The sequence below is a fragment of the Oncorhynchus mykiss genome, chromosome 4 (assembly GCF_013265735.2).
Source record: "Oncorhynchus mykiss isolate Arlee chromosome 4, USDA_OmykA_1.1, whole genome shotgun sequence".
NCBI classification, from domain to species: domain Eukaryota; kingdom Metazoa; phylum Chordata; class Actinopteri; order Salmoniformes; family Salmonidae; genus Oncorhynchus; species Oncorhynchus mykiss.
Window position 1 is genome coordinate 46,513,650 of NC_048568.1, and position 144,179 is coordinate 46,657,828.

General features: G+C 44.2%; 3 protein-coding genes across 12 annotated transcripts in view; 2 read left to right on the top strand and 1 right to left on the bottom strand.

Moving 5' to 3' along the window:
- The first annotated feature begins 33,097 nt into the window (after positions 1–33,097).
- Positions 33,098–61,430, top strand: LOC110521126 (kinesin-like protein KIF3B). 3 transcript variants are annotated; one of them, XM_036976455.1, is made up of 8 exons: positions 33,098–34,656; positions 43,777–43,878; positions 47,864–47,986; positions 50,699–50,817; positions 51,522–51,644; positions 60,722–60,830; positions 60,936–61,093; positions 61,191–61,430. In XM_036976455.1, exons 1-8 carry the CDS (start codon positions 33,220–33,222, stop codon positions 61,276–61,278), a joined length of 2,259 nt encoding a protein of 752 aa, XP_036832350.1. In that variant the 5' UTR covers positions 33,098–33,219; the 3' UTR covers positions 61,279–61,430. The 3 variants fall into 3 exon arrangements, with proteins under 3 accessions (XP_036832350.1, XP_036832351.1, XP_036832352.1); XM_036976456.1 differs by having other exon boundaries at positions 51,522–51,638; XM_036976457.1 differs by lacking the exon at positions 61,191–61,430 and having other exon boundaries at positions 51,522–51,648; positions 60,936–61,077.
- A 93-nt stretch (positions 61,431–61,523) lies between these two features.
- mapre3b (microtubule-associated protein, RP/EB family, member 3b) lies at positions 61,524–94,156 on the top strand. 6 transcript variants are annotated; one of them, XM_036976459.1, is made up of 11 exons: positions 61,524–62,071; positions 68,943–69,092; positions 69,196–69,334; positions 70,028–70,256; positions 77,815–77,939; positions 78,084–78,229; positions 82,020–82,176; positions 82,857–82,987; positions 84,718–84,870; positions 92,796–92,837; positions 92,922–94,156. In XM_036976459.1, exons 5-10 carry the CDS (start codon positions 77,819–77,821, stop codon positions 92,826–92,828), a joined length of 741 nt encoding a protein of 246 aa, XP_036832354.1. In that variant the 5' UTR covers positions 61,524–62,071; positions 68,943–69,092; positions 69,196–69,334; positions 70,028–70,256; positions 77,815–77,818; the 3' UTR covers positions 92,829–92,837; positions 92,922–94,156. The 6 variants fall into 6 exon arrangements, with proteins under 6 accessions (XP_036832354.1, XP_036832358.1, XP_036832355.1 ...); XM_036976463.1 differs by having other exon boundaries at positions 69,196–69,325; XM_036976461.1 differs by lacking the exon at positions 61,524–62,071 and adding an exon at positions 66,302–66,893.
- Positions 94,157–110,159: 16,003 nt separating this feature from the next.
- Positions 110,160–144,179, bottom strand: part of tmem214 (transmembrane protein 214) — a 59,750-nt gene continuing 25,730 nt past the window's right edge. The window contains exons 4-19 of one of the 3 annotated variants that reach the window (XR_005051564.1): positions 140,572–140,706; positions 138,164–138,246; positions 137,186–137,291; positions 133,470–133,551; positions 131,395–131,496; positions 125,444–125,585; positions 123,430–123,521; positions 123,245–123,293; positions 120,135–120,242; positions 119,265–119,382; positions 118,995–119,091; positions 118,594–118,762; positions 112,963–113,114; positions 111,628–111,769; positions 111,335–111,569; positions 110,160–111,241 (exon numbers count right to left, since the gene is read on the bottom strand). Coding sequence is in view for 2 of the 3 variants with exons in the window: in XM_036976465.1 (XP_036832360.1) it covers positions 111,646–111,769; positions 112,963–113,114; positions 118,594–118,762; positions 118,995–119,091; positions 119,265–119,382; positions 120,135–120,242; positions 123,245–123,293; positions 123,430–123,521; positions 125,444–125,585; positions 131,395–131,496; positions 133,470–133,551; positions 137,186–137,291; positions 138,164–138,246; positions 140,572–140,706 (1,559 nt within the window). In the remaining variant the exon portion in view is untranslated. Of the gene's footprint in view, positions 111,588–111,627; positions 111,770–112,962; positions 113,115–118,593; positions 118,763–118,994; positions 119,092–119,264; positions 119,383–120,134; positions 120,243–123,244; positions 123,294–123,429; positions 123,522–125,443; positions 125,586–131,394; positions 131,497–133,469; positions 133,552–137,185; positions 137,292–138,163; positions 138,247–140,571; positions 140,707–144,179 lie in introns of all 3 variants that reach the window. The other 2 variants (XM_036976465.1, XM_036976464.1) reach the window with 2 other exon arrangements.

A 144,179-nucleotide genomic window follows, 5' to 3' on the forward strand; every position in this document is an offset into this window, starting at 1 on the left:
CCAGGAACCTCCCACTCCACCTGCCATGCAAGAATCTGTTCAAGGTTCTCGGAAGGATCACCGAGTTGACGTGTAGGTTACATCTTCCCAGTGACTACCTTATTTCACCTTCTTTTCATGTCTCCCTTCTCAGGCCAGTGGTTCCTGGTCCCCTAGCTGATGCTGTCCCCCACGACACCCCTCCACCCCAATAGGACATCGAGGGGAGTCCGGCCTATGCTGTCAGATCCCTACTGGACTCCCGTTGTTGTGGGGGTCGGCTCCAGTACCTGGTGGACTGGGAGGGGTATGGCCCAGAGGAGTGGTGTTGGGTTCCAATGGAGGATATTCTGGATATCAACATCATCTGTGATTTCCACCTTCACCACCCAGACCGGCCCGTTCCTCGTCCTCAGGGTCATCCCTCTGGTCAGCATCGTCCTGCGGCAAGAGCCACGCGTCATTACGCAACACATGGCATCAATCATTCCGCACACCTGCACGTCATCATGAGGCATTCCCTATATCTAGCACTCCCTTAGGTTCCTTCCCAGTCAGTATTGATCCTGTGTTTATGCAAAGACACTACTGTTATGTTGTCTCGTTCCATGTTTGTTGTTTTCTTAATCATTTCACCTGCACCTGCTTCTCGACTCACAGCGTCTTTGTTACAGTAAGCCTTTGTGGCTGGGACCGCAGATTGTCCCAGGCTTGTGACGGTCTAGATCCCTGCTGTTTGTTGCTGTTTCAATCTTCTCTGTGACCTGCCCTGTCTGGAAATGTGAGGAGTAACAGCGTAGCCTACGTTGCTACCATGGCAAAGACCAAAGCCGGTTGAGGACTGTGGTGTCTCTCTATCACAGGTGAAGGATCTTTTAAACAAACAAAAAAAGACCTATAAGCAGTTGACACGACAACAAGAAAATAGCTTCAACTCTTGTGTCTAAGTACTGGTGGATTCAACTAATAAAAGAATGGAGGACCTGACAAGGGAAGTACCAGATCTGAAGAAGAGTTTGCAGTTCTCCCAGGGTCAGCTCGATCTGTGAGTCATTGAGAGAGGACATCGGTTTTCTATGTGAATCCATGATAACAATGACAGAGAAGAAAAAAAAGTGTTGAGGGACAATCAAGACAGAACAATGTGGTTGTGGATGGAATTGCAAAATCTCCACATGAGTCCTAGAAGGAGTCTGAGGACAAATTGAGGGAAATGACCTCAAGCAAATAAAGATGGCCACAGGAAAATTGAGGTGGAGCGCGCCCACAGGATTGGAAAACCCATCCCCGGCCCAGGTGACAGGCCCAGGCCAATAGTGGTCAAGTTCCTGAGGTTCAAGGACAAAGTAGCTGTTCTGGAAAGAGACAAGAACTTGAGAGGAACGTGGATTGATGGTAGCATTCGCGCGAAACTGAAAGCGAGAACCACTGCTTTAAACCCGGGCAAGGTGACCGGAAACATAACCGATTACAAACAGTGTAGCTATTCCCTCCGCAAGGCAATCAAACAATCTAAGCCGTCAGTATAGAGACAAAGTAGAGTCGCAATTCAATGGCTCAGACACAAGAGGTATGTTGCAGGGTCTACAGTCAATCACGGATTACAAAAAGAAAACCAGCCCTGTCACGGACCAGGATGTCTTGCTCCCAGACAGACTAAACAACTTCTTTGCTTGCATTGAGGACAATACAGTGCCACTGACACGGCCCGCTAACAAAACATGCAGACTCTCCTTCACTGCAGCCGACGTGAGTAAAACATTTAAACGTGTTCACCCTCGCAAGGCTGCAGGACCAGACGGCATCCCTAGCCGCGTCCTCAGAGCATGCGCAGACCAGCTGGCTGGTATGTTCACGGACATATTCAATCAATCCTTATCTCAGTCTGCTGTTCCCACATTCTTCAAGAGGGACACCATTGTTCCTGTTCCCAAGAAAGCTAAGGTAACTGAGCTAAACGACTACCGCCCCATAGCACTCACTTCCGTCATCATGAAGTGCTTTGAGAGACTAGTCAAGAACCATATCACCTCTACCCTACCTGACACCTTAGACTCACTACAATTTGCTTACCACCCCAATACGTCCACAGGCGACGCAATCACAATGCACACTGCCCTATCCCATCTGGACAAGAGGAATACCTATGTAAGAATGCTGTTCATCGACTACAGCTCAGCATTTAACACCATAGTACCCGTCATCAAGCTTGAGACCCTGGGTCTCGACCCCGCCCTGTGCAACATGGGTACTGGACTTCCTGACGGGCCGCCCCCAGGTGGTGAGGGTAGGTAACAACATCTCCACCCCGCTGATCCTCAACACTGGGGCTCCACAAGGGTGCGTTCTGAGCCCTCTCCTGTACTCCTTGTTCACCCACTGCGTGGCCATGCACGCCTCCAACTCAATCATCAAGTTTGCAGACGGCACAACAGTGGTAGGCTTGATTACCAACAACGACGAGATGGCCTACAGGGAGGAGGTGAGGGCCCTTGGAGTGTGGTGTCAGGAAAATAACCTCACACTCAACTTCAACAAAACAAAGGAGATGATTGTGGACTTCAGGAAACAAAAGAGGGAGCACCCCCCTATCCACATCGACGGGACAGTAGAAGAGAGGGTAGTAAGTTTTAAGTTCCTCGGCGTACACATCACGGACAACAGAACTGGTCCACCCACACAGACAGCGTGGTGAAGAAGGCGCAGCAGCGCCTCTTCAACCTCAGGAGGCTGAAGAAATTCGGCTTGTCACCAAAAGTACTCACAAACCTTTACAGATGCACAATTGAGAGCATCCTGTCGGGCTGTATCACCGCCTGGTACGGCAACTGCTCCGCCCACAACCGTAAGGCTCTCCAGAGGGTAGTGAGGTCTGCACAACGCATCACCGGGGGCAAACTACCTGCCCTCCAGGACACCTACACCACCTGATGTTACAGGAAGGCCATAAAGATCATCAAGGACAACAACCACCCGAGCCACTGCCTGTTCACCCCGCTATCATCCAGAAGGCGAGGTCAGTACAGGTGCATCAAAGCTGGGACCGAGAGACTGAAAAACAGTTTCTATCTCAAGGCTATCAGACTGTTAAACAGCCACCACTAACATTGAGTGGCTGCGGCCAACATACTGACTCAACTCCAGCCACTTTGATGTAAAAATGTATTACTAGCCACTTTAAACAATGCCACTTAATATAATGTTTACATACCCTACATTACTCATCTCATATGTATATACTGTACTCGATACCATCTACTGCATCTTGCCTATGCCGTTCATTACCGTCACCCATTCATATATCTTTATGTACATATTCTTAATTTCTTTACACTTGTGTGTATAAGGTAGTAGTTTTGGAATTGTTCAGTTAGATTACTCGTTGCTTATTACTGCACTGTCGGAACTAGAAGCACAAGCATTTCGCTACACTCGCATTAACATCTGCTAACCATGTGTATGTGACAAATAAAATTAGATTTGATTCGATTTATATCTTCCTCAACGAGGACTATCCTGAAGCTGTGTGCAAGAAGAGGAAAGAACTGATCCCAGCCATGAAAGCAGCCAGAGCGCGTGGGGACATTGCTTACATCCACTATGACAGGCTCATTGTCCACCCTCCCTAGGACAGGTTCATTGTCCCCCCCCTCCCAGAAGCCTGGAAGGGATGAAAGAGCCAATGGGTTCGTACCTTTAAACCCGCAGCACACACCAACTGATTGATGGACTGTTGCACGTTTATTTTACTTTTGCTTTGTTCGCTCTTTTCAGAATTATGTTTATCTCTGACAAGCTACCCAGGAAAGGGCTGAAAATAACCCATATTAATATATGAAGCCTTAGAAATAAGGTTCAAGAATTCAATAACTTCCTAACATCAGATAACATTCATATATTAGCCATTTCTGAGACTCACTTAGATAATTAATTTGATAATACAGCAGTAGAAATACAAGGATATAACATCTATAGAAGAGACAGGAATGCTTATGGAGGAGGTGTTGCTGTATATTCAGAGCCATATCCCTGTAATGTTTATAGGGGAGGTGGTGTATATATTCAGAGTCATATCCCTGTAATGTTTATAGGGGAGGTGTTGTATATATTCAGAGTCATATCCCTGTAATGTTTATAGGGGAGGTGTTGTATATATTCAGAGCCATATCCCTGTAATGTTTATAGGGGAGGTGGTGTATATAGTCAGAGCCATATCCCTGTAATGTTTATAGGGGAGGTGTTGTATATATTCAGAGCCATGTCCCTGTAATGTTTATAGGGGAGGTGCTGTATATATTCAGAGCCATATCCCTGTAATGTTTATAGGGGAGGTGTTGTATATATTCAGAGCCATATCCCTGTAATGTTTATAGGGGAGGTGTTGCTGTATATAGTCATAGTCATATCCCTGTAATGTTTATAGGGGAGGTGGTGTATATATTCAGAGTCATATCCCTGTAATGTTTATAGGGGAGGTGTTGTATATATTCAGAGCCATATCCCTGTAATGTTTATAGGGGAGGTGTTGTATATATTCAGAGCCATGTCCCTGTAATGTTTATAGGGGAGGTGCTGTATATATTCAGAGCCATATCCCTGTAATGTTTATAGGGGAGGTGTTGTATATATTCAGAGCCATATCCCTGTAATGTTTATAGGGGAGGTGTTGTATATATTCAGAGCCATGTCCCTGTAATGTTTATAGGGGAGGTGCTGTATATATTCAGAGTCATATCCCTGTAATGTTTATAGGGGAGGTGTTGCTGTATATATTCACAGTCATATCCCTGTAATGTTTATAGGGGAGGTGTTGCTGTATATAGTCAGTCATATCCCTGTAATGTTTATAGGGGAGGTGTTGCTGTATATAGTCAGAGCCATATCCCTGTAATGTTTATAGGGGAGGTGTTGCTGTATATTCAGAGCCATATCTCTGTAATGTTTATGGGGGAGGTGTTACTGTATATATTCAGTCATATCCCTGTAATGTCTATAGGGGAGGTGTTACTGTATATATTCAGTCATATCCCTGTAATGTTTATAGGGGAGGTGTTGCTGTATATTCAGAGCCATATCCCTGTAATGTTTATAGGGGAGGTGTTGCTGTATATTCAAAGCCATATCCCTGTAATGTTTATAGGGGAGGTGTTGCTGTATATAGTCTGAGTCATATCCCTGTAATGTTTATAGGGGAGGTGTTGCTGTATATAGTCAGAGTCATATCCCTGTAATGTTTATAGGAGAGGTGTTGCTGTATATAGTCAGAGTCATATCCCTGTAATGTTTATAGGGGAGGTGTTGCTGTATATAGTCAGAGTCATATCCCTGTAATGTTTATAGGGGAGGTGTTGCTGTATATAGTCAGAGTCATATCCCTGTAATGTTTATAGGGGAGGTGTTGCTGTATATAGTCAGAGTCATATCCCTGTAATGTTTATAGGAGATGTGTTGCTGTATATAGTCAGAGTCATATCCCTGTAATGTTTATAGGGGAGGTGTTGCTGTATATAGTCAGAGCCATATCCCTGTAATGTTTATAGGAGAGGTGTTGATGTATATAGTCGGAGTCATATCCCTGTAATGTTTATAGGAGAGGTGTTGATGTATATAGTCGGAGTCATATCCCTGTAATGTTTATAGGAGAGGTGTTGTATATAGTCAGAGCCATATCCCTGTAATGTTTATAGGGGAGGTGTTGCTGTATATAGTCAGAGTCATATCCCTGTAATGTTTATAGGGGAGGTGTTGCTGTATATATTCAGAGCCATATCCCTGTAATGTTTATAGGGGAGGTGTTGCTGTATATAGTCAGAGCCATATCCCTGTAATGTTTATAGGGGAGGTGTTGTATATATTCAGAGCCATATCCCTGTAATGTTTATAGGGAGGTGTTGCTGTATATAGTCAGAGTCAATATCCCTGTAATGTTTATAGGGGAGGTGTTGCTGTATATAGTCAGAGCCATATCCCTGTAATGTTTATAGGGGAGGTGTTGCTGTATATCGTCAGAGTCATATCCCTGTAATGTTTATAGGAGAGGTGTTGCTGTACATAGTCAGAGTCATATCCCTGTAATGTTTATAGGGGAGGTGCTGTATATATTCAGAGCCATATCCATGTAATGTTTATAGGGGAGGTGTTACTGTATATATTCAGTCATATCCCTGTAATGTTTATAGGGGAGGTGTTGCTGTATATTCAGAGCCATATCCCTGTAATGTTTATAGGGGAGGTGTTACTGTATATATTCAGTCATATTCCTGTAATGTTTATAGGGGAGGTGTTGCTGTATATAGTCAGAGCCATATCCCTGTAATGTTTATAGGGGAGGTGTTGCTGTATATATTCAGAGTCATATCCCTGTAATGTTTATAGGGGAGGTGTTGTGTATATTCAGAGTCATATCCCTGTAATGTTTATAGGGAAGGTGTTGTATATATTCAGAGCCATATCCCTGTAATGTTTATAGGGGAGGTGTTGCTGTATATAGTCAGAGCCATATCCCTGTAATGTTTATAGGGGAGGTGTTGTATATAGTCAGAGCCATATCCCTGTAATGTTTATAGGGAGGTGTTGTTGTATATATTCAGAGTCATATCCCTGTAATGTTTATAGGGGAGGTGTTGTATATATTCAGAGCCATATCCCTGTAATGTTTATAGGGGAGGTGTTGCTGTATATAGTCAGAGTCATATCCCTGTAACGTTTATAGGGGAGGTGTTGCTGTATATAGTCAGAGCCATATCACCTGTAATGTTTATAGGGGAGGTGTTGTATATAGTCAGAGCCATATCCCTGTAATGTTTATAGGGGAGGTGTTGTGTATATTCAGAGTCATATCCCTGTAATGTTTATAGGGGAGGTGATGCTGTATATAGTCAGAGCCATATCCCTGTAATGTTTATAGGGGAGGTGTTGCTGTATATAGTCAGAGCCATATCCCTGTAATGTTTATAGGGGAGGTGTTGTATATATTCAGAGCCATATCACCTGTAATGTTTATAGGGGAGGTGTTGTATATATTCAGAGCCATATCCCTGTGATGCTTAGAGAATATCTTATGTCAAGTGTTATTGAAGTGTCGTGGTTGCAGGTTCACCTGCCTATTCTTTTTTGTGTTGCTATAGGCCACCAAGTGCAAACAGTCAGTATCTACATAATATGTGTGAAATACGTGATAGTGTATGCAATCTAAACAGAAAGGTCTACTTTCTTGGGAACCTGAATATTGACTAGTATTCATTAAACTGTCTGCTCTAGAGGAAGCTTCTCACTGTTACCAGTGCCTGTAATCTGGTTCAGATTATTAATCAACCTACCAGGGTGTTTACAATCACATTTTTTCTAATACTGGAGAACTTTGTTCAGTACCCATTTGATGCAGTGATCACAATATAGTGGCTATATCCAGGAAAGACAAAGTTCCAAAAGCTTGGCCTAAAATAGTATAAAATAAAATCGAATTGTTTTTGTCACATGCGCCGATCACAACCTTACAGTGAAATGCTTACTTACAAGCCCTTAACAACAATGCAGTTGCTGTCTTTTAAAGTAAGAGATAAGAATAACAAATAATTAAGGAGCAGCAGTAGCAGCAACATTATGTACAAAACAAGTTACAAACAATGTGAAAAAAAACAAACAAAATAGCATGTTTGGTTAAGAGCAGATAAGATGGCAGTCCTCCCCTCCAGCGCCATCTTAATCATGGAAGAGATCATACAAAACATTTAGCTGTGACTCTTATGTGGATGATGTTAAAAATATTTGTTGGTCTGATGTGATTAATGAGGAGCATCCAGACGCTGCACTTGATGAATTTATGAAATTGCTTCTTCCAATTATTGATAAACATGCACCTGTTATTAAGAAATTGACTGTTGAACTGTTAATGCTCCATGGATTGATGAGGAATGTAAAAACTGTCTGGTTGAAAGAGATGGGGCAAACGGAGTGGCTAGTAAGTCCGGCTGCACATCTGACTGGCTGACTTACTGCACATCTGACTGGCTGACTTACTGCACATCTGACTGGCTGACTTACTGCACATCTGACTGGCTGCACATCTGACTGGCTGACTTACTGCACATCTGACTGGCTGACTTACTGCACATCTGACTGGCTGACTTACTTCACATCTGACTGGCTGACTTACTGCACATCTGACTGGCTAACTTACTGCACATCTGACTGGCTGACTTACTGCACATCTGACTGGCTGACTTACTGCACATCTGACTGGCTGACTTACTGCACATCTGTCTGGCTGACTTACTGCACATCTGACTGGCTGACTTACTGCACATCTGACTGGCTGACTTACTGCACATCTGACTGGCTGACTTACAGCACATCTGTCTGGCTGACTTACTGCACATCTGACTGGCTGACTTACTGCACATCTGACTGGCTGACTTACTGCACATCTGACTGGCTGACTTACTGCACATCTGACTGGCTGACTTACTGCACATCTGACTGGCTGACTTACTGCACATCTGACTGGCTGACTTACTGCACATCTGACTGGCTGACTTACTGCGAACTGAACAATGATGTGACTAAACTCAAGAAGAAGAAGAAACTGTATTATGAAGCCAAGATCAATGATATTAAGAATGATGGAGAAACACTTTGGCGTATTTTAAATGAATTTATGGGCAGAAAGACATTCAACTCCGTCTTTCATTGAATCAGATGGCTTATTTATCACACAACCATTTGATGTTGACAACTATTTGAATGATTACTTCATTGACAAAGTGGGCAAACTTACAGTGCCTTGCAAAAGTATTCATCCCCCTTGGCATTTTTCCTATTTTGTTGAATTACATCCTGATATTTAAATAGATTTTTATTTGGATTTCATGTAATGGACACAAAATAGTCCAAACTGGTGAAGTGAAATGAAAAAAATAACTTGTTTGAAAAAATAAATAAAAAATAAAAAAGAGAAAAGTGGTGAGTGTGTATTCACCCCCTGAGCTATGAAGCCCCTAAATAAGAACTGGTGCAACCAATTACCTTCAGAAGTCACATAATTAGTTAGATTGCAAACATTTAAGTGTCACATGATCTGCCACATGATCTCAGTATATATACACCTGTTCTGAAAGGCCACAGAGTCTGCAACACCACTAAGCAAGGGGCAGCACCAAGCAAGCGGCACCATGAAGACCAAGGAGCTCTCCAAGCAAGTCAGGGACAAAGCTGTGGAGAAGTACAGATCAGGGTTAGGTTATAAAAAAGATCAGAAACTTTGAACATCCCACGGAGCACCATTAAATACATTATAAAAAGAATTGAAAGAATATGGCACAACAACAAACCAACAACAAACCTGCCAAGAGAGGGCCATGCACCAAAACTCACGGACCAGGCAAGGAGGGCATTTAATCAGAGAGGCAACAAAGAGACCAAAGATAACCCTGAAGAAGCTGCAAAGCTCCACAGCGAAGATTGAAGTATCTGTCCATAGGACCACTTTAAGCCGTACACTCCACAGAGCAGGGCTTTACCGAAGATTGGAGTATCTGTCCATAGGACCACTTTAAGCCGTACACTCCACAGAGCTGGGCTTTACCGAAGATTGGAGTATCTGTCCATAGGACCACTTTAAGCCGTACACTCCACAGAGCTGGGCTTTACCGAAGATTGGCCAGGGACAGCCCTTTTTTTTCTTCAATTTTCATCTAAAATGACATATCCAAATCTAACTGCCTTTAGCTCAGGCCCTGAAGCAAAGATATGCTTATTCTTGGTACCATTTAAAAGGAAACACTGAAGTTTGTGGAAATGTGAATTCAATGTAGGAGAATATAACACAATAGATCTGGTAGAAAAAAATACAAAGACAAAACCAACTGTTTTTTTTCTGCCACCATCGTTGCAAAGGAAAGGTCTCAAATCATCACTCTGGTTGTAATTCCGATGGTGTCCAAAAGTTGCAGACGTATAACTGTCTAGTTTGAGAAACAGAAACCTCATAAGTCCTCAACTGTCAGCTTCATTAAATAGTACCCGCAAAACATCAGTCTCAACGTCAACAGTGAAGAAGCGACTCCGGGATGCTGGCCTTCTCAAACTAGACACTCTAATATACTTGTCCTCTTGCTCAGTTGTGCACCGGGGCCTCCCACTCCTCTTTCTATTCTGGTTAGAGCCAGTTTGCACTGTTCTGTGAAGGGAGTAGTGCACAGCGTTGTGCAAGATCTTCAGTTTCTTGGCTACTTCTTGCATGGAATAGCCACCGTTTCTCAAAACAAGAATAGACTGACGAGTTTCAGAAGAAAGTCCTTTGTTTCTGGCCATTTTGAGCCTGTAATCGAACCCACAAATGCTGATGCTCCAGATACTCAACTAGTCTAAAGAAGGCCAGTTTTATTGTTTCTTTAATCAGCACAACCGTTTTCAGCTGTGCTAACATAATTGCAAAAGGGTTTTCTAATGATCAATTAGCATTTTAAAATTATAAACTTGGATTAGCTAACACAACGTGCCATTGGAACACAGGAGTGATGGTTGCTGAAATATTCCATAAAAATCTGCCGTTTCCAGCTACAATAGTCATTGACAACATTAACAATGTCTACACTGTATTTCTGATGAATTTGATGTTATTTTAATGGACAAAAAAGGACATTTCTAAGTGACCCCATACTTTTGAACGATAGCTGTAGTTGCAGACACATGCACTAATGAAGTCATTGAAACCCTTAACAATGACTTGCAGTCAGCTTCAGAAAGGGTGGCCAGTAATAAACTGGTCCTGAACAACGTCCTGAACATCTCTAAAACTAAGAGCATTGCATTTGATACAAATCATACCCTATGTTCTGAATCTGGAATGGTGTTTTCTGTTGAACAAGTTGAGGAGACTAAATTACTTGGTGTTACCTTAGACTGTAGATTCAATGGTTGTAAAAGATGGGGAGAGGTCTGTCATAATAAAGAGATGGGGAGAGGTCTGTCTATAATAAAGAGATGGGGAGAGGTCTGTCTATAATAAAGAGATGGGGAGAGGTCTGTCATAATAAAGAGATGGGGAGAGGTCTGTCATAATAACGAGATGGGGAGAGGTCTGTCATAATAAAGAGATGGGGAGAGGTCTGTCATAATAAAGAGATGGGGAGAGGTCTGTCATAATAAAGAGATGGGGAGAGGTCTGTAATAATAAAGAGATGGGGAGAGGTCTGTCATAATAAAGAGATGGGGAGAGGTCTGTCATAATAAAGAGATGGGGAGAGGTCTGTCTGTAATGAAGAGATGGGGAGAGGTCTGTCATAATAAAGAGATGGGGAGAGGTCTGTCATAATAAAGAGATGGGGAGAGGTCTGTCATAATAAAGAGATGGGGAGAGGTCTGTCATAATAAAGAGATGGGGAGAGGTCTGTCATAATAAAGAGATGGGGAGAGGTCTGTCTGTAATAAAGAGATGGGGAGAGGTCTGTCATAATAAAGAGATGGGGAGAGGTCTGTCTGTAATGAAGAGATGGGGAGAGGTCTGTCTGTAATAAAGAGATGGGGAGAGGTCTGTCATAATAAAGAGATGGGGAGAGGTCTGTCATAATAAAGAGTTGGGGAGAGGTCTGTCATAATAAAGAGATGGGGAGAGGTCTGTCTGTAATGAAGAGATGGGGAGAGGTCTGTCATAATAAAGAGATGGGGAGAGGTCTGTCATAATAAAAAGATGGGGAGAGGTCTGTCATAATAAAGATATGGGGAGAGGTCTGTCATAATAAAGAGATGGGGAGAGGTCTGTCATAATAAAGAGATGGGGAGAGGTCTGTCATAATAAAGAGATGGGGAGAGGTCTGTCATAATAAAGAGATGGGGAGAGGTCTGTCATAATAAAGAGATGGGGAGAGGTCTGTCTGTAATAAAGAGATGGGGAGAGGTCTGTCATAATAAAGAGATGGGGAGAGGTCTGTCTGTAATAAAGAGATGGAGAGAGGTCTGTCATAATAAAGAGATGGGGAGAGGTCTGTCATAATAAAGAGATGGGGAGAGGTCTGTCATAATAAAGAGATGGGGAGAGGTCTGTCTGTAATAAAGAGATGGGGAGAGGTCTGTCATAATAAAGAGATGGGGAGAGGTCTGTCATAATAAAGAGATGGGGAGAGGTCTGTCATAATAAAGAGATGGGGAGAGGTCTGTCATAATAAAGAGATGGGGAGAGGTCTGTCATAATAAAGAGATGGGGAGAGGTCTGTCATAATAAAGAGATGGGGAGAGGTCTGTCTGTAATGAAGAGATGGGGAGAGGTCTGTCATAATAAAGAGATGGGGAGAGGTCTGTCATAGTAAAGAGATGGGGAGAGGTCTGTCATAATAAAGAGATGGGGAGAGGTCTGTCTGTAATGAAGAGATGGGGAGAGTTCTGTCATAATAAAGAGATCGGGAGAGGTCTGTCATAATAAAGAGATGGGGAGAGGTCTGTCATAATAAAGAGATGGGGAGAGGTCTGTCATAATAAAGAGATGGGGAGAGGTCTGTCATAATAAAGAGATGGGGAGAGGTCTGTCATAATAAAGAGATGGGGAGAGGTCTGTCATAATAAAGAGATGGGGAGAGGTCTGTCATAATAAAGAGATGGGGAGAGGTCTGTCTGTAATGAAGAGATGGGGAGAGGTCTGTCATAATAAAGAGATGGGGAGAGGTCTGTCATAATAAAGAGATGGGGAGAGGTCTGTCATAATAACGAGATGGGGAGAGGTCTGTCATAATAAAGAGATGGGGAGAGGTCTGTCTGTAATAAAGAGATGGGGAGAGGTCTGTCATAATAAAGAGATGGGGAGAGGTCTGTCTGTAATAAAGAGATGGGGAGAGGTCTGTCATAATAAAGAGATGGGGAGAGGTCTGTCTGTAATAAAGAGATGGGGAGAGGTCTGTCATAATAAAGAGATGGGGAGAGGTCTGTCATAATAAAGAGATGGGGAGAGGTCTGTCATAATAAAGAGATGGGGAGAGGTCTGTCATAATAAAGAGATGGGGAGAGGTCTGTCATAATAAAGAGATGGGGAGAGGTCTGTCATAATAAAGAGATGGGGAGAGGTCTGTCTGTAATAAAGAGATGGGGAGAGGTCTGTCATAATAAAGAGATGGGGAGAGGTCTGTCTGTAATGAAGAGATGTGGAGAGGTCTGTCATAATAAAGAGATGTGGAGAGGTCTGTCATAATAAAGAGATGGGGAGAGGTCTGTCATAATAAAGAGATGGGGAGAGGTCTGTCATAATAAAGAGATGGGGAGAGGTCTGTCATAATAAAGAGATGGGGAGAGGTCTGTCATAATAAAGAGATGGGGAGAGGTCTGTCTGTAATGAAGAGATGTGGAGAGGTCTGTCATAATAAAGAGATGTGGAGAGGTCTGTCATAATAAAGAGATGGGGAGAGGTCTGTCATAATAAAGAGATGGGGAGAGGTCTGTCATAATAAAGAGATTGGGAGAGGTCTGTCATAATAAAGAGATGGGGAGAGGTCTGTCATAATAAAGAGATGGGGAGAGGTCTGTCATAATAAAGAGATGGGTAGAGGTCTGTCATAATAAAGAGATGGGGAGAGGTCTGTCATAATAAAGAGATGGGGAGAGGTCTGTCATAATAAAGAGATGGGGAGAGGTCTGTCATAATAAAGAGATGGGGAGAGGTCTGTCATAATAAAGAGATGGGGAGAGGTCTGTCATAATAAAGAGATGGGGAGAGGTCTGTCTAATAAAGAGATGGGGAGAGGTCTGTCATAATAAAGAGATGGGGAGAGGTCTGTCATAATAAAGAGATGGGGAGAGGTCTGTCATAATAAAGAGATGGGGAGAGGTCTGTCATAATAAAGAGATGGGGAGAGGTCTGTCATAATAAAGAGATGGGGAGAGGTCTGTCATAATAAAGAGATGGGGAGAGGTCTGTCATAATAAAGAGATGGGGAGAGGTCTGTCATAATAAAGAGATGGGGAGAGGTCTGTCATAATAAAGAGATGGGGAGAGGTCTGTCTGTAATGAAGAGATGGGGAGAGGTCTGTCATAATAAAGAGATGGGGAGAGGTCTGTCATAATAAAGAGATGGGGAGAGGTCTGTCATAATAAAGAGATGGGGAGAGGTCTGTCATAATAAAGAGATGGGGAGAGGTCTGTCATAATAAAGAGATGGGGAGAGGTCTGTCATAATAAAGAGATGGGGAGAGGTCTGTCATAATAAAGAGATGGGGAGAGGTCTGTCATAATAAAGAGATGGGGAGAGGTCTGTCATAATAAAGAGATGGGGAGAGGTCTGTCTGTAATGAAGAGATGGGGAGAGGTCTTTAATAATAAAGAGATGGGGAGAGGTCTGTCATAATAAAGAGACGGGGAGAGGTCTGTCATAATAAAGAGATGGCGAGAGGTCTGTCATAATAAAGAGATGGGGAGAGGTCTGTCATAATAAAGAGATGGGGAGAGGTCTGTCATAATAAAGAGATGGGGAGAGGTCTGTCCATATTAAAGAGATGGGGAGAGGTCTGTCATAATAAAGAGATGGGGAGAGGTCTGTCATAATAAAGAGATGGGGAGAGGTCTGTCATAATAAAGAGATGGGGAGAGGTCTGTCATAATAAAGAGATGGGGAGAGGTCTGTCTGTAATAAAGAGATGGGGAGAGGTCTGTCATAATAAAGAGATGGGGAGAGGTCTGTCATAATAAAGAGATGGGGAGAGGTCTGTCATAATAAAGAGATGGGGTGAGGTCTGTCTGTAATAAAGAGATGGGGAGAGGTCTGTCATAATAAAGAGATGGGGAGAGGTCTGTCATAATAAAGAGATGGGGAGAGGTCTGTCATAATAAAGAGATGGGGAGAGGTCTGTCATAATAAAGAGATGGGGAGAGGTCTGTCATAATAAAGAGATGGGGAGAGGTCTGTCATAATAAAGAGACGGGGAGAGGTCTGTCCATAATAAAGAGATGGGGAGAGGTCTGTCATAATAAAGAGATGGGGAGAGGTCTGTCTGTAATAAAGAGATGGGGAGAGGTCTGTCATAATAAAGAGATGGGGAGAGGTCTGTCCATAATAAAGAGATGGGGAGAGGTCTGTCATAATAAAGAGATGGGGAGAGGTCTGTCCATATTAAAGAGATGGGGAGAGGTCTGTCATAATAAAGAGATGGGGAGAGGTCTGTCATAAAGAGATGGGGAGAGGTCTGTCATAATAAAGAGATGGGGAGAGGTCTGTCCATAATAAAGAGATGGGGAGAGGTCTGTCATAATAAAGAGATGGGGAGAGGTCTGTCTGTAATAAAGAGATGGGGAGAGGTCTGTCTGTAATAAAGAGATGGGGAGAGGTCTGTCATAATAAAGAGATGGGGAGAGGTCTGTCTATTATAAAGAGATGGGGAGAGGTCTGTCATAATAAAGAGATGGGGAGAGGTCTGTCTGTAATAAAGAGATGGGGAGAGGTCTGTCATAATAAAGAGATGGGGAGAGGTCTATCATAATAAAGAGATGGGGAGAGGTCTGTCATAATAAAGAGATGGGGAGAGGTCTGTCTGTAATAAAGTGATGGGGAGAGGTCTGTCATAATAAAGAGATGGGGAGAGGTCTGTCTATAATAAAGAGATGGGGAGAGGTCTGTCATAATAAAGAGATGGGGAGAGGTCTGTCTGTAATAAAGAGATGGGGAGAGGTCTGTCATAATAAAGAGATGGGGAGAGGTCTGTCCATAATAAAGAGATGGGGAGAGGTCTGTCCATAATAAAGAGATGGGGAGAGGTCTGTCTGTAATAAAGAGATGGAGAGAGGTCTGTCATAATAAAGAGATGGGGAGAGGTCTGTCATAATAAAGAGATGGGGAGAGGTCTGTCATAATAAAGAGATGGGGAGAGGTCTGTCTGTAATAAAGAGATGGGGAGAGGTCTGTCATAATAAAGAGATGGGGAGAGGTCTATCATAATAAAGAGATGGGGAGAGGTCTGTCATAATAAAGAGATGGGGAGAGGTCTGTCTGTAATAAAGAGATGGGGAGAGGTCTGTCATAATAAAGAGATGGGGAGAGGTCTGTCATAATAAAGAGATGGGGAGAGGTCTGTCTGTAATAAAGAGATGGGGAGAGGTCTGTCATAATAAAGAGATGGGGAGAGGTCTGTCATAATAAAGAGATGGGGAGAGGTCTGTCATAATAAAGAGATGGGGAGAGGTCTGTCATAATAAAGAGATGGGGAGAGGTCTGTCATAATAAAGAGATGGGGAGAGGTCTGTCATAATAAAGAGATGGGGAGAGGTCTGTCATAATAAAGAGATGGGGAGAGGTCTGTCTGTAATAAAGAGATGGGGAGAGGTCTGTCATAATAAAGAGATGGGGAGAGGTCTGTCTGTAATGAAGAGATGTGGAGAGGTCTGTCATAATAAAGAGATGTGGAGAGGTCTGTCATAATAAAGAGATGGGGAGAGGTCTGTCATAATAAAGAGATGGGGAGAGGTCTGTCATAATAAAGAGATGGGGAGAGGTCTGTCATAATAAAGAGATGGGGAGAGGTCTGTCATAATAAAGAGATGGGGAGAGGTCTGTCTGTAATGAAGAGATGTGGAGAGGTCTGTCATAATAAAGAGATGTGGAGAGGTCTGTCATAATAAAGAGATGGGGAGAGGTCTGTCATAATAAAGAGATGGGGAGAGGTCTGTCATAATAAAGAGATTGGGAGAGGTCTGTCATAATAAAGAGATGGGGAGAGGTCTGTCATAATAAAGAGATGGGGAGAGGTCTGTCATAATAAAGAGATGGGTAGAGGTCTGTCATAATAAAGAGATGGGGAGAGGTCTGTCATAATAAAGAGATGGGGAGAGGTCTGTCATAATAAAGAGATGGGGAGAGGTCTGTCATAATAAAGAGATGGGGAGAGGTCTGTCATAATAAAGAGATGGGGAGAGGTCTGTCATAATAAAGAGATGGGGAGAGGTCTGTCTAATAAAGAGATGGGGAGAGGTCTGTCATAATAAAGAGATGGGGAGAGGTCTGTCATAATAAAGAGATGGGGAGAGGTCTGTCATAATAAAGAGATGGGGAGAGGTCTGTCATAATAAAGAGATGGGGAGAGGTCTGTCATAATAAAGAGATGGGGAGAGGTCTGTCATAATAAAGAGATGGGGAGAGGTCTGTCATAATAAAGAGATGGGGAGAGGTCTGTCATAATAAAGAGATGGGGAGAGGTCTGTCATAATAAAGAGATGGGGAGAGGTCTGTCATAATAAAGAGATGGGGAGAGGTCTGTCATAATAAAGAGATGGGGAGAGGTCTGTCATAATAAAGAGATGGGGAGAGGTCTGTCATAATAAAGAGATGGGGAGAGGTCTGTCATAATAAAGAGATGGGGAGAGGTCTGTCTGTAATGAAGAGATGGGGAGAGGTCTTTAATAATAAAGAGATGGGGAGAGGTCTGTCATAATAAAGAGACGGGGAGAGGTCTGTCATAATAAAGAGATGGCGAGAGGTCTGTCATAATAAAGAGATGGGGAGAGGTCTGTCATAATAAAGAGATGGGGAGAGGTCTGTCATAATAAAGAGATGGGGAGAGGTCTGTCCATATTAAAGAGATGGGGAGAGGTCTGTCATAATAAAGAGATGGGGAGAGGTCTGTCATAATAAAGAGATGGGGAGAGGTCTGTCATAATAAAGAGATGGGGAGAGGTCTGTCATAATAAAGAGATGGGGAGAGGTCTGTCTGTAATAAAGAGATGGGGAGAGGTCTGTCATAATAAAGAGATGGGGAGAGGTCTGTCATAATAAAGAGATGGGGAGAGGTCTGTCATAATAAAGAGATGGGGTGAGGTCTGTCTGTAATAAAGAGATGGGGAGAGGTCTGTCATAATAAAGAGATGGGGAGAGGTCTGTCATAATAAAGAGATGGGGAGAGGTCTGTCATAATAAAGAGATGGGGAGAGGTCTGTCATAATAAAGAGATGGGGAGAGGTCTGTCATAATAAAGAGATGGGGAGAGGTCTGTCATAATAAAGAGACGGGGAGAGGTCTGTCCATAATAAAGAGATGGGGAGAGGTCTGTCATAATAAAGAGATGGGGAGAGGTCTGTCTGTAATAAAGAGATGGGGAGAGGTCTGTCATAATAAAGAGATGGGGAGAGGTCTGTCCATAATAAAGAGATGGGGAGAGGTCTGTCATAATAAAGAGATGGGGAGAGGTCTGTCCATATTAAAGAGATGGGGAGAGGTCTGTCATAATAAAGAGATGGGGAGAGGTCTGTCATAAAGAGATGGGGAGAGGTCTGTCATAATAAAGAGATGGGGAGAGGTCTGTCCATAATAAAGAGATGGGGAGAGGTCTGTCATAATAAAGAGATGGGGAGAGGTCTGTCTGTAATAAAGAGATGGGGAGAGGTCTGTCTGTAATAAAGAGATGGGGAGAGGTCTGTCATAATAAAGAGATGGGGAGAGGTCTGTCTATTATAAAGAGATGGGGAGAGGTCTGTCATAATAAAGAGATGGGGAGAGGTCTGTCTGTAATAAAGAGATGGGGAGAGGTCTGTCATAATAAAGAGATGGGGAGAGGTCTATCATAATAAAGAGATGGGGAGAGGTCTGTCATAATAAAGAGATGGGGAGAGGTCTGTCTGTAATAAAGAGATGGGGAGAGGTCTGTCATAATAAAGAGATGGGGAGAGGTCTGTCTATAATAAAGAGATGGGGAGAGGTCTGTCATAATAAAGAGATGGGGAGAGGTCTGTCTGTAATAAAGAGATGGGGAGAGGTCTGTCATAATAAAGAGATGGGGAGAGGTCTGTCCATAATAAAGAGATGGGGAGAGGTCTGTCCATAATAAAGAGATGGGGAGAGGTCTGTCTGTAATAAAGAGATGGAGAGAGGTCTGTCATAATAAAGAGATGGGGAGAGGTCTGTCATAATAAAGAGATGGGGAGAGGTCTGTCATAATAAAGAGATGGGGAGAGGTCTGTCTGTAATAAAGAGATGGGGAGAGGTCTGTCATAATAAAGAGATGGGGAGAGGTCTATCATAATAAAGAGATGGGGAGAGGTCTGTCATAATAAAGAGATGGGGAGAGGTCTGTCTGTAATAAAGAGATGGGGAGAGGTCTGTCATAATAAAGAGATGGGGAGAGGTCTGTCATAATAAAGAGATGGGGAGAGGTCTGTCATAATAAAGAGATGGGGAGAGGTCTGTCATAATAAAGAGATGGGGAGAGGTCTGTCATAATAAAGAGATGGGGAGAGGTCTGTCATAATAAAGAGATGGGGAGAGGTCTGTCATAATAAAGAGATGGGGAGAGGTCTGTCCATAATAAAGAGATGGGGAGAGGTCTGTCATAATAAAGAGATGGGGAGAGGTCTGTCCATAATAAAGAGATGGGGAGAGGTCTGTCATAATAAAGAGATGGGGAGAGGTCTATCATAATAAAGAGATGGGGAGAGGTCTGTCATAATAAAGAGATGGGGAGAGGTCTGTCTGTAATAAAGAGATGGGGAGAGGTCTGTCATAATAAAGAGATGGGGAGAGGTCTGTCATAATAAAGAGATGGGGAGAGGTCTGTCATAATAAAGAGATGGGGAGAGGTCTGTCATAATAAAGAGATGGGGAGAGGTCTGTCATAATAAAGAGATGGGGAGAGGTCTGTCATAATAAAGAGATGGGGAGAGGTCTGTCATAATAAAGAGATGGGGAGAGGTCTGTCCATAATAAAGAGATGGGGAGAGGTCTGTCATAATAAAGAGATGGGGAGAGGTCTGTCCATAATAAAGAGATGGGGAGAGGTCTGTCATAATATAGAGATGGGGAGAGGTCTGTCATAATAAAGAGATGGGGAGAGGTCTGTCATAATAAAGAGATGGGGAGAGGTCTGTCATAATAAAGAGATGGGGAGAGGTCTGTCATAATAAAGAGATGGGGAGAGGTCTGTCATAATAAAGAGATGGGGAGAGGTCTGTCATAATAAAGAGATGGGGAGAGGTCTGTCTGTAATAAAGAGATGGGGAGAGGTCTGTCTAATAAAGAGATGGGGAGAGGTCTGTCTAATAAAGAGATGGGAAGAGGTCTGTCTAATAAAGAGATGGGGAGAGGTCTGTCTGTAATAAAGAGATGGGGAGAGGTCTGTCTGTAATAAAGAGATGGGGAGAGGTCTGTCATAATAAAGAGATGGGGAGAGGTCTGTCATAATAAAGAGATGGGGAGAGGTCTGTCTGTAATAAAGAGATGGGGAGAGGTCTGTCATAATAAAGAGATGGGGAGAGGTCTGTCATAATAAAGAGATGGGGAGAGGTCTGTCATAATAAAGAGATGGGGAGAGGTCTGTCATAATAAAGAGATGGGGAGAGGTCTGTCATAATAAAGAGATGGGGAGAGGTCTGTCATAATAAAGAGATGGGGAGAGGTCTGTCATAATAAAGAGACTATCTGCGTTTTGGACACCACACTCCTTTAGTTTTTGTCTTATTGATTATTGTTGAGAGGTCAAGTGCAGCAAAGAAAGACCTAGTTAAGCTGCAGCCCAGAACAGAGCGACACGTTTTGCTCTCATTGTAATCAGAGGGTTGATATAAATACTATGCTGCCAGTCTCTCTTGGCTAAGAGTTGAGGAGAGACTGACTGCATCACTTATTCTTTTTAGAAGAAACATTAATGTGTTGAAAATGTCCAAAATGTTTTCACAGTCAACTTACACACAGCTCTGACACACACACTGTCACCAAACATGCCACCAGGGGTCTTTTCACAACCATCAAATCCAGAACAATTTCAAGAAAGCGTACAGTATCATATAGAGCCATTATTGCATGGAAAACCCTTCCATCTTATATTGCTCAAATGAACAGCAAACCTGGTTTCAAAAAACAGATAAAGCCACACCTCACGCCTCTCCCCTTTTGACCTAGATGTTTTGTGTGTATCTATTGATATGTAGGCAATGCGTTCCATTTGTTTTTATTATGTAGTTCTGTCCTTGAGCTGTTCTTGTCTATTCATTTAAAAAAATATATATTTCACCTTTATTTAACCAGGTAGGCTAGTTGAGAACAAGTTCTCATTTACAACTGCGACCTGGCCAAGATAAAGCACAGCAGTTCGCCACATACAGTAACACAGAGTTACACATGGAATAAACAAAACATACAGTTAATAATACAGTAGAAAAAATATAAATCTATATACAGTGTGTGCAAATGAGGTAAGATAAGGGAGGTAAGGCAATACATAGGCGAAGTAATTACAATATAGCAATTAGACACTGGAATGGTAGATGTACAGAAGATTAATGTGCAAGCACTGGGGTGCAAAGGAGCAAGATAAATAAATAAATACAGTATGGGGATGAGGTAGTTGGATGGGCTGTTTACAGATGGGCTATGTACAGGTGCAGTGATCTGTGAGCTGCACTGACAGCTGGTGCTTAAAGCTAGTGATGGAGATATGGGTCAGCTTCATTGATTTTTGCAGTTTGTTCCAGTCATTGGCAGCAGAGAACTGGAAGGAAAGGCGGCCAGAGGAGGAATTGGCTTTGGGGATGACCAGTGGAATATATCTGCTGGAGCACGTGCTACTGGTGGGTGCTGCTATGGTGACCAGTGAGCTGAGATAAGACCCCCGTCTTTACCTAGCAAAGACTTGTAGATGACCTGGAGCCAGTGGGTTTGGCGACGAGAATGAAGCGAGGGCCAGCCAACGACAGTGTACAGGTCGCAGTGGTGGGTAATGTATGGGGCTTTGGTGACAAAACAGATGGCACTGTGATAGACTGCATCCAAATCGTTGAGTAGAGTGTTGGAGGCTATTTTATAGATGACATCGCCGAAGTCGAGGATCGGTAGGATGGTCAGTTTTACTAGGGTATGTTTGACATGAGTGAGGGAGGTTTTGTTGTGAAATAGGAAGCCGATTCTAGATTTAATTTTGGATTGGAGATGCTTAATGTGAGTCTGGAAGGAGATTTTACAGTCTAACCAGACACCAAGGTATTTCTAGTTGTCCACATATTTTAAGTCAGACCCCGTCCAGAGTTGTGATGCTGGACGGGCGGGCAGGTGCTGGTAGTGATTGGTTGAAGAGTATGCACTAGGTTTTACTTGCATTTAAGAGCAGTTGGAGGCCACGGAAGGAGAGTTGTATGGCATTGAAGCTCGTCTGGAGGTTAGTTAACCTCTCCGGGATATGTAGGACGGTAGCATCCCACCTCGCCAACAGCCAGTGAAAGTGCAGGGTGCGTAATTCAAAACAACAAAAATCTCATAATTAAAATTCCTCAAACATACAAGTATTTTACACCATTTTTAAGATACAATTCTCGTTAATCCAGCCACAGTGTCTGATTTAAAACATGCTTTACAGCAAAAGCACCACAAACGATTATGTTAGGTCACCACCAACTCACAGAAAAACAGCCATTATTCCAGCCAAAGAGAGGAGTCACAAAAAGCACAAATAGAGATAAAATGAATCACTAATCTTTGATGAACCTTGATGAACCTTTTGATGATCAGATGACACTCATAGGACTTCATGTTACACAATACATGTATGTTTTGTTCGATAAAGTGCATATTTATATAAAAAAATCTAATTTTACGTTGGCGCGTTACGTTCAGTAGTTCTAAAACAGGCGGTGATTGTGCAGAGAGCCACATCAATTCACAGAAATACTCATCATAAATGTTGATGAAAATACAAGTGTAATACATGGAATTAGAGATATACTTCTCCTTAATGCAACCGCTGTGTCAGATTTCAAAAAAGCTTTACGGAAAAAGCAAACCATGCTATAATTTGAGTACAGCGTTCAGACAGCAAAGCAGCCAAAAAGATATTGGATGTAAACACATTTTTGCACAAGATTTGAGAGAGATCAGCTTTTTGAGTGTATGAAACACTTCTGGGATCTTTATTTTCTGCTCATTAAACATGGGAACAAAACTTTACATGTTGACTTCATATTTTTGTTGAGTATAGTTATTTTGGATCTTTGGAGGAGTGGGAGGGGTGGAGCTTAGCTACTGTACAATAGGGTATTAGAGGGGTGGGGCTTAGCTACTGTACAATAGGGTATTGGTGGGGCTTAGCTACTGTACAATAGGGTATATTAGAGGGGTGGGGTTTAGCTACTGTACAATAGGGTATTGGTGGGGTGGGGCTTAGCTACTGTACAATAGGGTATTAGAGGGGTGGGGCTTAGCTACTGTACAATAGGGTATTGGTGGGGCTTAGCTACTGTACAATAGGGTATATTAGAGGGGTGGGGTTTAGCTACTGTACAATAGGGTATTAGAGGGGTGGGGCTTAGCTACTGTACAATAGGGTATATTAGAGGGGTGGGGTTTAGCTACTGTACAATAGGGTATTAGAGGGGTGGGGCTTAGCTACTGTACAATAGGGTATTAGAGGGGTGGGGCTTAGCTACTGTACAATAGGGTATATTAGAGGGGTGGGGTTTAGCTATTGTACAATAGGGTATATTAGAGGGGTGGGGTTTAGCTACTGTACAATAGGGTATTAGAGGGGTGGGGTTTAGCTACTGTACAATGGGGTATTGGTGGGGCTTAGCTACTGTACAATAGGGTATATTAGAGGGGTGGGGTTTAGCTACTGTACAATAGGGTATTAGAGGGGTGGGGCTTAGCTACTGTACAATAGAGTATTGGTGGGGCTTAGCTACTGTACAATAGGGTATATTAGAGGGGTGGGGTTTAGCTACTGTACAATAGGGTATATTAGAGGGGTGGGGTTTAGCTACTGTACAATAGGGTATTAGAGGGGTGGGGCTTAGCTACTGTACAATAGGGTATTAGAGGGGTGGGGCTTAGCTACTGTACAATAGGGTATATTAGAGGGGTGGGGCTTAGATACTGTACAATAGGGTATTAGAGGGGTGGGGGTTAGCTACTGTACAATAGGGTATTGGTGGGGCTTAGCTACTGTACAATAGGGTATATTAGAGGGGTGGGGCTTAGCTACTGTACAATAGGGTATATTAGAGGGGTGGGGCTTAGCTACTGTACAATAGGGTATTAGAGGGGTGGGGCTTAGCTACTGTACAATAGGGTATATTAGAGGGGTGGGGTTTAGCTATTGTACAATAGGGTATATTAGAGGGGTGGGGTTTAGCTACTGTACAATAGGGTATTAGAGGGGTGGGGTTTAGCTACTGTACAATGGGGTATTGGTGGGGCTTAGCTACTGTACAATAGGGTATATTAGAGGGGTGGGGTTTAGCTACTGTACAATAGGGTATTAGAGGGGTGGGGCTTAGCTACTGTACAATAGGGTATATTAGAGGGGTGGGGTTTAGCTACTGTACAATAGGGTATTAGAGGGGTGGGGCTTAGCTACTGTACAATAGGGTATTGGTGGGGTGGGGCTTAGCTACTGTACAATAGGGTATTAGAGGGGTGGGGCTTAGCTACTGTACAATAGGGTATTGGTGGGGCTTAGCTACTGTACAATAGGGTATATTAGAGGGGTGGGGTTTAGCTACTGTACAATAGGGTATTAGAGGGGTGGGGCTTAGCTACTGTACAATAGGGTATATTAGAGGGGTGGGGTTTAGCTACTGTACAATAGGGTATTAGAGGGGTGGGGCTTAGCTACTGTACAATAGGGTATTAGAGGGGTGGGGCTTAGCTACTGTACAATAGGGTATATTAGAGGGGTGGGGTTTAGCTATTGTACAATAGGGTATATTAGAGGGGTGGGGTTTAGCTACTGTACAATAGGGTATTAGAGGGGTGGGGTTTAGCTACTGTACAATGGGGTATTGGTGGGGCTTAGCTACTGTACAATAGGGTATATTAGAGGGGTGGGGTTTAGCTACTGTACAATAGGGTATTAGAGGGGTGGGGCTTAGCTACTGTACAATAGGGTATTGGTGGGGCTTAGCTACTGTACAATAGGGTATATTAGAGGGGTGGGGTTTAGCTACTGTACAATAGGGTATATTAGAGGGGTGGGGTTTAGCTACTGTACAATAGGGTATTAGAGGGGTGGGGCTTAGCTACTGTACAATAGGGTATTAGAGGGGTGGGGCTTAGCTACTGTACAATAGGGTATATTAGAGGGGTGGGGCTTAGCTACTGTACAATAGGGTATTAGAGGGGTGGGGGTTAGCTACTGTACAATAGGGTATTGGTGGGGCTTAGCTACTGTACAATAGGGTATATTAGAGGGGTGGGGCTTAGCTACTGTACAATAGGGTATATTAGAGGGGTGGGGCTTAGCTACTGTACAATAGGGTATTAGAGGGGTGGGGCTTAGCTACTGTACAATAGGGTATATTAGAGGGGTGGGGTTTAGCTATTGTACAATAGGGTATATTAGAGGGGTGGGGTTTAGCTACTGTACAATAGGGTATTAGAGGGGTGGGGTTTAGCTACTGTACAATGGGGTATTGGTGGGGCTTAGCTACTGTACAATAGGGTATATTAGAGGGGTGGGGTTTAGCTACTGTACAATAGGGTATTAGAGGGGTGGGGCTTAGCTACTGTACAATAGGGTATTGGTGGGGCTTAGCTACTGTACAATAGGGTATATTAGAGGGGTGGGGTTTAGCTACTGTACAATAGGGTATATTAGAGGGGTGGGGTTTAGCTACTGTACAATAGGGTATTAGAGGGGTGGGGCTTAGCTACTGTACAATAGGGTATTAGAGGGGTGGGGCTTAGCTACTGTACAATAGGGTATATTAGAGGGGTGGGGCTTAGCTACTGTACAATAGGGTATTAGAGGGGTGGGGCTTAGCTACTGTACAATAGGGTATTGTTGGGGCTTAGCTACTGTACAATAGGGTATATTAGAGGGGTGGGGTTTAGCTACTGTACAATAGGGTATTAGAGGGGTGGGGCTTAGCTACTGTACAATAGGGTATTAGAGGGGTGGGGCTTAGCTACTGTACAATAGGGTATTAGAGGGGTGGGGCTTAGCTACTGTACAATAGGGTATATTAGAGGGGTGGGGCTTAGCTACTGTACAATAGGGTATATTAGAGGGGTGGGGCTTAGCTACTGTACAATAGGGTATATTAGAGGGGTGGGGTTTAGCTACTGTACAATAGGGTATTGGAGAAGAATGTGTCTTATTATTGATCTTTACATGAATGGGTGTAACATGGATCTATGATAATAATGTTAACAGACTATTATAGTGTAGAACTCAATTTCCCATGGTCCCCTTGTTGCCTTCTGCAGTGATGTGGGGTGTGGTTGAATGAGGTAATTAGTGTGTGTGTTGGTATGTGTGTGTGTGTGTGTGTGTGTGTGTGTGTGTGTGTGTGTGCGAGTGTTCTCGTCCATCCCAGAGCTAGCTCTCAGTAGCACACATAGTATCTCCGCTCTGCATCTCCAGACATGAGGATCAAGGATTATGGTAAAACCGTTGAAGAGTGTTTTGATTTACCGGGACGTGTGAAGGCGGAGCTTGCTTTGTTACGGATTGAACCCCCTACCGACTGACAGAATGCACCGGCAACGGAACCGTCACCCAGGCGCGGTGAGAGCTCGTGATTAGGCTATTTATCTCTGTACTGAGCGTCAGCTATGCTGATTACGGAGCTAATACCACCGGTTAACGCGATCCATTCTGTCGATTAAATCATTACTGTTGCCGGTGAGAAACCCACGGATGGATGAGAGTAAGAAATATCATATAATAATCGATATGAGAAGGCCTGGATGCCAGAGAGATTCTAGTTGAAAACAGACAGAGAATTTGAGAAAATACATAAATAAATGTGTTTTAACTGAGAGACCAGCGACAGGTTTTTGATTATTAATATTACTAATATGATTAATTAACCGGCTAATGTAAACAGGCTAAATTAAGGTTAGGCCTTTTTGGTATACAGGTTAATTTACCCCACTAGGTCTGTAACAAGGAAGGACTTGAATAAGGCCTGTTGTAACATTATAGCCTGCCCGTTACTGTAGTCATATAGGGTTAGGGTTAGACTGAATTACTGTAGTCATATAGGGTTAGGGTTAGACTGAATTACTGTAGTCATATAGGGTTAGGGTTAGACTGAATTACTGTAGTCATATAGGGTTAGGGTTAGACTGAATTACTGTAGTCATATAGGGTTAGGGTTAGACTGAATTACTGTAGTCATATAGGGTTAGGGTTAGACTGAATTACTGTAGTCATATAGGGTTAGGGTTAGACTGAATTACTGTAGTCATACAGGGTTAGGGTTAGACTGAATTACTGTAGTCATATAGGGTTAGGGTTAGACTGAATTACTGTAGCATGACTAATGGTGGATTACTTCATTTTACTGTTGGACTACGGAAATAACCAGTCAGTTAATTAGTAATAATATGATAATAATATAGTAACTGCTCGAGGCCTGTGAATTTGTTGGCACCATTCTGTTGAAGGCAGTACCAGAAGACATAGCTACCCACTGATACAATAACAGATCAGTTATCCCGGTCAGATCAATACCTGATCAATACAAAGGAAACATAATCCAGTAAGGAGAAAGATATATGACATAATTGTAGATATTAATATAGTAATAGATAAGAACTCATAGTCCTGACAGTAATAGATAATAACTCATAGTCCTGACAGTAGTAGATAATAACTCATAGTCCTGACAGTAGTAGATAATAACTCATAGTCCTGACAGTAGTAGATAATAACTCATAGTCCTGACAGTAGTAGATAATAACTCATAGTCCTGACAGTAGTAGATAATAACTCATAGTCCTGACAGTAGTAGATAATAACTCATAGTCCTGACAGTAATAGATAATAACTTATAGTCCTGACAGTAATAGATAATAACTCATAGTCCTGACAGTAGTAGATAATAACTCATAGTCCTGACAGTAATAGATAATAACTCATAGTCCTGACAGTAATAGATAATAACTCATAGTCCTGACAGTAGTAGATAATAACTCATAGTCCTGACAGTAGTAGATAATAACTCATAGCCCTGACAGTAATAGATAATAACTCATAGTCCTGACAGTAATAGATAATAACTCATAGTCCTGACAGTAATAGATAATAACTCATAGTCCTGACAGTAGTAGATAATAACTCATAGTCCTGACAGTAATAGATAATAACTCATAGTCCTGACAGTAATAGATAATAACTCATAGTCCTGACAGTAATAGATAATAACTCATAGTCCTGACAGTAGTAGATAATAACTCATAGTCCTGACAGTAATAGATAATAACTCATAGTCCTGACAGTAATAGATAATAACTCATAGTCCTGACAGTAATAGATAATAACTCATAGTCCTGACAGTAGTAGATAATAACTCATAGTCCTGACAGTAGTAGATAATAACTCATAGTCCTGACAGTAATAGATAATAACTCATAGTCCTGACAGTAATAGATAATAACTCATAGTCCTGACAGTAGTAGATAATAACTCATAGTCCTGACAGTAGTAGATAATAACTCATAGTCCTGACAGTAGTAGATAATAACTCATAGTCCTGACAGTAGTAGATAATAACTCATAGTCCTGACAGTAGTAGATAATAACTCATAGTCCTGACAGTAGTAGATAATAACTTATAGTCCTGACAGTAGTAGATAATAACTCATAGTCCTGACAGTAGTAGATAATAACTCATAGTCCTGACAGTAGTAGATAATAACTCATAGTCCTGACAGTAGTAGATAATAACTCATAGTCCTGACAGTAGTAGAAAATAACTCATAGTCCTGACAGTAGTAGATAATAACCCATAGTCCTGACAGTAGTAGATAATAACTCATAGTCCTGACAGTAGTAGATAATAACTTATAGTCCTGACAGTAGTAGATAATAACTCATAGTCCTGACAGTAGTAGATAATAACTCATAGTCCTGACAGTAGTAGATAATAACTCATAGTCCTGACAGTAGTAGATAATAACTCATAGTCCTGACAGTAGTAGATAATAACTCATAGTCCTGACAGTAGTAGATAATAACTCATAGTCCTGACAGTAGTAGATAATAACTCATAGTCCTGACAGTAGTAGATAATAACTCATAGTCCTGACAGTAGTAGATAATAACTCATAGTCCTGACAGTAGTAGATAATAACTCATAGTCCTGACAGTAGTAGATAATAACTCATAGTCCTGACAGTAGTAGATAATAACTCATAGTCCTGACAGTAGTAGATAATAACTCATAGTCCTGACAGTAGTAGATAATAACTCATAGTCCTGACAGTAGTAGATAATAACTCATAGTCCTGACAGTAGTAGATAATAACTCATAGTCCTGACAGTAGTAGATAATAACTCATAGTCCTGACAGTAGTAGATAATAACTCATAGTCCTGACAGTAGTAGATAATAACTCATAGTCCTGACAGTAGTAGATAATAACTCATAGTCCTGACAGTAGTAGATAATAACTCATAGTCCTGACAGTAGTAGATAATAACTCATAGTCCTGACAGTAGTAGATAATAACTCATAGTCCTGACAGTAGTAGATAATAACTCATAGTCCTGACAGTAGTAGATAATAACTCATAGTCCTGACAGTAGTAGATAATAACTCATAGTCCTGACAGTAGTAGATAATAACTTATAGTCCTGACAGTAGTAGATAATAACTCATAGTCCTGACAGTAGTAGATAATAACTCATAGTCCTGACAGTAATAGATAATAACTCATAGTCCTGACAGTAGTAGATAATAACTCATAGTCCTGACAGTAGTAGATAATAACTCATAGTCCTGACAGTAGTAGATAATAACTCATAGTCCTGACAGTAGTAGATAATAACTCATAGTCCTGACAGTAGTAGATAATAACTCATAGTCCTGACAGTAGTAGATAATAACTCATAGTCCTGACAGTAGTAGATAATAACTCATAGTCCTGACAGTAGTAGATAATAACTCATAGTCCTGACAGTAGTAGATAATAACTCATAGTCCTGACAGTAGTAGATAATAACTCATAGTCCTGACAGTAGTAGATAATAACTCATAGTCCTGACAGTAGTAGATAATAACTCATAGTCCTGACAGTAGTAGATAATAACTCATAGTCCTGACAGTAGTAGATAATAACTCATAGTCCTGACAGTAATAGATAATAACTCATAGTCCTGACAGTAGTAGATAATAACTCATAGTCCTGACAGTAGTAGATAATAACTCATAGTCCTGACAGTAGTAGATAATAACTCATAGTCCTGACAGTAGTAGATAATAACTCATAGTCCTGACAGTAGTAGATAATAACTCATAGTCCTGACAGTAGTAGATAATAACTCATAGTCCTGACAGTAGTAGATAATAACTCATAGTCCTGACAGTAGTAGATAATAACTCATAGTCCTGACAGTAGTAGATAATAACTCATAGTCCTGACAGTAGTAGATAATAACTCATAGTCCTGACAGTAATAGATAATAACTTATAGTCCTGACAGTAATAGATAATAACTCATAGTCCTGACAGTAGTAGATAATAACTCATAGTCCTGACAGTAATAGATAATAACTCATAGTCCTGACAGTAATAGATAATAACTCATAGTCCTGACAGTAGTAGATAATAACTCATAGTCCTGACAGTAGTAGATAATAACTCATAGCCCTGACAGTAATAGATAATAACTCATAGTCCTGACAGTAATAGATAATAACTCATAGTCCTGACAGTAATAGATAATAACTCATAGTCCTGACAGTAGTAGATAATAACTCATAGTCCTGACAGTAATAGATAATAACTCATAGTCCTGACAGTAATAGATAATAACTCATAGTCCTGACAGTAATAGATAATAACTCATAGTCCTGACAGTAGTAGATAATAACTCATAGTCCTGACAGTAGTAGATAATAACTCATAGTCCTGACAGTAATAGATAATAACTCATAGTCCTGACAGTAATAGATAATAACTCATAGTCCTGACAGTAGTAGATAATAACTCATAGTCCTGACAGTAGTAGATAATAACTCATAGTCCTGACAGTAGTAGATAATAACTCATAGTCCTGACAGTAGTAGATAATAACTCATAGTCCTGACAGTAGTAGATAATAACTCATAGTCCTGACAGTAGTAGATAATAACTTATAGTCCTGACAGTAGTAGATAATAACTCATAGTCCTGACAGTAGTAGATAATAACTCATAGTCCTGACAGTAGTAGATAATAACTCATAGTCCTGACAGTAGTAGATAATAACTCATAGTCCTGACAGTAGTAGAAAATAACTCATAGTCCTGACAGTAGTAGATAATAACCCATAGTCCTGACAGTAGTAGATAATAACTCATAGTCCTGACAGTAGTAGATAATAACTTATAGTCCTGACAGTAGTAGATAATAACTCATAGTCCTGACAGTAGTAGATAATAACTCATAGTCCTGACAGTAGTAGATAATAACTCATAGTCCTGACAGTAGTAGATAATAACTCATAGTCCTGACAGTAGTAGATAATAACTCATAGTCCTGACAGTAGTAGATAATAACTCATAGTCCTGACAGTAGTAGATAATAACTCATAGTCCTGACAGTAGTAGATAATAACTCATAGTCCTGACAGTAGTAGATAATAACTCATAGTCCTGACAGTAGTAGATAATAACTCATAGTCCTGACAGTAGTAGATAATAACTCATAGTCCTGACAGTAGTAGATAATAACTCATAGTCCTGACAGTAGTAGATAATAACTCATAGTCCTGACAGTAGTAGATAATAACTCATAGTCCTGACAGTAGTAGATAATAACTCATAGTCCTGACAGTAGTAGATAATAACTCATAGTCCTGACAGTAGTAGATAATAACTCATAGTCCTGACAGTAGTAGATAATAACTCATAGTCCTGACAGTAGTAGATAATAACTCATAGTCCTGACAGTAGTAGATAATAACTCATAGTCCTGACAGTAGTAGATAATAACTCATAGTCCTGACAGTAGTAGATAATAACTCATAGTCCTGACAGTAGTAGATAATAACTCATAGTCCTGACAGTAGTAGATAATAACTCATAGTCCTGACAGTAGTAGATAATAACTTATAGTCCTGACAGTAGTAGATAATAACTCATAGTCCTGACAGTAGTAGATAATAACTCATAGTCCTGACAGTAATAGATAATAACTCATAGTCCTGACAGTAGTAGATAATAACTCATAGTCCTGACAGTAGTAGATAATAACTCATAGTCCTGACAGTAGTAGATAATAACTCATAGTCCTGACAGTAGTAGATAATAACTCATAGTCCTGACAGTAGTAGATAATAACTCATAGTCCTGACAGTAGTAGATAATAACTCATAGTCCTGACAGTAGTAGATAATAACTCATAGTCCTGACAGTAGTAGATAATAACTCATAGTCCTGACAGTAGTAGATAATAACTCATAGTCCTGACAGTAGTAGATAATAACTCATAGTCCTGACAGTAGTAGATAATAACTCATAGTCCTGACAGTAGTAGATAATAACTCATAGTCCTGACAGTAGTAGATAATAACTCATAGTCCTGACAGTAATAGATAATAACTCATAGTCCTGACAGTAGTAGATAATAACTCATAGTCCTGACAGTAGTAGATAATAACTCATAGTCCTGACAGTAGTAGATAATAACTCATAGTCCTGACAGTAGTAGATAATAACTCATAGTCCTGACAGTAGTAGATAATAACTCATAGTCCTGACAGTAGTAGATAATAACTCATAGTCCTGACAGTAGTAGATAATAACTCATAGTCCTGACAGTAGTAGATAATAACTCATAGTCCTGACAGTAGTAGATAATAACTCATAGTCCTGACAGTAGTAGATAATAACTCATAGTCCTGACAGTAGTAGATAATAACTCATAGTCCTGACAGTAATAGATAATAACTCATAGTCCTGACAGTAGTAGATAATAACTCATAGTCCTGACAGTAGTAGATAATAACTCATAGTCCTGACAGTAGTAGATAATAACTCATAGTCCTGACAGTAGTAGATAATAACTCATAGTCCTGACAGTAATAGATAATAACTCATAGTCCTGACAGTAGTAGATAATAACTCATAGTCCTGACAGTAGTAGATAATAACTCATAGTCCTGACAGTAGTAGATAATAACTCATAGTCCTGACAGTAGTAGATAATAACTTATAGTCCTGACAGTAGTAGATAATAACTCATAGTCCTGACAGTAGTAGATAATAACTCATAGTCCTGACAGTAATAGATAATAACTCATAGTCCTGACAGTAATAGATAATAACTCATAGTCCTGACAGTAGTAGATAATAACTCATAGTCCTGATGTCTAAGGTGAAGAGTAGTGAGACGGTGAAGGTAGTAATCCGCTGTCGCCCGTTAAACCGGAAAGAGGAGGCGGCAGCGGCTGGTGTTACCCGGACACCGGGAGGAGTGGGCGGGATCGTAGAAATGGACATGCGTCTGGGTCAGGTGGTCTTATGGAACCCTCACGGTCCGCCCGGCGAGCCGCGTAAGACGTTTACGTTCGACTCTGTGTACGACCCCTCGTCTAAACAGCGTGATCTTTATGATGAGACGGTGCGGCCGCTGATCGATTCCGTCCTAGACGGGTTTAACGGAACCATCTTCGCCTACGGCCAAACGGGTACCGGGAAGACCTACACCATGCAGGGGGTGTGGCTAGAGCCAGAGAGGCGGGGCGTCATCCCCAACGCCTTCGAACACGTCTTCACCCAGATCTCCCGCTCCTCCGCCGACCGCCAGTACCTGGTCAGAGCCTCTTACCTGGAGATCTACCGAGAGGAGATCAGGGATCTATTGGATCCCAACATGCACGCACCTCATGTCCCCAACGTGCACACTCACACCTACCGCACCCTGGAGCTGAGAGAGAGCCCGGAGAGTGGGGTGTATGTGCGTGACCTGACGTCGTGCGTGTGTAAGAGCGTGAAGGAGATACAGGAGCTGATGAACTTAGGGAACCAGGTGCGCTCGGTGGGAGCGACAGACATGAACGAACACTCTTCCCGTTCCCACACCCTGTTCCTCATCACGGTGGAGTGTTCCCTGCCGGGGCCAGATGGACGGCAGCACATCAGGGTTGGCCGGCTCAACCTGGTTGACCTAGCGGGCAGCGAGCGGCAGGCCAAGACGGGCGTCCACGGAGAACGCCTGAAAGAAGCTGCCAAGATCAACCTGTCTCTGTCGGCGCTAGGCAACGTGATCTCAGCCCTGGCAGACGGGCGTAGCGGCCACATTCCGTACCGAGACTCCAAATTGACACGGTTATTACAGGACTCCCTGGGGGGCAACGCCAAGACGGTGATGGTGGCTACACTAGGCCCCGCCCCCCAACACTACGAGGAGACCCTCACGACGCTCCGCTACGCTAACAGAGCTAAAAACATCCAGAACCAGCCAAGAGTTAACGAAGACCCTAAAGACGCCCTGCTCAGAGAGTTCCAGAAGGAGATCGCATGGCTCCGCGCACAGCTCAGCCACAGGGAAGGGAGGGGCAAACACAGGAAGGAGGAAGGGGAGGAGGGCTGGGACGGAGAAGGGGATGAGGAGGGAGAAGAGGAGGTGGAGAAGGAGAGGACACTGCAGGAGGGGAGGCTGGAAGAGGAGAAGGAGGCCATCAGAGAAGATGGATCACTATTGGCTGAGGAGAAGCAGAGGCTTTTGGGAGAGAAGGAGAGGATGATGGGAGATCTGAAGAAGGAGTGGGACGCCACCGAGCAGCTCACTGCCAAGTACAAGGTACTGTACACACACACGCACGCACGCACGCACACACGCACACACACACACACGGTGTTGTGTCAGCGTAATCCCAGTGTGTCAGATTTAAGGCTGGTGGTTAATCTGATGATCTGGAGATTAGGTCACTTCAACACTCCCCACTACACCCCAATTACTACACTGTTTGTTCTGAACCTAATTACTACACAGTCTTTGTTCTGAACCTAACCCTAATTACTACAGTCTTTGTTCTGAACCTAACCCTAATTAGATCCAAGATGGCGTGTCCCGTGTCAGTAATTGTTTTCCTCGTTTTTTCCCCATATATATGTCATATATATTTTAATCCCAATTTCCATCTATGGACTGAATATACTCTCCTGCATCCCGCCTCACCCAATGTGGTACGGATCTGCTATTTTTATACTTCAGAACCGGAACCCCCATCAGAAGCAACCCAGTTAATGTGAGTCTGGAAGGAGAGTTTACAGTCTATCCAGACACCTAGGTATTTGTAGTTGTCCACATATTCTAAGTCAGAACCGTCCAGAGTAGTGATGCTAAACGGGCGGGCGGGTGCGAGCAGCGATCGGTTAAAGAGCATGCATTTAGTTTTACGAGCCTTTGAAAGCATTTGGAGGCCACGGAAGGAGTGTTGTATGGCATTGAAGCTCGTTTGGAGTTTTGTTAACACAGTGTCCAAAGAAGGGCCGGAAGTATACAGAATGGTGTCGTCTGCGTAGAGGTGGATCAGAGAATCACTAGCAGCAAGAGTGACATCATTGATATATACAGAGAAAAGAGTCAGCCCGAGAATTGAACCTTGTGGCACCCCCATAGAGACTGCTAGAGGTCTGGACAACAGGCCCTCCGATTTGACACACTGAACTCTATCTGAGAAGTAGTTGGTGAACAAGGCGAGGCAGTCATTTGAGAAACCAAGGCTATTGAGTCTGCCGATAAGGATGTGGTGATTGACAGAGTCGAAAGCCTTGGCCAGGTCGATGAAGACGGCTGCACAGTAATGTCTCTTATCGATGGCGGTTATGATATCGTTTAGGACCTTGAGCGTGGCTGAGGTGCACCTATGACCAGCTCTGAAACCAGATTGCAGAGTGGATAAGGTAAAGTGTGATTCGAAATGGTCGGGAATCTGAAAGGCAGGGCAGGATAAATATAGGTCTGTAACAGTTTGGGGCTAGAGTGTCACCCCTTTTGAAGAGGGGGATGATTGCGCCAGCTTTCCAATCTTTGACGATCTCAGACGATACGAAAGAGAGGTTGAACAAGCTAGTAATAGGGGTTACACCAATTTCGGCAGATCATTTTAGAAAGAGAGGGTCCAGATTGTCTAGCCCGGCTGATTTGTAGGTGTCCAGATTTTGCAACTCTTTCAGAACATCAGCTGTCTGGATATGGGTGAAGGAGAAGAGGGGGGGAATGGGCAAGTTTCTGTTGGGGGTACAGAGCTGTTGGATGGGGTAGGGGTAGCCAGGTGGAAAGCATGGCCAGCTGTAGAAAGATGCTTTTTGAAATTATCGATTATCGTAGATTTATGTATCCGAGTGCAGTGGGCAGCTGGGAGGTGCTCTTATTCTCCATGGACTTGACAGTGTCCCAAAACGTTTAGGAATTAGTGCTACAGGATGCAAATTTATGTTTGAAAAAGCTAGCCTTAGCTTTCCTAACTGACTGTGTATATTGGTTCCTGACTATATTGGTTCCTGAAAAGTTGCATATCGCGGGGACTATTCGATGCTAATGCAGAACTCCACAGGATGTTTTTGTGCTGGTCAAGTTAGGCCTGGAGTGAACCAAGGACTATATCAATTCCTAGTTCTACATTTTTTGAATGGGGCATGCTTATTTAAGATGGTTAGGAAGGCACTTTTAAAGAAAGACCAGGCATCATCTACCGACGGGATGAGGTCAATATCCTTCCAGGATACCCCGGACAGGTCGATTAGAAAGGCCTGCTCCCTGGAGTGTTTAAGGGAGCATTTGACAGTGATGAGGTTTGGTCCTTTGATCGCTGAGATCCTGGTTGAAGACAGCAGAGGTGTATTTAGAGGGCAAGTTGGCTAGGATGACATCTATGAGGGTGCCCATGTTTATGGATTTAGGGTTGTACCTGGTAGATTCCTTGATAATTTTTGTGAGATTGAGGGCATCAAGCTTAGATTGTAGGATGGCCGGGGTGTTATTAAGCATATCCCAGTTTAGGTCACCTAACAGTTCGAACTCTGAAGATAGATGGGGAGCAATCAATTCACATATGGTGTCCAGGGCACAGCTGGGGGCGAAGGGGTGTCATTAACAAGCGGCAATGGTGAGAGACTTATTTCTGGAAAGGTGTAATGGTCCAGAGCTTGCAGTAGGAATCCGGAGATGTGGTAGAGAAAAGCAGTCTGATATGCTCTGGGTTGATATCGTGCTGTGCAGACTGGCAGGTATTGACCAAGCTGAGACTGGCTGGTGTCCGAGTTAAAGGTGATGACCGCGAGCAGTGGCTAACTGGCTACTAGCTAGTTAACCTGTCTGGATAGGTATAACCCTTAACTCTTAACCTGTCTGGGTAGGTGTAACCCTTAACCTGTCTGGATAGGTATAACCTTTAACCCTTAACCTGTCTGGGTAGGTATAACCCTTAACCTGTCTGGATAGGTATAACCCTTAACCCTTAACCTGTCTGGATGGGTATAACCCTTAACCTGTCTGGATAGGTATAACCCTTAACCTGTCTGGATAGGTATAATGTTACGGTGCGTGAATGAGGACCCAAAAGCGAATTAACGTAAACAGAACTTCTTTAATAACAAAACATAGGTAGGCTCAGATGGACCGGCAGATTCCGACAGGACAGGACAAGGTTGCAGCAAACATGACGATAGTCTGGTTCAGGCATGAAAAACACAAACAAGAATCCGACAAAGACAGGAACAAAAACAGAGAGAGATATAGAGGACTAATCAGAGGGAAAAAGGGAACAGGTGGGAAAAGGGGTGACGAGGTAGTTAGGAGGAGACAAGGAACAGCTGGGGGAAAGAGGGGGAGAAAAGGTAACCTAATAACGACCAGCAGAGGGAGACAGGGTGAAGGGAAAGGACAGAAACAAGACACAACATGACAATACATGACAGTACCCCCCCACTCACCGAGCGCCTCCTGGCGCACTCGAGGAGGAAACCTGGCGGCAACGGAGGAAATCATCGATCAGCGCACGGTCCAGCACGTCCCGAGAGGGAACCCAACTCCTCTCCTCAGGACCGTACCCCTCCCAATCTACTAGGTACTGATGACCACGGCCCCGAGGACGCATGTCCAAAATCCTACGGACCCTGTAGATGGGTGCGCCCTCGACAAGGATGGGGGGGGGGGGGAAGACGAGCGGGGGCGCGAAGAACGGGCTTGACACAGGAGACATGGAAGACCGGGTGGACGCGACGAAGATATCGCGGAAGAAGAAGTCGCACTGCGACAGGATTAATGATCCGAGAAATACGGAACGGACCAATGAACCGCGGGGTCAACTTGCGAGAAGCAGTCTTAAGGGGAAGGTTCTGAGTGGAGAGCCAAACTCTCTGACCGCGACAATATCTAGGACTCTTAGTTCTACGCTTATTAGCAGCTCTCACAGTCTGCGCCCTATAACGGCAAAGTGCAGACCTGACCCTCTTCCAGGTGCGCTCGCAACGTTGGACAAAAGCCTGAGCGGAGGGGACGCTGGACTCGGCGAACTGAGATGAGAACAGCGGAGGCTGGTACCCGAGGCTACTCTGAAAAGGAGATAGCCCGGTCGCAGACGAAGGAAGCGAGTTGTGGGCATATTCTGCCCAGGGGAGCTGTTCTGACCAAGACGCAGGGTTGCGAAAAGAAAGACTGCGTAAGATGCGACCAATAGTCTGATTGGCCCGTTCTGCTTGACCGTTAGACTGGGGGTGAAAGCAGGAAGAGAGACTGACGGAAGCCCCAATCAAACGGCAAAACTCCCTCCAAAATTGAGACGTGAATTGCGGACCTCTGTCCGAAACGACGTCTGACGGAAGGCCATGAATTCTGAAAACATTCTCGATGATGATTTGTGCCGTCTCTTTAGCAGAAGGAAGCTTAGCAAGGGGAATAAAATGAGCCGCCTTAGAGAACCTGTCGACAACCGTAAGAATAACAGTCTTCCCCGCTGACGAAGGCAGTCCGGTGACAAAATCTAAGGCGATGTGAGACCACGGTCGAGAGGGAATGGGAAGCGGCCTGAGACGGCCGGCAGGAGGGGAGTTACCGGACTTAGTCTGCGCGCAGACCGAACAAGCAGCCACGAAGCGACGCGTGTCATGCTCCCGGGTGGGCCACCAAAAACGCTGGCGAATGGAAGCAAGCGTACCCCGAACGCCAGGATGGCCGGCTAACTTGGCAGAGTGAGCCCACTGAAGAACGGCCAGACGAGTAGGAACGGGAACGAAAAGAAGGTTCCTAGGACAAGCGCGCGGCGACGGAGTTTGAGTGAGTGCTTGCTTTACCTGCCTCTCAATTCCCCAGACAGTCAACCCGACAACACGCCCCTCAGGGAGAATCCCCTCGGGGTCAGTGGAGGCTACTGAAGAACTGAAGAGACGAGATAAAGCATCAGGCTTGGTGTTCTTAGAGCCCGGACGATAAGAAATCACGAACTCGAAACGAGCGAAAAACAGCGCCCAGCGCGCCTGACGCGCATTAAGTTGTTTGGCAGAACGGATGTACTCAAGGTTCCTATGGTCAGTCCAAACGACAAAAGGAACGGTCGCCCCCTCCAACCACTGTCGCCATTCGCCTAGGGCTAAGCGGATGGCGAGCAGTTCGCGGTTTCCCACATCATAGTTACGTTCCGACGGCGACAGGCGATGAGAAAAATACGCGCAAGGGTGGACCTTGTCGTCAGAGAGGGAGCGCTGAGAAAGAATGGCTCCCACGCCCACCTCTGACGCGTCAACCTCGACAACGAACTGTCTAGTGACGTCAGGTGTAACAAGGATAGGTGCGGATGTAAAACGATTCTTGAGGAGATCAAAAGCTCCCTGGGCGGAAACGGACCACTTAAAGCACGTCTTGACAGAAGTAAGGGCTGTGAGAGGAGCTGCCACCTGACCGAAATTACGGATGAAACGACGATAGAAGTTCGCGAAGCCGAGAAAGCGCTGCAGCTCGACGCGTGACTTAGGGACGGGCCAATCAATGACAGCTTGGACCTTAGCGGGATCCATCTTAATGCCTTCAGCGGAAATAACAGAACCGAGAAATGTGACGGAGGAGGCATGAAAAGAGCACTTCTCAGCCTTCACAAAAAGACAATTCTCTAAAAGGCGCTGGAGGACACGTCGAACGTGCTGAACATGAATCTGGAGTGATGGTGAAAAAATCAGGATATCGTCAAGGTAAACGAAAACAAAGATGTTCAGCATGTCTCTCAGGACATCATTGACTAATGCCTGAAAGACAGCTGGAGCGTTAGCGAGGCCGAAAGGAAGAACCCGGTATTCAAAGTGCCCTAACGGAGTGTTAAACGCCGTCTTCCACTCGTCCCCCTCCTTGATGCGCACGAGATGGTAAGCGTTACGAAGGTCCAACTTAGTGAAAAACCTGGCTCCCTGCAGGATCTCGAAGGCTGAAGACATAAGAGGAAGCGGATAACGATTCTTCACTGTTATGTCATTCAGCCCTCGATAATCTATGCAGGGGCGCAGGGACCCGTCCTTCTTCTTAACAAAAAAAAACCCCGCTCCGGCGGGAGAGGAGGAGGGGACTATGGTACCGGCGGCAAGAGCTACAGACAAATAATCTTCGAGAGCCTTACGTTCGGGAGCCGACAGAGAGTATAGTCTACCCCGGGGGGGGAGTGGTTCCCGGAAGGAGATCAATACTACAATCATACGACCGGTGTGGGGGAAGAGAGGTGGCCCTGGACCGAATGAACACCGTGCGCAGATCGTGATATTCCTCCGGCACCCCTGTCAAATCACCAGGCTCCTCCTGTGAAGAAGAGACAGAGGAAACAGGAGGGATAGCAGACATTAAACATTTCACATGACAAGAGACGTTCCAGGAGAGGATAGAATTACTAGACCAATTAATGGAAGGATTATGACAAACTAGCCAGGGATGGCCCAAAACAACAGGTGTAAAAGGTGAACGAAAAATTAAAAAAGAAATGGTTTCGCTATGATTACCAGAAACAGTGAGGGTTAAAGGTAGCGTCTCACGCTGAATCCTGGGGAAAGGACTACCATCCAGGGCGAACAAGGCCGTGGACTCCCTTAACTGTCTGAGAGGAATGTCATGTTCCCGAGCCCAGGTCTCGTCCATAAAACAGCCCTCCGCCCCAGAGTCTATTAAGGCACTGCAGGAAGCTGACGAACCGGTCCAGCGTAGATGGACCGACAAGGTAGTGCAGGATCTTGAAGGAGAGACAGGAGTAGTAGCGCTCACCAGTAGCCCTCCGCTTACTGATGAGCTCTGGCTTTTACTGGACATGAAGTGACAAAATGACCAGCAGAACCGCAATAGAGACAGAGGCGGTTGGTGATTCTCCGTTCCCTCTCCTCAGTCGAGATGCGGATACCTCCCAGCTGCATAGGCTCAGCACCCGAGCCGGCAGAGGAAGATGGTAGTGATGCGGAGAGGGGGGCAACGGAGAACGCGAGCTCCTTTCCACGAGCTCGGTGACGAAGATCAACCCGTCGCTCAATGCGAATAGCGAGTTCAATCAAGGAATCCACGCTGGAAGGAACCTCCCGGGAGAGAATCTCATCCTTTACCTCTGCGCGGAGACCCTCCAGAAAACGAGCGAGCAAAGCCGGCTCGTTCCAGCCACTGGAGGCAGCAAGAGTGCGAAACTCAATAGAGTAGTCTGTTATGGATCGATTACCTTGACATAGGGAAGACAGGGCCCTGGAAGCCTCCTCCCCAAAAACAGATCGATCAAAAACCCGTATCATCTCCTCCTTAAAGTCCTGATACTGGTTAGTACACTCAGCCCTTGCCTCCCAGATTGCCGTGCCCCACTCACGAGCCCGTCCAGTAAGGAGAGATATGATGTAGGCGACACGAGCAGTGCTCCTGGAGTAAGTGTTGGGCTGGAGAGAAAACACAATATCACACTGGGTGAGGAACGAGCGGCATTCAGTGGGCTCCCCAGAGTAACACGGCGGGTTATTGATTCTGGGCTCCGGAGATTCGAAAGCCCTGGAAGTGGCCGGTGGATCGAGGCGGAGATGGTGAACCTGTTCTGTGAGGTTGGAGACTTGGGTGGCCAGGGTCTCAACGGCATGTCGAGCAGCAGACAATTCCTGCTCGTGTCTGCCTAGCATCGCTCCCTGGATCTCGACGGCTGAGTGGAGAGGATCCGAAGTCGCTGGGTCCATTCTTGGTCGGATTCTTCTGTTACGGTGCGTGAATGAGGACCCAAAAGCGAATTAACGTAAACAGAACTTCTTTAATAACAAAACATAGGTAGGCTCAGATGGACCGGCAGATTCCGACAGGACAGGACAAGGTTGCAGCAAACATGACGATAGTCTGGTTCAGGCATGAAAAACACAAACAAGAATCCGACAAAGACAGGAACAAAAACAGAGAGAGATATAGAGGACTAATCAGAGGGAAAAAGGGAACAGGTGGGAAAAGGGGTGACGAGGTAGTTAGGAGGAGACAAGGAACAGCTGGGGGAAAGAGGGGGAGAAAAGGTAACCTAATAACGACCAGCAGAGGGAGACAGGGTGAAGGGAAAGGACAGAAACAAGACACAACATGACAATACATGACATATAACCCTTAACCCTTAACCTGTCTGGATAGGTATAACCCTTAACCCTTAACCTGTCTGGATAGGTATAACCCTTAACCCTTAACCTGCCTGGATAGGTATAACCCTTAACCTGTCTGGATAGGTATAACCCTTAACCTGTCTGGATAGGTATAACCCTTAACCTGTCTGGATAGGTATAACCCTTAACCTGTCTGGATAGGTATAACCCTTAACCTGTCTGGATAGGTATAACCCTTAACCTGTCTGGATAGGTATAACCCTTAACCTGTCTGGATAGGTATAACCCTTAACCTGTCTGGATAGGTATAACCCTTAACCTGTCTGGATAGATATAACCCTCAACCTGTCTGGATAGGTATAACCCTTAAGCTGTATGGATAGGTATAACCCTTAACCTGCCTGGATAGGTATAACCCTTAAGCTGTATGGCTAGGTATAACCCTTAACCTGTCTGGATAGGTATAACCCTTAACCCTTAACCTGTCTGGATAGGTATAACCCTTAACCCTTAACCTGTCTGGATAGGTATAACCCTTAACCTGTCTGGATAGGTATAACCCTTAACCTGTCTGGATAGGTATAACCCTTAACCTGCCTGGATAGGTATAACCCTTAACCTGTCTGGATAGGTATAACCCTTAACCTGTCTGGGTAGGTATAACCCTTAACCCTTAACCTGTCTGGATAGGTATAACCCTTAACCCCCTCCCTCTCTCTTCTCCTCCCTCTCTCTTTCCCTCCTTCTCTCATCCCCTCCCTCTCTCTTTCCCTCCCTCCCTCTCTTTTACCTCCCTCTCTCTTTTCCTCCCCTCTTTACCCTCTAGCTCTCTTTCCCTCCCTCTCTCTTTTCCCTCCATTTCTCTCTTTTACATCCCTCTCTTTCCATCCATCTCTTGCTTTCCCTCCCTCTCTCTCACGTTCCCTCCCTCTCTCACTTTCCCTCCCTCTCTCTCACATTCCCTCCCTCTCTCTCACATTCCCTCCCTCTCTCTCACGTTCCCACCCTCTCTCTCACGTTCCCACCCTCTCTCTCACGTTCCCTCCCTCTCTCTCACGTTCCCACCCTCTCTCTCACGTTCCCACCCTCTCTCTCACGTTCCCTCCCTCTCTCTCACGTTCCCTCCCTCTCTCTTTTCCCTCCCTCTCTCTTTTTTCCTCTCACTCTCAGGAATGAACTAAGGAAACTGGAACACACACACACACACACACACATATAAATTGCAACACAAAACAAAGAGCGTTTCATAACAACTGCTCTGTACAGTATCTGTGTGTGTGTGTGTGTGTGTGTGTGTGTGTGTCGGAAGCTGATGGTGTGTGTGTGTGTGTGTTGTGGTTGCTAGGCGATGGAGAGCAAGCTGCTGGTTGGAGGGAAGAACATCATGGATCACACCAACGAACAGCAGAAGACCCTGGAGATACGCAGACAAGAGATCGCTGAGCAGGTACAGACACACACACATTAATATATACACACACACACACACACACACACACACACACACACACACACATTAATATACACACATACACACACATTAATATACACACATTAATATACACACACACACACAAACACAAATAATTGCCTTAAAGGACAATTTGTGTAGTTGTTTTTTTTATTCTTCTGGTTTGTCACCCTTATCTTCTTTGTCTATTTGTATAGACCAATTAGTATTAATTAGCTACGCTTCCTGGGGTTTATTATGGATCCCCATTAGTTCCTGCCAAGGCAGCAGCTTCTCTTCCTTGGGTTTATTATGGATCCCCATAAGTTCCTGCCAAGGCAGCAGCTTATCTTCCTGGGTTTTTTTATGGATCCCCATTAGTTCCTGCCAAGGCAGCAGCTTCTCTTCCTGGGGTTTATTATGGATCCCCATTAGTTCCTGCCAAGGCAGCAGCTACTCTTCCTGGGGTTTATTATGGATCCCCATTAGTTCCTGCCAAGGCAGCAGCTACTCTTCCTGGGGTTTATTATGGGTCCCCATTAGTTCCTGCCAAGGCAGCAGCTTCTCTTCCTGGGGTTTATTATGGATCCCCATTAGTTCCTGCCAAGGCAGCAGCTACTCTTCCTGGGGTTTATTATGGATCCCCATTAGTTCCTGCCAAGGCAGCAGCTACTCTTCCTGGGGTTTATTATGGGTCCCGATTAGTTCCTGCCAAGGCAGCAGCTTCTCTTCCTTGGGTTTATTATGGATCCCCATTAGTTCCTGCCAAGGCAGCAGCTACTCTTCCTGGGGTTTATTATGGATCCCCATTAGTTCCTGCCAAGGCAGCAGCTACTCTTCCTGGGGTTTATTATGGATCCCCATTAGTTTCTGCCCAGGCAGCAGCTACTCTTCCTGTGGTTTATTATGGATCCCTATTAGTTCCTGGCAAGGCAGCAGCTACTCTTCCAGGGGTTCATTATGGATCCCCATTAGTTCCTGCCAAGGCAGCAGCTACTCTTCCTGAGGTTTATTATGGATCCCCATTAGTTCCTGTCAAGGCAGCAGCTACTCTCCCTGTGGTTTATTATGGATCCCTATTAGTTCCTGCCAAGGCAGCAGCTACTCTTCCAGGGGCTCATTATGGATCCCCATTAGTTCCTGCCAAGGCAGCAGCTACTCTTCCTGGGGTTTATTATGGATCCCCATTAGTTTCTGCCAAGGCAGCAGCTACTCTTCCTGGGGTTTATTATAGATCCCCATTAGTTCCTGCCAAGGCAGCAGCTACTCTTCCTGGGGTTTATTATGGATCCCCATTAGTTCCTGCCAAGGCAGCAGCTACTCTTCCTGGGGTTTATTATGGGTCCCGATTAGTTCCTGCCAAGGCAGCAGCTACACTTCCTGGGGTTCATTTTGGATCCCCTTTAGTTCCTGCCAAGGCAGCAGCTACTCTTCCTGGGGTTTATTATGGATCCCCATTAGTTCCTGCCAAGGCAGCAGCTACTCTTCCTGGGGTTTATTATGGATCCCCATTAGTTCCTGTCACGGCAGCAGCTACTCTTCCTGGGGTTTATTATGGAGCACCTAGAGTTCCTGCCAAGGCAGCAGCTACTCTTCCTGGGATTTATTATGGATCCCCATTAGTTCCTGTCAAGGCAGCAGCTACTCTTCCTGGGGTTTATTATGGATCCCCATTAGTTCCTGCAAAGGCAGCAGCTACTCTTCCAGGGGTTCATTATGGATCACCATTAGTTCTTACCAAGGCAGCAGCTACTCTTCCTGGGGTTTATTATGGATCCCCATTAGTTCCTGCTAAGGCAGCAGCTACTCTTCCTGTGGTTTATTAAGGATCCCCATTAGTTCCTGTCAAGGCAGCAGCTACTCTTCCTGGGGTTTATTATGGATCCCCATTAGTTCCTGCCAAGGCAGCAGCTACTCTTCCTGGGGTTTATTATGGATCCCCATTAGTTCCTGCCAAGGCAGCAGCTACTCTTCCTGGGGTTTATTATGGATCCCATTAGTTCCTGCTAAGGCAGCAGCTACTCTTCCAGGGGTTCATTATGGATCCCCATTAGTTTCTGCCAAGGCAGCAGCTACTCTTCCTGGGGTTTATTATGGATCCCCTAGAGGTCCTGCCAAGGCAGTAGCTACTCTTCCTGGGGTTTATTATTGATCCCCATTAGTTCCTGCCAAGGCAGCAGCTACTCTTCCTGTGGTTTATTATGGGTCCCCATTAGTTCCTGTCAAGGCAGCAGCTACTTTTCCTGGGGTTTATTATGGATCCCCATTAGTTCCTGCCAAGGCAGCAGCTATTCTTCCTGGGGTTCATTATGGATCCCCATTAGTTCCTGCCAAGGCAGCAGCTACTCTTCCTGGGGTTTATTATGGATCCCCATTAGTTCCTGCCAAGGCAGCAGCTACTCTTCCTGGGGTTTATTATGGATCCCCATTAGTTCCTGCCAGCAGCAGGTTTCATCCAGAGGCGGCACTCCTAGTGGCCGGGGACTTTAATGCAGGCAAACTTAAATCCGTTTGACCTCATTTCTACCAGCATGTCATGTGCAACCAGAGGAAATAAACTCTAGACCACCTTTACTCCACACAGAGAGTCATACAAAGCTCTCTTGCCCTCCATTTGGCAAATATAATTCAAAAACTAAAGCAGAAAGTACCAGTGACTCGCTAATATCAATAATAATCAATACAGAAGTGGTCAGATGAAGCGGATGCTAAGCTACAGGACTGTTTTGCTATCACAGACTGGAATATGTTCTGGGATTCATCCAATGGCATTGAGGGGGTACAGCACCTCAGTCATTAGCTTAATCACTTAGTGCATCGATGACGACGTCCCCACTGTGACCCCACGTACATTTCCCAACCAGAAGCCATGAATTACAGACAACATCCACACCGAGCTAAAGGCTAGAGCTGCAGCGGGACACTAATCCAGACGCTTATAAAAAATCCCGCTATGCCCTCAGATGAACCATCAAACATGCAATGTGTCAATACAGGACTAAGATTGAATCCTACTACACTAGCTCTGACGCTCGTCGGATGTGGCAGGGCTTGAAAACTATTACAGACTATGAAGGGAAACCCAGACGCGAACTGCACCGTGATACGAGCCTACCAGATGAGCTAAATGCCTTCGCTTCGAGGCAAGCAACTGTCATGCCCTGGTCGAAGTATTTTGTGTTTATTTTCATTTATTTGGTCAGGCCAGGGTGTGGCATGGGTTTTTGTATGTGGTGTGTTGGGTTTGTAGCTTAGTGGGGTGTTCTAGTGAAGTCTATGGCTGTCTGAAGTGGTTCTCAATCAGAGGCAGGTGTTTATCGTTGTCTCTGATTGGGAACCATATTTAGGCAGCCATATTCTTTGGGTGTTTCGTGGGTGATTGTCCTTAGTGTCCTCTGTGTTAGTTTGCACCAGTTTAGGCTGTTTCGGTTTTCACATTATGTTTATTGTTTTTGTAAAGTTCGTGTTTCTTTATTATTAAATAAACATGGATTGCAATAACCACGCTGCATTTTGGTCCGATCCTTGCTACACCTCCTCGTCCGTTACAGCAACACTGAAACATGCATGAGTGCACCAGCTGTTCCGGACGACTGTGTGATCACGCTCTCCATAGCCAATGTGAGCAAGACCTTTAAACAGGTCAACATTCACAAGGCCAGATAGATTACCAGGACGTGCACTCAGAGCATGCACAGACCAACTGGCAAATGTCTTCACTGACATTTTCAACCTCTCCCTGACAGAGTCTGTAATACCTACATGTGTCACCCAGGGTTTAGTGCTGGTACCACTGCTGTGTGGAGGCATCACGCAGGGTTCGGTACCACTGCAATTCTCTTTACAGACATGTTATTACATATTATGTTTATGGTCTACAGTTCTAGAGAGAATGACATCTAAATAAAGTTGTGTTTGTATTGTAGTGTTAATAAAGTTGTGTTTGTATTGTAGTGTTAATAAAGTTGTGTTTGTATTGTAGAGTCGTAGAGAGAGGGAGATTGAGCAGCAGGTGATGGTTCAGGATGAAGAGACTCTAGAACTCAAAGAAACATTCTCCTCCCTGCAACAGGAAGTGGAGGCCAAGACCAAGAAACTAAAAAAGGTAAAACACACACACGAAGGTGAGACACACTTAAAGGTATTGTTTCTCATTAACTGTATAGTTGTTGAAGTGTCTCAATAAAAGCAAAAGAAAGTGATATACACACATGTCACACGCACCCATGTGCACGTCACTAATCACATCAAATGTTATTGGTCACTTACGTGATTAGCAGGTGTTTTTGAGGGTGTAGCGAAGTACTTATAGCTCCGACAGCACAGTAATATCTAACAAATTACAAAACATATACCCAATACACCCAAATCTAAGTAGGAATGAATTAAGACTACATACAGTTGAAGTTGGAAGTTGGAAGTTTACATACACTCATGTTGTTTTTCAACCACTCCATACATTTCTTGTTAACAATATACTATAGTTTTGGCAAGTCGGGTTAGGACATCTACTTTGTACATGACACAAGTAATTTTTCCAAACATTTGTTTACAGACAGATTATTTCACTTATAATTCACTGTATCACAATTCCAGTGGGTCAGAAGTTTACATACACTAAGTTATCTGTGCCTTTAAACAGCTTGGAAAATTCTAGAAAATTATGTCATTGCTTTAGAAGCTTCGAATAGGCTAATTGACATCATTTGAGTCAATTGGAAGTGTACCTGTGGATGTTTTTAAAGGCCTACCTTCAAACTTAGTGCCTCTTTGCTTGACATCATGGGAAAATCAACAGAAATCAGCCAAGATCTCAGAAAAATAATTGTATAAACACCATGGGACCACGCACCGTCATACCGTTCAGGATGGAGACGCGTTCTGTCTCCTAGAGATGAACGTACTTTGGTGCGAAAAGTGCAAATCAATCCCAGAACAACAGCAAAGGACCTTGTGAAGATGCTGGAGGAAACCGGTACAAAAGTATCTATATCCTCAGTAAAACGAGTCCTGTATCGACATAATCTGAAAGGCCGCTCAGCAAGGAAGAAGCCACTGCTCCAAAACCGCCATAAAAAAGCCAGACTACGGTTTGCAACTGCACATGGGACAAAGATTGTACTTTTTGAAGAAATGTCCTCTGGTCTGATTAAACAAAAATTGAACTGTTTGGCCATAATGATGATCGTTATGTTTGGAGGGAAAAGGGGGAGGCTTGCAAGCCGAAGAACACCATCCCAATAGTGAAGCTCGGGGGTAACAGCATCATGTTGTGGGGGTGCTTTGCTGCAGGAGGGACTGGTGCACTTCAAAAAATAGATGGCATCATGAGCAGGAAAATTATGTGGATATATTGAAGCAACATCTCAAGACATCAGTCAGGAAGTTAAAGCTTGGTCGCAAATGGGTCTTCCAAATGGACAATGACCCCAAGCATACTTCCAAAGTTGTGGCAAAATGGCTTAAGGACAACAAAGTCAAGGTATTGGAGTGGCCATCACAAAGCCCTGACCTCAATCCTATAGAACATTTGTGGGCAGAACTGAAAAAGCGTGTGTGAGGCCTACAAACCTGACTCAGTTACACCAGCTCTGTCAGGAGGAATGGGCCAAAATTCACCCAACTTATTGTGGGAAGCTTGTGGAAGGCTACCTGACACGTTTGACCCAAGTTAAACAATTTAAAGGCAATGCTACCAAATACTTCTGACCCACTGGGAATGTGATGAAATAAATAAAAGCTTAAATAAATCATTATCTCTACTATTATTCTGACATTTCACATTCTTAAAATAAAGTGGTGATCCTAACTGATCTAAGACAGGGAATTGTTACTATGATTAAATGTCAGGAATTGTGAAATGTATTTGGCTAAGGTGTATGTAAACTTCCGACTTCAACTGTACGTATAGACGAGCGATGTCAGAGCGGAACGGACTAAGATACAGTAGAATAGTATAAAATACAGTATATACATATGAGATGAGTAATGCAAGATATGTTAACATTATTAAGTGAGTAAGATACCTTAGAATAGCCAAGTAAAGCCCCGCCGGCCAAACCCGGACAACACTGGGCCAATTGTGTGCCACCCTATGGGACTCCCGGTCACGACCGGTTGTGACACAGCCTTGGATCAAACCCCAGGCCACACTACAATGCAGTGCCTTAGACCGCTGATCATCATCATACCATGACGGATTCATGTGATACTTCCTTAACCCATAGAAAGTTCCACCCAGTTGACTACTTCAAAATGGTGAAAGTCCTCAATGGTGCTGCCCATGCTAAAACTGGCTTTTGGCCGCTAAAGGACTCTATCTATATCTGTGGGATAACATCAGTTAGCTGTTAGCATGCTGGTTAAAGGTACTCACATCCAAGATATGACATCACACATCCTGACTGCAGGTCACATGACTACTGAACTTGAAATAAACATTAATCCATGAACCCTTATGCTAACCTGGCCCGTGTTCCGACACCGCATGATGACCTACGACCTCTCTACTGGACCAATGAGAGGGTGGGAGACTGCTGGGGGAATGGACAGAGATCTACGGTGTTGTAGCTCTATGCTAAGCTGCAGTGTGTCTGTTCTACTGTGTTGTAGCTCTATGCTAAGCTGCAGTATGACTGTTCTACTGGTTGTAGCTCTATGGTAAGCTGCAGTATGTCTGTTCTACTGGTTGTAGCTCTATGTTAAGCTGCAGTGTGTCTGTTCTACTGGTTGTAGCTCTATGCTAAGCTGCAGTGTGTCTGTTCTACTGGTTGTAGCTCTATGCTAAGCTGCAGTGTGTCTGTTCTACTGGTTGTAGCTCTATGCTAAGCTACAGTGTGTGAAGGCTGAGATCCAGGATGTTAATGATGAGCATGTCAGGAGTCGACAGGAGCTGGAGCAGACGCAGAACCAACTCACCAGAGAACTCAAGTTCAAGTAAGTACAACACACACACACACACACATTAATATACACACACACACACACACACACACACACACACATACGCATTAATACACACACACACACACACACACGATGTGAGTACAGTCAGCAATTGAGCCACATATTCAGTATATTATATTATCTTTCGTGTGTGTGTGTGTGTGTATTAATATGTGTGTGTGTGTGTGTGTATTAATGTGTGTGCGTGCGTGTGTGTGCTTGTGTATGTGTGTATATTCATGTGTGTGTGTATTAATGTGTGTGTGTGTGTGTATTAGTGTGTGTGTGTGTGTGTGTGTGTGTGTGTATTAATGTGTGTGTGTGTGTGCGTGTATTAATGTGTGTGTATATTAATGTATGTGTGTGTATATTAGTGTGTGTGTGTGTATATTAATGTGTGTGTGTGTGTGTGTGTGTGTGTGTGTGTATTAATGTGTGTGTGTATTAATGTGTGTGTGTGTGTATTAATGTGTGTGTGTGTGTGTGTGTGTGTGTGTGTGTATTAATGTGTGTGTGTGTGTGTATTAATGTGTGTGTGTGTGTGTGTATTAATGTGTGTGTGTGTATTAATGTGTGTGTGTGTGTGTGTGTATTAATGTGTGTGTGTGTGTGTGTGTATTAATGTGTGTGTGTGTGTGTATTAATGTGTGTGTGTGTGTGTGTGTATATGTGTATTAATGTGTGTGTGTGTGTAGGTATCTGATCATAGAGAACTTCATTCCTCCGGAGGAGAAGAATAAGATCATGAACAGACTGACCTTTGACCCTGAGGAGGACCAGTGGAAGTTCACACCCCTCGTCCCTGCAGAGAGGTCAGGGTGGGTGTGTGTCTGTATCTGTATCTTTAGTATCTGTATCTGTAGTGTCTGTATCTGTAGTGTCTGTATCTGTATCTGTAGTGTCTGTATCTTTAGTATCTGTAGTGTCTGTATCTGTAGTGTCTGTATCTTTAGTATCTGTATCTGTAGTATCTGTAGTGTCTATCTGTAGTGTCTGTATCTGTATCTGTAGTGTCTGTATCTGTAGTGTCTGTATCTGTAGTGTCTGTATCTGTAGTGTCTGTATCTGTAGTGTCTGTATCTGTAGTGTCTGTATCTGTAGTGTCTGTATCTGTAGTGTCTGTATCTGTATCTGTAGTGTCTGTATCTGTATCTGTATCTGTAGTGTCTGTATCTGTAGTGTCTGTATCTTTAGTATCTGTAGTATCTGTAGTGTCTATATCTGTAGTGTCTGTATCTTTAGTATCTGTAGTATCTGTAGTGTCTCTATCTGTAGTGTCTGTATCTGTAGTGTCTGTATCTTTAGTATCTGTATCTGTAGTGTCTGTATCTGTAGTGTCTGTATCTGTATCTGTAGTGTCTGTATATGTATCTGTAGTGTCTGTGTCTGTATCTGTAGTGTCTGTATCTGTATATGTAGTGTCTGTATCTGTAGTGTCTGTATCTGTATCTGTAGTGTCTGTATCTGTAGTATCTGTAGTGTCTGTATCTTTAGTATCTGTATCTGTAGTGTCTATATCTGTAGTGTCTGTAGTGTATTTATCTGTACTGTCTGTACCTGTAGAGTCTATCTGTACTGTCTGTTTCTTTATCTGTAGTGTCTGTATCTGTATTTGTAGTGTCTGTATCTGTAGTGTCTGTGTCTGTATCTGTTGTGTCTGTAGTGTCTGTATCTGTACCTGTAGTGTCTGTATCTGTACTGTCTGTATCTGCACTGTCTGTATCTGTATCTGTAGTGTCTGTATCTGTAGTGTCTGTAGTGTCTGTATCTTTAGTATCTGTATCTGTACCTGTAGTATCTGTGGTGTCTGTATCTATATCTCTAGTATCTGTATCTGTAGTGTCTGTATCTGTAGTGTCTGTATCTGTATCTCTAGTGTCTGTATCTGTAGTGTCTGTAGTGTCTGTATCTTTAGTATCTTTATCTGTAGTGTCTGTATATTTAATATCTGTATCTGTAGTGTCTGTAGTGTCTGTATCTGTAGTATCTGTATCTGTAGTATCTGTAGTATCTGTATATGTGTGTGTATCTGTAGTGTCTGTATCTGTAGTGTCTGTATCTGTAGTGTCTGTATCTGTAGTGTCTGTATCTGTAGTGTCTGTATCTGTAGTGTCTGTATCTTTATCTGTAGTGTCTGTATTTGTAGTGTCTGTATCTTTAGTGTCTGTAGTGTCTGTATCTGTAGTATCTATCTGTATCTGTGTCTGTATCTGTAGTGTCTGTATCTGTAGTATCTGTATCTGTAGTGTCTGTATCTGTATCTGTAGTGTCTGTATCTGTATCTGTAGTGTCTGTATCTGTATCTGTAGTGTCTGTATCTGTAGTGTCTGTATCTGTATCTGTAGTGTCTGTATCTGTAGTGTCTGCATCTGAAGTATCTGTATCTGTAGTGTCTGTATCTGTATCTGTAGTGTCTGTGTCTGTAGTATCTGTATCTGTAGTATCTGTAGTGTCTGTATCTGTAGTGTCTGTATCTGTAGTGTCTGTATCTGTAGTGTCTGTATCTGTAGTGTCTGTATCTGTAGTGTCTGTATCTGTAGTGTCTGTACCTGTAGTGTCTGTACCTGTAGAGTCTGTACCTGTAGAGTCTGTACCTGTAGAGTCTGTACCTGTAGAGTCTTTATCTGTAGTGTCTGTATCTGTATCTGTAGTGTCTGTATCTGTAGTATCTATATCTGTAGTGTCTGTAGAGTCTGTACCTGTAGAGTCTGTACCTGTAGAGTCTGTACCTGTAGAGTCTGTACCTGTAGAGTCTGTACCTGTAGTGTCTGTACCTGTAGTGTCTGTACCTGTAGTGTCTGTACCTGTAGTGTCTGTATCTGTAGTGTCTGTATCTGTAGTGTCTGTATCTGTAGTGTCTGTACCTGTAGAGTCTGTACCTGTAGAGTCTTTATCTGTAGTGTCTGTATCTGTATCTGTAGTGTCTGTATCTGTAGTGTCTGTATCTGTATCTGTTGTGTCTGTAGTATCTATATCTGTAGTGTCTGTATCTGTATCTGTAGTATCTATATCTGTAGTGTCTGTACCTGTAGAGTCTGTACCTGTAGAGTCTGTACCTGTAGTGTCTGTACCTGTAGTGTCTGTACCTGTAGTATCTGTACCTGTAGTGTCTGTACCTGTAGTGTCTATATCTGTAGTGTCTGTATCTTTAGTATCTGTAGTATCTGTAGTGTCTCTATCTGTAGTGTCTGTATCTGTAGTGTCTGTATCTTTAGTATCTGTATCTGTAGTGTCTGTATCTGTAGTGTCTGTATCTGTATCTGTAGTGTCTGTATATGTATCTGTAGTGTCTGTGTCTGTATCTGTAGTGTCTGTATCTGTATATGTAGTGTCTGTATCTGTAGTGTCTGTATCTGTATCTGTAGTGTCTGTATCTGTAGTATCTGTAGTGTCTGTATCTTTAGTATCTGTATCTGTAGTGTCTATATCTGTAGTGTCTGTAGTGTATTTATCTGTACTGTCTGTATCTGTAGTGTCTGTATCTGTAGTGTCTGTACCTGTAGAGTCTGTACCTGTAGAGTCTATCTGTACTGTCTGTTTCTTTATCTGTAGTGTCTGTATCTGTATTTGTAGTGTCTGTATCTGTAGTGTCTGTGTCTGTATCTGTTGTGTCTGTAGTATCTATATCTGTAGTGTCTGTATCTGTACCTGTAGTGTCTGTATCTGTACTGTCTGTATCTGCACTGTCTGTATCTGTATCTGTAGTGTCTGTATCTGTAGTGTCTGTAGTGTCTGTATCTTTAGTATCTGTATCTGTACCTGTAGTATCTGTGGTGTCTGTATCTATATCTCTAGTATCTGTATCTGTAGTGTCTGTATCTGTAGTGTCTGTATCTGTATCTCTAGTGTCTGTATCTGTAGTGTCTGTAGTGTCTGTATCTTTAGTATCTTTATCTGTAGTGTCTGTATCTGTAGTGTCTGTATATTTAATATCTGTATCTGTAGTGTCTGTAGTGTCTGTATCTGTAGTATCTGTATCTGTAGTATCTGTAGTATCTGTATATGTGTGTGTATCTGTAGTGTCTGTATCTGTAGTGTCTGTATCTGTAGTGTCTGTATCTGTAGTGTCTGTATCTGTAGTGTCTGTATCTGTAGTGTCTGTATCTTTATCTGTAGTGTCTGTATCTGTAGTGTCTGTATCTTTAGTGTCTGTAGTGTCTGTATCTGTAGTATCTATCTGTATCTGTGTCTGTATCTGTAGTGTCTGTATCTGTAGTATCTGTATCTGTAGTGTCTGTATCTGTATCTGTAGTGTCTGTATCTGTATCTGTAGTGTCTGTATCTGTATCTGTAGTGTCTGTATCTGTAGTGTCTGTATCTGTATCTGTAGTGTCTGTATCTGTAGTGTCTGCATCTGAAGTATCTGTATCTGTAGTGTCTGTATCTGTATCTGTAGTGTCTGTGTCTGTAGTATCTGTATCTGTAGTATCTGTAGTGTCTGTATCTGTAGTGTCTGTATCTGTAGTGTCTGTATCTGTAGTGTCTGTATCTGTAGTGTCTGTATCTGTAGTGTCTGTATCTGTAGTGTCTGTATCTGTAGTGTCTGTACCTGTAGAGTCTGTACCTGTAGAGTCTGTACCTGTAGAGTCTGTACCTGTAGAGTCTGTACCTGTAGAGTCTGTACCTGTAGAGTCTGTATCTGTATCTGTAGTGTCTGTATCTGTAGTATCTATATCTGTAGTGTCTGTATCTGTAGAGTCTGTACCTGTAGAGTCTGTACCTGTAGAGTCTGTACCTGTAGAGTCTGTACCTGTAGTGTCTGTACCTGTAGTGTCTGTACCTGTAGTGTCTGTACCTGTAGTGTCTGTACCTGTAGTGTCTGTATCTGTAGTGTCTGTATCTGTAGTGTCTGTATCTGTAGTGTCTGTACCTGTAGAGTCTGTACCTGTAGAGTCTGTACCTGTAGAGTCTTTATCTGTAGTGTCTGTATCTGTATCTGTAGTGTCTGTATCTGTAGTGTCTGTATCTGTATCTGTTGTGTCTGTAGTGTCTATATCTGTAGTGTCTGTATCTGTATCTGTAGTATCTATATCTGTAGTGTCTGTACCTGTAGAGTCTGTACCTGTAGAGTCTGTACCTGTAGTGTCTGTACCTGTAGTGTCTGTACCTGTAGTGTCTGTACCTGTAGTATCTGTACCTGTAGTGTCTGTACCTGTAGTGTCTGTACCTGTAGTATCTGTATCTGTAGTATCTGTAGTATCTGGTCACTCTAGCTGTGTGGAGAAGATACTGCTCTGTTTCAGCTGGTATGGTCAGTCTAGCTGTATGGAGGAGAAGGTACTGCTCTGTTTCAGCTGGTATGGTCAGTCTAGCTGTATGGAGAAGGTACTGCTCTGTTTCAGCTGGTATGGTCAGTCTAGCTGTATGGAGAAGGTACTGCTCTGTTTCAGCTGGTATGGTCAGTCTAGCTGTCTGGAGAAGGTACTGTTCTGTTTCAGCTGGTATGGTCAGTCTAGCTGTCTGGAGAAGGTACTGCTCTGTTTCAGCTGGTATGGTCAGTCTAGCTGTATGAAGGAGAAGGTACTGCTCTGTTTCAGCTGGTATGGTCAGTCTAGCTGTATGGAGGAGAAGGTACTGCTCTGTTTCAGCTGGTATGGTCAGTCTAGCTGTATGGAGAAGGTACTGCTCTGTTTCAGCTGGTATGGTCAGTCTAGCTGTATGGAGGAGAAGGTACTGCTCTGTTTCAGCTGGTATGGTCAGTCTAGCTGTATGGAGGAGGTACTGCTCTGTTTCAGCTGGTATGGTCAGTCTAGCTGTATGGAGGAGAAGGTACTGCTCTGTTTCAGCTGGTATGGTCAGTCTAGCTGTATGGAGGAGAAGGTACTGCTCTGTTTCAGCTGGTATGGTCAGTCTAGCTGTATGGAGGAGGAGGTACTGCTCTGTTTCAGCTGGTATGGTCAGTCTAGCTGTATGAAGGAGAAGGTACTGCTCTGTTTCAGCTGGTATGGTCAGTCTAGCTGTATGGAGAAGGTACTGCTCTGTTTCAGCTGGTATGGTCAGTCTAGCTGTATGGAGGAGAAGGTACTGCTCTGTTTCAGCTGGTATGGTCAGTCTAGCTGTATGGAGAATGTACTGCTCTGTTTCAGCTGGTATGGTCAGTCTAGCTGTATGGAGAAGGTACTGCTCTGTTTCAGCTGGTATGGTCAGTCTAGCTGTATGGAGGAGAAGGTACTGCTCTGTTTCAGCTGGTATGGTCAGTCTAGCTGTATGAAGGAGAAGGTACTGCTCTGTTTCAGCTGGTATGGTCAGTCTAGCTGTATGGAGAAGGTACTGCTCTGTTTCAGCTGGTATGGTCAGTCTAGCTGTATGGAGGAGAAGGTACTGCTCTGTTTCAGCTGGTATGGTCAGTCTAGCTGTATGGAGAATGTACTGCTCTGTTTCAGCTGGTATGGTCAGTCTAGCTGTATGGAGAAGGTACTGCTCTGTTTCAGCTGGTATGGTCAGTCTAGCTGTATGGAGGAGAAGGTACTGCTCTGTTTCAGCTGGTATGGTCAGTCTAGCTGTATGGAGAAGGTACTGCTCTGTTTCAGCTGGTATGGTCAGTCTAGCTGTATGGAGGAGGAGGTACTGCTCTGTTTCAGCTGGTATGGTCAGTCTAGCTGTATGGAGGAGGAGGTACTGCTCTGTTTCAGCTGGTATGGTCAGTCTAGCTGTATGGAGGAGGAGGTACTGCTCTGTTTCAGCTGGTATGGTCAGTCTAGCTGTATGGAGAAGGTACTGCTCTGTTTCAGCTGGTATGGTCAGTCTAGCTGTATGGAGGAGAAGGTACTGCTCTGTTTCAGCTGTTATGGTCAGTCTAGCTGTATGGAGGAGGTACTGCTCTGTTTCAGCTGTTATGGTCAGTCTAGCTGTATGGAGAAGAAGGTACTGCTCTGTTTCAGCTGTTATGGTCAGTCTAGCTGTATGGAGAAGAAGGTACTGCTCTGTTTCAGCTGTTATGGTCAGTCTAGCTGTATGGAGGAGAAGGTACTGCTCTGTTTCAGCTGGTATGGTCAGTCTAGCTGTGTGGAGGAGAAGGTACTGCTCTGTTTCAGCTGGTATGGTCAGTCTAGCTGTATGGAGGAGAAGGTATTGCTCTGTTTCAGCTGGTATGGTCAGTCTAGCTGTATGGAGAAGGTACTGCTCTGTTTCAGCTGGTATGGTCAGTCTAGCTGTATGGGGAAGGTACTGCTCTGTTTCAGCTGGTATGGTCAGTCTAGCTGTATGGAGGAGAAGGTACTGTCTCTGTTTCAGCTGGTATGGTCAGTCTAGCTGTATGGAGAAGGTACTGCTCTGTTTCAGCTGGTATGGTCAGTCTAGCTGTATGGAGGAGAAGGTACTGCTCTGTTTCAGCTGGTATGGTCAGTCTAGCTGTATGGAGGAGAAGGTACTGCTCTGTTTCAGCTGGTATGGTCAGTCTAGCTGTATGGAGAAGGAGGTACTGCTCTGTTTCAGCTGGTATGGTCAGTCTAGCTGTATGGAGAAGGTACTGCTCTGTTTCAGCTGGTATGGTCAGTCTAGCTGTATGGAGAATGTACTGCTCTGTTTCAGCTGGTATGGTCAGTCTAGCTGAATGGAGGAGAAGGTACTGCTCTGTTTCAGCTGGTATGGTCAGTCTAGCTGTATGGAGAAGGTACTGCTCTGTTTCAGCTGGTATGGTCAGTCTAGCTGTATGGAGAAGGAGGTACTGCTCTGTTTCAGCTGGTATGGTCAGTCTAGCTGTATGGAGAATGTACTGCTCTGTTTCAGCTGGTATGGTCAGTCTAGCTGTATGGGGAAGGTACTGCTCTGTTTCAGCTGTTATGGTCAGTCTAGCTGTCTGGAGAAGGTACTGCTCTGTTTCAGCTGGTATGGTCAGTCTAGCTGTATGGAGGAGAAGGTACTGCTCTGTTTCAGCTGTTATGGTCAGTCTAGCTGTATGGAGGAGAAGGTACTGCTCTGTTTCAGCTGGTATGGTCAGTCTAGCTGTATGGAGGAGAAGGTACTGCTCTGTTTCAGCTGGTATGATCAGTCTAGCTGTATGAAGGAGAAGGTACTGCTCTGTTTCAGCTGGTATGGTCAGTCTAGCTGTGTGGAGAAGGTACTGCTCTGTTTCAGCTGGTATAGTCAGTCTAGCTGTATGGAGAAGGTACTGCTCTGTTTCAGCTGGTATGGTCAGTCTAGCTGTATGGAGGAGAAGGTACTGCTCTGTTTCAGCTGGTATGGTCAGTCTAGCTGTATGGAGGAGGAGGTACTGCTCTGTTTCAGCTGGTATGGTCAGTCTAGCTGTATGGAGGAGAAGGTACTGCTCTGTTTCAGCTGGTATGGTCAGTCTAGCTGTATGGAGGAGAAGGTACTGCTCTGTTTCAGCTGGTATGGTCAGTCTAGCTGTTTGGAGAAGGTACTGCTCTGTTTCAGATGTTATAGTCAGTCTAGCTGTATGGAGGAGAAGGTACTGCTCTGTTTCAGCTGGTATGATCAGTCTAGCTGTCTGGAGAAGGTACTGCTCTGTTTCAGCTGGTATAGTCAGTCTAGCTGTATGGAGGAGAAGGTACTGCTCTGTTTCAGCTGGTATGGTCAGTCTAGCTGTATGAAGGAGGAGGTACTGCTCTGTTTCAGCTGGTATGGTCAGTCTAGCTGTATGGAGGAGGAGGTACTGCTCTGTTTCAGCTGGTATGGTCAGTCTAGCTGTATGGAGGAGGAGGTACTGCTCTGTTTCAGCTGGTATGGTCAGTCTAGCTGTATGGAGAATGTACTGCTCTGTTTCAGCTGGTATGGTCAGTCTAGCTGTATGGAGAAGGTACTGCTCTGTTTCAGCTGGTATGGTCAGTCTAGCTGTATGGAGGAGAAGGTACTGCTCTGTTTCAGCTGGTATAGTCAGTCTAGCTGTATGGAGAAGGTACTGCTCTGTTTCAGCTGGTATGGTCAGTCTAGCTGTATGGAGAAGAAGGTACTGCTCTGTTTCAGCTGGTATGGTCAGTCTAGCTGTATGGAGGAGGAGGTACTGCTCTGTTTCAGCTGGTATGGTCAGTCTAGCTGTATGGAGAAGGTACTGCTCTGTTTCAGCTGGTATGGTCAGTCTAGCTGAATGGAGGAGAAGGTACTGCTCTGTTTCAGCTGGTATGGTCAGTCTAGCTGTATGAAGGAGAAGGTACTGCTCTGTTTCAGCTGGTATGGTCAGTCTAGCTGAATGGAGGAGAAGGTACTGCTCTGTTTCAGCTGGTATGGTCAGTCTAGCTGTATGAAGGAGGTACTGCTCTGTTTCAGCTGGTATGGTCAGTCTAGCTGTATGGAGGAGGTACTGCTCTGTTTCAGCTGGTATGGTCAGTCTAGCTGTATGGAGAAGGTACTGCTCTGTTTCAGCTGGTATGGTCAGTCTAGCTGAATGGAGGAGAAGGTACTGCTCTGTTTCAGCTGGTATGGTCAGTCTAGCTGTATGGAGAAGGTACTGCTCTGTTTCAGCTGGTATGGTCAGTCTAGCTGTATGAAGGAGAAGGTACTGCTCTGTTTCAGCTGGTATGGTCAGTCTAGCTGTATGGAGGAGGAGGTACTGCTCTGTTTCAGCTGGTATGGTCAGTCTAGCTGTATGGAGGAGAAGGTACTGCTCTGTTTCAGCTGGTATGGTCAGTCTAGCTGTATGGAGGAGGAGGTACTGCTCTGTTTCAGCTGGTATGGTCAGTCTAGCTGTATGAAGGAGAAGGTACTGCTCTGTTTCAGCTGGTATGGTCAGTCTAGCTGTATGGAGGAGGAGGTACTGCTCTGTTTCAGCTGGTATGGTCAGTCTAGCTGTATGGAGAACAAGGTGCTTTCTGTATCTGTATCTGTCCTTGTATTTGTGACCTCTGAAATGTTTAACTCTTTCTAGACTTTAATGTGATATGTGGAATTAAATAAAGTATTTCAAATTATTTTCTCTCTGTCTCTCTCCCTCTCTCAGTCAGTTCAGCCAGATGAAGAAGAGGCCGGCTTCTGCAGTCGGATACAAACGACCAATCAGCCAGTACGCACGGGTCTCCTTAGTGATGGGAGCTCACTCCAGATACCGGGTAAGTGTGTGTGTGATAGGGAGAGTGAATATGCTCTGTAGTTATGTAACCCAAATCTTAAAAAAAAAGCTTTGTTTCCTCCTCTATGTGTGTGTGTGTGTGTAGGCTGAGAACATCATGTTCCTGGAGCTGGACATGACTCATCCCACCACTGTCTCATTGGACCACAGGCCATCGGAGGTGGGGCCTAATTATAGCCCCTACCCAACAGACAACGTTCCCCACAGGGAGCGAGCTGCACGTGTCCGCATGTCACGATCCTGGTGAGACACACATACCTCCGCCAGATCACGTGTCTCTTAACATGTCCTTGTGTGATGTCATATCCCTGTGTGATGTCATATCTTCTTCCTGTTCCAGGTGTCAGACCCCGCGAGCCATCACTTCCTCCACCTCCACCGTTTCCCTGACAACCCATTCTACAGCCACGCCCACTGCCGCCCAGTGAAGAGCAGCCTACTTCACTACCTATCCCTTCCATATCTCTCTCTCCCTTCCATATTTCTCTCTCTCCTTCTCCATATCTCTCCCTCTCCATATCTCTCCCTCTCCCTTCCATATTTTTCTCTCTCCCTATCTCCTTTCCATCTCTCCCTTCCATATCTCTCCCTCCCCCTTCCTACTTCTACACATCTCCTTCCCTCCCTTCCTCCCTACAGGCTCTCCCTCTCCACATATCTCCCTCTCCACATATCTCCCTCTCCCTTCCATATATCTCCCTCTCCATATCTCTCCTTCTCCCTTCCATATCTCTCCTTCTCCCTTCCATATCTCTCCCTTTCCCTTCCTACTTCTACACATCTCCTTCCCTCCCTACAGGCTATGAACACTGAACTAAAGAAACGAGACATAAATGGCCTGTCTACCTACAGGCTATGAACACTGAACTAAAGAAACGAGACGTTTTGGCCTGTCTACCTACAGGCTATGAACACTGAACTAAAGAAACGAGATGTTTTGGCCTGTCTATCTACAGGCTATGAACACTGAACTAAAGAAACAAGATGTTTTGGCCTGTCTACCTACAGGCTATGAACACTGAACTAAAGAAACAAGATTATCGATGGTACTAGTAGTTTCTCCTCTGATTTCAATAATCAAAGATCAGGTTCGTGTTCTGAACTCTCAAGGAATCGCTGCCGCACACCGGATCAAAGTGAGATGGAGGAACTCAGAGAAATGCTGATGCCTACTTCAAACATCATTGTTCCGCGAGCATCACATTGGAACATGGTTCAGTGGTAAGTTATTGATGTGGAATGGATGTTGATGAGGTCCACAACATGGTTCAGTGGTGAGTTATTGATGTGGAATGGATGTTGATGAGGTCCACAACATGGTTCAGTGGTAAGTTATTGATGTGGAATGGATGTTGATGAGGTCCACAACATGGTTCAGTGGTGAGTTATTGATGTGGAATGGATGTTGATGAGGTCCACAACATGGTTCAGTGGTAAGTTATTGATGTGGAATGGATGTTGATGAGGTCCACAACATGGTTCAGTGGTGAGTTATTGATGTGGAACTACAATGTGTTCTGAGCATCTTTTCAGCTAAGTTGACTAAAACTGAGAGATCGGTTGAGAGGGGGGGGGGGGGGGGGGGGGTGGAGGTACGGCAATGTGGGGAGAGAGGGACAAGTGGGGTGGATATGGTTGCAGCTATGTGGGGTGGGGGGCATGGCATGTGTTTTTATTGGCATATGTGTATGTCATTGGAGGCTCCTCAGAGGAGGGGGAGGACCATCCTCCTCAGTGAATTTCATATATATATATATAAAAAATGTATACAAGTACTGTATTTCTTTTTAGATAAAACTGTACTAAATAAGCTATACTAAATATATTCTTGTCACCAAATAATTTATTAAATCACACTGTTTTACCATGAAGATCTACAGTTGCTTCAACAGCACCTTCTTGGCTAGCACCATGGTGTAGCCGGAGGACAGCTAGCTTCCATCCTCCTCTGGGTACATTGACTACAATACAAAACCTAGGAAGCTCAAGGTTCTCACCCCCTTCCATAGACTTACACAATAATTATGACAACTTGCAAAGGACGTCCTCCAACCTATCAAGAGCTCTCACAGCATGAACTGACATGTTGGATGGCTCGAGTTTGAAGTGAAGGGAGTACAGGGCTTAGCATGTGTCTCCAGGAGGCTAAAAATAGATTTTGGCTTGGAAAAGTTTAACATTTTCAGAAGGAGTCAGGTAATTGGTTAAGGGAGGAGGATTGGAGAGAAAGAAAGAGGAGGTTGAAAAGACTGAGGCAGAGGATGGGTTTGAGTCTAGCAATAACAAGGGAGAGAAATGTCGAGGAAGATTGGTGTCAAGTTCAAACAGAGTGATGGCAGTTTGAGTTCTGGAGGTGGAATGGAAGGTGTTGTGAGGAGCTCTGCGGTGCAGATCCGGTGGGGAGCGTGGTGAAACAGAGGTGACAGTCTGTTCTTTTGAGCTTTGTTTCATTACCTGACAAAGTCATGTAAGAATATATGAGTTATGCTTTTTTTGTGCCAAATACACTGTAGTGTTATAGGTGTCACGTTTATGGGCATGTAGCAGCAGTATGTATGTAGGAGGGACATTTAATAAGATGGCTTGGAGAAAAAGGCAGACGTTTTACGTGCAAACCGATTGTTTTTTATTTTGTACGTAATGTTGCCGCTACCGTCTCTTATGTCCGAAAATAACTTCTGGACATCAGGACTGCGATTACTCACCACGGACTGGCAGATTACTCACCACGGACTGGCAGAGTCATTTTTCCCTTTAACCTTTCTAGGGTACGTGAGACAGAAGCGTCCCACCTCTTCAACAGCCAGTGAAACTGCAGGGCGCCAAATTCAAAACAATAGAAATCCCATAATTAAAATTCCTCAAACATGTATTTTACACCATTTTAAAGATAAACTTGTTGTAAATCCAGCCACAGTGTCCGATTTCAAAAAGGCTTTACGATGAAAGCAAACCAAAGGATTATGTTAGGTGAGTGCCTATTCACAGAATAACACAGCCATTTTTCCAGCCAAAGAGAGGATTCACAAAAAGCAGAAATCTAGATAAAATTAACCACTAACATATGATGATCTTCATCAGATGACACACCTGAGGTAGAGTATCTCATGATAAACTGTAGACCACACAACCTACTTAAAGAGTTTATCTATATTCTTTGTAGCTGTTTACATTCCACCACAGTCAGAGGCACTAAGACAGCATTGAATGAGCTGTATTCCGCCATAAGCAAACAAGAAAAGGCTCACCCAGAGGCGGCGCTCCTAGTAGCCGGGGACTTTAATACAGGGAAACTTAAATTAATTTTACCAAATTTCTATCAGCATGTTAAATGTGCAGCAGAGAGAAAATAAATCTGGACCACCTTTACTCCACACACAGAGACGCATACAAAGCTCTCCCTCGACCTCCATTTGGAAAATCTGACCATAATTATATCCTCCTGATTCCTGCTTACGAGCAAAAATTAAAGCAGGAAGTACCAGTGACTTCCTCAACACAGAAGAGGTCAGATGAAGTGGATGCTACACTACAGGAGTGTTTTGCTGGCACAGACTGGAATGTTCCGGGATTCATCCAATGACATTGAGGAGTACACCACCTCAATCAACGGCTTTATCAATAAGTGCATCGACGATGTCGTCCCCACAGTGACCCTACGTATACTTCCCAACCAGAAGCCATGGATTACAGGCAACATCCGCACTGAGCTAAAGGCTAGATCTGCGGCTTTCAAGGAGTGGGACACTGAGCACTTATTAGAAATCCTGCTATGCCCTCAGATGAGCCATCAAACAGGCAAAGCGTTTCAATCCTACTACACCGGCTCTGGTGCTCGTCGGTTGGGGCTTGAAAAATATTACGGACCTCAAAGGGAAACCCCTTTGTAATGAGGTACAACGGATTTCAGTTTGCCTGCATTAAAGTCCCCGGCCACTAGGAGCACCGCTTCTGAGCATTTTCTTGTTTGCTTATGGCCTTATACAGCTCGTTGAGTGTGGTCTTAGTGCCAGGATCGGTTTGTGGTGGTAAATAGATGGCTACGAATAATAAGAACTCTCTTGGTAGATTGTGTGGTCTACAGCTTATCATAAGGTATTCTACCTCAGGCGAGCAATACCTCGAGACTTCTTTAATATTAGACATCGCACACCAGCAGTTATTGACAAATAGACACACACCCCTGCCCCTCATCTTACCAGACGTGGCTGCTCTGTCCTACCGATGCACGGAGAAGCCAGCCAGCTCTATATTATCCATGTTGTTGTTCAGCCACGTCTTGGTGCAACATTAAATATTACTGTTTTTAATGTCCCGTTGGTAGGATAGTCTAAATCGTAGATCTCCAGTTTGTTTTCCAATGATTGCACGTTGGCCAATAATACGGCCAATAATATTATTCTACAATGTAGAAAAGCCCTTGAATGAGTAGGTGTGTCCAAACTTTTGACTGGTACTGCATGCTTCAGTAAGGTTGGCTTCTTAGCATTAATATCAATGGTTATCAACTGTACCGACTGCATCTCTGTGCAGAGATGGAACGTAGGTCACAGAAAATAGATGTTGTGGTGGCAGCTGCAGAGAAGTACTTGGGGGTAGTAGATTTGACTTCAGAAGAGGTGTGTTGAGTGGTAGTGTCCCGTCCTTTCAGGTCGTTGGCCTGAGGAAGTATCAGATAGGGTTAAAGTAGTGGACTACGTTCTGTCCTCTCTAGTGGACTAAGGTCTGTCCTCTCTAGTGGACTAAGGTCTGTCCTCTCTAGTGGACTAAGGTCTGTCCTCTAGTGGACTAAGGTCTGTCCTCTCTAGTGGATTAAGGTCTGTCCTCTCTAGTGTACTAAGGTCTGTCCTCTCAGGTCATTGGCCTGGGGTAGGATCAGATAGGGTTAAAGTAGTGAAATAAGGTGGTTGGTTTTAATGAGTGTAGGTTTAGTTGGTAGGGTAATGAGGTGGTGGGTTTTACCTCTTAAGAATATTTTTCAATTTTCACCTAAAATGACATACCCAAATCTAACTGCTTGTAGCTCGGGCCTTGAAGCAAGGAAATTCATATTCTTGGTACCATTTGAAAGGAAACACTTTGAAGTTTGTGGAAATGTGAAAGGAATGTATGAGAATATAACACAATAGATCTGGTAAAAGATAATAACCGTTCTACTGTATTTTTTTGTACCATCTTTGAAATGCAAGAGAAAGGCCACAATGTATTATTCTAGACCAGGTGCAATTTAGATGTTGGCCACTAGATGGCAGCAGTGTATGGGCAAAGTTTTAGACTGATCCAATGAACCATTGTATTTCTGTTGAAAATGTATCAAGACTGCCCAAATGTGTCTAATTTGTTCATTAATAACTTTTCATGTTCAAAATTGCGCACTCTCCTCAAACAATATCATGGTATTATTTCACTGTAATTGCTACTGTAAATTGGACAGTGCAGTTAGATTAACTTCACTAATTTTGGATGAAAAGCATGCCCAAATTAAACTGCCTGCTACTTATACCCAGAAGCTAACAGTTAAGCTATTTTAACAGTTTCCACAACTGTTAAAATAATGTCTGTGAGTATAACAGAACTCATATGGCAGGTGAAATCCAACCAAGAAGTACTGTTTTTCCATTGAAAGCCTATCCACCATACAAAGACTTAGGACACAGTTCACGATATCTATGGCTTCCTCTACATGTGGCCAGTCTTTAGGCATCGTTTCAGGCTTTTACTCTGACAAATGAGGGAGATACAGCACTTTAAATGAGAGGCCAGTGGAAATTTCCAGCCATGAGTCCTGCGCCGTTCTTGTTTCTCCTTTTCTATTGACAAAGCTTTTGTCTGGTTGAAATATTATTTATGACAAAAACAACCTGAGGATTGATTTTAAACATAGTAGAAACATGTCAAACTAACTTTTATTGTGCTTTTTTGACTTTCCGTCTTGATGTTGAGAGCGCGCATTGTGCCTTTGGATTTCTGGACATAAAGAGGGACATTATCGAACATTTGTCTAACATGGAGACCTGGGAGTGCCACCAGATGAAGATCAAAGGTAAGTGATTCATTTTAATGCTATTTCTGACTTTTGTGAGCCCTCTCATTGGCTGTAAAATGGCTGTATTGTTTTCTGTGACAAGGCGCTGACCTAACAATCATTTGGTGTGCTTTCTCCGTAAAGCCTTTTTGAAATCGGACACTGAGGTTGGATTTACAAGAAGTTAATCTTTAAAATGGTGTATAATACTTGTTTGAGGAATTTTAATTAATTATGGGATTTCTGTTGTTTTGAATTTGGCGCCCTGCAATTTCACTGGCTGTTGTCGAGGTGGGACGCTAGCGTCACACTTGTACCAGAGGTTAACAAGAATTTAAGTTTTCTGCCAATATCAGATATGTCTATGTCCTTGGATCGCATTAGCCTATGTTAGCTCAACCGGAAGGGACACCGATCCCGAATAAGTTTTAATGAGTGTAGTTAGTTAGTTGGGTAATGAGGTGGTGGGTTTTAATGAGTGTAGGGTTAGTTAGTAGGGTAATGAGGTGGTGGGTTTTAATGAGTGTAGGGTTAGTTAGTAGGGTAATGAGGTGGTGGGTTTTAATGAGTGTAGAGTTAGTTGGGTAATGAGGTGGTGGGTTTTAATGAGTGTAGGATTAGTTAGTTAGTAGGGTAATGAGGTGGTGGGTTTTAATGAGTGTAGGGTTAGTTAGTTAATAGGGTAATGAGGTGGTGGGTTTTAATGAGTGTAGGGTTAGTTAGTTGGGTAATGAGGTGGTGGGTTTTAATGAGTGTAGGGTTAGTTAGTAGGGTAATGAGGTGGTGGGTTTTAATGAGTGTAGGGTTAGTTAGTAGGGTAATGAGGTGGTGGGTTTTAATGAGTGTAGGGTTAGTTAGTTGGGTAATGAGGTGGTGGGTTTTAATGAGTGTAGGATTAGTTAGTAGGGTAATGAGGTGGTGGGTCTTAATGAGTGTAGGGTTAGTTAGTAGGGTAATGAGTGTAGGGTTAGTTAATAGGGTAATGAGGTGGTGGGTTTTAATGAGTGTAGGGTTAGTTAGTTGGGTAATGAGGTGGTGGGTTTTAATGAGTGTAGGGTTAGTTAGTAGGGTAATGAGGTGGTGGGTTTTAATGAGTGTAGGGTTAGTTAGTTAGTAGGATAATGAGGTGGTGGGTTTTAATGAGTGTAGGGTTAGTTAGTAGGGTAATGAGTGTAGGGTTAGTTAGTTGGGTAATGAGGTGGTGGGTTTTAATGAGTGTAGGGTTAGTTAGTAGGGTAATGAGGTGGTGGGTTTTAATGAGTGTAGGGTTAGTTAGTTAGTAGGGTAATGAGGTGGTGGGTTTTAATGAGTGTAGGGTTAGTTAGTTGGGTAATGAGGTGGTGGGTTTTAATGAGTGTAGGGTTAGTTAGTAGGGTAATGAGGTGGTGGGTTTTAATGAGTGTAGGGTTAGTTAGTAGGGTAATGAGGTGGTGGGTTTTAATGAGTGTAGGGTTAGTTAGTAGGGTAATGAGGTGGTGGGTTTTAATGAGTGTAGGGTTAGTTAGTAGGGTAATGAGGTGGTGGGTTTTAATGAGTGTAGGGTTAGTTAGTAGGGTAATGAGGTGGTGGGTTTTAATGAGTGTAGGGTTAGTTAGTAGGGTAATGAGTGTAGGATTAGTTAGTAGGGTAATGAGGTGGTGGGTTTTAATGAGTGTAGGGTTAGTTAGTAGGGTAATGAGGTGGTGGATTTTAATGAGTGTAGGGTTAGTTAGTAGGGTATTTAAAAATATTTTTTATTCCAATTTTCCCGTTTCCCTTTTTCCATTTTGTATCACAAAGTGTAATGGATTCATACTATAGTTCAGTTGGTGGAGTTAACGCAGCATATTGGACGCCAACAACAGTTAAGTCACACAAATAAGAAGAACTGACGTTGTGTTCACCCAATCAATGCTTCAGAGAATTAATCTAGTACTGAAAGCATAAAACTACAGAAAGCTACATTGCAGTGCATAAAATATGGTAAGTAGTTGACTCAGAGAGAGACAACAGTTGAACAGTTTTGAACAAATTAATATCGAGAGAGAGAGCTAGGTATATTTTGTTGTATTTTTCAATTTCACTTAGCTAGCGAATGCAGCTACCAGGTCCAGTTCCTGTATTGAAGTGGTGTGGAATGGATGGTGAGCTGGGGTGGCTCCTACCAGGTCCAGTATTGGCCATCACAGCTACAGTTTCCAAGGCTACAAGGAAGAGCAGAATGTGTCTCCTGACCAGGTAGAGAAGTTTTCACAATTGCTCACAGAGTTGGAGTCAAAGCGGCCTGAGACCCCAAGGACTGAACTATTGTAAGATAATTGAAGATTGTTTTGTACAACAGGTTTTCCAGCATCTCCATTGAGAGAAATCTGTGCATCCAAGCAGAGGACACGCTGGAAAACAGAGGTCACAGGTCAGGGATCCCTCCTCTGTTGCCAATAGGAAAAGAGGGGCAGGGCTAGGTTGACCAGGTGAAGCAGGTAGATTGAGCTACACAGCTGTATCACATTCACTAATGATTTAACATAATTTAACCGCTCACCTCTGTTACTTATACACTACGGATTCCACATCATTCATTTCTCACTTTGACTTCTTATAAACTAATGATAACACATCATTTAACCTTTACCCTCTCCTACTGGGGTGGCAGGTAGCCTAGTAGTTAGAGCGCTGGGCAAGTAACAAAGGTTGCTAGATCGAATCCCCAAGCTGAAAATCTGTCGTTCCACCCCTGAACAAGGCAGTTAACCCACTGTTCCTAGGCCATCATTGTAAATAAGAATTTGTTCCTAACGGACTTGCCTAGTTAAATAAAGGTAAAATACTTATACACTAATGATTCCACATTGTTTAACCTTTAAAGGGGAAATCTGCTTTTTCTATATAATGTGTTTACTTATAAATTGATATGCAACCATTGATTCTTGAAGAATGTAACTACTTCAACTGTTGTACCCCATCAGAACCCAAAATATAAGCTTTGTTTTACTCCGTTTTTAAACATGGTAAATTTAAACAATCACTATATAGCCTGAAAACATTTTTCAAACTATAATTTTGATATTAATGTATTCTGCAGAATAAACCCCATTACAACAACAAAAAATGTGTCACTATGTTCTATTTGAAAGGGCGAAAGTAAAGTGACAGATATTATCGTATGTCGACAGGCAGCCAAACCTCAGACGAGCCAGGTGATGTAGATCCATCATGGCGTCCCGGGGATCCGAGGTGATGCAGTTGCGTTATGACGCAGGTGAAAACCTGCCGCTGTGGGACGCGCTGGGCGTACGGCTGAGCTGTGGTTGGGGCAGCAGCTCGTCGCTACGAACAAGCTGTAGCAACGCAGTAGTATCGACCGGACAGGCTCAGAACAGCACGATTCTTCAAAACTAGAGCGTGAGTGACTGTCACTAACTATTACCACTACGATGTATACTATTTAAAAGCGGACTTTGACTACTAACGTTAGTTTAGTTTTTATAGTTAGCTAGTCAGGTAGAGACATTCCCGAATGCCATCACATTCGAGTCCCATTCGGAGCGGCTCATAGTGTATGTGTGTGTGAGAGAGTGTGTGTGAGAGAGAGAGAGGGAGAGAGGGATATTTCTGGAGGCCTCCAGACGGGGTTGGATGAAAACAGTATAGTTGAATTGTGCTGGACCGGCTGGCCAGACCGGGCTAGACCGACCGTTATGTATAGCTAACGTATCACTAGGCTTGCATCTACGTACTGTAGGCTAGTTCAGTTAGCTCAGGTAGCTTAGCTCAGTTGGTTCAGTTAGCTCAGCTCATTCATTGGCTCTGCAGCAAGTCTTTAGCAGCTTAAATCAAGCCCTACGCAGCAACTCACATTTGTGCTAAAACAGCCACTGACTACTAGGTAGTCACATTGTTTTCGTTGTAACTAGATATTGTTTGACTGTTGTCCTTGTATGATGAACAAGTCCTTTACTGATTTAGACGTTACGATGTTATTATCAAGTAGTCAACTTTCCCCCGTCAACAACAATGCCAACACATTATCCGGCCTAGGGGCTTCTGATCGGGAGGCGTTTATCAGTGACACACACATATCACCATGGGCGCCTGAAATGTTAGTATAAAAAAATATCCTGCAACTCTACACTGTTTCTTAACAGGGGGAATGGATATTTGTTTTGCCACAATAAATTATATACATTTTTTAATGACTAGATCACTAATCCCTGAAAATCCATCCCCCAATAATTAATTGACAGGTTTGAAACCCTACCAACTCTGTGAGTCTCACAAACTTCCCAACCCATTCCCTGATAATCCCTCCCACAGTGATTGATTGACAGGTTTGAAACCCTACCAACTGTGTCTCAAAAACTTCCCGACCCATTCCCTGATAATCCCTCCCACAGTGATTGATTGACAGGTTTGAAACCCTACCAACTCTGTGTCTCAAACTTCCCAACCCATTCCCTGATAATCCCTCCCACAGTGATTGATTGAAAGGTTTGAAACCCTACCAACTCTGTGTCTCACAAACATCCCAACCCATTCCCTGATAATCCCTCCCACAGTGATTGATTGACCCACAGTGATCGAGGATTTCATATTTGTATTTATTTAACCAGGAAAGTCAGTTAAGAACACATTCTTATTCACAATGACTACCTAGGAACGGTGGGTTAACTGCCTTGTTCAGGGGCAGAACGACAGATTTTTACCTTGTCAGCTCGGGGATTCGACGCTCTAACCACTAGGCTACCTGCTGCATGATAATGAGGAAATAAAATGTTTTTAAAAAATACATATTGTTTTAGCCAATAAGGATTTCAATTTTATACTTGGTAGATTAATAAAAAATAAAAAAAATTGCACATTACATTTTCATATTTTTGTCTCATGATCGGGCGGCAGGGTAGCCTAGTGGTTAGCGCATTGGACTAGTGACTGGAAGGTTGCAAATTCAAACCCCCGAGCTGACAAGGTACAAATCTGTCCCTGAACAGGCAGTTAACCCACTGTTCCTAGGCCGTCATTGAAAATAAGAATGTGTTCTTAACTGACTTGCCTAGTTAAATAAAGGTAAAAAAAAAAAAAAAAAATGTAGGTCAAATACAAATGTGAACTTTGATTTATTCTTTAAACAATGTTCTTTCTAAATATGGCATTGTTCTCTGGAAGGCCATTGAACAAGAACTGCCAACTTGAAAATGCAAACTGGAGTTTGCATTTAAATGTGGTCATTGATTATGTTAACATAAAAAATAATGTTTCAAACAAATTATTAATTTATCCTGATCAAATTAGATTTTTTGGGGCAGCTATATATATGTATCCATATATTGCGGCCCCAACAATGCAGTTATCACTAACAATGTAATACCAGAAAAAACAAGGAAGATAAGAACACTAAGTAAGGAGACTATATACAGGGTCAGTACCATATTAACATGTACAGGGATACTGGAGTGATGGAGGTAGATATGTATAGGGGGAAGGAGACAGGGATACTGGAGTGATGGAGGTAGATATGTATAGGGGGAAGGAGACAGGGATACTGGAGTGATGGAGGTAGATATGTATAAGGGGAAGGAGACAGGGATACTGGAGTGATGGAGGTAGATATGTATAGGGGGAAGGAGACAGGGATACTGGAGTGATGAGGTAGATACGTATAGGGGGAAGGGGACAGGGATACTGGAGTGATGGAGGTAGATATGTATAGGGGGAAGGAGACAGGGATACTGGAGTGATGGAGGTAGATATGTATAGGGGGAAGGAGACAGGGATACTGGAGTGATGGAGGTAGATATGTATAGGGGGAAGGAGACAGGGATACTGGAGTGATGGAGGTAGATATGTATAGGGGACAGGGATACTGGAGTGATGGAGGTAGATATGTATAGGGGGAAGGAGACAGGGATACTGGAGTGATGGAGGTAGATATGTATAGGGGGAAGGGGACAGGGATACTGGAGTGATGGAGGTAGATATGTATAGGGGGAAGGGGACAGGGATACTGGAGTGATGGAGGTAGATATGTATAGGGGGAAGGGGACAGGGATACTGGAGTGATGGAGGTAGATATGTATAGGGGGAAGGAGACAGGGATACTGGAGTGATGGAGGTAGATATGTATAGGGGTAAGGGGACTATATACAGGGTCAGTACCATATTAACATGTACAGGGATACTGGAGTGATGGAGGTAGATATGTATAGGGCGAAGGGGACAGGGATACTGGAGTGATGGAGGTAGATATGGTTAGGGGACAGGGATACCGGAGTGATAGAATAGATGCTGTTCATTCAGAAAGTTTTCAGACCATTTGACATTTTGTTACATTACAACCTTGTTTTAAAATGGATCAGACCCTTCTCCCCCGATTGCTCAGTTTGGCCGGGCAGGTATCTCTAGGAAGAGTCTTGGTTTTTAAGAATGATGGAGGCCACTGTGTTCTTGGGGAACTTCAATGCAGCAGAAATTTTATTGGCACCCTTCCCCAGATCTGTGCCTCGACACAATCCTGTCTCTGAGCTCTAGGGACAATTCCTTCGACCTCATGGCTTGGTTTTTGCTCTGACATGTACTGTCAACTGTGGGACCTTATATAGACAAATCCCATCAATTGAATTTACCACAAGTGGACTCCAACCAAGTTGTAGAAACATCATAAGGATGATCAATGGAAACAGGATGCAGCTGAGCTCAATTTCGAGCCTCATAGCAAACAGGCTGAATACTTAAATAAGTAAATAAAGTATTTCTGTTTAGAATTTCTCAGAAATTAGCAAAAATTTCAAAAAATCTGTTTGCACTTCGTCATTATGGGGTATTTTGTGTACAGTGAATTCAACTCTTCCTAGAGCTTGCCGCCCAGCCATACTGATCAATCGGGGGAGAAGGGCCTTGGTCAGGGTGGTGACCAAGAACCGATGGTCACTCTGACAGAGCTCCAGAGTTCCTCTGGAGATGGGAGAACCTTCCAGAAGGACAACCCTCTCTGCAGCACTCCACCAATCAGGCCTTTATGGTAAACTGGCACCTAAAGGACTCTGACCATGAGAAACAAGATTCTCTGGTCTGATGAAACCAAGATTGAACTCTTTGGCCTGAATGCCAAGTGTCACATCTGGAGGAAGTCTGCCACCATGCTGTGGGATGTTTTTTATCAACAGGGACTGGGAGACTAGTCAGGAATGAGGGAAAGATGAACAGAGCAAAGTGAAGAGATCCTTGATGAAAACCTGCTCCAGAGCACTCATTACCACAGACTGGGGTGAAGGTTCACCTTCCAACAGGACAGTGACCCTAAGCACACAGCCAAGACAACACAGGAGTGGCTTTGAGACATGTCTTTAAAGAACCCAAACCCGATCGAACATCTCTGGAGAAACATGAAAATAGCTGTACAGCGACGCTCCCCATCCAACCTGACAGAGCTTGAGAGGATCTGCAGAGAAGAATGGGAGAAACTCCACAAATACAGGCGTGCCAAACTTGTAGCATCATACCCAGCCCAAAACCCAATACAGACAGGTCACTGGCCTCCTCCCTCGAGGCTGTCTAATCGGTGATCAGGTCTACCACCATACTTTCATCAGCAAACTTGATGGTGTTGGAGTCGTGCGTGGCCACACAATCATGGGTGAACAGGGAGTACAGGAGGGGACCAAGCATGCACCCCTTAGGAGCTCCCGTCAGGAAGTCCAGGATCCAGTCGCAGGGAGGTGTTCAGTCCCTGGGTCCTTAGCTTAGTGATGAGCTTTCAGGGCACTAAGGTGTTGAACGCTGAGCTGTAGTCAGAAAAACATCATTCTCATGTAGCTGTTCCTTTTGTCCAGGTGGGAGAGGGCAGTGTGCAGTGCAATAGAGGTTGTGTCATCTGTGGATCTGTTGGGGCGGTTTTGTATTGGAGTGGGTCCAGGGAGTCTGGGATGATGGTGTTGATGTGAACCTTGACCAGCCTTTCAAAGCATTTCATGGCTACAGATGTGAGCGATAGAGGTCGACCGATTATGATTTTTCAACGCCGATACCGATTATTGGAGGATCAAAAAAGCTGATACCGATTAATCGGACAATTTTTTATTTTTTTTAAATTTGTAATAATGACAATTACAACAGTGCTGAATGAACACTTATTTTAACTTAATATAATACATCAATAAAATCAATTTATCCTCAAGTAGATAATGAAACATGTTCAATTTGGTTTAAATAATGCAAAAACAAAGTGTTGGAGAAGAACGTAAAAGTGCAATATGTGCTATGTAAGAAAGCTATCATTTAAGTTCCTTGCTAAGAACTAATGAAAGCTGGTGGTTCCTTTTAACATGAGTCTTCAATATTCCCAGGTAAGAAGTTTTAGGTTGTAGTTATTATAGGACTATTTCCCTCTATACCATTTGTATTATATTAACCTTTGACTATTGGATGTTCTTATAGGTACTTTAGTATTGCCAGTGTAACAGTATAGCTTCCGTCCCTCTCCTCGCTCCTCCCTGGGCTCGAACCAGCAACACAATGACCACAGCCACCACATCGAAGCAGCGTTACCCATGCAGAGCAAGGGGAACAACCACTCCAAGGCTCAGAGCGAGTGAAGTTTGAAACGCTATTAGCGCGCGCTAACTAGCCAGCCATTTCACTTCGGTCACACCAGCCTCATCTCGGGAGTTGATAGGCATGAAGTCATAAACAGCGCAATGCTTGACGCACAACGAAGAGCTGCTGGCAAAACGCACGAAAGTGCTGTTTGAATGAATGTTTACGCGCCTGCTTCTGCCTACCACCGCTCAGTCAGATTATATGTAACACAGGACACGCTAGATAATATCATCAACCATGTGTAGTTAACTAGTGATTATGATTGATTGTTTTTTATAAGATAAGTTTAATGCTAGCTAGCAACTTACCTTGGTTTACTGCATTTGCGTAACAGGCAGTCTCCTTGTGAAGTGTAACGAGAGAGAGGCAGGTCGTTATTGCGTTGGACTAGTTAACTGTAAGGTTGCAAGATTGGATCCCCCGAGCTGACAAGGTGAAAATCTGTCTCTCTGCCCCTGAAAGAGGCAGTTAACCCAACATTTCTAGGCAGTCATTGAAAATAAGAATGTGTTCTTAACTGACTTGCCTAGTTAAATAAAGATTAAATAAAGGTGTAAAAAAAAAAAAATGGTGCCCAAAAATACAGATTTCCGATTGTTATGAAAACTTAAAATTGGCCCTAATTAAATCGGCCATTCCGAATAATCGGTCGACCTCTAGTTATAACTAGTGATTATGATTGATTGTTTTTTTATAAGTTTAATGCTAGCTAGCAATTTACCTTGGCTTCTACTGCATTCGCGTAACAGGCAGGCCACTCGTGGAGTGCAATGGTTAGAGCGTTGAACTAGGTAACTGTACAGTTGCAAGATTGGGTCCCCTAAGATGACAAGGTAAAAATCTGTCGTTCTGCCCCTGAACAAGGCAGTTAACCCACTGTTCCTAGGCCGTCATTGAAAATAAGAATGTGTTCTTAACTGACTTGCCTGGTTAAATAAAGGTCTACAAATATTTTAAAAAATACAGATTTCCGATTGTTATGAAAACTTGAAATCGGCTCTGATTAATCGGTCGACCTCTAGTGAGCGATACGGGGAGATATTAATTTAGGCAGGTTACCTTGGCTTTCTTGGGTACAGGGACTATGGTGGAATGCTTGAAACATGTAGGTATTACAGACTGGGTCCAAGAGAGATTGAAAATGTCAGTGAAGACACCTGCCAGCTGGTCAGCGCATGAATATGCGTCCTGGTAATCCATCTGGCCCTGTGGCCTTGTGAATATTAACCTGTTTAAAGGGTTTACTCACATTGGCTACTGATCACACAGTTGTCCGTAACAGCTGGTGCTCTAATGCATGGTTCATTTTTGCTTGCCTCGAAGCATAGAAGGCATTTAGCTGGGTCACTTATTTAGACTGAGAAGTGCAGTCCTAACATTCTGACTAGAGGTATCACTGATCTACCTCTCTATAGACTGACTAGAGGTATCACTGATCTACCTCTATAGACTGACTAGAGGTATCACTGATCTACCTCTCTATAGACTGACTAGAGGTGTCACTGATCTACCTCTCTATAGACTGACTAGAGGTGTCACTGATCTACCTCTCTATAGACTGACTAGAGGTATCACTGATCTACCTCTCTATAGACTGACTAGAGGTGTCACTGATCTACCTCTCTATAGACTGACTAGAGGTATCACTGATCTACCTCTCTATAGACTGACTAGAGGTGTCACTGATCTACCTCTCTATAGACTGACTAGAGGTGTCACTGATCTACCTCTCTATAGACTGACTAGAGGTATCACTGATCTACCTCTCTATAGACTGACTAGAGGTGTCACTGATCTACCTCTCTATAGACTGACTAGAGTTGTCACTGATCTACCTCTCTATAGACTGACTAGAGGTATCACTGATCTACCTCTCTATAGACTGACTAGAGTTGTCACTGATCTACCTCTCTATAGACTGACTAGAGTTGTCACTGATCTACCTCTCTATAGACTGACTAGAGGTATCACTGATCTACCTCTCTATAAACTGACTAGAGTTGTCACTGATCTACCTCTCTATAGACTGACTAGAGGTATCACTGATCTACCTCTCTATAGACTGACTAGAGTTGTCACTGATCTACCTCTCTATAGACTGACTAGAGTTGTCACTGATCTACCTCTCTATAGACTGACTAGAGGTATCACTGATCTACCTCTCTATAAACTGACTAGAGTTGTCACTGATCTACCTCTCTATAGACTGACTAGAGGTATCACTGATCTACCTCTCTATAAACTGACTAGAGTTGTCACTGATCTACCTCTCTATAGACTGACTAGAGGTATCACTGATCTACCTCTCTATAGACTGACTAGAGGCGTATACGTTGTAATTATATAATGTAAAACGTGTGTGTTGCAGGTTGATGGCGGTGAATGTATTCTCCATCTCTTCGGCTCTGGAGAACCTGAGTCGTCATGAGATGCTGTCCTGGGTCAACGACTCTCTACGGCTCACCTACACCAAGGTAGAACAACTGTGTTCAGGTAACACGCACATACATTTAAATTCATATATTCATTAACAATATATGCTAACTTATAAATGCCTCATGTTGATACAACTGTATAAATTAATCACAACCTAGTCCTAATAATTGATATGCTAACTTGTAAATGCTGTGTGTGTAGGTGCAGCGTATTGTCAGTTCATGGACATGTTGTTCCCTGGCTGTGTCCTGCTGAAGAAGGTGAAGTTCTCAGCAATGCTGGAACATGAGTTCATCAAAAACTTCAAGGTCCTACAGGCTTCCTTCAAGAGAATGGGTGTAGACAAGGTACACTAACAACCCCCCCCCAGGGTGCTACTGAGGGGACGACAGCTCATAATAATGTCTGGATAGGAGTTAATAGAATGGAACTCGTGTTTGATACCATTCTATCCCAGCCATTACCACTAGTCTGTCCTCTTCCATTCTATCCCAGCCATTACCACCAGTCTGTCCTCCTCCATTCTACCCAGCCATTACCACTAGTCTGTCCTCCTCCATTCTACCCAGCCAATCACCACTAGTCTGTCCTCCTCCATTCTACCCAGCCATTACCACTAGTCTGTCCTCCTCCATTCTACCCCAGCCATTACCACTAGTCTGTCCTCCTCCATTCTACCCCAGCCATTACCACTAGTCTGTCCTCCTCCAATCTACCCCAGCCATCACCACTAGTCTGTCCTCCTCCATTCTACCCCAGCCATTACAGCTAGTCTGTCCTCCTCCATTCTACCCCAGCCATCACCACTAGCAATGCAAATAGTCTAGGTAGCCATTTGTTTAGGTGTTCAGGAGTCTTATGGCTTGGGGGGTAGAAGCTGTTAAGAAGCCTCTTGGACCAAGTCTAGGCACTCCGGCACTGCTTGCCGTGCAGTAGTAGAGAGAACAGTCTATTACTGGGGTGGCTGGAGACTGACAATTTTTAGGGCCTTCCTCTGACACTGCCTGGTATAGAGGTCCTGGATGGCAGGAAGCTTGGCCCCAGTGATGTACTGGGCCGTACGCGCTACCCTCTGTAGTGCCTTGCAGATGGAGACTGAGCAGTTGCCATACCAGGCAGTGATGGAACCCGTCAGGATGCTCTTGATGGTGCAGCTGTAGAACCTTGTGAGGATCTGAAAACCCATGCCAAATCTTTTCAGTCTCCTGAGGGGGAATAGGTTTTGTCATGCCCTCTTCATGACTGTCTTGCTGTGCTTGGACCATGTTAGTTTGTTGGTGATGTGGACACCAAGGAACTTGAAGCTCTCAACCTGCTCCGCTGCAGCCCCGTCGATGAGAATGGGGGCGTGTTCTGTCCTCTTTTTCCTGTAGTCCACAATCATCTCTGATTGTCTCAACTCCTCTTCAGTGTATTCCAGCTCAAATGAATAGGGACTATGTTAGTATGTAAAATAAAATCTGTAGTCAATCATCTCCTTTGTCTTGATCACGTTGAGGGAGAGGTTCTTGTTCTGGCACCACACGGCCAGGTCTCTGACCTCCTCCCTATAGGCTGTCTTGTCGTTGATCACTGTCGTGTCATCGGCAAACTTAATGATGGTGTTGGAGTCGTGCCTGGCCTTGCAGTCATGAGTGAACAGAGTGTACAAGAGGGGACTGAGCACGCACCCGAGGTTCCCCGTGTTGAGGATCAGTGGCGGGCGGATGTGTTGTTACCTACCCTTACCACCGGTGGGCGGCCCGTCAGGAAGTCCAGCAGCAATTGTTGTTATGATTTTCAACTTCAGCGCCAAGTATAGGCGCTTCTCGTTGTCGTCATCAACTCAACTACCCCCACAGATTATCAGAGGATGCTGATTGGTGCGGCCATACGGTGGAGGGAGAGGGAGGGGCTTAAACAGTTTGAATCGTGGCCAGACTGTATCCGTGTAGCCAAAACACAATGTACAGTTTGGAATGTTTTCAGACCCCTTTCCATTTTCCACATTTTGTTACGTTACAACCTTTTTCTAAAATGGATAAAATATTTTTTTCTCCTCAATCTACACAATACCCCAGAATGACAAAGCAAAAACACGTTTTTGAGAAATGTTTGCAAAAAATAAAAACAAAAATACCTTATTTATGTAAGTATTCAGACCCTTTCCTATGAGACTCGAAATTGAGCTCAGGTGCATCCTGTTTCCATTGATCATCCTTGAGATGTTTCTACAATCAATTGATTGGACATGATTTGGAAAGGCACACACCTGTCAATATTAGGTCTCACAGTTGACAGTGCATGTCAGAGCAAAAACCAAGCCTTGATGTCGAAGGAATTGTCTGTAGAGCTCCGAGACAGGATTGAGGCACAGATCTGGGGAATGGTACTGAAACATTTCTGCAGCGTTGAAGGTCCCCAAGAACACAGTGGCCTCCATCATTCTTAAATGGAAGAAGTTTGGAACCACCAAGACTCTTCATAGAGCTGGCCGCCCGGCCACACTGAGCAATCGGGGGAGAAGGGCTTGGGGACCTCCCTGACCAAGAACCCGATGGACACTGACAGAGTCCTAAAGTTCCTCTGTGGAGATGGGAGAACCTTCCAGAAGGACAACCATCTCTGCAGCACTCCACCAATCAGGCCTTTAAGGTAGAGTGGCCAGACGGAATCCACTCCTCAGGAAAAGGCACAAGACAGCCCGCTTGGAGTTTGCCTAAAGGCACCTAAACGACTCTCAGAAACAAGATTGAACTCTTTGGCCTGAATGCCAAGCGTCATGTCTGGAGGAAACCTGGCACCATCCCTACGGTGAAGCAGCATCATGCTCTATGGATGTTGTTCAGCGGCAGGGTCTGGGAGACTAGTGAAGCATGGTGGTGGCAGCATCATGCTGTGGGGATGTTGTTCAGGGACTGGGAGACTAGTGAAGCATGGTGGTGGCAGCATCATGCTGTGGGGATGTTGTTCAGCGGCAGGGACTGGGAGACTAGTGAAGCATGGTGGTGGCAGCATCATGCTGTGGGGATGTTGTTCAGGGACTGGGAGACTAGTGAAGCATGGTGGTGGCAGCATCATGCTGTGGGGATGTTGTTCAGCGGCAGGGACTGGCAGAGCATAGTACAGAGATCCTTGATGAAAACCTGCTCCAGAGCGCTCAGGATCTCAGACTGGAGGTGAAGGTTCACCTTCCAACAGGACAACGACCCTAAGCACACAGCCAAAACAACACAGGAGTGGCTTCGGGACAAGTCTCTGAATGTCCGGACTTGAACTTGATCGAACATCTCTGGAGAGACCTGGAAATATCTGTGCAGCGGTTAATAAAGTATCTCAATTCAATTCAAGGGCTTTATTGGCATGGGAAACATGTGTTAACATTGCCAAAGCAAGTGAGGTAGATAATATATAAAGTGAATATATAAAGTGAAATAAACAATAAAAGTTAACAGTAAACATTACACATACAGAAGTTTCAAAACAATAAAGACATTACAAATGTCATATATATATATATATATATATATATATATATATATATATAGTGTTTTAACAATGTACAAATGGTTAAAGGACACAAGATAAAATAAATAAGCATAAATATGGGTTGTATTTACAATGGTGTTTGTTCTTCACTGGTTGCCCTTTTCTCGTGGCAACAGGTCACAAATCTTGCTGCTGTAATGGCACACTGTGGAATTTCACCCAGTAGATATGGGAGTTTATCAAAATTGGATTTGTTTTCGAATTCTTTGTGGATCTGTGTAATCTGAGGGAAATATGTCTCTCTAATATGGTCATACATTGGGCAGGAGGTTAGGAAGTGCAGCTCAGTTTCCACCTCATTTTGTGGGCAGTGAGCACATAGGCCGCCGTAGGCAGACATGGCTTTCTCAATAGCAAGGCTATGCTCACTGAGTCTGTACATAGTCAAAGCTTTCCTTAATTTTGGGTCAGGTATTCTGCCGCTGTGTACTCTCTGTGTAGGGCCAAATAGCATTCTAGTTTGCTCGTTTTTTTTGTTAATTCTTTCCAATGTGTCAAGTAATTATCTTTTTGTTTTCTTATGATTTGATTGGGTCTAATATCTCTCTGTCTCAGATCATTCCAGTAGAGAGCATGGTGAAGGGTTAATAAAGTATCTCTCTGTCTCAGATCATCCCAGTAGAGAGGCTGGTGAAGGGGAGGTTTCAGGATAACTTTGAGTTCATCCAGTGGTTTAAGAAGTTTTTTGATGCCAACTACGATGGGAAGGAGTATGACCCTGTGGCCACACGCCAGGGGCAGGAGGGCGCCCCCTCACCCAACCCAGGTACAAACACACCCTCTTATCATATCACCTCCTCTGCTACATCATCATCCCCTCACCCAGCCCAGGTACACACCTCCTCTGCTACATCATCATGTCCTCACCCAACCCAGGTACACACCTCCTCTGCTACATCATCATGTCCTCACCCAACCCAGGTACACACCTCCTCTGCTACATCATCATGTCCTCACCTAACCCAGGTATACACCTCCTCTGCTACATCATCATGTCCTCACCCAACCCAGGTACACACCTCCTCTGCTACATCATCATGTCCTCACCCAACCCAGGTACACACCTCCTCTGCTACATCATCATGTCCTCACCCAACCCAGGTACACACCTCCTCTGCTACATCATCATGTCCTCACCCAACCCAGGCATACACCTCCTCTGCTACATCATCATGTCCTCACCCAACCCAGGTACACACCTCCTCTGCTACATCATCATGTCCTCACCCAACCCAGGTACACACCTCCTTTCCTACATCATCATGTCCTCACCGCTCCTCAAACTGCTCCTCACCAGGTCATCTCATTTCCACAAACCCAAATGACCCTCCTCTTCCTCTACCCCATGTAAAAGTGATCCATCCTGCCTGTGTTCATGTGCTTTGACTTGGTTTTCTCCCTCTACGGTATAAATCATTAACCAATTAAGATTGGTTGTGTGTCCAGGCCCCCAGAGGACGTCTCCCACGGCGACCAAGACATTCCACGCCTCCCCGAGGCCGATACAGTCCGCCCCCATCCGCAGGGCGAAGCCCACCAGAGCGTCAGACGCTGAGATACTAGAACTGAACCAGCAGGTACACACACACACACACACACACAGTGTAATACTGAAATACAAACATGAAAATAAGAATTCTTATCAAAGAAGTACCTAATTTATTCTCTATATATTTTTATTTCTAAATGTTTGATATACAGTGCCTTCGGGAAAGTGTTTTGTTACATCCTTATTCTAAAATGTATTTTAAAAATAAAAAAAATCCTCAATCTACACACAATACTCCATAATGGCAAAGCGAAAACAGTTTTTTAGAAAATGTATTAAAAATACAAAACAGAAATACCTTATTTACATAAATATTCAGACCCTTTACTATGAGACTTGAAATTGATCTCAGGTGCATCCTGTTTCCCATTGATCATCCTTGAGAGGTTTCTACAACTTTGTTGGAGTCCACCTGAGGTAAATTCAATTGATTGGACATGATTTGGAAAGGCACAGACCCGGAGTTGAACCCAATCGAACCTCTCTGGAGAGACCTGAAAATAGCTGTGCAGCAAAGTTCCCCATCCAACATGACAGTTTGAGAGGATTTGCAGAGAAGAATGGGAGAAACTCCCCAAATACAGATGTGCCAAACTTGTAGCATCATACCCAAGAAGACTCGATTCTGTAATCGCTGTCGAAGGTGCTTCAACAAATTGCTGAGTAAAGGGTCTGAATATTTATGTAACTGTGATATTTACTCTACCTACCTACCTCCTACCCCTCTCTTACCCCAATCTCCACCTACCGACCTCCTACCCCTCTCTCCAACCCTCCTACCCCTCTCTCCAACCCTCCTACCCCTCTCTCCAACCCTCCTACCCCTCTCTCCAACCCTCCTACCCCTCTCTCCAACCCTCCTACCCCTCTCTCCAACCCTCCTACCCCGCTCTCCAAACCTCCTACCCCGCTCTCCAAACCTCCTACCCCTCTCTCCAAACCTCCTACCCCTCTCTCCAAACCTCCTACCCCTCTCTCCAAACCTCCTACCCCTCTCTCCAAACCTCCTACCCCTCTCTCCAAACCTCCTACCCCTCTCTCCAAACCCTCCTACCCCTCTCTCCAAACCTCCTACCCCTCTCTCCAAACCTCCTACCCCTCTCTCCAAACCTCCTACCCCCCTCTCCAAACCTCCTACCCCTCTCTCCAAACCTCCTACCCCTCTCTCCAAACCTCCTACCCCTCTCTCCACCTACCTACCTCCTACCCCTCCCCCACCCCTCCCTACCTCTCCTATCCCTCTCTCCACCTACCTACCTCTCCTACCCCTCTCTCCACCTACCTGCCTCTCCCTCCACCTACCTACCTGCCTCTCCCTCCACCTACCTACCTGCCTCTCCCTCCACCTACCTACCTCTCCTACCCCTCTCCACCTACCTCTCTCTCCACCTAACTCCCTCTCCACCTCTCCTACCCCTCTCTCCACCTCTCCTACCCCTCTCTCCACCTCTCCTACCCCTCCTACCCCTCTCTCCACCTCTCCTACCCCTCCTACCCCTCTCTCCACCTCTCCTACCCCTCTCTCCGCCTACCTGCCCCTCCCTCCACCTCTCCTACCCCTCTCTCCACCTCTCCTACCCCTCCTACCCCTCTCTCCACCTCTCCTACCCCTCCTACCCCTCTCTCCACCTCTCCTACCCCTCTCTCCGCCTACCTGCCCCTCCCTCCACCTACCTGCCCCTCCCTCCACCTACCTGCCTCTCCCTCCACCTACCTGCCTCTCCCTTTTTCTCATCATATGTGTGTGTGTGTGTATAGATGTTGGACCTGAAACTGACAGTGGATGGTCTTGAGAAGGAGAGAGATTTCTACTTCAGTAAGCTGAGAGATATCGAGCTGATCTGTCAGGAGAATGAGACCAACACCAGCCCAACACTCTCCAAGATCATGGATATACTGTACGCTACTGAGGTAGGACAGACGCATACAGACTATATGCTGGTGGTAGTGGCATTGGAGGGCAGTGTACCTGTGATTGCAGTCTGTCCTGTTCCATCACACAACTATTATTAATCTTCTAATCAATAGAAGGAGAATTAATCATAATTTATTAACTTTAATAGTGATTGTTTGTTATTAAAGGGGAAGATCAGTATATTAGGAACCATTGAACATCAAGTTGCAAAATAGTATACTTCCCCTTTAAGTGTATGATGCTTGCTAGGTTACCAGCTCGGTACCAGCTGTCCTTCAGCTGAGACTTCCCGTAGTCACCAGACATCCCAGGGCATTGACTAGGTCTTAACCCTGGGGCTATGGCTAAACTCCCACCCCAAACCATTACAACCATGGCTGTGGTGGTCATGACATTTGGTCAACCGGTGATTGTCAAGCAAGTAACTGGCGTCTTCATGGTAATTGACCATTAACACATTCAGCATTTCCTGGCTTCCACATATCCTACAAGACACTGATGCAGACCGTTGGAACATCTACACTTTAAAAAGTCTAATAAATCCATGTAATATAGTCTACACCATCACAATAAATCCATGTAATATAGTCTACACCATCACAATAAATCCATGTAATATAGTCTACCTACACCGTCACAATAAATCCATGTAATATAGTCTACACCATCACAATAAATCCATGTAATATAGTCTACCTACACCGTCACAATAAATCCATGTAATATAGTCTACACCATCACAATAAATCCATGTAATATAGTCTACACCATCACAATAAATCCATGTAATATAGTCTCCCTACACCATCACAATAAATCCATGTAATATAGTCTACCTACACCATCACAATAAATCCATGTAATATAGTCTACCTACACCATCACAATAAATCCATGTAATATAGTCTACACCATCACAATAAATCCATGTAATATAGTCTACCTACACCGTCACAATAAATCCATGTAATATAGTCTACACCATCACAATAAATCCATGTAATATAGTCTACCTACACCGTCACAATAAATCCATGTAATATAGTCTACACCATCACAATAAATCCATGTAATATAGTCTACACCATCACAATAAATCCATGTAATATAGTCTCCCTACACCATCACAATAAATCCATGTAATATAGTCTACCTACACCATCACAATAAATCCATGTAATATAGTCTACCTACACCGTCACAATAAATCCATGTAATATAGTCTACCTACACCGTCACAATAAATCCATGTAATAAAGTCTACCTACACCTTCACAATAAATCCATGTAATATAGTCTACCTACACCATCACAAATCCATGTAATATAGTCTACCTACACCATCACAATAAATCCATGTAATATAGTCTACCTACACCATCACAATAAATCCATGTTATATAGTCTACACCATCACAATAAATCCATGTAATATAGTCTACACCATCACAACAAATCCATGTAATATAGTCTACCTACACCATCACAATAAATTAATGTAATATAGTCTACCTTCACCATCACAATAAATCCATGTAATATAGTCTACCTACACCATCACAATAAATCCATGTAATATAGTCTACACCATCACAATAAATCCATGTAATATAGTCTACCTACACCATCACAATAAATCCATGTAATATAGTCTACCTACACCATCACAATAAATCCATGTAATATAGTCTACCTACACCATCACAATAAATCCATGTAATATAGTCTACACCATCACAATAAATCCATGTAATATAGTCTACCTACACCATCACAATAAATCCATGTAATATAGTCTACCTACACCATCACAATAAATCCATGTAATAGTCTACACCATCACAATAAATCCATGTTATATAGTCTACACCATCACAATAAATCCATGTAATATAGTCTACACCATCACAATAAATCCATGTAATATAGTCTACCTACACCATCACAATAAATCCATGTAATATAGTCTACACCATCACAATAAATCCATGTAATATAGTCTACACCATCACAACAAATCCATGTAATATAGTCTACCTACACCATCACAATAAATTAATGTAATATAGTCTACCTACACCATCACAATAAATCAATGTAATATAGTCTACACCATCACAATAAATCCATGTAATATAGTCTACCTACACCATCACAATAAATCCATGTAATATAGTCTACCTACACCGTCACAATAAATCAATGTAATATAGTCTACCTACACCGTCACAATAAATCCATGTATTATAGTCTACACCATCACAATAAATCCATGTAATAGTCTACCTACACCATCACAATAAATCCATGTAATATAGTCTACACCATCACAATAAATCCATGTAATATAGTCTACCTACACCATCACAATAAATCCATGTATTATAGTCTACACCATCACAATAAATCCATGTAATAGTCTACCTACACCATCACAATAAATCCATGTAATATAGTCTACCTACACCATCACAATAAATCCATGTAATATAGCCTACCTACACCATCACAATAAATCCATGTAATATAGTCTACCTACACCATCACAATAAATCCATGTAATATAGCCTACCTACACCATCACAATAAATCCATGTAATATAGTCTACACCATCACAATAAATCCATGTAATATAGTCTACACCATCACAATAAATCCATGTAATATAGTCTACCTACACCATCACAATAAATCCATGTAATATAGTCTACCTACACCATCACAATAAATCCATGTAATATAGTCTCCCTACACCATCACAATAAATCCATATAATATAGTCTACCTACACCATCACAATAAATCCATGTAATATAGTCTCCCTACACCATCACAATAAATCCATGTAATATAGTCTACCTACACCATCACAATAAATCCATGTAATATAGTCTACCTACACCATCACAATAAATCCATGTAATATAGTCTACCTACACCATCACAATAAATCCATGTAATATAGTCTACCAACACCATCACAATAAATCCATGTAATATAGCCTACCTACACCATCACAATAAATCCATGTAATATAGTCTACACCATCACAATAAATCCATGTAATATAGTCTACACCATCACAATAAATCCATGTAATATAGTCTACCTACACCATCACAATAAATCCATGTAATATAGTCTACCTACACCATCACAATAAATCCATGTAATATAGTCTCCCTACACCATCACAATAAATCCATATAATATAGTCTACCTACACCATCACAATAAATCCATGTAATATAGTCTACCAACACCATCACAATAAATCCATGTAATATAGCCTACCTACACCATCACAATAAATCCATGTAATATAGCCTACCTACACCATCACAATAAATCCATGTAATATAGTCTACCAACACCATCACAATAAATCCATGTAATATAGCCTACCTACACCATCACAATAAATCCATGTAATATAGCCTACCTACACCATCACAATAAATCCATGTAATATAGGCTACCTACACCATCACAATAAATCCATGTAATATAGTCTACACCATCACAATAAATCCATGTAATATAGTCTACCTACACATCACAATAAATCCATGTAATATAGTCTACCTACACCATCACAATAAATCCATGTAATATAGTCTACCTACACCATCACAATAAATCCATGTAATATAGTCTACCTACACCATCACAATAAATCCATGTAATATAGTCTACCTACACCATCACAATAAATCCATGTAATATAGTCTCCCTACACCATCACAATAAATCCATGTAATATAGTCTACCTACACCATCACAATAAATCCATGTAATATAGTCTACCTACACCATCACAATAAATCCATGTAATATAGTCTACCTACACCGTCACAATAAATCCATGTAATATAGTCTACCTACACCATCACAATAAATCCATGTAATATAGTCTACACCATCACAATAAATCCATGTAATATAGTCTACCTACACCATCACAATAAATTAATGTAATATAGTCTACCTACACCATCACAATAAATCCATGTAATATAGTCTACCTACACCTTCACAATAAATCCATGTAATATAGTCTACACCATCACAATAAATCCATGTAATAGTCTACCTACACCATCACAATAAATCCATGTAATATAGTCTTACACCATCACAATAAATCCATGTAATAGTCTACACCATCACAATAAATCCATGTAATATAGTCTCCCTACACCATCACAATAAATCCATGTAATAGTCTACACCATCACAATAAATCCATGTAATATAGTCTACCTACACCATAACAATAAATCCATGTAATATAGTCTACACCATCACAATAAATCCATGTAATATAGTCTACCTACACCTTCACAATAAATCCATGTAATATAGTCTCCCTACACCATCACAATAAATCCATGTAATAGTCTACACCATCACAATAAATCCATGTAATATAGTCTCCCTACACCATCACAATAAATCCATGTAATAGTCTACACCATCACAATAAATCCATGTAATATAGTCTACCTACACCATAACAATAAATCCATGTAATATAGTCTCCCTACACCATCACAATAAATCCATGTAATAGTCTACACCATCACAATAAATCCATGTAATATAGTCTACCTACACCATCACAATAAATCCATGTAATATAGTCTACCTACACCATCACAATAAATCCATGTAATATAGTCTACACCATCACAATAAATCCATGTAATATAGTCTACCTACACCATCACAATAAATCCATGTAATATAGCCTACCTACACCATCACAATAAATCCATGTAATATAGTCTACCAACACCATCACAATAAATCCATGTAATATAGTCTACCTACACCATAACAATAAATCCATGTAATATAGTCTACACCATCACAATAAATCCATGTAATATAGTCTACCTACACCATCACAATAAATCCATGTAATATAGTCTCCCTACACCATCACAATAAATCCATGTAATATAGTCTACACCATCACAATAAATCCATGTAATATAGTCTACCTACACCATCACAATAAATCCATGTAATATAGTCTACACCATCACAATAAATCCATGTAATATAGTCTACCAACACCATCACAATAAATCCATGTAATATAGTCTACCTACACCATCACAATAAATCCATGTAATATAGTCTACCTACACCATCACAATAAATCCATGTAATATAGTCTACCTACACCATCACAATAAATCCATGTAATATAGTCTACCTACACCATCACAATAAATCCATGTAATATAGTCTACACCTTCACAATTTCTTCATATACGAGCAGCAATGCACACATGGCAGTAGGCGATAAGCGCGAATATACCAAAATGCAATAAATAAGCAGGAAAAACACCACTCTCAAAAGTGAGCGCAAATGCGATCATGCATGTAATGCTTTATTGTGGTGAAAGAGAGGAGGACCAAAATGCAGCATGGTTATTTTGATACATGTTTAATAAAATAATAAACACGAACAATGCAAAACAATAAACATAACGTGAAAACCTAGACAGCCTATCTGGTGCAAACAAACAGAGACAGGAACAATCACCCACGAAACTCAGAATATGGCTGCCTAAATATGGTTCCCAATCAGAGACGACGATAAACACCTGCCTCTGATTGAGAACCACTCCAGACAGCCATAGACTTTCCTAGAAAACCCCACAATCCCAATACCTACGAAAACCCCAAGACAAAACACACCACATAATAAACCCATGTCACACCCTGGCCTGACCAAAATAATAAAAACACAAAATACTAAGCCCAGGGCGTGGCAAAGGGTCATTTTTAATGGGGAAAATTATCTTCCCCAAACTTAACTCAAGTATGCCAGGTAGGTTCTGAGGTTATTTGGCCACTTTAGTTGTGATACCAACCTTACTAAAACAAATAGGCCAGGCTACATGAGGTGTGCGACTATGATTTAGTTGTAGGAACATTGCTGCTATAACAGCCTCCACTCTTCTGGGAAGGCTTTCCACTAGATGTTGGAACATTGCTGCTATAACAGCCTCCACTCTTCTGGGAAGGCTTTCCACTAGATGTTGGAACATTGCTGCTATAACAGCCTCCACTCTTCTGGGAAGGTTTTCCACTAGATGTTGGAACATTGCTGCTATAACAGCCTCCACTCTTCTGGGAAGGCTTTCCACTAGATGTAGGAACATTGCTGCTATAACAGCCTCCACTCTTCTGGGAAGGCTTTCCACTAAATGTTGGAACATTGCTGCTACAACAGCCTCCACTCTTCTGGGAAGGCTTTCCACTAGATGTTGGAACATTGCTGCTGGGACTTGCTTTCATCCAACCACAAGCATTAGTGAGGTCGAGTAAGGCACTTATCCAGAAGGTGGGAAGAAGAGGGTTAAGAGCATCTGCTAAATTACTAAAATGAGCACTGATGTTGGGCGATTAGGCCTGGCTCGCAGTTGGCATTCTAATTCAACCCAAAGGTGTTCAGTGGGGTTGAGGACAGGGCTCTGTGCAAGCCAGTCAAGGTCTTCCACACCGATTTCAACAAACAATTTCTGTTGGACCTCGCTTAGTGCACGGGGGCATTGTCATGCTGAAACAGGAAAGGGCCTTCCCCAAACTGTTGGAAGCACAGAATTGTATGCTGCAGCATTACGATGTCCCTTCACTGAGGGGCCTAGCCCGAACCATGAAAAACAGCCCCAGACAATTATTCCTCCTCCACCAAACTTTAGTTGGCACTCTCCATTGGGGCAGGTAGCTTTCTCCTGGCATCCGCCAAACCCAGATTCGTCCATTGGACTGCCAGGTGGTGAAGCGTGATTATAACTCCAGAGAAAGCATTTCCACTGCTCCAGAGTCCAATGGCGACGAGCTGTACACCACTCCAGCCGTGGCTTTTCACGGAGCTCCCGACGAACAGTTCTTGTGCTGACGTTGCTTCCAGAGGCAGTTTGGAACTTGGTAGTGAGTGTTGCAACCGAGAACAGATGGTTTTGAATAGCTACGCGCTTCAACACTCAGCAGTCACGTTCTGTGAATTTGTGTGGCTTACCACTTCGTGGCTGAGCCGTTGTTGCTCCTAGACGTTTCCACTTCACAATAACATGACTTACAGTTGACAAGGGCAGCTAAAGCAGGGCAGACATTTGACAAACTGACTTGTTGCAAAGGTGGCATCCTAATTTAGGTGCCACATTGAAAGTCACTGAGCTCTTCAGTAAGGCCATTCTACTGTCAGTGTTTGTCTGTGGAGATTGCATGTAGATGTGCTCGATTTTGTGTGACTGGAAGCCAAAACCACTAATTAAGTAAGTGTATATATATATATATGTATATGTATGTGTGTGTAAATATTCTTGATTTAATCTAGTCTTTACATATACTAAATAATGTGATATTAGTTTTGATTTAGAATGGAGCATTATCATGCACCTGTATCGAAACAGGGAAAAAATACATAATGTCATCTATACACGTAAATGGAGGACACTTTTCCCCTGGTTCATTTTCCTGCCAGCCAGGTAGGCTATACTCCTGTTGTAAAGATAAGCAATATGCTTAATATTAATACTAGGCCTACTAATAAATATAGTAGGCCTAGCCTATAGAAAGCTGATGGGATCCTCCTCTTTTTAATAGAGGCCATCACTTGGTTCTCTCACACAATTGCATATAGAAATGTTGTACAACATGAGCTCATGAAGTGTGTGATTAGATGGACAATAGAGTGCTGAGTACCAGGCACGTAGCAAGTTTGGTAGACTATTAATGACCAGCAGAGCTTGGAGGAGCCTAATTACTGTGACTAAATGATCTTGTGGAATTTGACTGTCCACCGGTGTGTTGGTAATACTGTCACCGTAACAGCCTTAACCATGGCTCACTTTCCAAATCTCCTCTCCCCCTCTCCTCTACCTGTAACTCTTCCCCAGGGCGAGGTTGACCTTCTCAGCCAACTTACCTGATAAATAAAGGTGAATAGAATGAATAACTACACACACCAGTCACACTTCTACATCCCCAGCTATCCCCTGACCTCTGTCTGACCTCTGTTTTAGGAGGCGTTATATCACTTTGTGGAGGCAGCGGATGAGGAGGCGCCACATGGAACATTTCTCCCCGGATCAGCGCTTCAAGATCCTACCTCTATTTTATTACTCTCAACCTCTTCCCTCTTCCTCCTGTCCCCCTCCTACCCCCTCCTCTCTCCCTCCTACTCCCTACTCCCCTCCAACCCCCCAGACATGTCAGGCTAACGCTGTACACTGAATCGGTATGGTTGGTGTTAGCAGGATGCTAGGCTAATGGCTAATGTAAATTAGTTAACAGGGTAGCACAGAGCAAGAATCTATAGCGCCCTCTACAGATCGAGGCAGGTAACACAAACTCACTAATCTCTGAACCCATAAAATTCTGTCATGATTGTCTCGGATGAGGGGAGACGAAACTCCCTCCAGACTCACTGGTCCAGTTCAGTACCTACCATGTACATATGACCAGGGAGATCGTTGAAGAATCACTGCGGAATTGGATGTTGGGAAATGCCTTCAGAACCGGCCACTGGGGCAACAGTGAGCGCTATTACCATCCAGTAGACTTGGTTTTACCTTGAGGACAGGGGTGGTTAACTAACTAAGTGTAACCCTTCATTTAAACATGTTGACGTTTGGCGCAATGGGACACCACAGCAGTGTCAGAAACACTGAAATTTGACATTTGGATAAACGTAGATGAATGATTAGTTCTGCAGTGAGACAGAGCTTGTTGCATATGACATATCAGTCCCTGCATTAACAATATGGACCAGTTGACCAGAACCATCCGAGTCCATTAGGACTCAGCAAAAACAATCAGAATGATCAAGAAGCCAACAATGCAGTGTGATTAGCTGAGGCCAGTAGGAAGCAGAGAACTGCTTCTGTTCAGTAGGGAGCAACATCCCAGGACATTCAGATAGAACCATACATTCTGCAGGTTTTAACCTCAATTTCCATTTGTGTTTTGAATGAGTTATTTAATGTTAGCTTGGAGTGGCTAACAGGTTAGCGTGAATCTATTACCCTGAGAAAGTTGAATAAAATGTATATGAGCAACACTACTCCACTGTATATACTAATGGATGAACATTAATTTATTTGAAGTGTTTTTTTTAGCAGCTGTTTATGATTGAGTTTCTTCTTGTTAGAGGCGGGGCTTAAATAGCTATCAGGGTTGTCATGGCAGACCTGTGACTGACATGCATCGTTAGAGTTTTATTACAGAGGCTGAATAAACAGTGGGTTCAAAACCAGAAGGAACACGACTGGTCGACTCTTACTGTAGGAGTGCACACACACACACCTTACGTCTGACACACACAGGCCTAGGCATTGATTCAGTCCGTATCACTTATAGCGTGATTGAAATTTAAAGACAATGTACTTGCGTTCGCGGAAACCACATTCACAGTATAACCCTGTGTTGGCTCAATCAGACACCACATTCACAGTATAACCCTGTGTTGGCTCAATCGGACACCACATTCACAGTATAACCCTGTGTTGGCTCAATCGGACACCACATTCACAGTATAACCCTGTGTTGGCTCAATCAGACACCACATTCACAGTATAACCCTGTGTTGGCTCAATCGGACACCACATTCACAGTATAACCCTGTGTTGGCTCAATCAGACACCACATTCACAGTATAACCCTGTGTTGGCTCAATCGGACACCACATTCACAGTATAACCTCTGCCCTTTAAACAGAGAGGATGGGGAACGCTGTCAGCATGGCCCTTTAAACAGAGAGGTTGGGGAACGCTGTCAGCATGGCCCTTTAAACAGAGAGGTTGGGGAACGCTGTCAGCATGGCCCTTTAAACAGAGAGGTTGGGGAACGCTGTCAGCATGGCCCTTTAAACAGAGGGGTTGGGGAACGCTGTCAGCATGGCCCTTTAAACAGAGAGGTTGGGGAACGCTGTCAGCATGGCCCTTTAAACAGAGGGGTTGGGGAACGCTGTCAGCATGGCCACTGCCCTTTAAACAGAGGGGTTGGGGAACGCTGTCAGCATGGCCCTTTAAACAGAGGGGTTGGGGAACGCTGTCAGCATGGCCACTGCCCTTTAAACAGAGGGGTTGGGGAACGCTGTCAGCATGGCCACTGCCCTTTAAACAGAGGGGATGGGGAACGCTGTCAGCATGGCCCTTTAAACAGAGGGGATGGGGAACGCTGTCAGCATGGCCCTCTAAACAGAGGGGATGGGGAACGCTGTCAGCATGGCCACTGCCCTTTAAACAGAGGGGTTGGGGAACGCTGTCAGCATGGCCCTTTAAACAGAGGGGTTGGGGAACACTGTCAGCATGGCCCTTTAAACAGAGAGGTTGGGGAACGCTGTCAGCATGGCCACTGCCCTTTAAACAGAGGGGTTGGGGAACGCTGTCAGCATGGCCCTTTAAACAGAGGGGTTGGGGAACGCTGTCAGCATGGCCCTTTAAACAGAGGGGTTGGGGAACACTGTCAGCATGGCCCTTTAAACAGAGAGGTTGGGGAACGCTGTCAGCATGGCCCTTTAAACAGAGGGGTTGGGGAACACTGTCAGCATGGCCCTTTAAACAGAGGGGTTGGGGAACACTGTCAGCATGGCCACTGCCCTTTAAACAGAGGGGTTGGGGAACGCTGTCAGCATGGCCCTTTAAACAGAGGGGTTGGGGAACGCTGTCAGCATGGCCCTTTAAACAGAGAGGTTGGGGAACACTGTCAGCATGGCCCTTTAAACAGAGAGGTTGGGGAACGCTGTCAGCATGGCCCTTTAAACAGAGAGGTTGGGGAACGCTGTCAGCATGGCCACTGCCCTTTAAACAGAGAGGTTGGGGAACACTGTCAGCATGGCCACTGCCCTTTAAACAGAGGGGTTGGGGAACGCTGTCAGCATGGCCCTTTAAACAGAGGGGATGGGGAACGCTGTCAGCATGGCCCTTTAAACAGAGAGGTTGGGGAACGCTGTCAGCATGGCCCTTTAAACAGAGGGGTTGGGAAACACTGTCAGCATGGCCCTTTAAACAGAGGGGTTGGGGAACGCTGTCAGCATGGCCCTTTAAACAGAGAGGTTGGGGAACGCTGTCAGCATGGCCCTTTAAACAGAGAGGTTGGGGAACGCTGTCAGCATGGCCACTGCCCTTTAAACAGAGGGGATGGGGAACGCTGTCAGCATGGCCCTTTAAACAGAGGGGATGGGGAACGCTGTCAGCATGGCCCTTTAAACAGAGAGGTTGGGGAACGCTGTCAGCATGGCCCTTTAAACAGAGAGGTTGGGGAACGCTGTCAGCATGGCCCTTTAAACAGAGAGGTTGGGGAACGCTGTCAGCATGGCCCTTTAAACAGAGGGGTTGGGGAATGCTGTCAGCATGGCCCTTTAAACAGAGGGGTTGGGGAACGCTGTCAGCATGGCCACTGCCCTTTAAACAGAGGGGTTGGGGAACGCTGTCAGCATGGCCACTGCCCTTTAAATATGAAATACACTCATTGCTTCTAGCCACACCTCACTAGTCTTGTCCGTCAACAAGGCAGTCCTAAAGGCCCTAGTTTCTACCTTCTTAACACTATCAACAAGGCAGGTCCTAGAGGCCCTAGTTTCTACCTTAACAACACTATCAACAAGGCAGGTCCTAGTTTCTACCTTCTTAACAACACTATCAACAAGGCAGGTCCTAGAGGCCCTAGTTTCTACCTTCTTAACACTATCAACAAGGCAGGTCCTAGTTTCTACCTTCTTAACAACACTATCAACAAGGCAGGTCCTAGTTTCTACCTTCTTAACACTATCAACAAGGCAGTACAGGGCAGCACGGCTGGCCCTTTGATGTACACAGATCTAATATTAATAATATGCATATCAATCTCTCCTGTCTCAAAATGGAGGAGAGAATGACTTCATCACTACTTTTATTTATGAGAAGTGTTGACATGTTGAATGCACTGAGCTGTCTGTCTAAACTACTGGCACACAGCTTGGACACCCATGCATACCCCACAAGACATGCCACCATAGGTCTCTTCACAGTCCCCAAGTCCAGAACAGACTATGGGAGGTGCACAGTACTACATAGAGCCATGACAACATGGAACTCTATTCCACATCAGGTAACTGATGAAAGACAAAAATACACCTTATGGAACAGCAGGGACTGTGAAGCAACACAAACAGGCACGTACACATGGATGTTGTATTGTAAATGTGTGATAGTGGAGTAGTGGCCTGAGGGAACACAAATGTATTCGGGAAAGTGTTAATGTAATGTCAAGTAATTTTTTATATTGTATATAACTGCTGCCTTGGCAGGAACTAATGGAGATCCATAATAAACCCCAGGAAGAGTAGCTGCTTCCTGGGAATGAACTAATGGGGATCCATAATAAACCCCAGGAATAGTAGCTGCTTCCTGGGAAGGAACTAATGGGGATCCATAATAAACCCCAGGAGGAGTAGCTGCTGACTTGGCAGGAACTAATGGAGATCCATAATAAACCCCAGGAAGAGTAGCTGCTTCCTGGGAAGGAATTAATGGGGATCCATAATAAACCCCAGGAAGAGTAGCTGCTGCCTTGGCAGGAACTAATGGGGATCCATAATAAACCCCAGGAGGAGTAGCTGCTGACTTGGCAGGAACTAATGGGGATCCATAATATAACCCAGGAACTAATGGGGATCCATAATAAACCCCAGGAGGAGTAGCTGCTGCCTTGGCAGGAACTAATGGGGATCCATAATAAACCCCAGGAGGAGTAGCTGCTGCCTTGGCAGGAACTAATGGGGATCCATAATAAACCCCAGGAAGAGTAGCTGCTGCCTTGGCAGGAACTAATGGGGATCCATAATAAACCCCAGGAAGAGTAGCTGCTGCCTTGGCAGGAACTAATGGGGATCCATAATAAACCCCAGGAAGAGAAGCTGCTGCCTTGGCAGGAACTAATGGGGAACAATAATAAACCCCAGGAAGAGTAGCTGCTGCTTTGGCAGGAACTAATGGGGATCCATAATGAACCCCTGGAAGAGTAGCTGCTGCCTTGGCCAGAACTAAATGGGGATCCATAATAAACCCCAGTAAGAGTAGCTGCTGCCTTGGCAGGAACTAATGGGGATCCATAATAAACCCCAGGAAGAGTAGCTGCTGCCTTGGTAGGAACTAATGGGGATCCATAATAAACCCCAGGAAGAGAAGCTGCTGCCTTGGCAGGAACTAATGGGGATCAATAATAAACCCCAGGAAGAGTAGCTGCTGCCTTGACAGGAACTAATGGGGATCCATAATAAACCCAAGGAAGAGTAGCTGCTGCCTTGGCAGGAACTAATGGGGATCCATAATAAACCACAGGAAGAGTAGCTGCTGCCTTGGCAGGAACTAATGGGGATCCATAATAAACCCCAGGAAGAGTAGCTGCTGCCTTGGCAGGAACTAATGGGGATCCATAATAAACCCCAGGAAGAGTAGCTGCTGCCTTGGCAGGAACTAATGGGGATCCATAATAAACCCCAGGAAGAGTAGCTGCTGCCTTGGCAGGAACTAATGGGGATCCATAATAAACCACAGGAAGAGTAGCTGCTGCCTTGGCAGGAACTAATGGGGATCCATAATAAATCCCAGGAAGAGTAGCTGCTGCCTTGACAGGAACTAATGGGAATCCATAATAAACCCCAGGAAGAGTAACTGCTGCCTTGGCAGGAACTAATGGGGATCCATAATAAACCCCAGGAAGAGTAGCTGCTGCCTTGGCAAGAACTAATGGGGATCAATAATAAACCCCAGGAAGAGTAGCTGCTGCCTTGGCAGGAACTAATGGGGATCCATAATAAACCCCAGGAAGAGTAGCTGCTGCCTTGGCAGGAACTAATGGGGATCCATAATAAACCCCAGGAGGAGTAGCTGCTGCCTTGGCAGGAACTAATGGGGATCTATAATAAACCCCAGGAAGAGTAGCTGCTGCCTTGGCAGGAACTAATGGAGATCCATAATAAACCCCAGGAAGAGTAGCTGCTGCCTTGGCAGGAACTAATGGAGATCCATAATAAACCCCAGGAAGAGTAGCTGCTGCCTTGGCAGGAACTAATGGGGATCTATAATAAACCCCAGGAAGAGTAGCTGCTGCCTTGGCAGGAACTAATGGAGATCCATAATAAACCCCAGGAAGAGTAGCTGCTGCCTTGGCAGGAACTAATGGGGATCCATAATAAACCCCAGGAAGAGTAGCTGCTGCCTTGGCAGGAACTAATGGGGATCCATAATAAACCCCAGGAAGAGTAGCTGCTGCCTTGGGAGGAACTAATGGGGATCCATAATAAACCCCAGGAAGAGTAGCTGCTGCCTTGGCAGGAACTAATGGGGATCCATAATAAACCACAGGAAGAGTAGCTGCTGCCTTGGCAGGAACTAATGGGGATCCATAATAAACCACAGGAAGAGTAGCTGCTGCCTTGGCAGGAACTAATGGGGATCCATAATAAACCCCAGGAAGAGTAGCTGCTGCCTTGGCAGGAATTAATGGGGATCCATAATAAACCCCAGGAAGAGTAGCTGCTGCCTTGGCAGGAACTAATGGGGATCCATAATAAACCCCAGGAAGAGTAGCTGCTGCCTTGGCAGGAACTAATGGGGATCCATAATAAACCACAGGAAGAGTAGCTGCTGCCTTGGCAGGAACTAATGGGGATCCATAATAAATCCCAGGAAGAGTAGCTGCTGCCTTGACAGGAACTAATGGGAATCCATAATAAACCCCAGGAAGAGTAACTGCTGCCTTGGCAGGAACTAATGGGGATCCATAATAAACCCCAGGAAGAGTAGCTGCTGCCTTGGCAAGAACTAATGGGGATCAATAATAAACCCCAGGAAGAGTAGCTGCTGCCTTGGCAGGAACTAATGGGGATCCATAATAAACCCCAGGAGGAGTAGCTGCTGACTTGGCAGGAACTAATGGAGATCCATAATAAACCCCAGGAAGAGTAGCTGCTGCCTTGGCAGGAACTAATGGAGATCCATAATAAACCCCAGGAAGAGTAGCTGCTGCCTTGGCAGGAACTAATGGAGATCCATAATAAACCCCAGGAAGAGTAGCTGCTGCCTTGGCAGGAACTAATGGGGATCTATAATAAACCCCAGGAAGAGTAGCTGCTGCCTTGGCAGGAACTAATGGAGATCCATAATAAACCCCAGGAAGAGTAGCTGCTGCCTTGGCAGGAACTAATGGGGATCCATAATAAACCCCAGGAAGAGTAGCTGCTGCCTTGGCAGGAACTAATGGGGATCCATAATAAACCCCAGGAAGAGTAGCTGCTGCCTTGGGAGGAACTAATGGGGATCCATAATAAACCCCAGGAAGAGTAGCTGCTGCCTTGGCAGGAACTAATGGGGATCCATAATAAAATCCAGGAAGAGTAGCTGCTGCCTTGGCAGGAACTAATGGGGATCCATAATAAACCCCAGGAAGAGTAGCTGCTGCATTGACAGGAACTAATGGGGATCCATAATAAACCCCAGGAAGAGTAGCTGCTGCCTTGGCAGGAACTAATGGGGATCCATAATACACCCCAGGAAGAGTAGCTGCTGCCTTGGCAGGAACTAATGGGGATCCATAATAAACCCCAGGAGGAGTAGCTGCTGCCTTGGCAGGAACTAATGGGGATCCATAATAAACCCCAGGAAGAGTAGCTGCTGCCTTGACAGGAACTAATGGGGATCCATAATAAACCCCAGGAAGAGTAGCTGCTGCCTTGGCAGGAACTAATGGGGATCCATAATAAACCCCAGGAAGAGTAGCTGCTGCCTTGGCAGGAACTAATGGGGATCCATAAAAAACCCCAGGAATAGTAGCTGCTGCCTTGGCAGGCACTAATGGGGATCCATAATAAACCCCAGGAGGAGTAGCTGCTGACTTGGCAGGAACTAATGGAGATCCATAATAAACCCCAGGAAGAGTAGCTGCTTCCTGGGAAGGAACTAATGGGGATCCATAATAAACCCCAGGAGGAGTAGCTGCTGACTTGGCAGGAACTAATGGGGATCCATAATAAACCCCAGGAGGAGTAGCTGCTGACTTGGCAGGAACTAATGGGGATCCATAATATAACCCAGGAACTAATGGGGATCCATAATAAACCCCAGGAGGAGTAGCTGCTGCCTTGGCAGGAACTAATGGGGATCCATAATAAACCCCAGGAGGAGTAGCTGCTGCCTTGGCAGGAACTAATGGGGATCCATAATAAACCCCAGGAAGAGTAGCTGCTGCCTTGGCAGGAACTAATGGGGATCCATAATAAACCACAGGAAGAGAAGCTGCTGCCTTGGCAGGAACTAATGGGGATCCATAATAAATCCCAGGAAGAGTAGCTGCTGCCTTGACAGGAACTAATGGGAATCCATAATAAACCCCAGTAAGAGTAACTGCTGCCTTGGCAGGAACTAATGGGGATCCATAATAAACCCCAGGAAGAGTAGCTGCTGCCTTGGCAAGAACTAATGGGGATCAATAATAAACCCCAGGAAGAGTAGCTGCTGCCTTGGCAGGAACTAATGGGGATCCATAATAAACCCCAGGAAGAGTAGCTGCTGCCTTGGCAGGAACTAATGGGGATCCATAATAAACCCCAGGAAGAGTAGCTGCTGCCTTGGCAGGAACTAATGGGGATCCATAATAAACCCCAGGAAGAGTAGCTGCTGCCTTGGCAGGAACTAATGGGGATCTATAATAAACCCCAGGAAGAGTAGCTGCTGCCTTGGCAGGAACTAATGGGGATCCATAATAAACCCCAGGAAGAGTAGCTGCTGCATTGACAGGAACTAATGGGGATCCATAATAAACCCCAGGAAGAGTAGCTGCTGCCTTGGCAGGAACTAATGGGGATCCATAATACACCCCAGGAAGAGTAGCTGCTGCCTTGGCAGGAACTAATGGGGATCCATAATAAACCCCAGGAAGAGTAGCTGCTGCCTTGACAGGAACTAATGGGGATCAATAATAAACCCCAGGAAGAGTAGCTGCTGCCTTGGCAGGAACTAATGGGAATCCATAATAAACCCCAGGAAGAGTAACTGCTGCCTTGGCAGGAACTAATGGGGATCCATAATAAACCCCAGGAAGAGTAGCTGCTGCCTTGGCAAGAACTAATGGGGATCCATAATAAACCCCAGGAAGAGTAGCTGCTGCCTTGGCAGGAACTAATGGGGATCCATAATAAACCCCAGGAAGAATAGCTGCTGCCTTGGCAGGAACTAATGGGGATCCATAATAAACCCCAGGAAGAGTAGCTGCTGCCTTGGCAGGAACTAATGGGGATCTATAATAAACCCCAGGAAGAGTAGCTGCTGCCTTGGCAGGAACTAATGGGGATCCATAATAAACCCCAGGAAGAGTAGCTGCTGCCTTGGCAGGAACTAATGGGGATCCATAATAAACCCCAGGAAGAGTAGCTGCTGCCTTGGCAGGAACTAATGGGGATCCATAATAAACCCCAGGAAGAGTAGCTGCTGCATTGACAGGAACTAATGGGGATCCATAATAAACCCCAGGAAGAGTAGCTGCTGCCTTGGCAGGAACTAATGGGGATCCATAATAAACCCCAGGAAGAGTAGCTGCTGCCTTGACAGGAACTAATGGGGATCCATAATAAACCCCAGGAAGAGTAGCTGCTGCCTTGGCAGGAACTAATGGGGATCTATAATAAACCCCAGGAAGAGTAGCTGCTGCCTTGGCAGGAACTAATGGGGATCCATAATAAACCCCAGGAAGAGTAGCTGCTGCCTTGGCAGGAACTAATGGGGATCCATAATAAACCCCAGGAAGAGTAGCTGCTGCCTTGGCAGGAACTAATGGGGATCCATAATAAACCCCAGGAAGAGTAGCTGCTGCATTGACAGGAACTAATGGGGATCCATAATAAACCCCAGGAAGAGTAGCTGCTGCCTTGGCAGGAACTAATGGGGATCCATAATAAACCCCAGGAAGAGTAGCTGCTGCCTTGGCAGGAACTAATGGGGATCCATAATAAACCCCAGGAAGAGTAGCTGCTGCCTTGACAGGAACTAATGGGGATCCATAATAAATACAAATAATACATCCACCAAACGGGAGCGAACGTACCTCAAAGTCTGTTAAAGGTTTTGGGATTAATGTTTCATTCTGTACTAGAGAACCTAACGAAACCCCAGACTCATTGCAGAGAATCAACTGACGTCTGCGGGCGTTGCGTAGTTTGGCTGGAGCAATGAGTAGCCAGCCAATCATAACCAAGCATGTCAAAACATTATAAAGACCACTACAAATTGTCCTCATCTTATATGAGCATTTACACAAGGGTAATTTGTGTAAATTAACGATCGTTCTTAATTTCTCAAGGCTGCTGCCTTGGCAGGAACTAATGGGGATCCATAATAAACCCCAGGAAGAGTAGCTGCTGCCTTGGCAGGAACTAATGGGGATCCATAATAAACCACAGGAAGAGAAGCTGCTGCCTTGGCAGGAACTAATGGGGATCCATAATAAATCCCAGGAAGAGTAGCTGCTGCCTTGACAGGAACTAATGGGAATCCATAATAAACCCCAGTAAGAGTAACTGCTGCCTTGGCAGGAACTAATGGGGATCCATAATAAACCCCAGGAAGAGTAGCTGCTGCCTTGGCAAGAACTAATGGGGATCAATAATAAACCCCAGGAAGAGTAGCTGCTGCCTTGGCAGGAACTAATGGGGATCCATAATAAACCCCAGGAAGAGTAGCTGCTGCCTTGGCAGGAACTAATGGGGATCCATAATAAACCCCAGGAAGAGTAGCTGCTGCCTTGGCAGGAACTAATGGGGATCCATAATAAACCCCAGGAAGAGTAGCTGCTGCCTTGGCAGGAACTAATGGGGATCTATAATAAACCCCAGGAAGAGTAGCTGCTGCCTTGGCAGGAACTAATGGGGATCCATAATAAACCCCAGGAAGAGTAGCTGCTGCATTGACAGGAACTAATGGGGATCCATAATAAACCCCAGGAAGAGTAGCTGCTGCCTTGGCAGGAACTAATGGGGATCCATAATACACCCCAGGAAGAGTAGCCGCTGCCTTGGCAGGAACTAATGGGGATCCATAATAAACCCCAGGAAGAGTAGCTGCTGCCTTGACAGGAACTAATGGGGATCAATAATAAACCCCAGGAAGAGTAGCTGCTGCCTTGGCAGGAACTAATGGGAATCCATAATAAACCCCAGGAAGAGTAACTGCTGCCTTGGCAGGAACTAATGGGGATCCATAATAAACCCCAGGAAGAGTAGCTGCTGCCTTGGCAAGAACTAATGGGGATCCATAATAAACCCCAGGAAGAGTAGCTGCTGCCTTGGCAGGAACTAATGGGGATCCATAATAAACCCCAGGAAGAATAGCTGCTGCCTTGGCAGGAACTAATGGGGATCCATAATAAACCCCAGGAAGAGTAGCTGCTGCCTTGGCAGGAACTAATGGGGATCTATAATAAACCCCAGGAAGAGTAGCTGCTGCCTTGGCAGGAACTAATGGGGATCCATAATAAACCCCAGGAAGAGTAGCTGCTGCCTTGGCAGGAACTAATGGGGATCCATAATAAACCCCAGGAAGAGTAGCTGCTGCCTTGGCAGGAACTAATGGGGATCCATAATAAACCCCAGGAAGAGTAGCTGCTGCATTGACAGGAACTAATGGGGATCCATAATAAACCCCAGGAAGAGTAGCTGCTGCCTTGGCAGGAACTAATGGGGATCCATAATAAACCCCAGGAAGAGTAGCTGCTGCCTTGACAGGAACTAATGGGGATCCATAATAAACCCCAGGAAGAGTAGCTGCTGCCTTGGCAGGAACTAATGGGGATCTATAATAAACCCCAGGAAGAGTAGCTGCTGCCTTGGCAGGAACTAATGGGGATCCATAATAAACCCCAGGAAGAGTAGCTGCTGCCTTGGCAGGAACTAATGGGGATCCATAATAAACCCCAGGAAGAGTAGCTGCTGCCTTGGCAGGAACTAATGGGGATCCATAATAAACCCCAGGAAGAGTAGCTGCTGCATTGACAGGAACTAATGGGGATCCATAATAAACCCCAGGAAGAGTAGCTGCTGCCTTGGCAGGAACTAATGGGGATCCATAATAAACCCCAGGAAGAGTAGCTGCTGCCTTGGCAGGAACTAATGGGGATCCATAATAAACCCCAGGAAGAGTAGCTGCTGCCTTGACAGGAACTAATGGGGATCCATAATAAATACAAATAATACATCCACCAAACGGGAGCGAACGTACCTCAAAGTCTGTTAAAGGTTTTGGGATTAATGTTTCATTCTGTACTAGAGAACCTAACGAAACCCCAGACTCATTGCAGAGAATCAACTGACGTCTGCGGGCGTTGCGTAGTTTGGCTGGAGCAATGAGTAGCCAGCCAATCATAACCAAGCATGTCAAAACATTATAAAGACCACTACAAATTGTCCTCATCTTATATGAGCATTTACACAAGGGTAATTTGTGTAAATTAACGATCGTTCTTAATTTCTCAAGGCTGCTGCCTTGGCAGGAACTAATGGGGATCCATAATAAACCCCAGGAAGAGTAGCTGCTGCCTTGGCAGGAACTAATGGGGATCCATAATAAACCACAGGAAGAGAAGCTGCTGCCTTGGCAGGAACTAATGGGGATCCATAATAAATCCCAGGAAGAGTAGCTGCTGCCTTGACAGGAACTAATGGGAATCCATAATAAACCCCAGTAAGAGTAACTGCTGCCTTGGCAGGAACTAATGGGGATCCATAATAAACCCCAGGAAGAGTAGCTGCTGCCTTGGCAAGAACTAATGGGGATCAATAATAAACCCCAGGAAGAGTAGCTGCTGCCTTGGCAGGAACTAATGGGGATCCATAATAAACCCCAGGAAGAGTAGCTGCTGCCTTGGCAGGAACTAATGGGGATCCATAATAAACCCCAGGAAGAGTAGCTGCTGCCTTGGCAGGAACTAATGGGGATCCATAATAAACCCCAGGAAGAGTAGCTGCTGCCTTGGCAGGAACTAATGGGGATCTATAATAAACCCCAGGAAGAGTAGCTGCTGCCTTGGCAGGAACTAATGGGGATCCATAATAAACCCCAGGAAGAGTAGCTGCTGCATTGACAGGAACTAATGGGGATCCATAATAAACCCCAGGAAGAGTAGCTGCTGCCTTGGCAGGAACTAATGGGGATCCATAATACACCCCAGGAAGAGTAGCCGCTGCCTTGGCAGGAACTAATGGGGATCCATAATAAACCCCAGGAAGAGTAGCTGCTGCCTTGACAGGAACTAATGGGGATCAATAATAAACCCCAGGAAGAGTAGCTGCTGCCTTGGCAGGAACTAATGGGAATCCATAATAAACCCCAGGAAGAGTAACTGCTGCCTTGGCAGGAACTAATGGGGATCCATAATAAACCCCAGGAAGAGTAGCTGCTGCCTTGGCAAGAACTAATGGGGATCCATAATAAACCCCAGGAAGAGTAGCTGCTGCCTTGGCAGGAACTAATGGGGATCCATAATAAACCCCAGGAAGAATAGCTGCTGCCTTGGCAGGAACTAATGGGGATCCATAATAAACCCCAGGAAGAGTAGCTGCTGCCTTGGCAGGAACTAATGGGGATCTATAATAAACCCCAGGAAGAGTAGCTGCTGCCTTGGCAGGAACTAATGGGGATCCATAATAAACCCCAGGAAGAGTAGCTGCTGCCTTGGCAGGAACTAATGGGGATCCATAATAAACCCCAGGAAGAGTAGCTGCTGCCTTGGCAGGAACTAATGGGGATCCATAATAAACCCCAGGAAGAGTAGCTGCTGCATTGACAGGAACTAATGGGGATCCATAATAAACCCCAGGAAGAGTAGCTGCTGCCTTGGCAGGAACTAATGGGGATCCATAATAAACCCCAGGAAGAGTAGCTGCTGCCTTGACAGGAACTAATGGGGATCCATAATAAATACAAATAATACATCCACCAAACGGGAGCGAACGTACCTCAAAGTCTGTTAAAGGTTTTGGGATTAATGTTTCATTCTGTACTAGAGAACCTAACGAAACCCCAGACTCATTGCAGAGAATCAACTGACGTCTGCGGGCGTTGCGTAGTTTGGCTGGAGCAATGAGTAGCCAGCCAATCATAACCAAGCATGTCAAAACATTATAAAGACCACTACAAATTGTCCTCATCTTATATGAGCATTTACACAAGGGTAATTTGTGTAAATGAACGATCGTTCTTAATTTCTCACACACTGACACAGAATGGGGCTGGAGTCTTTATTAGAAATCATTTACATATGTATAAAGTAACAAATTAACAACAAAAACCCTGACATAAATCAGTCGTAACAGGGAGAAAGGGGAGGGGGGATTAGGACAGAGGTCAATCATCACCCCAACGCACAGAACATCATCAGCCTTCAAGTAAACAGAGCGAAGCAGCAGTAGTCCAGTCTCAGTGTTTATTAGCTCAGTGGGTTAGCACTGTCAGGGGAGGAGGAGAGAGACAGGGACGAGGAGAGAGACCAAGGGAGAGAGACCGAGGAGACCGAGAGACAAGAGAGAGACCGAGGAGACAGAGAGACAAGAGAGAGACCGAGGAGACAGAGAGACAAGAGAGAGACCGAGGAGACAGAGAGACGAGAGACCGAGGAGACAGAGAGACAAGAGAGACCGAGGAGACAGAGAGACAAGAGAGACCGAGGAGACAGAGAGACAAAAGAGACCGAGGAGACAGAGAGACAAAAGAGACCGAGGAGACAGAGAGACAAGCGAGAGACAAGAGAGAGACCGAGGAGACCGAGGAGACAGAGAGACGAGAGAGACAGAGAGACGAGAGAGACAGAGAGACGAGAGAGACAAGAGAGAGACAGAGAGACAAGAGAGAGACCGAGAGAGGAAGAGAGACAAGAGAGAGACCGAGAGAGGAGAGAGACAAGAGAGAGACAGAGAGGAGAGAGACAAGAGAGAGACAGAGAGGAGAGAGACAGAGAGGAGAGAGACAAGAGAGAGACCGAGGAGAGAGACCGAGGAGAGAGACAAGAGAGACCGAGGAGAGAGACAAGAGAGAGACCGAGGAGAGAGACAAGAGAGAGACCGAGGAGAGACACAAGAGAGAGACCGAGGAGAGACACAAGAGAGAGACCGAGGAGAGAGACAAGAGAGAGACCGATGAGAGACCGAGGAGAGAGACCGAGGAGAGAGACAAGAGAGAGACCGAGGAGAGAGACCGAGGAGAGAGACAAGAGAGACCGAGGAGAGAGACAAGAGAGAGACCGAGGAGAGAGACAAGAGAGAGACCGAGGAGAGAGACAAGAGAGAGACCGAGGAGAGAGACAAGAGAGAGACCGAGGAGAGAGACAAGAGAGACCGAGGAGAGAGACCGAGGAGAGAGACCGAGGAGAGAGACAAGAGAGAGACCGAGGAGAGAGACAAGAGAGAGACCGAGGAGAGAGACAAGAGAGAGACCGAGGAGAGAGACAAGAGAGAGACCGAGGAGACAGGAGAGAGACCGATGAGACAGGAGAGAGACCAGAGAGACCGAGGAGAGAGACGAGAGAGAGACCGAGAAGAGAGACAAGAGAGAGACGACAGAAAGAGACCGAGGAGAGAGACAGAAAGAGACTGTTTGATTTCAGGAGCAAGACACCCTCCCCCTAACAGAGCTCCTGTATTTATAAACATGAATAACCAGTTTAGGACCCTGAATACAGCGCTAATAACCCTCCCTCAAATAAACAATAACATGTTTATAAATCAGTCTTTATAGAAAAGAGAGGAATGGGATCTCAGAGAGAGGAGGGGGAGAGAGAGGGGGAGGGGATCCCAGAGAGAGATTGACGTTTTGGTAGAAATATTTACTATAAGCTAGAGACGGGACAGAGAGGATGAGGGGGAGATAGAGGAGAACAGACAGAGGGAGAGGATCTGAGAAACGGCTGAGAGAGATAGATCTGTTTGTGTCTGTAAAATGTATTATGCAAGAAATGGCGGTGGAAATGACTTAATATGCAAATACTGATATAATAACCATCATATGGAAGTAAAGTTGGAGTCACGTGATATGGTGTGTGGTCCTCCCACTTCGACTCAGGAAACCATGCCGTTTATGAGGCTACACATGAAATAAGTTACCATGAACTTCACAGGGTGGTGAAAGTGCACTGGGATCTTGATGCTCCTTTACAATAAAAGTGGTGACATGATGATCGATGCTTGACTGTTGTTTGACGAATACCTCTCTTATCCATAATAATGTCCTCGTATAGACTAGCCTACCAGCTCTCTCTTATCCATAATAATGTCCTCGTATAGACTAGCCTACCAGCTCTCTTAACCATAATAATGTCCTCGTATAGACTAGCCTACCAGCTCTCTTAACCATAATAATGTCCTCGTATAGACTAGCCTACCAGCTCTCTCTTATCCATAATAATGTCTTCGTGTAGACTAGCCTACCAGCTCTCTCTTATCCATAATAATGTCCTCATGTAGACTAGCCTACCAGCTCTCTCTTAACCATAGTAATGTCCTCGTGTAGACTAGCCTACCAGCTCTCTTATCCATAATAATGTCCTCGTGTAGACTAGCCTACCAGCGCTCTCTCTTATCCATAATAATGTCCTCGTGTAGACTAGCCTACCAGCGCTCTCTCTTATCCATAATAATGTCCTCGTGTAGACTAGCCTACCAGCGCTCTCTCTTATCCATAATAATGTCCTCGTATAGACTAGCCTACCAGCTCTCTCTTAACCATAATAATGTCCTTGTGTAGACTAGCCTACCAGCTCTCTCTTATCCATAATAATGTCCTCGTGTAGACTAGCCTACCAGCGCCCTCTCTTATCCATAATAATGTCCTCGTGTAGACTAGCCTACCAGCGCTCGCTCTTATCCATAATAATGTCCTCGTATAGACTAGCCTACCAGCTCTCTCTTATCCATAATAATGTCCTCGTATAGACTAGCCTACCAGCGCTCTCTCTTATCCATAATAATGTCCTCGTGTAGACTAGCCTACCAGCGCTCTCTCTTATCCATAATAATGTCCTCGTGTAGACTAGCCTACCAGCGCTCTCTCTTATCCATAATAATGTCCTCGTGTAGACTAGCCTACCAGCGCTCTCTCTTATCCATAATAATGTCCTCGTGTAGACTAGCCTACCAGCGCTCTCTCTTAACCATAATAATGTCCTCGTGTAGACTAGCCTACCAGCGCTCTCTGCCAGCTGTTGGCTAGAGCGCACATGACAAGACCACAGTGGACATCTGCTATTTCACCTAGCTAGTGACAGACTTGTTTATTTCACCTAGCTAGTGACAGACTGTTTATTTCACCTAGCTAGTGACAGACTGTTGTTTATTTCACCTAGCTAGTGACAGACTGTTGTTTATTTCACCTAGCTAGTGACAGACTGTTGTTTATTTCACCTAGCTAGTGACAGACTGTTGTTTATTTCACCTAGCTAGTGACAGACTGTTGTTTATTTCACCTAGCTAGTGACAGACTGTTGTTTATTTCACCTAGCTAGTGACAGACTGTTGTTTATTTCACCTAGCTAGTGACAGACTGTTGTTTATTTCACCTAGCTAGTGACAGACTGTTGTTTATTTCACCTAGCTAGTGACAGACTGTTGGTTATTTCACCTAGCTAGTGACAGACTGTTGTTTATTTCACCTAGCTAGTGACAGACTGTTGTTTATTTCACCTAGCTAGTGACAGACTGTTGTTTATTTCACCTAGCTAGTGACAGACTGTTGTTTATTTCACCTAGCTAGTGACAGACTGTTGTTTATTTCACCTAGCTAGTGACAGACTGTTGTTTATTTCACCTAGCTAGTGACAGACTGTTGGTTATTTCACCTAGCTAGTGACAGACTGTTGTTTATTTCACCTAGCTAGTGACAGACTGTTGTTTATTTCACCTAGCTAGTGACAGACTGTTGTTTATTTCACCTAGCTAGTGACAGACTTGTTTATTTCACCTAGCTAGTGACAGACTGTTGTTTATTTCACCTAGCTAGTGACAGACTTGTTTATTTCACCTAGCTAGTGACAGACTGTTGTTTATTTCACCTAGCTAGTGACAGACTGTTGTTTATTTCACCTAGCTAGTGACAGACTGTTGTTTATTTCACCTAGCTAGTGACAGACTGTTGTTTATTTCACCTAGCTAGTGACAGACTGTTGTTTATTTCACCTAGCTAGTGACAGACTGTTGTTTATTTCACCTAGCTAGTGACAGACTTGTTTATTTCACCTAGCTAGTGACAGACTGTTGTTTATTTCACCTAGCTAGTGACAGACTGTTGTTTATTTCACCTAGCTAGTGACAGACTGTTGGTTATTTCACCTAGCTAGTGACAGACTGTTGGTTATTTCACATAGCTAGTGACAGACTGTTGTTTATTTCACCTAGCTAGTGACAGACTGTTGGTTATTTCACCTAGCTAGTGACAGACTGTTGGTTTTAGCCGTTGTTGGTTATTTCACTTGGTAATGTAAACACATGTCCCATGCCAATAAAGCCCATGAGAGTCAGAGAGAGATGGCTAAGGGAGGAGGCCAGAGCAACGCAAGCAAAGAGTCTCAGACTGTGTTTAAAGCGTGTATATGCATGAAGTATGTGTGTGTATCAGTATAAATGTGCGTGTGTGTGTGTATCAGTATAAATGTGCGTGCGTGTGTGTGTGTGTGTGCGTGTGTGTGTGTGTGTGTGTGTGTGTGTGTGTGTGTGTGTGTGTGTGTGTGTGTGTATCAGGTCTGAAGCAGGTCTTGTATCCAGGTCTTGATGGCGTAGCTGGTGTCTTGTAGCAGGAGCCAGGTAGAGTTGGTCAGAGAGAGGGCGTAGGTCTGGAGACATGATACAGACACCTCCCCACTGGAACACAGACAGACGGAGTTAATACAGAATGAATACAGATACCCAGGAACAATCACACCACTATTAAACACATTTACTGAATAATTAACAGAAGCGATATGGCAATCCTATCGTAACTTTGGTCATTTATACAAATGTATTGATATTAGAGGTCTTCATGGATCCACCTGTACCCGAGACCCGGTGACCCGGATCCACCTGTACCCGAGACCCGAGGGGGTCTGGATCAACCTCTACCTGAGACCCAAGGGGGTCCGGATCCACCTGTACCCGAGACCCGGTGGGGTCTGGATCAACCTCTACCTGAGACCCAAGGGGGTCCGGAACCACCTGTACCTGAGTCCCGGTGACCCGAGGGGGTCCGGATCCACCTGTACCCGAGTCCCGGTGACCCGGGGGTGTCTGGATCCACCTGTATCCAGAATTCTAAATAATGTTCTGGGTTGGATCTGATATGATTTTCACGGGTCTTGGTTCTGTGTAATTCTAACTGACTTGTCTGAAGGGCCCGTAAAGATCCAAACCCGACTGACTGCTGCAGTAGACAGAGGGAGAGATTTGTATTTATGCTGCTGCTCTTGCTTTTCACCAGAGTGGAGAGTGTCAGTACAGCCCCTCCCCTGCCTTCTAGAGCGCCACCCCTCTCCCTCCTCACCGTGTCAGTATGGCCCCTCCCCCGCCTTCTAGCGCGCCACCCCTCTCCCTCCTCACCGTGTCAGTACAGCCCCTCCCCTGCCTTCTAGAGCGCCACCCCTCTCCCTCCTCACTGTGTCAGTACGGCCCCTCCCCCGCCTTCTAGAGCACCACCCCTGTCAGTACGGCCCCTCCCCCGCCTTCTAGCGCGCCACCCCTCTCCCTCCTCACCGTGTCAGTACAGCCCCTCCCCTGCCTTCTAGAGCGCCACCCCTCTCCCTCCTCACTGTGTCAGTACGGCCCCTCCCCCGCCTTCTAGAGCACCACCCCTGTCAGTACGGCCCCTCCCCCGCCTTCTAGCGCGCCACCCCTCTCCCTCCTCACCGTGTCAGTACGGCCCCTCCCCCGCCTTCTAGAGCGCCACCCCTCTCTCTCCTCTCGCACTTTATCAGCTCCGGTTAATTAAATAGATTAAATTAAATTACTTTTCTGCTGCTTCCCTCACTCAGATCAGACCGGGTATAGATCCTGTACTTTTAGATGGGAGGGGTACCTACCTGCAGGAGTCCTGCAGTGCCGTCCAGGCCTGTACTATTAGATGGGAGGCGTGTGAGAGAGCTGGCAGCAGGTAGTTGGTATGGAGGAACAGTAACAGCTGCTTCAGATAGTCTATCAGCAGAAATACACTGTCCGGGGTGCTGGAACTCAGCTGGAGAACAGACAACACAATGAACATTCCACCCACTCTCTCCATACAGCCAGGCTGCCCCATTCCCCCCACTCTCTCCATACAACCAGGCTGCCCCAATCCCCCCACTCTCTCCATACAGCCAGGCTGCCCCACTCTCTCCATACAGCCAGGCTGCCCCATTCCCCCCCACTCTCTCCATACAGCCAGGCTGCCCCATTCCCCCCCACTCTCTCCATACAGCCAGGCTGCCCCATTCCCCCCCACTCTCTCCATACAACCAGGCTGCCCCATTCCCCCCACTCTCTCCATACAGCCAGGCTGCCCCATTCCCCCCCACTCTCTCCATACAGCCAGGCTGCCCCATTCCCCCCCACTCTCTCCATACAGCCAGGCTGCCCCATTCCCCCCCACTCTCTTCATACAGCCAGGCTGCCCCATTCCCCCCCCCACTCTCTCCATACAGCCAGGCTGCCCCATTCCCCCCCCCACTCTCTCCATACAGCCAGGCTGCCCCATTCCCCCCCACTCTCCATACAGCCAGGCTGCCCCATTCCCCCCCACTCTCTCCATACAGCCAGGCTGCCCCATTCCCCCCCACTCTCTCCATACAGCCAGGCTGCCCCATTCCCCCCCACTCTCTCCATACAGCCAGGCTGCCCCATTCCCCCCCACTCTCTCCATACAGCCAGGCTGCCCCATTCCCCCCACTCTCTCCATACAGCCAGGCTGCCCATGTATGGAACCTTTTTTTAAACCAGCCTGCTGTCTGTAGGCAACATACTGGCACCAATGAAGCCCAGAGTCAGATGTCCTCCTTGTTATCTAGGTCCCCAGAGTCAGATGTCCTCCTTGTTATCTAGGTCCCCAGAGTCAGATGTCCTCCTTGTTATCTAGGTCCCCAGAGTCAGATGTCCTCCTTGTTATCTAGGTCCCCAGAGTCAGATGTCCTCCTTGTTATCTAGGTCCCCAGGGTCAGATGTCCTCCTTGTTATCTAGGTCCCCAGGGTCAGATGTCCTCCTTGTTATCTAGGTCCCCAGGGTCAGATGTCCTCCTTGTTATCTAGGTCCCCAGGGTCAGATGTCCTCCTTGTTATCTAGGTCCCCAGAGTCAGATGTCCTCCTTGTTATCTAGGTCCCCAGGGCCAGATGTCCTCCTTGTTATCTAGGTCCCCAGGGTCAGATGTCCTCCTTGTTATCTAGGTCCCCAGAGTCAGATGTCCTCCTTGTTATCTAGGTCCCCAGGGTCAGATGTCCTCCTTGTTATCTAGGTCCCCAGGGTCAGATGTCCTCCTTGTTATCTAGGTCCCCAGGGTCAGATGTCCTCCTTGTTATCTAGGTCCCCAGGGTCAGATGTCCTCCTTGTTATCTAGGTCCCCAGGGTCAGATGTCCTCCTTGTTATCTAGGTCCCCAGGGTCAGATGTCCTCCTTGTTATCTAGGTCCCCAGAGATTATTTTATTTTTGAATTTTTTATAATTTTGGAACAGTATTAGTCACATTGTTTCAGAATCCCACATCATGTGTTGGTAGGACTTAGTATTTAAACTGAAATGTACTTAGTATACAAATATACAATATTCTGTGTCATGTGAGGTAAGTAGAGGTCAACCGATTAATCGGAATGGCCGATTAATTAGGGTCCATTTCAAGTTTTCATAACTTTCGGAAATCTGTATTTTTCAACACCGATTTGGCCGATGCCGATTTTTACACCTTTATTTCAAGTCAGTTAAGAACACATTCTTATTTTCAATGACGGCCTAGGAACGGTGGGTTAACTGCCTTGTTCAGGGGCAGGACAGATTTTTACCTTGTCAGCTCGGGGATTCAATCTTGCAACCTTACAGTTAACTAGTCCTACGTTATAACCACCTGCCTCTCGTTGCACTCCACGAGGAGCCTGCCTGTTACACAAATGCAGTAAGAAGCCAAGGTAAGTTGCTAGTTAGCATTAAACTTCTTATAAAAAAAAACAATCATAATCACTAGTTAACTACACATGGTTGTTGTTATTACTAGTTTATCTAGTGTGTCCTGCGTTGCATATAATTGCAAAAGTTGGACGACTGTACCGAACCATAAACACCAATGCCTTTCTTAAAATCAATACACAGAAGTATATGTTTTTAAACCTGCATATTTAGCTAAAATAAATCCAGGTTAGCAGGCAATATCAACCAGGTGAAATTGTCACTTCTCTTGCGTTCATTGCACGCAGAGTCAGTATATATGCAGCAGTTTGGGCTGCCTGGCTCGTTGCCAACTAATTTGCCAGAATTTTACGTAATTATGAGATAACATTAAGGTTGTGCAATGTAACAGGAATATTTAGACTCATGGATGCCCTCTGTTAGAAAAAATACCGAAAGGTTCCGTATTTCACTGAAATAATAAACATTTGGTTTTCGAAATGATAGTTTCCGGATTCGACCATATTAATGACCAAAGGCTCGTATTTCTGTGTGTTATTATGTTATAATTAAGTCTGATTTGATAGAGCAGTCTGACTGAGCGATGGAAGGCAGCAGCAGGCTCGTAAGCATTAATTTAAACAGCACTTTCATGAGTTTGCCAGTAGTTCTTCGCTGTGCTTCAAGCATTGAGCTGTTTATGACTTCAAGCCTATCAACTCCAGAGATTAGGCTGGTGTAACCGATGTGAAATGGCTAGCTAGTTAGCGGGGTGCGCGCTAATAGCGTTTCAAACGTCACTCGCTCTGAGACGGAGTAGTTGTTCCCCTTGCTCTGCATGGGTAACGCTGCTTCGATGTGGTGGCTGTGGTCGATGTGTTCCTGGTTCTATACTTCCTGGAAGCTATACTGTTACACTGGCAATACTAAAGTGCCTATAATAACATCCAATAGTCAAAGGTACATGAAATACAAATGGTATAGAGAGAAATAGTCCTATAAATACTATATTAACTACAAACTAAAAACCTCTTACCTTGGAATATTGAAGTCTCATGTTAAAAGGAACCACCAGCTTTCATATGTTCTCATGTTCTGAGCAAGGAACTGAAACGTTAGCTTTCTTACATAGCACATATTGCACTTTTACTTTATTCTCCAACACTGTTTTTGCGTTATTATTATTTAAACCAAATTGAACATGTTTCATTATTTACTTGAGGCTAAATTTATTTTATTTATGTATTATATTAAGTTAAAATAAGTGTTCATTCAGTATTGTTGTAATTGTCATTATTACAAATACATGTAAAAAATGTATTATTATTATTATTATTATTTATCGTCCGATTAATCGTTATCGGCATTTTTTGGTCCTCCAATAATCGGTATCGGTATTGAAAAATCATAATTGGTCGACCTCTAGAGGGTAGTATTCAATATTCTGTGTCGTGAGGGTAGTATACAATATTCTGTGTAGTTTAGAAATTGCCACCAGAGGGGGTCAGAGTTTAACAAGTCAGCACAATGACTGGAAGTGTATGGAATGTTCTGGTAGACTACCAGTCATTTGGCTAACACTAGTTAACATTAGATCGCAAAACTACCTCCAATGTCCTTCATACTGGATGCTGAGACATTCAAATTGGTATCCATGAAATCATCAGACCTTCATTGTCAAAATCCTGAAGTATGCCTTTAACATTTTGCGGAGCTGGGACTCATGGCCTTCAACACACTCACCACCAAACGGCATCAACACACTCACCACCAAACGGCATCAACACACTCACCACCAAACGGCATCAACACACTCACCACCAAACGGCATCAACACACTCACCACCAAACGGCATCAACACACTCACCACCAAACGGCATCAACACACTCACCACCAAACGGCATCAACACACTCACCACCAAACGGCATCAACACACTCACCACCAAACGGCATCAACACACTCACCACCAAACGGCATCAACACACTCACCACCAAACGGCATCAACACACTCACCACCAAACGGCATCAACACACTCACCACCAAACGGCATCAACACACTCACCACCAAACGGCATCAACACACTCACCACCAAACGGCATCAACACACTCACCACCAAACGGCATCAACACACTCACCACCAAACGGCATCAACACACTCACCACCAAACGGCATCAACACACTCACCACCAAACAGCATCAACACACTCACCACCAAACAGCATCAACACACTCACCACCAAACAGCATCAACACACTCACCACCAAACGGCATCAACACACTCACCACCAAACGGCATCAACACACTCACCACCAAACGGCATCAACACACTCACCACCAAACGGCATCAACACACTCACCACCAAACGGCATCAACACACTCACCACCAAACGGCATCAACACACTCACCACCAAACAGCATCAACACACTCACCACCAAACAGCATCAACACACTCACCACCAAACAGCATCAACACACTCACCACCAAACGGCATCAACACACTCACCACCAAACGGCATCAACACACTCACCACCAAACAGCATCAACACACTCACCACCAAACGGCATCAACACACTCACCACCAAACGGCATCAACACACTCACCACCAAACGGCATCAACACACTCACCACCAAACGGCATCAACACACTCACCACCAAACGGCATCAACACACTCACCACCAAACGGCATCAACACACTCACCACCAAACGGCATCAACACACTCACTACCAAACAGCATCAACACACTCACCACCAAACAGCATCAACACACTCACTACCAAACAGCATCAACACACTCACTACCAAACAGCATCAACACACTCACTACCAAACAGCATCAACACACTCACCACCAAACGGCATCAACACACTCACCACCAAACGGCATCAACACACTCACCACCAAACAGCATCAACACACTCACCACCAAACGGCATCAACACACTCACCAAACGGTATCAACACACTCACCACCAAACGGCATCAACACACTCACCACCAAACGGCATCAACACACTCACCACCAAACGGCATCAACACACTCACCACCAAACGGCATCAACACACTCACCACCAAACGGCATCAACACACTCACCACCAAACGGCATCAACACACTCACCACCAAACGGCATCAACACACTCACCACCAAACGGCATCAACACACTCACCACCAAACGGCATCAACACACTCACCACCAAACAGCATCAACACACTCACCACCAAACGGTATCAACACACTCACCACCAAACAGCATCAACACACTCACCACCAAACGGCATCAACACACTCACCACCAAACGGTATCAACACACTCACCACCAAACAGCATCAACACACTCACCACCAAACAGCATCAACACACTCACCACCAAACGGTATCAACACACTCACCACCAAACAGCATCAACACACTCACCACCAAACGGCATCAACACACTCACCACCAAACGGTATCAACACACTCACCACCAAACAGCATCAACACACTCACCACCAAACGGTATCAACACACTCACCACCAAACGGTATCAACACCACAAACAATACAACAATGTATGTCTTACCCATTCTACTAGTAGGGGTGTGTTGTGATTGATCCAGTTAATGAGTTGTGTTGTGAGTTGTGAGATGTAGATGGCAGCATCTTTAGTTCTCTCCCAGGTCTGCTCCAGTACCGGACTCAACACACGTACACACTCTGAGTAGTAGTAGGGAGTGTTGGTATCCAGCCAGCTACACGGGACAAAATGATTCCAGGTGAATTGTTATTTTGGATACAAAATGACTTCAGTCTGCACAGAGAATGTCTAAAGCCTTAAGAACACAAATGATAATGGACGTATATTTTTAAATACCTGACCGACAAGATCATTAAAGTCATTTATAAATGCGGCCCGTCCTCAGAGATATGCTGATGAGCAAACATGACTTCCCAGCTCTGGGTTAGTCAGGGGTTAGAGGTTACCTGAAGCCCTGTTGTGAGTAGAGGGTGACTTTGCTCCAGGCCTGTTGAGACACTCCCATCACCCCTGAACTGTGGAGATAGCTTGCTGTGGTGGAGTCTACACACAGTCAGATTGGTTAACAGTTGCATAGGAACTGTGCGTGGTGTGTGGTGTGTGGGTGGTGTGTGGTGTGTGGGTGGTGTGTGGTGTGTGGGTGGTGTGTGGGTGGTGTGTGGGTGGTGTGTGTGTGTGTGTGTGATGTGTGTGTGGGTGGTGTGTGTGTGTGTTACCTGTGAAGGAACCACGGGATCGGATGTCGTGTGTAATGAACCCGGCAGCAAACACCAGTAAAGCCATAAAGAGTCTGGACCAGGGGAAACCTCGTCCTGACATCTTCAACTGGAGACACTACAGACAGGAGAGGACAGACAGGAGAGAGAAGAGGCAGGAGAGAGGACAGGCAGGAGAGGAGGGGGTAGGGGGAAGCGAGGTAGGGTGGGGGAAGCGAGGTAGGGTGGGGGAAGCGAGGTAGGGTTGGGGAAGCGAGGTAGGGTTGGGGAAGCGAGGTAGGGTTGGGGAAGCGAGGTAGGGTTGGGGAAGCGAGGTAGGGTTGGGGAAGCGAGGTAGGGTGGGGGAAGCGAGGTAGGGTGGGGGAAGCGAGGTAGGGTGGGGGAAGCGAGGTAGGGTGGGGGAAGCGAGGTAGGGTGGGGGAAGCGAGGTAGGGTGGGGGAAGCGAGGTAGGGTGGGGGAAGCGAGGTAGGGTGGGGGAAGCGAGGTAGGGTGGGGGAAGCGAGGGGTGTAGGGGGAAGCGAGGGGTGTAGGGGGAAGCGAGGGGTGTAGGGGGAAGCGAGGTAGGAGGGGTGTAGGGGGAAGCGAGGTAGGAGGGGTGTAGGGGGAAGCGAGGTAGGAGGGGTGTAGGGGGAAGCGAGGTAGGAGGGGTGTAGGGGGAAGCGAGGTAGGGAGGGGGTAGGGGGAAGCGAGGTAGGGTGGTGGGTGGGGGGAAGCGAGGTAGGAAGGGTAGGGGGAAGCCAGGCAGAAGAATTAGAAGGGGAGTGCTAGTCTTATTTAAATGTTTCCTAAAAGCTTTTAGCCCTTTTTAAAGGCATTCTGAAGGTTGCTGCTTTGTGATTTCTGTTTGTAAATGAAGTGTTGTATCTCACGTGACAGAGCTTGTTACAGTCCTGTAGGTCAGCAGAGTTAGCAGTGTCTCTCAGCTCCTCATTAGTCACTCTGAATGACTGGACAGTCTCCTGCAGCCAACCGCGCAACTACCAGAAACACAATAAAGCTTTATTAACAAACTACAATACAATATCAATAAAAACCAAGTCTTATCGCTCCACTTCCAGCAGTGGAGGACAAGCAGCCCTAAACTAGTCTGCGTACCAGTCTGTTTAGCAAACGTTCCACTCCTTGTAGCCTACTTCAGGCCTTTTCTTAGCCCTGGACTAAGGTCCTATGGTGTCATTTGCCAAAGAGACATATTTTATATTTGAAGATTGAAAAAATACAATTCTGTTATTAATGCCTTAGAGATCAGAGGATTTGGTCCTGATTCGATAAACCCTCACAGCTATCCTCCAAATATTGGAACAATTCTTTCTTCATAGATCACATTGTTGTCTGGTTGCTAAGCAACCATTTGTTTGTCCAGATGAAACTAGTCCCAGTGGGAATATGTGATAAAGACGTCTTTTACTGGTTGAAATTTGGTCGGGACGTCATATAACCAGACCACATCCAGATTAAGAAATATTCTTCATGACGTGTTTTTGACTTCATGAAAAAGTAAATATTTATTTTGGTTTATATCTGGTTTATGGTTGAAATCTCATTCTCCTCTGGTCCCCTGAATGCTGTTTATCATTCTCCTCTGGTCCCCTGAATGCTGTTTATCATTCTCCTCTGGTCCCCTGAATGCTGTTTATCATTCTCCTCTGGTCCCCTGAATACTGTTTATCATTCTCCTCTGGTCCCCTGAATGCTGTTTATCATTCTCCTCTGGTCCCCTGAATGCTGTTTATCATTCTCCTCTGGTCCCCTGAATGCTGTTTATCATTCTCCTCTGGTCCCCTGAATACTGTTTATCATTCTCCTCTGGTCCCCTGAATGCTGTTTATCATTCTCCTCTGGTCCCCTGAATGCTGTTTATCATTCTCCTCTGGTCCCCTGAATACTGTTTATCATTCTCCTCTGGTCCCCTGAATGCTGTTTATCATTCTCCTCTGGTCCCCTGAATGCTGTTTATCATTCTCCTCTGGTCCCCTGAATGCTGTTTATCATTCTCCTCTGGTCCCCTGAATGCTGTTTATCATTCTCCTCTGGTCCCCTGAATGCTGTTTATCATTCTCCTCTGGTCCCCTGAATGCTGTTTATCATTCTCCTCTGGTCCCCTGAATGCTGTTTATCATTCTCCTCTGGTCCCCTGAATGCTGTTTATCATTCTCCTCTGGTCCCCTGAATGCTGTTTATCATTCTCCTCTGGTCCCCTGAATGCTGTTTATCATTCTCCTCTGGTCCCCTGAATGCTGTTTATCATTCTCCTCTGGTCCCCTGAATGCTGTTTATCATTCTCCTCTGGTCCCCTGAATGCTGTTTATCATTCTCCTCTGGTCCCCTGAATGCTGTTTATCATTCTCCTCTGGTCCCCTGAATGCTGTTTATCATTCTCCTCTGGTCCCCTGAATGCTGTTTATCATTCTCCTCTGGTCCCCTGAATGCTGTTTATCATTCTCCTCTGGTCCCCTGAATGCTGTTTATCATTCTCCTCTGGTCCCCTGAATGCTGTTTATCATTCTCCTCTGGTCCCCTGAATGCTGTTTATCATTCTCCTCTGGTCCCCTGAATGCTGTTTATCATTATCCTCTGGTCCCCTGAATGCTGTTTATCATTCTCCTCTGGTCCCCTGAATGCTGTTTATCATTCTCCTCTGGTCCCCTGAATACTGTTTATCATTCTCCTCTGGTCCCCTGAATACTGTTTATCATTCTCCTCTGGTCCCCTGAATACTGTTTATCATTCTCCTCTGGTCCCCTGAATACTGTTTATCATTCTCCTCTGGTCCCCTGAATACTGTTTATCATTCTCCTCTGGTCCCCTGAATACTGTTTATCATTCTCCTCTGGTCCCCTGAATACTGTTTATCATTCTCCTCTGGTCCCCTGAATACTGTTTATCATTCTCCTCTGGTCCCCTGAATACTGTTTATCATTCTCCTCTGGTCCCCTGAATACTGTTTATCATTCTCCTCTGGTCCCCTGAATACTGTTTATCATTCTCCTCTGGACCCCTGAATGCTGTTTATCATTCTCCTCTGGTCCCCTGAATACTGTTTATCATTCTCCTCTGGTCCCCTGAATACTGTTTATCATTCTCCTCTGGACCCCTGCCTTGGCAGGAACTAATGGGAATCCATAATAAATACAAATCCCTAAATTCACTGTAGTATGAAACAGTCCCTGCCCCAGTCCCTGCCCCAGTCCCTGCCTCATGACCTGGCTCTAACTAGCTGGATATATAATATGTTACAGTGTTCACAATGAACTGGCTCTTACTGGCTGGATATATAATATGCTACAGCGTTCACAATGAACTGGCTCTTACTGGCTGGATATATAATATGCTACAGCGTTCACAATGAACTGGCTCTTACTGGCTGGATATATAATATGCTACAGCGTTCACAATGAACTGGCTCTTACTGGCTGGATATATAATATGCTACAGCCTTCACAATGAACTGGCTCTTACTGGCTGGATATATAATATGCTACAGCGTTCCCTGGAGGGAAGTTTGAAAGGTGAGAACTCCTTGTGTGATGTGATCCCATTGGCTGCTGGTAAAAATGCAATAAGGTGTATAGGTGTATAATGACATGTATTCGATAAGACTGCCCAATGTTACAATGTTTACAATCTTAATGTATAAATTAACTTACGTTTTACTATTAGTCTAATGTGATTGGAGGATAGCTGAGGGTCATCGAATCGGGATCAAATTCTCTGATCTCCTCTAGTTCATTAATGATAGAATGTTGACATTTAACCACACAATGACATCACAACAATACCATGTCTGTAGTAGTAGGCAAACTGACCTGATGTAAAGGACACCACCATCCAACTACAATTGACTGGATATGATGATGCCGACAGTAAACTGAATGTGGCCATTGTTCCCCAAGAATTAACTTAATTTCCTCCCAGCCAATCCTGAGCCAGTACACATCATTGAGATGGGACAGAGGCAGAAACCATGGTTATATTGTACCTTGGGTGGTAGGGTGTTCCAGGACTTCAGTAGATGGTTTAACAGCAGACTAGAGACAGAGAGACAGAGATTTATTATAGCACACTACTTCAGACTGGTTGCTTAAAACATGTATTCACCTGGACTGGTGTTATATATCCAGCTGTCTCCACACCCCCAGACTCTGAGCGGTGTGTGTGTTGTACCTGGACTGTGGTAAGTGTTTGGTGTAGAGCTGTCTCCACACCCCCAGACTCTGATGGTCCACAGAGAGACACTCCGTCATGGAGCTCAGCAACTAGACAGAGGAGTAAGGTATTGAACATGACACTATCCATTAACCATACAAATTCTTTGAATGATTATTTTAAAACATTTGGTGTATGTTATTTGTTGAAGACACTTTTCTAAATCTTATCAGACTGGATATATAATATGTTACAGCGTTCACAGTGACCACTCAAAACATCTGTGGCATTGTGTTGCCCTATTTGGTAGAAGTCCAAGGCCATATTTAGGCAAGAACAGATTAAAAAAGCTGAGAGAAACGACAGTCCATCATTACTTTAAGACATGAAGGTCTGGAATCTGGAACATTTCAATCTGGAACATTTTAAGAACTTTAAGTTTCTTCCTGTGCAGTCGCAAAAATCCTCAAGTGCTATGATGAAACTGGCTCTCACCGCCACAGGAAAGGAAGACCCAGAGTTACCTCTGCTGCAGAAGATATGTTCAGTAGAGTTGCCAGCCTCAGGAATTGCAGAGTTCAAACAACAGACACATCTCAACATCAACTGTTCAGTGGAGACTGAATTGCTGCAAAGAAAACACTACCAAAAGGACACCAATAATAAAAGACCTGCTTGGGCCAAGAAACACAAGCAATGGACATTAGACCGGTGGAATTCTGTCCTTTAGTCTAATGAGACCAAATTTGAGATTTTTGGTTCCAACCGCTGTGTCTGAGATGCAGAGTAGGTGAACAGATGATCTCCGCATGCGTGGTTCCCACTGTGAAGCATGGAGGAGGTGATGTGATGGTGCTTTGCTGGTGACACTGCCAGTGGTTTATTTAGAATTCAAGGCACACTTAACCAGCATGGCTACCACAGCATTCTGCAGCGATATGTCATGCCATCTGGTTTGGGCTGAGTGGGACTGTCATTTGTTTTTCAAAAGGACAATGACCCAAAACACCTCCAGGTTGTTTAAGGGCTATTTGAGAGTGATGGAGTGCTTTATCAGATGACCTGTCCTCCACAATCACCCGACCTCAACCCAATTGAGATCGTTTGGGATGAATTGAACTGCAGAGTGAAGGAAAAGCAGCAAACAAGTGCTCAGCATATGTGGGAACTCCTTCAAGACTGTTGGAAAAGCATTCCTCATGAAACTGGTTGACAGAATGCCAAGAGTGTGCAAAGCTGTCATCAAGGCAACGGGTGGCTAATTTTAAAAATGATGGAGGCCACTGTGTTCTTCAGGACCTTCAACGCTGCAGAAATGTTTTGGAACCCTTTCCCAGATCTGTGCCTCGGCACAATCCTGTCTCGGAGCTCTACGGATAATTCCTATGACCTCATTTGTTTTACCTTTATTTAACCAGGCAAGTAAGTTAACAACAAATTCTTATTTACAATGACGGCCTAGGAACAGGGGCAGAACTGATTTTTACCTTGTCAACTCTGGGATTCAATCACTGGCCAAAAACTCTAACCAGGCTACCTGCCGCCCCAAAATGACTTGGTTTTTGTTCTGACGTGCCCTGTCAACTGTGGGACCTTATATAGACAGGTGTGCCTTTCCAAATCATGTCCAATCAATTTAATTTTCCACACGTGGACTCCAATCAAGTTGTAGAAACCTCTCAAGGATGATCAATGGAAACAGGATGCACCTGAGATCAATTTCAAGTCTCATAGTAAATGGTCGGAATATTTATGTAAATAAGGTGTCTTTATTTTTGAATACATTTGCAAAAAATGTCTAAAAACCTGGTTTTGCTTTGTCATTATGGGGTATTGTGATGTCATTGTGGGGTATTGTGATGTCATTGTGGGGTATTGTGATGTCATTGTGGGGTATTGTGATGTCATTGTGGGGTATTGTGTGTAGATTGATGAGGGAAAAAAATGTATTTAATCAATTTTAGAATAAGGCTGTAACTTAACAAAATGTGGAAAAGGGGTCAGAATACTTCCCAGGTGCCCTGTGTATTACCTCTCTCTTCATATCTTCAGGGCAGTGGGGTGTAGCCCGGGACAGGAAGGAGGGCAGGTAGGTGTGGAGGGTCATCTCGGGCTTCGCCCCAAAAGCCAACACTTTCAGACGAGGGTACAGACGACACAGCTGCTCCTGGAGGCTACGCAGACACACACAAACACAATAAAACTTTTTTTTTTTTAACCGAGCCCCAACTATCACTAAACATTTGGTTTTATTTCAGTGAAATGTGAAGAGAGGTAAATTGGTATGGCGTTGCCTGGGAGACGGGTGTGAGCATAGGCGCCGGAGTAACGGAGCACACATAGCAGCTGCTCACCAAAACAAATACTTTTGCGCCCCCACTTTTTACCAGAAAATCATCATGATCCTTTGGGAAATTTGTCATTACAATTGACAATTACAACAGACAATTGTGTCTTGATAAAACAGCTCTGCTTGGCAAGTAGACCAAATCAGCCATCTCTCCATCAAATATGTATCCTGCAGAGACAAGTTACCTCTGAACATTTTCATGGTGACTTCAAACAACGGAGCGAAAAAGTGTCCAAGTCGGAGGAAAAGCATTGCTAGGATCACTGTTATTATTCCTCATACTTTTCATGATTGCTGTTTCTTCAAAATGTTTGGTCAAATACATAGCCTACTGACCTATGGTATGTTGTTCAAAAGGTCACTATTAAAAAACAAAAACAATTAACAAATAAATGGGAAATAATTGATAGTAGCCTCTAGTCCTGTAACTGCTGGTTACAGACTGGTCCCTAACGACTACTGGAGGCCTCCCAAGTGGAGCAGTGGTCTAAGAGACTACATCACTACAGACCCGGTTCCATCCCAGGCTGTATCACAGCGATCTAAGAGACTACAGCACTACAGACCCGGTTCCATCCCAGGCTGTATCACAGCGATCTAAGAGACTACAGCACTACAGACCCGGTTCCATCCCAGGCTGGATCACAGCGGTCTAAGAGACTACAGCACTACAGACCCGGTTCCATCCCAGGCTGTATCACAGCGATCTAAGAGACTACAGCACTACAGACCCGGTTCCATCCCAGGCTGGATCACAGCGGTCTAAGAGATACAGCACTACAGACCCGGTTCCATCCCAGGCTGTATCACAGCGGTCTAAGACATGCTGCTGCTGCTTTAGACTGTCTCCTATTGGTGATGATAATCTACATAGTTATACTGCTGCTTTAGACTGTCTCCTATTGGTGAGGATAATCTACATAGTTATACTGCTGCTTTAGACTGTCTCCTATTGGTGATGATAATCTACATAGTTATTCTGCTTTAGACTGCCTCCTATTGGTGATGATAATCTACATAGTTATACTGCTTTAGACTGCCTCCTATTGGTGATGATAATCTACATAGTTATTCTGCTTTAGACTGCCTCCTATTGGTGATGATAATCTACATAGTTATTCTGCTTTAGACTGCCTCCTATTGGTGATGATAATCTACATAGTTATTCTGCTTTAGACTGCCTCCTATTGGTGATGATAATCTACATAGTTATACTGCTTTAGACTGTCTCCTATTGGTGATGATAATCTACATAGTTATACTGCTGCTTTAGACTGTCTCCTATTGGTGATGGTAATCTACATAGTTATTCTGCTGCTTTAGACTGTCTCCTATTGGTGATGATAATCTACATAGTTATTCTGCTTTAGACTGTCTCCTATTGGTGATGATAATCTACATAGTTATTCTGCTTTAGACTGTCTCCTATTGGTGATGATAATCTACATAGTTATTCTGCTTTAGACTGTCTCCTATTGGTGATGATAATCGACATAGTTATTCTGCTTTAGACTGTCTCCTATTAGTGGTGATAATCTACATAGTTATACTGCTGCTTTAGACTGTCTCCTATTGGTGAGGATAATCTACATAGTTATACTGCTGCTTTAGACTGTCTCCTATTGGTGATGATAATCTACATAGTTATACTGCTGCTTTAGACTGTCTCCTATTGGTGAGGATAATCTACATAGTTATACTGCTGCTTTAGACTGTCTCCTATTGGTGATGATAATCTACATAGTTATTCTGCTTTAGACTGTCTCCTATTGGTGATGATAATCTACATAGTTATTCTGCTTTAGACTGTCTCCTATTGGTGGTGATAATCTACATAGTTATTCTGCTTTAGACTGTCTCCTATTGGTGATGATAATCTACATAGTTACACTGCTGCTTTAGACTGTCTCCTATTGGTGAGGATAATCTACATAGTTATACTGCTGCTTTAGACTGTCTCCTATTGGTGAGGATAATCTACATAGTTATACTGCTGCTTTAGACTGTCTCCTATTGGTGATGATAATCTACATAGTTATACTGCTGCTTTAGACTGTCTCCTATTGGTGATGGTAATCTACATAGTTAAGATGCTTTAGACTGTCTCCTATTGGTGATGATAATCTACATAGTTATTCTGCTTTAGACTGTCTCCTATTGGTGATGATAATCTACATAGTTATTCTGCTTTAGACTGTCTCCTATTGGTGGTGATAATCTACATAGTTATTCTGCTTTAGACTGTCTCCTATTGGTGATGATAATCTACATAGTTATTCTGCTTTAGACTGTCTCCTATTGGTGGTGATAATCTACATAGTTATTCTGCTTTAGACGGTCTCCTATTGGTGATGATAATCTACATAGTTACACTGCTGCTTTAGACTGTCTCCTATTGGTGATGATAATCTACATAGTTATTCTGCTTTAGACTGTCTCCTATTGGTGATGATAATCTACATAGTTACACTGCTGCTTTAGACTGTCTCCTATTAGTGGTGATAATCTATATAGTTATACTGCTGCTTTAGACTGTCTCCTATTGGTGAGGATAATCTACATAGTTATTCTGCTTTAGACTGTCTCCTATTGGTGATGATAATCTACATAGTTATTCTGCTTTAGACTGTCTCCTATTAGTGATGATAATCTACATAGTTACACTGCTGCTTTAGACTGTCTCCTATTGGTGATGATAATCTACATAGTTACACTGCTGCTTTAGACTGTCTCCTATTGGTGATGATAATCTACATAGTTACACTGCTGCTTTAGACTGTCTCCTATTGGTGATGATAATCTACATAGTTACGCTGCATAGTTATTCTGCTTTAGACTGTCTCCTATTGGTGATGATAATCTACATAGTTATTCTGCTTTAGACTGTCTCCTATTGGTGAGGATAATCTACATAGTTATACTGCTGCTTTAGACTGTCTCCTATTGGTGATGATAATCTACATAGTTATACTGCTGCTTTAGACTGTCTCCTATTGGTGATGGTAATCTACATAGTTATTCTGCTTTAGACTGTCTCCTATTGGTGGTGATAATCTACATAGTTATTCTGCTTTAGACTGTCTCCTATTGGTGATGATAATCTACATAGTTATTCTGCTTTAGACTGTCTCCTATTGGTGGTGATAATCTACATAGTTATTCTGCTTTAGACTGTCTCCTATTGGTGATGATAATCTACATAGTTACACTGCTGCTTTAGACTGTCTCCTATTGGTGATGATAATCTACATAGTTATTCTGCTTTAGACTGTCTCCTATTGGTGATGATAATCTACATAGTTACACTGCTGCTTTAGACTGTCTCCTATTAGTGGTGATAATCTACATAGTTATACTGCTGCTTTAGACTGTCTCCTATTGGTGAGGATAATCTACATAGTTATTCTGCTTTAGACTGTCTCCTATTAGTGGTGATAATCTACATAGTTACACTGCTGCTTTAGACTGTCTCCTATTGGTGGTGATAATCTACATAGTTACACTGCTGCTTTAGACTGTCTCCTATTGGTGATGATAATCTACATAGTTATACTGCTTTAGACTGTCTCCTATTGGTGATGATAATCTACATAGTTATTCTGCTTTAGACTGTCTCCTATTGGTGATGATAATCTACATAGTTATTCTGCTTTAGACTGTCTCCTATTGGTGATGATAATCTACATAGTTATTCTGCTTTAGACTGTCTCCTATTGGTGATGATAATCTACATAGTTACACTGCTGCTTTAGACTGTCTCCTATTGGTGATGATAATCTACATAGTTACACTGCTGCTTTAGACTGTCTCCTATTGGTGATGATAATCTACATAGTTACACTGCTGCTTTAGACTGTCTCCTATTGGTGATGGTAATCTACATAGTTATTCTGCTGCTTTAGACTGTCTCCTATTGGTGATGATAATCTACATAGTTATACTGCTGCTTTAGACTGTCTCCTATTGGTGATGGTAATCTACATAGTTATTCTGCTGCTTTAGACTGTCTCCTATTGGTGATGATAATCTACATAGTTATTCTGCTTTAGACTGTCTCCTATTGGTGATGATAATCTACATAGTTATTCTGCTTTAGACTGTCTCCTATTGGTGATGATAATCTACATAGTTACACTGCTGCTTTAGACTGTCTCCTATTGGTGATGATAATCTACATAGTTACACTGCTGCTTTAGACTGTCTCCTATTGGTGGTGATAATCTACATAGTTACACTGCTGCTTTAGACTGTCTCCTATTGGTGATGATAATCTACATAGTTACACTGCTGCTTTAGACTGTCTCCTATTGGTGATGATAATCTACATAGTTACGCTGCATAGTTATTCTGCTTTAGACTGTCTCCTATTGGTGATGATAATCTACATAGTTATTCTGCTTTAGACTGTCTCCTATTGGTGAGGATAATCTACATAGTTATACTGCTGCTTTAGACTGTCTCCTATTGGTGGTGATAATCTACATAGTTATACTGCTGCTTTAGACTGTCTCCTATTGGTGATGGTAATCTACATAGTTATTCTGCTTTAGACTGTCTCCTAGGGGCATTCAGACAGTCAGGCGTCTATGTGTGTTACCTGGGTGACAGGGCATTCAGACAGTCAGGCATCTATGTGTGTTACCTGGGTGACAGGGCATTCAGACAGTCAGGCATCTATGTGTGTTACCTGGGTGACAGGGCATTCAGACAGTCAGGCATCTATGTGTGTTACCTGGGTGACAGGGCATTCAGACAGTCAGGCATCTATGTGTGTTACCTGGGTGACAGGGCATTCAGACAGTCAGGCATCTATGTGTGTTACCTGGGTGACAGGGCATTCAGACAGTCAGGCGTCTATGTGTGTTACCTGGGTGACAGGGCATTCAGACAGTTAGGCGTCTATGTGTGTTACCTGGGTGACAGGGCATTCAGACAGTCAGGCATCTATGTGTGTTACCTGGGTGACAGGGCATTCAGACAGTCAGGCGTCTATGTGTGTTACCTGGGTGACAGGGCATTCAGACAGTCAGGCGTCTATGTGTGTTACCTGGGTGACAGGGCATTCAGACAGTCAGGCATCTATGTGAGTTACCTGGGTGACAGGGCATTCAGACAGTCAGGCATCTATGTGTGTTACCTGGGTGACAGGGCATTCAGACAGTCAGGCGTCTATGTGTGTTACCTGGGTGACAGGGCATTCAGACAGTCAGGCATCTATGTGTGTTACCTGGGTGACAGGGCATTCAGACAGTCAGGCGTCTATGTGTGTTACCTGGGTGACAGGGCATTCAGACAGTCAGGCATCTATGTGTGTTACCTGGGTGACAGGGCATTCAGACAGTCAGGCATCTATGTGTGTTACCTGGGTGACAGGGCATTCAGACAGTCAGGCATCTATGTGTGTTACCTGGGTGACAGGGCATTCAGACAGTCAGGCATCTATGTGTTTTACCTGGGTGACAGGGCATTCAGACAGTCAGGCATCTATGTGTGTTACCTGGGTGACAGGGCATTCAGACAGTCAGGCATCTATGTGTGTTACCTGGGTGACAGGGCATTCAGACAGTCAGGCGTCTATGTGTGTTACCTGGGTGACAGGGCATTCAGACAGTCAGGCGTCTTGTGTGCGTTACCTTGGTGACAGGGCATTCTTTGGCATGTAGGCGAAGTCCAGCAGAGGGAAAAAGTCTTTAGGTCCCATGACCCCAAAACCTTTAGTCAGGTTAACATGGAGCCTGGAGAACACAAAAACAGCATTTTACAAAAACAAAGTACAGTGTAATATTGAAGTTCAACCCAGCCACACCTCCAACTGTCCCCTATCGACCCCTTAACCCCATGACCCTTAAACATTTGTTGAGCTCAGATGATCAATATGGTAACAGCTCCACTCTGCCCTCTGATGGGCTTGGTAGATGGAAGTTTAACCATTATTGCCTCTGCCAATACAAATCTCCACACGTGCATAGGGTGTCGGGTCCATTGGGGATTGGGCCCTTGTCTATACTACAACAGCAGTCTCCCCAGGTAGGGTAGGGGTTAGAGGTCAGGTATTTACAGCAGCAGTCTCCCCAGGTAGGGTAGGTGTTAGAGGTCAGGTATTTACAGCAGCAGTCTCCCCAGGTAGGGTAGGGGTTAGAGGTCAGGTATTTACAGCAGCAGTCTCCCCAGATAGGGTAGGGGTTAGAGGTCAGGTATTTACAGCAGCAGTCTCCCCAGATAGGGTAGGGGTTAGAGGTCAGGTGTTTACAGCAGCAGTCTCCCCAGATAGGGTAGGGGTTAGAGGTCAGGTGTTTACAGCAGCAGTCTGTCCAGGTAGGGTAGGGGTTAGAGCTCAGGTATTTACAGCAGCAGTCTCCCCAGGTAGGGTAGGGGTTAGAGGTCAGGTATTTACAGCAGCAGTCTCCCCAGATAGGGTAGGGGTTAGAGGTCAGGTGTTTACAGCAGCAGTCTCTCCAGGTAGGGTAGGGGTTAGAGCTCAGGTATTTACAGCAGCAGTCTCTCCAGGTAGGGTAGGGGTTAGAGGTCAGGTATTTACAGCAGCAGTCTCTCCGGGTAGGGTAGGGGTTAGAGGTCAGGTATTTACAGCAGCAGTCTCTCCGGGTAGGGGTTAGAGCTCAGGTATTTACAGCAGCAGTCTCTCCAGGTAGGGTAGGGGTTAGAGGTCAGGTATTTACAGCAGCAGTCTCTTCAGGTAGGGTAGGGGTTAGAGGTCAGGTACTTACAGCAGCAGTCTCCCCAGGTGGGGTAGGGGTTAGAGATCAGGTACTTACAGCAGCAGTCTCCCCAGGTAGGGTAGGGGTTAGAGCTCAGGTATTTACAGCAGCAGTCTCTCCGGGTAGGGTAGGGGTTAGAGCTCAGGTATTTACAGCAGCAGTCTCTCCGGGTAGGGTAGGGGTTAGAGGTCAGGTATTTACAGCAGCAGTCTCTCCGGGTAGGGTAGGGGTTAGAGGTCAGGTATTTACAGCAGCAGTCTCTCCGGGTAGGGTAGGGGTTAGAGGTCAGGTATTTACAGCAGCAGTCTCTCCGGGTAGGGGTTAGAGCTCAGGTATTTACAGCAGCAGTCTCTCCAGGTAGGGTAGGGGTTAGAGGTCAGGTATTTACAGCAGCAGTCTCTTCAGGTAGGGTAGGGGTTAGAGGTCAGGTACTTACAGCAGCAGTCTCCCCAGGTGGGGTAGGGGTTAGAGATCAGGTACTTACAGCAGCAGTCTCCCCAGGTAGGGTAGGGGTTAGAGCTCAGGTATTTACAGCAGCAGTCTCTCCGGGTAGGGTAGGGGTTAGAGCTCAGGTATTTACAGCAGCAGTCTCTCCGGGTAGGGTAGGGGTTAGAGCTCAGGTATTTACAGCAGCAGTCTCTCCGGGTAGGGTAGGGGTTAGAGGTCAGGTATTTACAGCAGCAGTCTCTCCGGGTAGGGTAGGGGTTAGAGCTCAGGTATTTACAGCAGCAGTCTCTCCGGGTAGGGGTTAAAGCTCAGGTATTTACAGCAGCAGTCTTTCCGGGTAGGGGTTAGAGCTCAGGTATTTACAGCAGCAGTCTCTCTGGGTAGGGGTTAGAGCTCAGGTATTTACAGCAGCAGTCTCTCCGGGTAGGGGTTAGAGGTCAGGTATTTACAGCAGCAGTCTCTTCAGGTAGGGTAGGGGTTAGAGGTCAGGTACTTACAGCAGCAGTCTCCCCAGGTAGGGTAGGGGTTAGAGGTCAGGTACTTACAGCAGTAGTCTCTCCAAGTATGCGATGGCGTAGGATGACAGGGCCTTCACCCCCAGGACTGGCAGCATGATACCCAGCCATACTGCAACACACACAGTTAATCCTTAAGGTGAGAAGATTGTTGCCTACAGCTCAGCGTTCAAACACCATAGTGCCCGTATAGCTCATCATTAAGCTAAGGACTCTGGGACTAAACACATCCTTCTGAAACTGGATCCTGGACACCCTGACAGGCCGCCCCCAGGTGGTAAGGGTAGGCAACACCACATCCGCCACACTGATCCTCAACACAGGGGCCCCTCAGGAGTGTGTGCTCAGTCCCCTTCTGTACTCCCTGTTCACTCATGACTGCATGGCCACACATGACTCCAACACAATCATTAAGTTTGCTGACTACAGCAGTGGTATAGGGAGGTTGTCACTGCCAGGACAACAACTTCTCCCTCAATGTGAGCAAGACAAAGGAGATGATTGTGGACTAAAGGTAAAGGACCCCCATTAACATCAACAGGGCTGCAGTGGAGCTTCAAGTTCCTTGGTGTCCACATCATAAACAAACTATCATGGTCCAAACACACCAAGACACAGTCGTGAAGAGGGCACGACAAAACCTATTCAAATCAAATCAAAATCAAATCAAATCAAATGTATTTATATAGCCCTTCGTACATCAGCTGATATCTCAAAGTGCTGTACAGAAACCCAGCCTAAAACCCCAAAACAGCAAGCAATGCAGGTGTAGAAGCACGGTGGCTAGGAAAAACTCCCTAGAAAGGCCAAAACCTAGGTAGAAACCTAGAGAGGAACCAGGCTATGTGGGGTGGCCAGTCCTCTTCTGGCTGTGCCGGGTGGAGATTATAACAGAACATGGTCAAGATGTTCAAATGTTCATAAATGACCAACATGGTCGAATAATAATAAGGCAGAATAGTTGAAACTGGAGCAGCAGCACAGCCAGGTGGACTGGGGACAGCAATTCCCCCTCAGGATCCCCAAAAAGTTCTACAGCTGCACCATCGAGAGCATCCTGACCAGTTGCATAATTTATTGTATTAACTAGGCAAGTCAGTTAAGAACAAATTATTTTTTACAATGACTGCCTACCCCAGCCAAACCCTAACGACGCTGGGCCAATTGTGCGCCGCCCTATGGGACTCCCAATCACAGCCGGTTGTCATACACCCTGGAATTGAACCAGGGTCTGTAGTGACGCCTCTAGCATTGAGATGCAGTGCCTTAGACCGCAGCGCCACTCGGGATCCCCATCATTGCCAGGTATGGCAACACTTCGGCATCTGAAAGTAAGGGTAAGGGGAAAGGCGGGGGATGCCTAGTCATTTGTACAACTGAATTAAGTTTAGGACAAGTTTAACCCAACCCCTCTGAATCAGAGTTGCGGAGGGCTGCCTTAAATCGACATTCATGTCTTCAGCACCCGGGGAACAGTGAGTTAACTTCCTTGCTCAGGGGCAGAATGACTTTAGTCTTCTCAGCTCGGGGATTCGATCCAGCAACCTTTCACGGTTACTGGCCCAACGCTAACCACTAGGCTACCTGCAGAGGGTACTGCGTACAACCCAGTACGTCACTGGGGCCAAACTTCCTGACATCCAGGACCTATATACACAAGGCGGTTTCAGAGGAAGGCTCCAAAAATTGTGGGGGGGATGTGTTGTTCCTACCCTCACCATCTGGGGGCAGCCCGTCAGGAAGTCTAGAATCCAGTTGCGGAGGGAGGTGTTTAGTCCCAGAGCCCTTAGCTTAGTGATGAGCTTTGAGGGCACTATGGTGTTGAATGCTGAGCTGTAGTCAATGAATAGCATTCTCACATAGATGTTAGTTTTGTCCAGGTGGGAAAGAGCAGGGAGAAATGCGATTGACATTGCGTCATCTGTGGATTGGTTGGGGCGGAATGCGAATTTGGAATGGGTCTTGGGTTTCCGACATAGTGTTGATGTGAGCCATGACCAGCCTTTCAAAGCACTTCATGGCTATAGACGTGAGTGCTTACGGGTCTGTAATCATTTAGGCTGGTTAACTTCGCTTTCTTGGGCCCAGGGGCTATAGTGGTCTGTTTGAAACATGTAGACATTACAGACTCGGTCAGGGAGAGGTTGAAAATGTCAGTGACGACACTTGCCAGTTGGTCCGCGCATGCTTTGAGTGCACGTCCTGGTAATCCGTAGGGCCCTGCGGCTTTGTGAATGTTGACCTGTTTAAAAAAGGTCTTGCTCACACCAGCTATGGAGAGCGTGATCACACAGTCGTCCGGAACAGCTGGTGCTCTCATGCATGCTTTAGTGTTGCTTGCCCTGAAGACATTGAGCTCATCTGGTAGGCTCGCGTCACTGGGCAGCTCACGGCTGGGTTTCCCTTTGTAGTCCCTAATATTTTTCAAGCCTTGCCACATCCGACGAGCATCAGAGCCGCTTTGCCTGTTTGATGGTTCATCGGAGGACATAGCGGGATTTCTTATAAACGTCCGGATTAGTGTCTCGCTCCGTGAAAGCGGCTGCTCTAGCCTTTTGCTCGGTGCAGATGTCTGTAATCCATGGCTTCTGGTTGGGAAATGTCCCCACAGTGAACGTACAATGTCGTCGATACACTTACTGATGAAACTGGTGACTGAAGTGGTATACTCAACAACATTGGATGAATCCCAGAACATATTCCAGTCTGTGCTGCAAAACAGTCCTGTAGCGTAGCATCTGCGTCATGACCACTTCCGTATTGAGCGCATCACTGGTACTTCCTGCTTTAGTTTTTGCTTGTAATCAGGAGGATAGAATTACCGTCAGATTCGCCAAATGGAAGGCAAGCTTTATATGTGTCTCTGTGTGGAGTAAAGGTGGTCTAGAGTTTTTTGTCTCCTCTGGTTGCACGTGACATGTTGGTAGAAATGAGGTAAAACGGATTTAAGTTTGACTGAGATTGCCAGCATCCGTTTGTGGTTGCAAATAGACGGCTATGAATAATATAGATGAGATCTCTCTTGGTAGATTGTGTGGTCTGCCGCTTATCATGAGGTACTCTACTTCAGGCAAGCAATACCTCGAGACTTCTTTAATATTAGACATCGCATACCAGCAGTTATTGACAAACAGATACAACCTGCACCTCTTCTTACCACAGAGCTGCTCTGTCCTGCCGATGCACGGAGAAGCCAGCCAGCTCTAGGTTATCCATGTTGTCGTTCAGCCACGTCTCGGTGAAAAATATATTACAGTTTAATGTCCCGTTGGTAGGGAAGTCTTAAATCATAGATCATCCGGTTTATTTTCCAACAATTGCATGTTGTCCAATAATACAGACGGTAGTGGTGGTTAACCTACTTGTCGGCTAATTCTTACAAGGCACCGCGACCTCCTCCCCCTTTAACGCTGATTTGGGCCTTCTCTTGACAAAGCAGTATATCCTTCGCGTCGGACTCATTAAAGAAAAGTCCAGTTTGACGTGAGTAATCCAGAAGCTCTTTTCGGTCATAAGAGACAGTAGCAGCAACATTATGTACAAAATGAGTTCAAAATAATGTGGGAAAAAAACAGGCAAAATGGCACAGTTGGTAAAACCGCAGCCCCTCCAGCACCATTATTATCATCTTGTAAGTAAGGTCTCTCCACCTGTTGTATTTGCTGCATGAGACAAATAACATTTGATATGAGACACCTTAGATTGAATCCTGGCCTGGGTGTGTACATGTGCAGTGTGTGTGTCACCTCGTAGCCCCTGGCTGAGGTCGTAGTAGCCAGCTTGTCCCAGAGACCACATGATTGTCAGACACTTGACCGGACGGTTCTGAACTGACCGCAACAACTCCAGATACTAGAAAAAGAGCGAGCGAGAGAGAGAGGATAGAGGATAGACATTGTATATAACTTAGTGTAACCATCATCCATGTATGTTTAGCCATTCTTTTAATAAATCGTATTTAATTAAACATTGACTGAAGATTCCAAAACAGCAGCAGCAGTAGTACTGTTGTACCTGTATCCATGGTTCCCCAATACAACAGCAGTAGTGTTGTACCTGTATCCATGGTTCCCCAATACAACAGATTGGGGAACCATGGATACAGGTACAACACTACTTATGTTGTATAGGGGAACCATGGATACAGGTACAACACTACTTATGTTGTATAGGGGAACCATGGATACAGGTACAACACTACTGCTGTTGTATTGGGGAACCATGGATACAGGTACAACAGTACTACTGCTGTTGTATTGGGGAACCATGGATACAGGTACAACACCTACTACTACTACTGTTGTATTGGGGAACCATGGATACAGGTACAACACTACTGATGTTGTATTGGGGAACCTTGGATACAGGTACAACACTACTGATGTTGTATTGGGGAACCTTGGATACAGGTACAACACCTACTACTACTGTTGCAGTAGTGTTGTACCTGTATCCATGGTTCCCCAATACAACAGCAGTAGTGTTGTATCTCTATACATGATTATGTGTACTAATATTACTACCACTGATATTAACTGGATTTCTGTGGTAATATCTACTAATTGTCTACTAATTGTAGTTCATGCCAATAAAGCAATCTGTATTTGAGCGAGGGGGGGGGGCATTTGATTGGTCAGTATGAGACCAATCAGAGCACACAAAATGTAATATTTTCTTAATATCAGACACACACACACAGGGCACTGGGATGGATGGACACTCACGTCAGGAAGGTTCTGTGTAGCCATTCTGGGCTTGTCTTGAAGGATGGCCTGGATACACACCCGGTAACCATGGAGAGGCTCTCCTACAGAGACAGGAGAGTCAGCTTTAAGTTGACTGTATACCCTACTAGAGGTCGACCGATTAATCGGAATGGCAGATTAATTAGCACAGATTTTTTTTCTTTCTCTTTATTTAACTAGGCAAGTCAGTTAAGAACACATTCTTATTTTCAATGACGGCCTAGGAACGTTCTGCCTCAGATTTTTATCCTTGTCAGCTTGGGGGATCCAATCTTGCAACCTTACAGTTAACTAGTCCAATGCTCTAACCACCTGATTACATTGCACTCCACGAGGAGACTGCCTGTTACGCGAATGCAGTAAGCAAAGGTAAGTTGCTAGCTAGCATTAAACTTATCTTATAAAAAACAATCAACGACTGTCGTTGCTCCAATGTGTACTTAACCATAAACATCAATGCCTTTCTTAAAATCAATACACAGAAGTATATATTTTTAAACCTGCATATTTAGCTAAAAGATATCCAGGTTAGCAGGCAATATCAACCAGGTGAAATTGTCACTTCTCTTGCGTTCATTGCACGCAGAGTCAGTATATATGCAGCAGTTTGGGCCGCCTGGCTCGTTGCGAACTAATTTGCCAGAATTTTACGTAATTATGAGATAACATTAAAGGTTGTGCAATGTAACAGGAATATTTAGACTCATGGATGCCCTCTGTTAGATAAAATACGGAACGGAATAAACGTTTTGTTCTCGAGGTGATAGTTTCCGGATTTGACCTAAGGCTCGTATTTCTGTGTGTTTATAGTTAAGTCTATGATTTGATATTTGATAGAGCAGTCTGACTGAGGGGTGGTAGGCAGCAGCAGGCTCGTAATAGTCAAAGGTATATGGTTTAGAGAGAAATAGTCGACGCGTTATAATTCCTGTAATAACTTGCGGATGAACTTGAATGGGGTTCCTTCGTTAATTTACCGTTCATGTCTTCCATAGAGAATGTCTTGATCTACTTCAAATAAGGTTTGTGTTTCGTGCTTAAACCGCCTCTGTTCATGACTTCCATAGAGAATGTCTTGATCTACTTCAAATCAGGTCTGTGTTTCGTTCAGGCTTAAACCACCTCTGTTCATGTCTTCCATAGAGAATGTCTTGATCTACTTCCAATAAGGTCTGTGTTTCGTGCAGGTTAGGGTGTTTAATATTTAGCCAATATTGATCAGAGTTACCTTGTCCTATGGATATCTACACAGTTATAAAATTGGCAAGGTGGTGTAAACCTACACGAAACACAGACCTTATTTTAAGTGAATCTAAAAATATCGTATGGAATAAATGAATGAAGGAAGCGCTTTTCAGATTTTGCGAGAAGGTGTCATGGGAATTATGACTCGCACTTTGGTCGTCAATTCTTACCATGTCCATTATTAAAATAGGATTTCCTGCATATACATTCATCATTCATGTTATTTGAGACTAAATTGATTTTATTTATGTATTATATTAAATAGTGTTCATTGTTCATTCAGTATTGTTGCAATTGTCATTATTACAAAAATGTAATACACACATTTTTGTAATAATGACAATTGCAACTATACTGAATGAACAATGAACACATATCTATGGAAGATAGATAAGATAGATAAGATAGATATAAAATAATATAAAATCATATAAAATCGGCCGATTAATTGGTATCGGCTTTTTTTGTCCTCCAATAATCGGTATCGGCGTTGAAAAATCATAATCGGTCGACCTCTAAACCCTACCCAGTACGCAACACTACAACTAAATATAGCTACACAAAATGGTGATCCTGTGGTGTTACGTAGCACAAATTGTCTAGCAATAAACTTAAAGCAAGTATGCAGGATCCCCATTTTGCGTTTCCGTTTGTCCAGTTCTCTCACCTGTCCGTTTGTCCAGTTCTCTCACCTGTCCGTTTGTCCAGTTCTCTCACCTGTCTGTTTGTCCAGTTCTCTCACCTGTCCGTTTGTCCAGTTCTCTCACCTGTCCGTTTGTCCAGTTCTCTCACCTGTCCGTTTGTCCAGTTCTCTCACCTGTCCGTTTGTCCAGTTCTCTCACCTGTCCGTTTGTCCAGTTCTCTCACCTGTCCGTTTGTCCAGTTCTCTCACCTGTCCGTTTGTCCAGTTCTCTCACCTGTCCGTTTGTCCAGTTCTCTCACCTGTCCGTTTGTCCAGTTCTCTCACCTGTCCGTTTGTCCAGTTCTCTCACCTGTCCGTTTGTCCAGTTCTCTCACCTGTCCGTTTGTCCAGTTCTCTCACCTGTCCGTTTGTCCAGTTCTCTCACCTGTCCGTTTGTCCAGTTCTCTCACCTGTCCGTTTGTCCAGTTCTCTCACCTGTCCGTTTGTCCAGTTCTCTCACCTGTCTGTTTGTCCAGTTCTCTCAGCATGGTGTAAACACAGTGGTCATAGAAGTCCTGTAGACTCTCGTTGCAGCGACCAATTAAAGCTTTGACCACGCCCCTCAGCTCCTTCCCCGCAAGGCAGTATGGGTAATCTAAGACAGAGAGGAGTGAGAAGGGTTAGAATGGTACTAAATGGTTAGAACGGGACTGTCGACCACTTAGGAGGTTGAGTTGTGGTTGTTGTAAAATCAAAAGAAAATTGTATGTCACATGCCTCGTCAACAACAGGTGAAATGCTTACTTACAGGCCCTTACTTACAGGCCCAGAGAGAATTACACTCCTGTAAAAACACACACAGGGGGTTACCCGGGGAAACAACACACACAGGGGGTTACCCGGGGAAACAACACACACAAGGGGTTACCGGGGTAACAACACACACAAGGGGTTACCAGGGTAACACACACAGGGGGTACCAGTACAGAGTCAATGTACTCATTTCCAAGTTGGCGTAGCAGTCAGACGTCTTTGTCGTGTCCCTTGTATATTTTTACATATTTTTCTTCACACATCTTTTTAAAATATTTTCCTAAACCTCAACTTCTAAATACTCTCCTGCAACCCGCCTCACCCAATGTGGTGTGGATCTGTCTTTTCTAAAGTATTTATATTTACTTCGGATCTGGAATCCCTCAACTGAAGCTAGCCAGCTAACTACCTACCAGCTATCAGTCAGCAAACCATTGCTAGCGGTCATCAGTTAACCTTTAGCTCGGAAAGCGCTCACCAGTTCGAACAACGTGACTCAAACCAGAGCATAACGGACCTCTCTCTCTCCATATGCCCAGATTCCTACCGCAAACTCTGAACATTCTCATCTGGATCTTCGCAACTAGCTAACCGCAATCCCGGGTGACCACTCCTGGCTAGCGTTTCCATCCCGGAGCAAGCACCAATTAGCCTGAAGCTAGCCCGGCCAGGGCTCCTGTGCTACCACCGAAGCCCACTCCTGGGCTACAATATCCGGACCCGAATACTTATTTTCCAACATAATTTGCAAATAAATTCATGAAAAATCCTACAAATGTGATTTTCTGGATTTTTTCTCTCGTTTTGTCTGTCATAGTTGAAGTGTACTATGATGAAAATTACATTATCTCATCTTTTTAAGTGGGAGAACTTGCACAATTGGTGGCTGACTAAATACTTTCTTGCCCCACTGTATATACTGTACTCTATATCATCTAGTGCATCTTTATGTAATACATGTATCACTAGCCACTTTAAACTATGCCACTTCATATGTATATACTGTACTCGATACCATCTACTGTATCTTGCCTATGCCGCTCTGTACCATCACTCATTCATATATCTTTATGTACATATTCTTTATCCCTTTACACTTGTGTGTATAAGGTAGTAGTTTGGGAATTTTTAAGTTAAATTACTCGTTGGTTATTACTGCATTGTCGGAACTAGAAGCACAAGCATTTCGCTACACTCGCATTAACATCTGCTAACCATGTGTATGTGGCAAATACATTTGATTTGATCTATTTGGATACTCTTCCTGGGATCCAGCAAAATTAAGTCAGTTTATACCATTTTAAAAACATTACAATACATTCACAGATATCCCAACACATTGTGTGCCCTCAGGCCCCTACTCCACCTCTACTGTACTAAATTACTAAATCCATGTGTATGTGCGTATGTTATCGTGTGCCCGCACGCGTGCATCTGTGCCAAAGTTTGTGTTGCTTCACAGTCCCAGCTGTTCCAGATCATCTGTTTTTTTAAATCTCATTTTACTGCTTGCATCAGTTACTTGATGTGGAAGAGAGTTCCATCTAGGACTGTGCCTCCCATAGTCTGTTCTGGACTTGGGGACTGTGAAGAGACCTCTGGTGGCATGTGGAGTATGCATGGTGTCCAAGCTGTGTGCCAGTAGTTTAGACAGCTCGGTGCATTCAACAACACTTCTCATAAATAAAAGTAGTGATGAAGTCATTCTCTCCTCCATTTTGAGACAGGAGAGATTGACATGCATATTATTAATATTAGATCTGTGTACATCCAAGGGCCAGCCGTGCTGCCCTGTTCTGAGCCATTTGTAATTTTGAGCCATTTGTAACTTTTTGTGGAACCTGACCACACGACTGAACAGTAGTCCAGGTGAGACAAAACTAGGGCCTGTAGGATCTGCCTTGTTGATAGTGTTGTTAAGAAGGTAGAAACTAGGGCCTGTAGGACCTGTCTTGTTGATAGTGTTGTTAAGAAGGTAGAAACTAGGACCTGTAGGACCTGCCTTGTTGATAGTGTTGTTAAGAAGGTAGAAACTAGGATCTGCCTTGTTGATAGTGTTGTTAAGAAGGTAGAAACTAGTGCTTTATTAGAAAGACAGACTTCTCCCCATCTTAGCTACTACTGCATTAATACTTTTTGACCATGACAGTTTAGTGTTACTCCAAGCAGTTTAGTCATCTCAACTCGCTCAATTTCCACATTTATTACAAGATTTAGTTGAGGTTGAGGGTTTAGTGAAGGTTTTGTTCCAAATACAATGCTTTTACTTTTAGAAATATTTAGGCCTAACCTATTTTTATATTTATTTCACCTTCATTTAACCAGGTAGGCTAGTTGAGAACACCTTCATTTAACCAGGTAGGCTAGTTGAGAACACCTTTATTTAACCAGGTAGGCTAGCTGAGAACACCTTTATTTAACCAGGTAGGCTAGCTGAGAACACCTTTATTTAACCAGGTAGGCTAGTTGAGAACACCTTCATTTAACCAGGTAGGCTAGCTGAGAACACCTTTATTTAACCAGGTAGGCTAGTTGAGAACACCTTTATTTAACCAGGTAGGCTAGTTGAGAACACCTTCATTTAACCAGGTAGGCTAGCTGAGAACACCTTTATTTAACCAGGTAGGCTAGTTGAGAACACCTTCATTTAACCAGGTAGGCTAGTTGAGAACACCTTCATTTAACCAGGTAGGCTAGCTGAGAACACCTTTATTTAACCAGGTAGGCTAGTTGAGAACACCTTCATTTAACCAGGTAGGCTAGCTGAGAACACCTTTATTTAACCAGGTAGGCTAGTTGAGAACACCTTCATTTAACCAGGTAGGCTAGTTGAGAACACCTTCATTTAACCAGGTAGGCTAGCTGAGAACACCTTTATTTAACCAGGTAGGCTAGTTGAGAACACCTTTATTTAACCAGGTAGGCTAGCTGAGAACACCTTTATTTAACCAGGTAGGCTAGTTGAGAACACCTTTATTTAACCAGGTAGGCTAGCTGAGAACACCTTCATTTAACCAGGTAGGCCAGCTGAGAACACCTTTATTTAACCAGGTAGGCTAGTTGAGAACACCTTTATTTAACCAGGTAGGCTAGCTGAGAACACCTTTATTTAACCAGGTAGGCCAGTTGAGAACACCTTTATTTAACCAGGTAGGCTAGTTTATATTATCCATAATATACCAGGGGGTGTAAAGCCATAACACATATGTTATTCCAGCAGCAGACTATGATCGATAATGTCAAAAGCTACACTGAAGTCTAACAAGACAGCCCCCACAATCATTTCATCATCAATTCCTCTCAGCCAATCATCAG

Coding starts and splice junctions, on each gene's coding strand:
- LOC110521126 (XM_036976455.1), top strand. CDS start 33,220: ATGTCTAAGGTGAAGAGTAGTGAGACGGTGAAGGTAGTAATCCGCTGT. Junction 50,818..51,521: donor ACCAGAGAACTCAAGTTCAA/GTAAGTACAACA, acceptor GTGTGTGTGTAG/GTATCTGATCATAGAGAACT. Junction 61,094..61,190: donor GTCCGCATGTCACGATCCTG/GTGAGACACACA, acceptor TTCCTGTTCCAG/GTGTCAGACCCCGCGAGCCA.
- mapre3b (XM_036976458.1), top strand. CDS start 61,992: ATGGAGGAACTCAGAGAAATGCTGATGCCTACTTCAAACATCATTGTT. Junction 78,230..82,019: donor AGAGAATGGGTGTAGACAAG/GTACACTAACAA, acceptor TCTCTGTCTCAG/ATCATCCCAGTAGAGAGGCT. Junction 82,177..82,856: donor CGCCCCCTCACCCAACCCAG/GTACAAACACAC, acceptor TTGTGTGTCCAG/GCCCCCAGAGGACGTCTCCC.